Genomic DNA, 144,179 nt, shown 5'->3' with positions numbered 1-144,179 from the left:
TATGCTGAATGCAAAGTACCTACGTCTGGCACTAATGGCACTTGTCAGTGTAAGAACTCTTATACGGTAGTTGGAGGAATTTGCAAAGCAGGTAAAACATGTTTGATATAAATAAGTTCTCCTAATAATAAGTATATAAGGAGGACGACATTTTACATTCCTTTATTTATGTAAACCACACATGAAACCAAGACTTTTCTTTTCTTCATTTTCAGATTGCAATCGTAAAGTTCATTGTTCCTCTCTTATTTGTGTCTTAGCTGAGCATTGCTAGATATAGTAGCATCTGTGTTGTAGTCTTCTACAATGTCAAATTCCTTTGCTGCGTCCTCGTAAATTCAACATAGATTGTTTAAATATCCTGGAGAAATTAAGATATTAAATCTTGACATGAAAATGAGCTTCTTGTGCGACCATGGCTTTGATGATAACTGGAGAGAATATTCACAAGATATTGGTGGAAACTAGTGGATATTCTCTAATTAGCGTGATGACTATTTGGTGTTCTACAAATCAGATACGATAGTGTTCAGGCGGAATGAGATGATGTAGATTTAACATTGATTAAACTATCTGCACGAGAAGTCTCCCTTTCGCTGCTTCCGTTGTTCCAGTGTTTACCCGATTTTCACGCTTCATCAGTGTATCATTAAAGTCAAACATGAAATTAGGTTTTTCTTTACTAAGGTCGTATCTCGCATACTTCACTTTTTATGCTCAACGTAGTCGATAAATCGAACGAAAAGTAAAACAATCAAAGATTTGTAGACCCAACTGTAGATTATGTTGCTCAGTAATTCTCTTGAGATGGGAAACAGAAGTTATGGATGGGGTAAAGTATAAAACAAGCCATTAACTAAAGGCTGTTTCCTCATGTTACATGATATTAAAATCACGAACAAATGATTTCTTCTTCAGCTACCACATAATGAATGACATCAAACCAAATGATAACTCTTTACAATCTTCAGTACAATACTCTTTTTGATGTAACACTGAAATGTTTGACTGTCTTTGTATCCATAAGTTTTGACGTAGTACCTTCATTCTTCATTCGAACACATATTTCGTCTCTATGCTCAATTTTGTAAACTATTCTGAGGTTCACGCGGAATATGTGAAACCACTTCTTAGGTAAAGCACTACATAAAATGAAATAGACATTTAAGAACTGTTTCAAGTCCCATTTTAATCCACCTATGTTTTTGTTGATTCTTTGTTATGAAGCAGAGCTTCCGTGGCGTCTCCGTGCTTCCATAGCTCCAGCGTGGTCAGCCACCGTAGTGTATTCTTAAACAAAGCACTCAAACCCAATTGCCTCGACAATAAATAACCAATCTGTGTCTCTGTGAGGGCAATGAAAAAGCATATACCGTTATAGAGCTACCCAGCATGATACTAATGGCTGCAAAAGAACGCAGATAAAGTTAAGATCATTTGTTCATGCTTATTCTGGATTATACTTCTACATTATTAGTGATATTATTCTAAGGATCAAAACAATATCTTCAAATAATTTGGTTGCTGTCTGTTCCTTATTTATTCTCAATAATGCGAATTACCATCCGATAAATTAAATAAGAATTCTATTTTGGAAAAGTAACACTAAATCCATAATGATCTTATCAGGGTTGAACATAATATTTTGTTTTCCTCATGACTTAACGTAGCTGGAACTAGCAAATTCGACACGTACAGCTCACTAAAGTAGAAACGGCCCTTTTCGATTTGTGTGTTACGTTCAGTCAACAATTAAGCCCTTTACTTAACAGATTTGAATTCATCGTGCAACACTAGTATTGGATGCAGCGACCAATATGCTGAATGCAAAGCAACTACGTCGGGCACTAATAGCTCCTGTCAATGTAAGAGCAATTACTCAGTTGTTGGAGGAATCTGCAAAGCAGGTAAAACATGTTTGAAATAACATATTCCAGTATTTAAACTACATCACAGGCAGACGATGCAAACAAACGCTTTAATTCCATATATTTATCATATGAACATTGAAATAATACTTCCCCTCTAGGGAACCCAATATCCTCACATGAAAGCAAAGACGTTTCTTCATTTCTAAATTACAATCGCAATGTTCATTGTTCCCTCTTTCATTGAAGCCTTACTGAGCATTGGGAAATATAGTAGCATCTTCATCCTTGTCCTCAGCAGTGGCAATGTCGCATGCAACACTGTCCTGAAATAGAGTGTTATTAAACATGCTGGTAAATTCAAGTTATTAGTTCTTGACATCAGAAGGGAACTCATGCGAGCATTCCCTTTGTTAAGAACTGGAAAGAATAGTTAGATCATAATTAGGTTATATATGTGGCTATTCGTAAATTAGATTCATTTCTCTTCATACTCATGCGTGTTAGCAAAACCTTTTCACTCAGAATGAGGTCATGTAGATTTAAAATTGATTATAAATTCTGAAAGAACTGTCTGGGTTACATACTAGCGTTTTCCAATCTTTATTCAATTTTCAAGTTTTAGGAATATATATATATATTCTAGCCAAACATGAAATTTTCTACTTCTTTCTTAATGACATATCTCAAACACTTCACCCTTGTATGTTTGACACAGCTGTTGAATCGAACGGACAACACATTCTTGCACAGGACTGCATATTCTGTTCAAAAAATATGTTGAGGGGGAAAATAGTACAGATTGGTGTCCTTGGCTGAAGATATTGTGTGTTAATCAGATGTCTTAAGTTGTTATTTGTTATCTGCAGAGAATGTTTTCTGTTCAACGGTATATGCATAATTGCAAAGAATTCTCCAATGAACAGGTCATGCTTGTGGCGGTTAGCTACTTTGAACTGTAGCTACCAATATGGACAGAGAGAAACTCCAGCTCTATTATCATGAAATTCGATTAGATTTTGAAATTAATTTTATCTCCATACTAATCTAGTGCAGTCCTTTTCATTTGACGAGCTGCTTCTAACAACCCTGCGTCGATTGCACCGATGAGAGTTAATGAATTACGTTTCTGAATTGTTCATTTTGCTGATGTAACATATGAATTTCTACAGCAAGCAGCCAAAACTAATTTCAAACTTTAGAAGTTCAAGAAGAAAAGAACTGTATTGACACGGCAAGAGCGAATATCAATGTTGTTAATGTGTTAGAGTATAAAATAAGCCAATGACAAAAGCCTGCTTGCTTAATTCAAACTGAACCATCTTCACGAATTGATGTGCTCTGCAGTGTACACTGTAAATTGAATGACGTCAGGGGAAATGAGAAGTGTTTTATTTCCACTGATAGTAATATAAGCTAGTCTTTTTGATACAGCAATGCCTTTTTTAAATATCTTTCTTTTCATCCTATCTGTCGTAGCATATACTTTCACCATTCGAGGACTTTTTTCTTCATTACTCTATTTTTAATTGTGAAAGATACAGGGCGTGACCATTAACGTGCGCAAGCATTTCTGAAGCTTATTCCTAAAGCAAATGAAATAGGCTCACCATAAATCTGTTTCAGTCCGCCCTTCATGAACCTGTGTTTGTTGATTTACTGATATGGACCTCAGGTCTCTTTGATATTCAATGCTACCATATTTCGAGTTCGTGTCCTGTACTGTATTCTTGGGCAAATCAATTTAATTCAATTGCCTCGGCACTTAAAGCTCTACTTGTGCCGCAGTGCCGGAAATCACCAAAACGATACCACACCAATATGGAACTATTTAGTATCATATTAAGTACTGCATGTAATCAATTATAAAGCATTAAGAATTTGGGGATTGGGTCATGTTTATTCCGGAACATATTCCACCACTTTCAGAAGAATAATAGGGATGATACTCTAAACAAGATGAAACGGTCTTCCATTTTATTTTTAAATATTCGTGCATTGCTTTCTTTCAAAAACTCCAAGAAATGCTCGACATTATGAGTAAACAATGTCATTTTCAAAAGAAGGTGGTATATTCCTAATTATTAATGCAGAGCTTAAATTAATATTTGACATAACTCCTGCCTTGGTGTAGCTACATATGGCAAATTAGACACTAACTGCTTGCTGAAGCAGAAGAGGCCTTTATCGATTAATTCTTGTGCTACGAACACTTAATAATTAAACCCTTTGCTTAACAGATTTGAATTCAACCTGTATCACCAGTATTGGATGCAGCGACCAATATGCTGAATGCAAAGTACCTACGTCTGGCACTAATGGCACTTGTCAGTGTAAGAACTCTTATACGGTAGTTGGAGGAATTTGCAAAGCAGGTAAAACATGTTTGATATAAATAAGTTCTCCTAAAATTAAGTATATAAGGAGGACGACATTTTACATTCCTTTATTTATGTGAACCACACATGAAACCAAGACTTTTCTTTTCTTCATTTTCAGATTGCAATCGTAAAGTTCATTGTTCCTCTCTTATTTGTGTCTTAGCTGAGCATTGCTAGATATAGTAGCATCTGTGTTGTAGTCTTCTACAATGTCAAATTCCTTTGCTGCGTCCTCGTAAATTCAACATAGATTGTTTAAATATCCTCGAGAAATTAAGATATTAAACCTTGAGCTTCTTATGCGACCATGGCTTTGATGATAACTGGAGAGAATATTTACAAGATATTGGTAGAAACTAGTGGATATTCTCTAATTAGCGTGATGACTATTTGGTGTTCTACAAATCAGATACGATAGTGTTCAGGCGGAATGAGATGATGTAGATTTAACATTGATTAAACTATCTGCACGAGAAGTCTCCCTTTCGCTACTTCCGTTGTTCCAGTGTTTACCCGATCTTCACGCTTCATCAGTGTATCATTAAAGTCAAACATGAAATTAGGTTTTTCTTTACTAAGGTCGTGTCTCGTATACTTCACTTTTTATGCTCACCGTAGTCGATAAATCGAAAGAAAAGTAAAACAATCAAAGATTTGTAGACCCAACTGTAGGTTATGTTGCTCAGTAATTCTCTTGAGATGGGAAACAGAAGTTATGGATGGGGTAAAGTATAAAACAAGCCATTAACTAAAGGCTGTTTCCTCATGTTACATGATATTAAAATCACGAACAAATGATTTCTTCTTCAGCTACCACATAATGAATGACATCAAACCAAATGATAACTCTTTACAATTTTCAGTACAATACTCTTTTTGATGTAACACTGAAATGTTTGACTGTCTTTGTATCCATAAGTTTTGACGTAGTACCTTCATTCTTCATTCGAACACATATTTCGTCTCTATGCTCAATTTTGTAAACTATTCTGAGGTTCACGCGGAACATGTGAAACCACTTCTTAGGTAAAGCACTACATAAAATGAAATAGACATTTAAGAACTGTTTCAAGTCCCATTTTAATCCACCTATGTTTTTGTTGATTCTTTGTTATGAAGCAGATGTTCCGTGGCGGCTCCGTGCTACCATAGCTCCAGCGTGGTCAGCCACCGTAGTGTATTCCTAAACAAAGCACTCAAACCCAATTGCCTCTACAATAAATAACCAATCTGTGTCTCTGTGAGGGCAATAAAAAAGCATATACCGTTATAGAGCTACCCAGCATGATATTAATGACTGCAAAAGAACGCAGATAAAGATAAGATCATTTGTTCATGCTTATTCCGGATTATACTTCTACATTTTTAGTGATATTATTCAAAGGATCAGAACACTATCTTCAAATAATTTGGTTGCTGTATGTTCCTTATTTATTTTCAATAATGAGAATTACCATCCGATAAATTAAACAAGAATTCTATTTTGAATATTAACCCTAAATCCATAATGATCTTATCAGGGTTGAAAATAATATTTTGTTTACCTCATGATTTAACGCAGCTGGAACTAGCAAATTCGACACCTACAGCTCTCTAAAGTAGAAACGGCTTTTTTCGATTTGTGTTACGTTCAGTCAATAATTAAGCTCTTTACTTAACAGATTTGAATTCATCGTGCAACACTAGTATTGGATGCAGCGACCAACATGCTGAATGCAAAGCAACTACGTCGGGCGCTAATAGCACCTGTCAATGTAAGAGCAATTACTCAGTTGTTGGAGGAGTCTGCAAAGCAGGTAAAACACGTTTGAAATAATATATTCTAGTATTTAAACTACATCACAGGCAGACGATGCAAACAAACGCTTTAATTCCATATATTTATCATATGAACATTGAAATAATACTTCCCCTCTAGGGAATCCAATATCCTCACATGAAAGCAAAGACGTTTCTTCATTTTTAAATTACAATCGCAATGTTCATTATTCCTTCTTTCATTGAAGCCTTACTGAGCATTGGGAAATATAGTAGCATCTTCATCCTTGTCAACGGCAGTGGCAAAGTCGCATGCAGCATTTTCGTGAAATAAATAGATTGTGATTAAACATGCTGGTAAATTCAAGTTATTAGTTCTTGACATCAGAAGGGAACTCATGCGAACATTCCCTTTGTTAAGAACTAAAAAGAACAGTTAGATCATAATTATGCTATCTATATGTGGATATTCGTAAATTAGATTTTTTTTTTTCATACTCATGCGTGTTAGCAAAACTTTTTCATTCGGAATGAGTTTATGTAGATTTAAAATTAATGATAAATTCTGAAAGAACTATCTGGGTTACATACTAGCGTTTTCCAATCTTTATTCAATTTCAAGTTTTAGGAATATATATATATATTCTAGCCAAACATGAAATTTTCTACTTCTGTCTTAATGACATCTGAAAAACTTCACCCTTGTATATTTGACTCAGCTGTTGAATCGAACGGACAACACATTCGTGCACAGGTCTGCATATTCTGTTCAATAAATGTGTTGAGGTGGAAAATAGTACAGATTGGTGTCCTTAGCTGAAGATATTGTGTGTTAATCAGATGTCTTAAGTTGTTATTTGTTATCTGCAGAGATTGTTTTCTGTTCAACGGTATATGCATAATTGCAAAGAATTCTCCAATGAACAGGTCATGCTTGTGGCGGTTAGCTACTTTGAACTGTAGCTACCAATATGGACAGAGAGAAATTCCAGCTCTATGATCATGAAATTCGATTAGATTTTGAAATTAATTTTATCTCTATACTAATCTGTTGCAGTCCTTTTCATTTGACGAGCAGCTTCTAACAATCCTGCGTCGATTGTCACCGATGAGAATTAATGAATTACTTTTCTGAATTGTTCATTTTGCTGATGTAACATATGAATTTCTACAGCAAGCAGCCAAAACTAATTTCAAACTTGAGAATTTCAAGAAGAAAAGAACTGTATTGACACGGCAAGAACCAATATCAATGTTGTGAATATGTTAGAGTATAAAATAAGCCAATGACAAAAGCCTGCTTGCTCCATTCAAAGTGAACCATCTGCACGAATTTATTTGCTCTCCAGTGTACAATATAAATTGAATGACGTCAGGGGAAATGAGAAGAGTTTTCTCTACACTGATAGTCATATAAGCAGGTATTTTTGATACAGCAATGCCTTTTTAATATAATTTTTTATCCATATATTCTGTCATAGTATATACTTTCACCATTCAAGCTTTTATTTCTTCATTACATTCCAGAAAGTTGTTTCAGTCCGACCTTGATGAACCTGTGTTTGTAAATTCATTGATATGGACCTGAGGTCTCTTTGATATTCGATGCTACCATATGTCCAGTTCGGGTCCTGTACTGTATTCTTGGGCAAATCAATTTAATCCAATTGCCTCGGCACTTAATGCTCTACTTGTACCTCAGTGCCTGAAATCACCAAAAGTATACCACACCAACGTGAATATATTTAGTATGATATTAAAGACTGCATGAATCCAAGTATAAAGCAGTAAAAAATTTGGGTCATCCTTATTCCGGAACATATTCCCACACTTTCAGAAGAATAATAGGGATGATACTCTCAGCATGAAGAAACGGTCTTCCATTTTATTACTTTTAGTACACTGCTTGCTCTCAATAACTCCAATAACTGCCCGACATGATGAGTAATTAATTTCATTTTGAAAAGAAGGTCTTATATTACTGTTTGTTACCTCAAAATTTAAATTCATATTTGACATTATTCCTGCCTTGGTGTAGCTACAATTGTCAGATTATACACTAACTTATTGCCGAAGCAGAAGAGGCCGTTATCAATTAATTCTTGTGCAACGAGCTGTTAAAAGTTAAACCATTTGCTCAACAGATTTGAGTACATCCTGTACCACAAGTATTGGATGCAGCGACCAATATGCTGAATGCAAAGTACCTAAGTCTGGCATCAATGGCACTTGTCAGTGTAAGAAAACTTATTCGGTTGTTAAAGGAATTTGCAAAGCAGGTAACGCATGTTTGATATAAATTAGTTCTTCTTATAATAAGTATATAATAAAGTCAGCATTTTAAATTTCTTTATTTCTATAAACCACACAAGTGTTTTATTTTCATGATTTTCATATTGCAATCGTAATGTTCATGATTCTTATCTCATTCGTGCCTTTTCTGAGCATTTCCAGATATGGTAGCATCTGTGTTGTAGTCTTCAAGAATGTCAAATTCCCATGCTGCGTCCTCATAAAGTCAATTTCGATTGTTTAAATATGATGGAAAAATTTAGATATTTATTCTTGACATCAAAAGGTAACTCCTTGTGCGTACATGCCTTTTGATGATAACTGGAAAGAATATTCACACGAATATTTTATCCTCTATTCTCATTTTGTACAATATTCTACCGTTCGCGCGGAACATGTGGAACCATTTTTATGTAAAGAACCACGGAAAATGAAAAAGACATTTGAGAACCGATTCAAGTCCCATGTTAATGCACCTGTGTTTGTTGATTCTGTGCTATGGAGGTTTTATTCCGTGGCGGCTCTGTGTTTACTACAATCGTGCGTGTAATTTCATTATTAATGCTCCTATGACGAGTACATACCTTATTATGCATTCGCGTGATCGCTCGAAAATGCTAACCCCCGAGTCCTAGATCGCTCTGTACTACGACATCACACATTAGCATTTCCTGCGCGTGACTATGTCCAAATAACCGTTCTTCTGTTGTGCGACTAAATCTTTCCACAGTAGCTGTTCACCGTGAATGTTAGCATGTCTAGCATGAACTCACAAGCGGTGTTTTGTTAACAATTCAGCAACAGGTCCGACAAATTCTTCACCAGGATTCACTTGTAACAGCCTTATCCATATTAGGGATCCGCCTGTATAAATGCTTTCCAGTGCATCTACGACACTTTCAAAACATTTTAACGTCAATTTCTCAGCTTCCTTGTATCTTCTGGCAATATCGGCAATGGTTAAGGCGTATTTCTATGTGTGCAGTCGATCCTTCCGATCACGTTCATGATCATGTGGAAGAAATCAGTGATCAGCCTAAAGAATCTTTTTTGACATCAAACCAACAACATGAAATGTTTCTTTGCACTGGTAGGTAGATTTGCCATAAAGCTAGTTTAGCCAGCCATGTTCGAATACCCATGAGAGTAGTATATGGGGAAACTTTACATGCAAGTTAAAATACAGTACAGACCCCCCTCCCCTTGTGCACGTTTACTGACAAGATTGTTCAGACCCCCTTGGACACGTTTACGGACAATGGGAATTGAACATAGGGAATATTGGGTCTGTATACAGACAAGGGATAATGGGGTTGTTGTATAAGGATAATATGAATGAAATAGGTGAGGTGATGTCACGGTACTGAACATTGGCAACAATGTCCACCTCCGTTCTATTAAGTGATATGTCCATCCCCGCCCAGCATTCAATCCAGTTATATGTCCCGCCCTGCCAAGCATTGTTTGATTGGTCTAGCTTATGAACTAGCTTAACTTACTCGCCACCCGCCACCCGCTGCCTGCCACTCGCTGTACTATCTAAATTTACCTGCCCGCCAATCGTTATGGCCTTTCACGGTGATATAGCGACAAAGGGAAATACAATAGGTGTGGTGACGTCGCGGTACTATACATTTGCAACAATGTGGCAAGGAGCTGACCTCAATCCGGCCAAACAGCAAACAGCGACATGGGGTAGCGGGTAAGTTCAGCTAGTTCAGCGAGCAGCGGATGGCATGTAAGTTCATCTATATCAGAGTGTGGCGGTTACTGGGTAGCGGGTTGCGGGTAAGTTCAGCTACTTCAGCGGATAGCGGGTGGCGGATATGTTGAACTAGGGTAGCAGCTGGCGGTTAAGGTCAGATAGTTCATAAACTATAACGATAAAACAACGCTTGGAGTGGTGGGACATATTCCTACTTTATAGACATAGACAAATAAAACATAAACAACGCCTAATCTATAAAATCGAATAAAACAAATTTAGGCAGAAAAGCAAATCTTTTCGAGGCATATGAGTGGTCCATAGAAAGGGCCTATGGGTTTCTTCTATTTTCATACAGACAACAAAATATACTATCCACACACAGGAAGAGAAGTAAAAACAAACCACAAATATACTATCCACACAAACGCATGCGAACGCATACAAACACACACTCTAATATCCACACAAAAGGTACGCGCACACATACAAACCCAAAATATAGTATCAACACATACAAACCCACACATACAATCCCACAATATAGTATCAAAACCCCAGTATCTACTATCCCCACACGGCAAGGACAAAAATAAAACAATATCTAATATCCACACAAACATACAAGCATGCATCGAAACCACACATTTACTCTTTACACAACGTAGGCGCACGCATACAAACACAATATCTACTATCCACACAAACGTACGCGAACGTATTTAAAACACACACTCTACTATCCACTCAAACATACACTCTACTATCTACAGAGAAGGGAAGGGGCAAACAACAAGCCCCAAATATACTATCCACAAAGAGGGAAAGTTGAAAACACAAACCCACATTATACTATCCACTCACGGGGGGGAAAAGAAAATAAACCCCAAATATACCCCAAAACACACACTATACTATCCACACAAACGTACGCGCACGCATACAAAAGCAAACTATACTATGAAAAACCCCAATATCTACTATCCGTACATGTGCACACGAAGTGTAAAGTGAAAGGATTGACTCTCCATTATCGCAACAGTTAACTGGTGAATGTTGGCGTATTGAAAGAAGCCTTGCGGTCTGGACAGGGTGGAAACTTTAAATAGACCACATGCGAACTGCACAAGATTGTACGTCTACCGACACACCAAATCGTCAGTCGACCTCGGAATAAGTGTATCAAATCGTGTACCAGATGCGATTGCGACTTCCCAACCACTTCACTTTACCGTACGGACACGTCGATATTGGTCAGCATATGAAAATGGAAAACGTCCAAGACCGATTGTTCATTGTAACAACCAAGACCAGACGAGAAAGATGAATTATTTTACACAGACATCCTTCACGTTCTCAGATCCTCAAGTGGCGTGCGATGATGTGACTTGCGATGAGATCGATGGCGTACACTGTGACCTCAGCGATTCAGTACCACATCATAGGAACTTTGCTATCACTGCTACAGCCACTACACCTACAATGAAAAGTGATGTTTTGCGTGCCAAACCTGACGGATGCGAAAGAGATACCATTCGTTACAGAACACCTTATCACTTTAGAGGTTTTCATTGTCAATGTCATGCTCCACGTGAAACCATGCGTCTACCAACCTTCGGATGCCATCTAGCCCTGAGGAAACTACTGCAGATTTCACGGTACCCTCATCGAAATGAGCCTGTGAAAGACGAATATTCATTCCCTGTTCGTTTATCTGAATACTGCAACTTTGAAAGTCGATTCCAAACGTTCCAACGAAAATTGCTTAAATATCTGGGATGGACTACCCCCGAAGATTTATCCAGAGGCTGATTTTTCTACTTGGGTGAAGGGGATAAGGTCAAGTGTTTTAGAAGCGGTGTGTCACTTTATTAGTGGAAACAGAAAGATTCCGCTTACCCAGAACATGCTCGATGGTCTCCTCATTGTCACTAGTGACCTTTAGTGGGACCCTTGTCATTCATTGAAGTGGCAAACCATGTCGTTTAAGAAACCAGATCGTTGTACAGTGACTTGTTTATATTCCACATTGATCGTTTTAATGTGCATTTTATCCATGTACTTAACCATTTGGCTTTTATGTATTTATGTCTTTCATGTTGTTCCATTTTAACTTGCAATAAACATGTCTTGAAAAAAGTATAAAAACTCTTGTCTTTTCTGCCTTCTTGTACAAAGTGACATTCCTTACACTATAGCTAATTCTACTGTCTCTGCTCCCTCTTCATCCATTTTCAGATTCATCGACGAACACTTAGATCTTGCCATTTGTGAGGCCTTGTATCGGCACCATCCCGTTAACATGTTAATTGCTGGACCTATCGGTTAAGGCGAAACCGAATTTGTCAAACGTTTGATCGAACATAAATATCATTTGATCGATCGTTCACCTTAGCGGATCGTGTGGTGTTACAAAGAGTGGCAGTTGGTATACAGTCTCTTGATAGAAAGTCATAGCGATTCCATTTTATTTGTGGAAGGTATTCCTAGCGAAGACGTCTGGGATGTGTCTGTCTCCAGTCCAACCCACCTGGTCCTCTTCGACGACATGTTAGGAGAAGACGAAGAAGAAATTAAACTGTGGTCTACGCGCAAAGGTCATCATGGTAATGCCATCGTCATTTACAACACCCAAAATTTGTTACAACAAGGAAAAGCCCATCGCACATTCAGTCTAAAAGTTCATTACGTGGTCTTGTTTAAAATCCCGAGAGATCAATCGCAAGTGCAAGTCTTAGCCAAACAGTTAGGAACGCGTTGGGTGACTCATGCGTAAGAGTATGACACTCACATGCCACATGCCTATTTACTCGTATATATAAAACCCACCACCCCCAATTATTTGCGATTTTGTACCAATTTGTTTCACCACTGGTGCCAATACGGAAAGCCCGTTGTGTACATGATCCCTTCGTCGACTTAACAACAACAACAAAAGAATCTATAAAACCCTCGAATACTTTGGGTCTGTCTCACATAGCGTCAACATAACGTACCATCGGTCTCATCTTCTCGTCTAATTTATTCGTGCCTTATACGGCATCAGTCGCGAACAAAATCCAGAAATGGCTGTTCGTATCTTAGATGCCTGTCTCAAAGAAGTCTTATGATGGTAAACGGTGTCAGAACGTCAATTACTGCAAGGCATCATTTACACTCCACATCAAACAAAACGCTCTTTTGAGAGAAGCAAAGAAGCCTTGACGCAACTGGCCGATCCTGGAATCGACACTCAAACCAAAAAGCAAATCATTTTAAAATCTGGAGGTGTACCGCTCCGGTGGCCTAGCGGTTAGAGCGTCCACCTCGGAAGCTGAAGGTCGTGGGTTCGATCTCCGGCCGAATCACACCATAGACTCGTTTGGTGCTCAGCATTAAGAGGTTAGTATTAGGACTGGTCGGCCTGGTGTCATGATAATGTGACTGGGTGGGACATCATGCTACATGTTTGCGGCTTGATGCCCCAGTGCTAGACATCCCTATAAATTGTCACAATGCAGACATCGTAGCAATATCACTGAAAATTGTTAAAGCTACGTTAAAAATCCAAATCACACTCAATAAAATCTGGAGGTAGCGGTTCTCCAGGAGGTGTCATCATTCTTTCCCTCTTGAAATGGGATCCCGATGGACCCGAATTCCTCCACAAGAAAAACGCCACTCCAAAGAAAGCCTAACATACACAGGAGAAGAAAAAGAGGAATACTGTCAAGACCAGATCACAACAACATAAAAAGAAAAGTCTATAGAAAAAGAAAAAGAAAAGCCCACGTAACAGATCCGGGAAAACTTCTTCTTTCCGCAACAGGCCACCACCTATAGCGACGGTGACCCCGTCTCGAGTTGTCTCAGGTTCTTCCACTCTTCCGTTGCTAGTTATGCCAACCAAGCTCAATTTGACACCCGTTCTTCCTCATTTGATGAAACAATGGAAATCCGCGTCTCCAAAAACTTCACCTCCAGCGGTGAGACCCACCTGCTCTTTGGCTACAGCGGCTATTGCTGACAATGTACCTACCCCCAAAATCAAAGTCCAAGAGAGATCGGTCATGTTACAGGGTTTATTGGATTTGTCCAAGCAAGAACTGTCCCGATTTAGTCCGTTGTGAATCCCTCCACGAGTTGTGATACCTCTCATCAGGTTAATACAACGTAATGACAATCAGTAGCGACGCATTCCAGTATAAAAAAGACCTGCGGTAAAGGATGGTAATCAGTGTTTTGTGATCCTGAACAATCAAAGATGTCCCCTAAAAGGACTACACACCACTCTCTAGCTAAAAAAGGAAAGAAAATTAAATTACTGCCTCCTCGTTTAGCCAAACATTTGTCTGTCCTGTCCAAAGCTCCTTTACCCATGCGAAAACAAGTCTTTCAAACAGCCTCTAAAGACGTCGTCGATACCGTGTGTATTTGTTGCCTGAACGTCTTGAAAAGAACGATACCTTTGTCTCAACACCAGAAACAATACTTAGCCAAGCATCGACACGTTCTACGCCGAATGATCCAAAAGAAAATACCCATTTGTCAAAAGAAGACGATGTTGATAGAAGACGGATGAATTGTACCCCTGTTTTAGGACCCTAGCTAACAGGAGTATTGGGAACAATGCTGGGAAGACTAATGGGGGCAAGATAAGAAAGGTCCAAGCAGATAAAAGGGACCTTTGGAGTCAAAAGATCTCGTACGTGACAATTATAATCGAATAGAAGAACGAAAACTGGCTTTAGTGCCTTACAAACGATGAATGGAATGCAATCGTTGGCAAAAACAACGGACCCCGCCTTTAACTCTCAATCCTCATTTGACCGAGATGTCTCAGCTACTTAATGAAAAGAAGACCAAAGCCATCCGATTACCGCCACCAGCACAGTCATTACTGCAATCGACTTCTACTTTCGTGGCAAATCGGACACGTAAAGCCATTTCCTAACCACCATTTCGCCCCGTCCAAAGCAGCCAGTATTTACTAAGATCCAGCTCATCCTGCAGGATACGGAGGAGTTCAGAAATTGTATCGTGCTGCCAAAATCCGCCTGAAAAGTCTCAGTTTACCTCAGGTGTAAAGGTGGTTACAAGAACACGCCACGTACAATTTACACAAACCCATTCAACGAAAATTTCCAGAATTCGCACTGGAGTGGAGGGAAGTGATCATCAATGGCATAAAGATTTAGCCAATGTCTCTTATTTGGCCACCTACAATCGTGGCTACATATATTTGTTTTGTGTCATCCAAGTCGTTTCCAAATTTGCTGGGTCGTGCCATTGACTTCCAAATCGAGCAGTGAGTTAGTTCAAGCCCTTAAACTGGTGTTGAAACAAATTGGTCGTCATCCTCTTCGATGGATAACCGACAAAGGCACCGAATGTCTTGACCAAGCTTTCCAAAAAGCATTAAAGAAACGTGACATTCATTTTTTCACCACCGAGATTACAGAAACCAATGCCAGCATCGTGAAACATTTTCCACGCACCTTGAAAGAATGCATGTGGAAATATTATACGCATCAACACACTCTCAATTACATCGACGTCTTATAGCACCTGGTCCAAGCGTACGACCAATCTTGCCATCGCAGCATCAGACGTACGTTGCAATAAGTGACTCCCGACAACGAAGAGACTGTTTTTGAGTGCCTGTTTGCTACGTCACCGACGATGACTGTCCCCAACAAAAGTGGAGTGTTGGCCGCAGGAGATTGGGTGCGCAATGGCAAAACGAAACGCACTTTTGACAAAGGTTACTTGCCCAATTAGACCACCGAATTGTTTCGTGTCACCGGACGAGTGCGTGGCCGTCATCTTGTCGTCTATGAATTGGAAGACATGAACGGGGAAGTGTTAAAAGGAATGTTTTACTTGCCCGAGTTATAACGCATGACCAAAAATGAAGACGAAGTTTACGACATCGAAAGCATTCGGGAACGAAGAACCCGTAAAGTGGACAACGACGAGTCAAAGAAGTCAAAGTACGTTGGAAAAGATATCCACCTAGTTTTGATTCTTGGATCGACTCTTCGCAAGTAGTCGACGATAAAAATAAGTGACCATCAAGCCATTCAACACAGCCTCGGCTACCACAACATCCGCAGTGACCACTCCTTCACCCAGTTCATCTCTGCAAGATCTACAAAAGCAACCCTTGTAGGTGTGATGTGGAGAACGTGTGCATAAAACGCAAATTGTCTTTTTCTGCCAAATCTTTGTGGTGTATTGTGTCATCGGTGCTGCCATTGTCAATCTGAGTTTGCAACAAGGGGTCAAACAATTGTGGACCATTTTATTGAGCAGTTGCATTGGTTACCGTCTTCATATTACTTCCATTAAATATTCCTCAAACGGGAAGAACGGAAGTCTTGCGTCCAATGTCAGTCACCACTCCAACAATAACCACACCAGCAATTTCAGATACTCCTCTGACTTTGAGTGACCCCTCGGACAGCAGCAGAGCTCTGTAATTATGAACAACAATAACCAGTTTTACTTAACGTTACAAGTGACAGTTCCATGGAGGTGTTTACCAACAATACGTTGTGCTGTTACACGGCCAAATTGATTTACCCTACACAAATCAAAAACATCACTGAAACTCAAAACACTTTCCAGGTCGAAATCCTGTACTCCGCATTGCAAGAAGAGATCTGATTTTCAGGTGACACAAAGTCAGCAAGCAATTTATCATTCAGCATCTACACTTTGAAAATTTCGGCAGGCTGATATTTTAGCGGTGAACATTTGGTGGACACATTTGCTGACAGGATCGAGGCAGCGTTTGGAAAAGCCCTGAACAGAGCCTAAAAAGTGTTAAGATTGAGTACCATAAAGTGGCTCGTCGCCTACTGATGAAATTGCAGGATAACGAAACGTTGTCCATCAGGTTTAATGGTACTTTGTTTGAAATCGTAGGCGGACATCCACAGTTGGTAGCACAAAATCTGTGTCTGAAGATCAACAGTAATATGGATTTTTACAGAGCTTTTGGATCCCCTGTAGAACTGAACGAAGGACTCAATTTAATCTTTTTGTACTCTGATGTGGTGGAGTACAATGTGGTGGGAAACACCTTTACTACGTGTCATTCCTTTCAAAGTGGATTCTACCAAGATCAATGTCCAGGATGGTGAAAACACCTAATGTGTTCACCGCGACTTCGTACATCCTCACTATTTGCCCGTAAGTATGTCGTATTTCGACACTGTCAACATTGCTATAAAAGGAGATCTGGAACAGAATATTCCATTCTCCAAAGGGAACGTCATAGTGAAACTCCATTTTCGAAAACGATTATCGAACGACTCGTAAGTCATTTATCCTGTGTACCGAGGTGTCGCTCGACAGCTAGGAAAGATTTAGGAGATATGCCGAAATCGGCCTTTCGTTCGGAGGCTCCGGTATTAAAACCGATGGGGACACGAGGATTACCAACTTTGATAGATGCCGCATGGACTCACGGCAAAAATTTCTCCAAAATGTGATCATCGACAATCAGAACACCAAAAGAAGCTTTTTTGAGAGCAGGCAAAAATGTCTTTCTTTAACCGGGCAAAGACACTTTGGGCCGACGAGAAACTTTAATAAATGCCTTGGACGCTGCCGAGTTAGTCATTCCTGCTTCCCTGACGCAACAGAAACGACAAAGCAGATAGAGACGGCGAAGACACCTTTCCAGAGGCCTTCATACCATCACAGCTAAAAACACAAAGAAATGAAGCACCGTCCGAGACTTAGACGTTTATGATTATTAAAAAACAGAGAGAACAAAGAAAGAAAGAAAATGATGCAACGAGAGTCTTGCGTCTGTTCCAAGTCGGAACTGAATATGTTTGCCATGCCATGCTCCTTGATGACGATGCAAAAATCCCTATCGGTCGAATTTCATCCCGTCTGCTCTGTCATGGACTCAGGATCAACTCCCATCGAGTTTGAAATCAAAGGACAGCCGAAGATTACATCGATCTGAATAGCTATTACTTCTACTTGAAAGTGAATGTGACCGACACATCAACGGATGGTCCCGATATAAAAGACGAAGATAACGCAGCCCCCGTCAACAATTGCATGCATTCCTTGCTCAGTGGAGTAGATTTGTAACTGAATAACAAACTACTCAGTAGCAACATGGATATATGGACACGCACCCTTACGGAGAGTACCTGGAAATCTCTTGACGTACGGAAAAGAAGCAAAGAACACCCATCTGGATGCTTGTGTGGTATGGAAACATGATATATCATGCAAATTCAACAATACCGATTTGATTACAGATAAAGAACCAAACCACAATGTGGGATTCAACAGTCGACGAAACAAACTCAAAGGACCCGACACAAATTTAGAACTGATGCATCGTTTGCATATAGACATGTGGTTGCAAGCGAAGTATTTGCTAACTGAAGTCGAGGTCCCCCTGAGACTGAATCGTAGCAGTTCCCTTTTCCATTTGATATCTGAGTAAGCCTGTTACAAAACGGTCATTCAAGAATCCAGATTCTACGTACGACGTGTGAAAATGTTACCTAAAGTGGGAAACGACATCAGTCACACTTTGAGTAGAACGACCGACAAGTATCCGATAGGACGTCTGTAAGTGAAAACTTGTACCATTCCCGCTGGACATCAATCGATGATCGAAGATCATCTGTTTCAAGGATAGTTACTCAAACGTCTGATCATTGGTATTATCAAGACTACAGCATTCAATGTAGCCTTCGAGGAAAAATCCTTTAGAGTTTCAGAACTACAACGCGTCCAAGATCAAAGTCAGTCGAGATAGCAAAACCTTGTGTACCAGGTCTTTAGAACCTGACTTTAGTGAAGAGAAGAATTACTAGAGATCGTACTTGTCCCTGTACGAAGCCAAGGGACAGTAAGAACCAACGTCAGTCACGGCATTATTTACGGGGATTATGCAGAAGGTTACACTTTGTGGGCCTTTGATTTCACTCAAGACCTAGGCAGCGACTATGGACATTTTCATCCTATAAAATCCGGCCAAATTCGTGTGGAACTTCAGTTTGCAACGCCAAGACAAAGACGAAGATGAAGTCCAGATGGCCAGAACAAGAAAAACATTTAGTATCCTGTTTTACCAAACACCTGTCGGATAAAATTACGGGAATGGTCACGAAAGATTGCTATGGATGTCAAAACGAACAACCCAGTCAAATTCAACATAATAAATGTCTGATGATGACTCCAGAAGAAAAATTGGACGAGTATCTGGACAAAGCGTGTAGTCTGATCTCGGAAGAAGTGGTGTTGCATCAGTGGTATAATGACTTGAGTGATCATTCATCCCCTCGATTGATGGCTCTTGAGATCCGTCACATCGAAGCTCTCTTTGCTCAGAGTGCAGAAACAAAGCGAAGAAACCGTTACTTCTCAGAGATTTTCAAGAAAAAAAGTTAGGATTGAATTGATGACTTATCATTACCTGTGAAAAAGCAAGAAAAAAACAACAACACAAAAAATGGATACATGGGAATTGTATTATTTTTCGAACCACAGTTCTTACACAGCTTTTTGGAATCCTGTCGTGTGTGCTAAAGATGAACTGCCTCATCGCAAACCTCAAGATCATCAAGTCTATGTCATCAACACGGACGACAGCCATCTTCCAGGAATCCACTGTGTAGCCGTTTATTTCCCTAAAGAGGGTTGTGTGGAGAATTTTGATTCGTATGGATTGCCACATTTGGAAGATGACATCATCTACTTTATGGGAAGAAATGCCAAGGCGACACTAATCAATAATGTGAAATTACAAGGCACAGATTCCATGTGTGTGGACGATAGCGTGTGTATTTTCTTCATCAACGCAGTTTTGGATACTCGTTAGAACATTTAGTGACTTATTTTTATCGTCCTTTTTAGGAAGGTTGGCAAAGTAGATCGTTGGTTTTGTGTCCATTATGGCTATATTTTGCCATTAGCTAGGAAACGTAGTGTACATCAATGGCCCAATGATTTCCATCAGTGGAAATCACACTTCACAGCATTGTCAACCTTGCCAAAAATAGTTTATTTGTTTGAAAAAGGTGTCGTTTGTTAAAAAAAATATGTTATGGTTAATTATTGCTTGTTTGTTATTTGCATAAAAATGGTTTGTTTTGAAAAATAATTTGTCTGTAGCTTGTTTTCATTTTTTTTTTTCTTCATGATACATGCTATTTGACTTCTCTCTATCCCTCACCCTAAAATCAAACTATTATAGCGTTCTGACCCAACAAAAATTGTAGATATATTTTCCCTCACGTCCGTGCTTGACAAATATAAAGAAGAGCATTCGTCAATCTGGCTACCCATCGTTGATTAATCAACTGTGAGCAAATGAGCAGCAGAATTACAAAACTCCTGGAACTCCAAATGCGCATGGAGTGTGCCAGGCGCCTTCTGGACAAACTGGCTATGGAGGCAGTTGTAGAAAGTGCGATAATATAATTGGATGAGGAGGAGAGGAAAAAGAAGAAAGAGAAGGAATAAAGAATCCTGCCTCAACTTATGCTGAAACCTCTGTGTGAGGTCAAGCTTGCGGTGGGGACGCCTCCATCATTCCAACCAACAAGACAACCGGCACCACAACCAAAACAGCGGCAGCTACAGCCACCAGTACCAGTGCCATAGATAAGGAGTCCTCATCATCCCCGACTGAAAAATAGAAAACAGACGGAAGTCTTCACTATCCCACAAAGTGGAGACTGGGATGATGAGGCCAATGAACCCGCCTTTGGGCTCCCAAGAACAAATGTAAATTGGGGGCAGGACTGGATTACACGTTTCGTGTGTGGAGCCAGGCCTGGGAAATGCCAGAATTGGCCCAATGTATTTGACGTTAAAATAACAGCCCTTCTCATGGCTAACCAGATATCTAGAAAAGAGACTATTCAAGTTAATAGTTTGAGTGAGTGTGGAATAGTGTGATTATAAACACTCACTCCATTACTGATGTGATTGTGTGTGTGTCTTTGTATGAGCTCGCGTAGGTTTGTGTGGATAGTAGAATGTGTGTTTGTGTAAGTGCGCGTACGTTTGTGTGGACAGTAGATTTTGAAGATCGTTTTCTCCCTCCCGTGTGTGGATAGTAAATAGTGGGGTTTATGATAGTATATTTTGGGTTTGTATGCCTTCGCATTCGTTTGTGTAGATAGCAGATATTGTGTCTTTCTTTATCATTCCCGTGTGTGGATAGTAGATATTTGAATTTTTAATAGTATATTTTGGGTTTGTATGCGTTTGCGTAAGTTCTTTTGAATAGTAGATATTGTCGGTTTTTTCTCCTTCCGTGTGTGGATAGTAAATATTGGGTTTTTTATAGTATATTGTGGGTTTGTATACGTTCATCTACGTTTATGTGGATAGTATATATTGTGTTGGTGTGGATAGTAGAGTGTGTGTTTGTGTGTTTGTATGCATGTGCATACGTTTGTGTGGATAGTAGGGTATGTGTTTGTGTGGATAGTCGAGTGTGTGTTTGTATGAGTTCGCGTACATTTGTGTGGATAGTATATTTGTGGCTTGTTTTGTCTCCTCTTCCTGTGTGTGGATAGTATATTTGTTGTTTGAATGAAAATAGAAGAAACCCAAAGCCCCTTTTTAAGGACCATTCATATGCCTCGAAAAGATTTGCTTTCTTGCCTAAATATTTTTAGTTGATTTTATAGCGTATGTGTTGTATGTTTTATATATCTATGTCTATAAAGATGTTCTATGTTCCGCCCCGCCAAGCTTTATTTTATTGGTATAGCTTATGAACTAGCTGAAATTACCCGCCTCCAACTACCCACTGAACAAGCTGAACTTACCCGCCACCCGCTACCCGCTACCTGCTGAACTAGCTGAATTTACCGCCACCCGCTACTTTCTGAACTAACTGAACTTACCCGCTACCACTGTCACTGTTTGCGGTTGGGCCCAATTGAGGTCAGCTTCTTGCCAATGTCTAGTACCCTGAAGTCACCTTACCTATTCCATTTCCCTCGTCGCTATATCACCGTGAAAGGCTATAACGCTTGGCGGGGCGGGTAAGTTTAGATATTACAGTTGCAGGTAGAGAGTATTGGGTTGCGAGTAAACGTTCGGATAGTTTATAAACTATACCAATAAAACAATGCTTGGCGGGGCGGGACAAAGAACTAGATAGAATGCTTGGAGGAGCGGCACATATCACTTTATATAACGCCTGGTGGACATTGTTGCCAATGTCCAAAACCGTGACGTTCATTCCTATTATCCCTATACAACAACCCCACTTTCCTTTGTCTGTATACAGACCAAATATTCCCTATGTTCAATTCGCATTGTCCGTAAACGTGCCCAACGGGGTCTGAAAAGTCTTGTCCGTAAATGTGCTCATGGGGTGTCTGTAATGTATTGTACGTATATTGACCCCGTATACTGCTCATGAGTGATCTTTCTAGCATTTACACAAGTTTCCACAGCGGCTTCACGTCTCCAGTACCCACACAGGATGTAGAATAGTTTTGATAATGTTCGCATTTTGTATCCATTATTTGTTTGTATTAATGTTATTCACTTTTAATAAGAAGGTTTGCCTCCAAGTGCAGTCATGACCTTCACGCCTCCTTTGATGGTCTACTTTGCATTTCGTTATGTAGCACCTGGCACCGCAATCACATGTGCCATGAATGAGATCCGAATCAATGCTTTGACATGATCGGACATAATTTGATCCTTTATAAACAAGGTTATATCGGCAACACGCAGCATCAACACGATTTGCTGGTGATTCACCAGGCTCTGGTTAGTTGTTATAATTTTTTTTATATGTAAAGCCGTTTAACAGGCCAATAGCAATTCTATCCAGGTATATGTTCTTCAACGTGACATTTACTATATGGCGTTCCAGGTAATGTTGTTAACTGCCGACCTTTTGTTTTTAATAAATGTGAACTTCTTTGCTCTATATCCAAAACAGGTTCAATTAATCGCTGCTGGTCCATTACGTGTTTGTACTCGAGTTGGGTTCACTGTACGTATTTATGCGCGAAATCGTATACAATAGGAAGAATGTGATGTATTATTTTCTGTATTATTCAACGACATCACGAACAAGGAAAACATGACAGATGCTTTTAGAAAAATGAACTGACTTTTCCATAATTGACTTTTGTGCGCAAGCAACACCTAAACCAAGCATAGATATGTATTTCCAAACTCTCTCCGTGGGTTGATCATTGGCTCTGCTAGAACAGGAAACACTCAATTGTTGCTGAATGTGATTTTACCATGCTAAATTTTGGATCGGTTATAAGTGATTCCGCAGGCGACTGATGAATAGCCGTGCTATGATGCTTTAAATGATTTTTTTTAAAGCATTGAGTGAAAAAGAGACAACCCTACGGTTTCGTCTATTTTAACATTGTTAAGAGACCTACCATTGACAATTTGGATGCAAACGAAAACTTGCCTGCTGAATCCGACAATGTGATGCTTGAGCTCCAAGGCAATCCCGCGCAATTATTAAAAGAGGAGGCCGATGTAATCTATTTGACTCAACGATAGTCACACGTGCCTAAAGGGATCGGTGAAAACTGTTACATGTACCATTTTATGGCATTGATGCATATGGTTTTGGAAATATTCATTGGACTTGGTGTGCCGAAGACCATTTGTGAGATGAATTTCTTGACCCGTTTGCGCGGATAATAAAGGACCTGATTAGGTTTCTCACCTTTGATTTTCGTGCAAGTTGCAGTCACATCAGTAAATATCGCTTGGGTCTGGACATAAACATGTCTCTCAAGTCAATTTAACAATCAAAACCAAGGATTCAGCTGTCTGCCAGTGACGTCACAGAAATATATGAAAAGTTAGAATTCAGTGTGACATTTTCTACAGTTTTACTGCTGGTGAATCACGCACACTTGAGATCGCACTAGCCTAACTTTGAGTTTATTACAGTTGGCTTAATATCCGATCACAATCGTTTGGTGGACTCCTCGCTAAACTTCCCTCGGGCACTTACGACATGGAATCGATCAATGAAAATTTAGACGAAGAATCACATAAAAAACCGACAAAGCCTACAAACAACCTGCTAATGCGATCATACTTCTTTGTGCTGAATCGAATTTCAAACGCATACAGTTGATATTTCACGGTCATCGTACAAATCAGTGGTTCACATGACGAATTTACAGAGATAAACGATTTTTACGTATGGGATATCATACTTCGCCTGACATAGTCAAAATTACCTCAACGACGCAGATAATTTTAACAAGTGGCACCGCCAGTGGAAAACAAGTCTTAAACAACCGGCATATTTATTCAGGGTTATAAACTGGTTGGGATTTCACCAACAGTCGAACGGGTGATTTGAAATCAATAACGCCTAAAACACCTGTATATCTTCCATGTCATAATAATCAGTTGACACATATTCGTTTTACTCTTGTGGATCAGAAAGGCATACTGTTGATCTGCACGGGGAAACATGAAGGCTACAACTGTGCATTAGATATCGATCTGACATTTAATATGATTACATTTGCTTGTGGATGTGTAAAACACGTGGGTGTTGTTTACGTGATAAAACCCGTTTACGCGACATGTAGTGGCACTCTCCTGGGAGTTGCTTGTAGATTGTTCACAGGCGCACCAATTCCATTCGCCGATATTATCAAAAGCATTGTTTTAGATCGGATGGAGAAAACTGAGATTACAAGCCGCTCAGCTGCATCGAGATTGATTCTAACGATTAGCGACTCGAGCACCATAAAAACGGTTACTCTACCATCAACTGAAACTGAACTGGTTGCGGTTGGTAAAAGTATTAATGAAGCCGCTCAACAATGATTGCTAGTACCACTGCTCAAATTCATTAATTGCATAAATATCAATAAAAATTGGATTGCGGTTGAGGATGTATTATGGGTGGTTTTTTCCGTGTATTTCTGGTTTTCATCACTGTATGACTCTATCCGCTTGCTTGGGCGACTTCATGTTCATGGATTAATAATACTAATTGTTTATGGGTGGTATATAGCATGCGACTTATGGGTAAAAGACAATGGGGTACCGCGCCGGTGGGATATGATGTAACATATATGCAGCATGATGCCCCAGAGGTAGACTAAACTATAAACTGCCACACAACAGACACCGTAGCGATATGATTTAATTTGTTTTAAACCTACGTCAAAAATCCAAAATAACACACACACACACACAAGTAAATGGGAACAGAGGCAGTGACCTAAAAATGGATGATTGGAGCACTCAAAAAAGTCCAAAAGTAGTACAATGACACTGCTTTAGCTCATGACTTCAAGAGGGAACTCCTTATGTGTACGTGCCTTTTGATGATACTTGGATCATCCCACCACATTTGTGTCATTTATTTCTGGAAATTCGTGTATTAGGTCGATATTTTTCAGGCAGAATGAGGTCATGTGAATTTATTATTGTTTTAACAATCTGCACGAGGTTTATTTTTACCTATTACCGTTTTGCAAATGTTTATTCAATTTGAAAGATTCATGGATTTATTAATCAAGTCAGACATAAAGTTATGTTTTTCTTTACTAATGATATAACTTTAATATTGCACCCTTTTAAGTTCGACTCAGTTGTTGAATCGCGAGGACAATTGTGCAGGGATGGGAAATAGTAAAATGTTTTGTCATTAGCTCAAGCTATTATGTGGTAACGATATTTTCAAAACGGTATTTGGGATCTGCGGATATGTATCTCTGTCGGCAGAATATTTAAAATTGACAACTACTCCCTAATAAACACATTTTGCGTGGGAGATGGGACTGTTAGCTGCTTATAACATTAGCGACTATTATCATGAAATGAGGTTACATTTTCAAATGAATTGTGTCTCCACAGTAAACTATTCCGGTCTTGATCATTTTACCAGCAAGCAGCAGGGAGGGTGAACAGACCATTTGCTGGAAGGTCCATTTTTGACAAATAACGTTTTCTACTAAAGTGAAAAAATAAGGTCAGTAACATCAAACCGAAGCCTCTAACGTACAGAAAGTTTTTCTATTTGGGTTACTTTATCTTTGTCGAGTGTGTTTTTCAAAAGTATGTTTACCCACCGTGACACTCATTTTTGGTCGCACCCCCTCTTCTGCTATAGTATGTGAGTCATTAAATCATCAATATATTAATAATGGAATTTTACACGAGTAAATTAGCTCGAGAAAGATTAGAAGCAATCAGAAAATATATGCCTGTTCGTGACGCAATTAAAGGAAAACTTCAAGAATGCCAGGAAGAACAAGTTGATTATGAAGAAGAAAAATAATTTTTTTTTTAACCTGTTACAAAGGCTACTGAAGTGTTGCAGAAGCTACTAAAACCCTTCTTCTGGCAGAACACAAACTGCTGAGCGAACCGAAAAGATATCGAGAAGAACCAACAGACGAAAAAGATTTTAAAAGATCTTGCAGCTATAGCTGCTGCTGTGCCACAACCTGCCCCTCAACTTGAAAAAGAATTTGAAGGAGCTGTTTGTGAAAACCCAAAATTAAAACCAAAGAAAGAAAGAGTTGTAAAGCTTGATACATTTACTGAAAATGCTATTATGAATAGAAGAAAATGAATTTGATCATATTGCATATACGAGTGAAATTATTTAGCGGTATGGAAATAATTTAGAAGACAACCTAAATCTAAAACAGAGTCTCCGCGACATCAACCTCCGCCACAATTACCTCCACCACTACAACCTAAATAAAAAACTGAAATTCAACAAAAACTACAACGATTATAATTAGAAAAGTTAAAAAAGTTGAATTTAAGTTTTCTGCTGAAGGTCTTAAAACTATTAAACAACCGAAAACGTATTCTGCACTAGCACATATTAATTTAGATTATGAAGGAAGAAATAAATATTTAAAACCTGAATATGTTGGATCTTCGTCTGAAGATGATTGGATTAAATATGTATATTTTACAACTATTACTCTTTATCCTGTTAATAAAAATGGCACACATCGAAAACACTTTATATACTTTAATAAAAACATCGAAGAAATAAGATAATTACAACCTTCTCAGCCGAAAAAACAACCTGAACCAGAAATTGTAACTGAAGCTATCAGTAAATTTACACCTAATGGTTTACAAACTATCAGGGACGCAGATTATTTTGGGTTAGGACTTATTGCTGAGAAATATAATGAAAGAGATAATTATTCAGAACCTGAACATGTTACATCTACACCAGAAAGAAGTTGGATTAAAGATATTTGTTTATTAAATATGGTTGAAAGGCGTATGATGATAAAAATCAGCCTAAAAAAATTATGGAATTTGTAGAAGGAATAAAACAAAAAGATGAATCACATATGTTACAACCAGACGAAGAACAAAATCTTCTTAGTTGGTTGAAAACTCCTGAGCCGAAAATAGGAATCAGATAAGGAATTTGCCCTGAAAATGTTCTTGCCGATGTTGAACGATTAGAACTTTTGATCGGAGGAAAACTTGCAGGAAATCATTCTCCAGAAAGTATTAATGAAATATCCGATATTTGTCAAAGATTGTTTACAGGCGGTATTATGGGGCGTAATGTTTACCATTCTCATTAATGAAATTGTTGTTGATTATTACAGCGACTGAAAACAATTAATTAATCACCTTGAAATTTAAAAACAAAATGTTATACACAATCCGCAAAATGGATCGGTCATAGTTAGGGTAGTATATTCAAGATTACCAACGTATAAAGATAATTACAGAGATTGACTTGGTGATGTCGTTATGGGTTTATTCAGAAGGATGGCTGCAAACGCAGTACCGATTGCAAAACAATTAGGGATGAAAGCTATTGAAACTATTCGAGATAAAGCATTACGTTATGTTGGTAATCTTGCTGGTAAAACATTTTCAACAATCAAAGAAAGATTAGCTCGAACAGTACGAATAAAACCACAGCCAGTAAAATTACCCAGTGCTGAAGTTATGCCTGCAAATATCAGTAAAATAATAAATCAAGCTGCCAATACAAATCTAGCAGAGTTGGCTATTAATAAAATCGTTCCTACAAAATTGACTAATGAAATGATGTTGTTAAATACAAGTTTTATTTCAGGAAGTGGTCTTTTTGTTAGACGATATTAATTATAATAAAAATGTTTAAGCGTATGATATGGACGCACCAGTTCTTAAAGATGAATGTATACGCGATTGTCAACAGTATTCTTGTGACACACGTGTACCCGATCAACGTGGTCGAATCGAATTACAAGTTCAATATATAAGCAGATATTTCTTACCTGCTGAAGAAATTAGTGAAGCAGAAGGATATCTTATAAAAAGAGACGATATACTATATGTAGCTGCTGATAAAGTTAGTTTTGTTAATAACGGTACTATGGCGTTGTTTGATAGCGCTATGTACAGACGGAATAAGTATTAAAACAATTGAAAAAGACGTTGATGTAGCCACAACGATATTAAATTTGGCTAGATATTCAGATGATTATACAACATCAGCTGGACCGGCAATGGTGTTTGTCAAGGATAACACTTACCATCCCTAACATAAACGTAACAATGAATGCAGCTGGAAATGAAGTTGCGTCAATGAACGACAATTACAATCTAGGATTTGATGTACGTGGATCACTATTGAAAAGTGATCGTATAATATTTTCATGTGCAATTCAACTGTCACATATCTTTGGATTGTGTAGAAATGTCAGAAAAGTTATCTATGGAGCTAAACATACAGTTATACTTGTTAGAAAAGCTACTGATGATGATGCACTTTAGCATATTGAAGGAGCTAATCCTGCTGCAACTGCAGCACTCCATGGAAAAGTAACATTGTCGAAACTTTCGTTGCGGATGCCAGAAATGATTCCAACAGTTGTTGAAGAAGAGAAGTTAATTAGTTTTATGAATTCAGGCGAAAAATCATTGTTATCATGGTTGACAATGACCACAGATAGCAATCAGATTAATGTTGTTGGGCTATTTACATGATATATAGCATCATAGCAAGGGGTTTCTGCACCAAGACATATATTTATCGCTTTAAAAAATGATGATTTAAACTCACAAACACATAGCCATATGCTATTTGACAACCTCAGAGTTAGTGAAGTTTCTTTAAGGATAAATGGGCATCAAGAACCATTTGAAGATATATTGCTAGATTATGCTCAAAATCATGTAGCATGTGCATATCATCGTATCAAGACAGTTATGGGACTTGATCAAAATATAGATACTGGTTTACAACTATCACAGTTAGATTTTACAAGCCTATATCCGATCTATTTTTTTTCATTAGAACATTTAGGTTTATTCAAACAATCTGTTGTTGTTATTCATTTTCGAGCTCGCTTGAACCCAGTAGGTGGCGCTCATTTCCTAGTTCTTGCTATTATACTTAGCGATAAAGCAATGATACTTGAAGGCACTGGTTAACGAATACAAGTTATTGACGCACCCATAGAAAACATGTAACATCTCAGTTGAAAATAAGGTATTACTTATACAAATATCATATCATGTTAGTCTCAATCTGGATCCTGATCAGATCAAAAAACTTCAAATTCAGCAAAGAACTGTGGAATAAAAATATCACCAAAAAAAAAAAGATCAGATCACAGGTGGTCAATATAAACTATCATTGTGAGAACGCCAATTCCTGCATTTCAGTAGCGCCAAACAATCGAACACATGCGTTTAACTCGATCTTTATGCTGGTGCAGTTAAAGACTCAGTTAAAACAGGCGTTAATAGCCGCTGCATCCGCAGATGTTGCAAAAGCAGCTGCACTTGGTGCTATTGGAACTGCTGCTGGGATGGCATTAAAGAAAGCAACAGGACAGGGATTTAAAAAGGGGAAGGGGTCTAAGATTACCAGGAGCTCCTCATCGATACGGCCGAGGACTGACACCCCAATATCTAATTTTGGTTTGCATAAGGCTGCTAAAACATTAAACATCAAACATTTTAAAGGTGCTTTTATGCGTGATCAATTACCAAAACAACCAAACAATATTGAAACCGGTATTATTAATCTCGATAATAGTTCTAGTCTTGGTACTCATTCGGTTGAATATGCATATAATCCACGTGGAATTGTTTATTTTGATTGGTATGGACTGGTTCCACCAATAGAATTTATAAATTACGTAAAAACAAAAAAAATCACCAGTCTGGTATTCATCATTACCAACATCAACAATAAGAGATCCGGCAATATGCGGGTGTGAAGTACTTGCTGTACTCGACGATGTGTCATCATCAACATTACAACCTGATAAAGTCGTACACAAGAATACAAGTAGACGCGTCGTTTTGAACAGATCTTAAAGTATAATATTATATATTAACGGAAGATCTTCTCACCTGATTAAGACTCGGCAAGGCGATTTATCTAAATATGCAACCCTTGACGAGGTCAAGGATGAACTCGCTAAAATGTTGAGTCCTGCAAATGTGGACCAAAATGAAGTTGTTTTTCAGGATAAACAAAGACGATTAAAGACGAGTAATATCCCGTTGACAGATATTATTCTGCGGGTTCCAGATGCAACAGAAGATAACTTACTAAAAACGGTAAAATTAAAAACTCGGAGGAATCAATTCGATCAATCATGGGAGAAATTGCTGTACGTATCAGACGAATTTGAGATAGTATGTAATGTGATCTCAATATGAGTAAATATACAATTATTAATGCGAGAGTACCAAAATCAGATGATGATGTGGTAACAAAAAGATACGTAGACAGCAACAGCAACACGATCAGAACTGAGATTAATGGTCGTTTATTTTTTACCAGAGGTGATACAATGACAAGTTCTCTCAATATAACTAATAATAACATTAATGGTCTTGGAGAACCAGAATCAAGCGATGACGCTGCAACGAAGAAATATGTCAATGACAGCAACATTCCGATGATGAACTCGTTAATGACAATCAACGATGGAATAACCACATTTAGATCTAGATATTCTAATCCTATGCAAACATTTTAAATTTTCGTAGAAACAAATATAGCCATTAATATATTTTTAGGAAGTACACCAGTCATCGATATTAATCTCTCTGTTATAAAAACAATTACCGATCGTGTAGTATATACAGTAACATCGGGATCAGCTTTATGGTTATTAGTCAATAAATCCATTAAACATCGCGCTGAGGTTACCGGTATATATGTAGTTTTAAAAATCGGTACTACAACATATACAATCTCTACTACAATTTCACGGCGTTTTCCAATAACTGGATCCTCTGGAAATATATTAGTTATGATGGATCAAAACGACGAGGTAATATTCATGGTGGAACCCGAAAAAAGTAACAACGTGTTGTATTATTGGTGTTTTGAATTAATTGCTAGATTACCATCTACTTAAAATATAATGAGCTCCCCAATCAACGTTCAACGTGCAGAGCAACATTACAGATGTAATCAAGCACGTTAATAGCAAACAAAACTGAAAAATATCGTTGACGAGTATGCACTAAATGTGGAAAAATATTGCAGACATGTAGTTGTCATCGACATAATTGTATACTCGGCGTCTGCTGTTATCGGTGGAGCCGGTGTAATATTATGAACAATAACACCATCGCTAGCGATGGGACCAACAGTTATAACAATCTGTGTTTCAGCTGGTCTTCGTAATATCATCGCAACAAAATTATGTACATTTACAAACACAACGTTATATGAGCACAAAGTAAAAATGTGTGCAGCGATGTTAGCATACTCCATATTATCCTCGTTATTATCAACAAGCCTTAGTAATGGGAAAATATCAGATTTTGAGTTCACAGAGATGATTGAAATTTTCAAGGAAGTAATGACTTTGATAGAAACCACGCCTGATTTAGAAAATCGGGATTTGAATAATAATGTTAACTCCGAACAAGCTGCTTCAGCAGATTGTCGTTAATATAACTCCGTCAAAAACTACGATGAGAAAAGTGACCACATCTAATCCAGAATTTAGTGATAATTCTCCAACTGCAATTCCTGCGAAAGAAATAGGGCTAACATAATTACGAGAATATTACAGCTGCCCAAATATCAGATCAAAATCAGTCGGTGGATTGCCAGTGAATAATTCGCAGCATGATGCCAGTGCTAGATATCACTATAAACTGCCACACTGCAGACATCCTAGCAATATTTTTAAATTGTTAAAGCTACATTAAAATCCAAATCACACATATATTCCATTATTATGTCCATCTTCCCATCATATCAAATCTTGTTAGCTCAGTTATACAGAAAATATTTTGGGTATATGCATTTTGCTAACACAAATTTAGTTATTTTCATCATATGTACATTTCAGATGGATACTCCATACTGGATACTATTATTAATATAACTGATTCAGCTGGTATATATAATGGAAGTTCAGTAACTATGACCTGTATGGCGACAGTAGTTGGAAATGCGCAGCCAGAGTTCACCTGGAAATACAACAAGAATATCATGCGCCCTGTAAACGGCTCTCGGATAAGCATCTCGGATATTATAGTTGACTCTGACACACCACATAAAATGTATAACAGTCTGTCATTTCGTCCAATACAGGTTTCAGATTCAGGTAAGAAATACAAGAGCTCTATCTAATATTAAGCAGTCATTTTAGTTAGCTGTGTGCTTAGATCATGGACAATATCCAAAAGTACAATAGCCAAAGACTTTTCAGCCACAATACATGAAAGTAACATAGAGGCATACCAACATTCTCTTTATTGCGCATGTTGCAAATGTAAACAGCTTCACCACTATCTCAGAAGTTTTTAATATGTGTAGAGTGCCCGACATGAAATGTAGCATATTTGATCATCACCTTCGTGTTCAAATGACTTTGTTCCTGCAGTTTTGAAAGAGTTATGGCCTTTTTGACTTGCAGTTGAATACACTGTATGCCACAATATTTTGAGTGCTGCTGGTTTTACCGATATAACTGGATCATAATAAAACTTTGTCAGGTAAATTACACGACGTGCATGATATCACTACTTCTGCGGGTTTTGGTGGAGTTGTTTCGACTTGTAGCCTGATGTAGTGTAGGACAAAATCTTGTGAACTGAGCTAGTCCGACAGATTTTAGTGAATTGCTTTGAAACTGAGTCCTGTCATCGAAGATGTGCATTTTTTTAAAAAATTACTTTGATTTAACATTTTTTTTCCCAATTACCCCTCATTATGGCCTATAGCTGTATGAAGTGCAAGAAATAATCTTGCTTTTTTTAATGGATTGCTGTGAAATTTGGTAATTATATGAAGATATGCATGTTAACTAAGCAGTTTATGCACACACTATTTTCAGAAGGTTTGTGAGCATTTAGCTGCTACAGACTCATCTTCATAGAGTAGAAGAAGTATGCAGGGTATATTTGTATATAAGTATATTTGTATGTGCAAAGTGTTCACCATTGCCATGGTTTAATTATGTTTTGTTTCTGTCTTATTAAAGGTACTTACGAATGTATTATTACGGATCAGTTCTTGCGAACATCAACAAAGAATATATGTGTCTATGTATTGAGTCAACCTGTGGTATCGATACAACCATTGACACAGACTGTAGATGCTGGAGCCACAGTCAACATTACTTGTAACGTCGAAGCCACAGTCAACATTACTTGTAAGGTCGAAAGCAATGAGACATTATCTCAGATGGTTTGGTACAGAAATGGTATTAACTTCAATTCAACAAGCAAGCTTCCAGGTTAATAATATATGTGCATGTCATGGGATCTTCATCTATTGTGTCTGCTTTTGTCTACCATTCTCTGTCTGCTGACTGTCTATTTCCACTAAATAGCAAGACTTAATATATAACTTTTAGAAGAACTTCAGTGTCAGTAATGTATTTTGCAAGACTGGTGATGCATTTTAATTATGAAGTCACACATTTTATTTTTATCATTTTCTATATTTACCAGAAAATTGTGGATAGTAATAGTATTGTGCAATATATCTGAATTTTATGTCTTGTATGCTTGGTGTTCCAGGTTTGCATGCATAAGCAGAAAGCCGGTCTCATTCTTGTTCACATTGTAAGGGTCCGTGTCACATATCACCTACATCAGTTGTTATATTCAACCAGATCTTAATGATAGCATATAAGAAGTGGACTGCATATTGGAAAGTCTTCATGAAGTCACGATGCTAGAAAATTGATCACTCACTACATGAATTGTCAAAGTGTAGTGAGACATGTTCAAGTATAGTTCATATAACTTATCATTATATGTCTTCATCACCTAATGAATTTACTACATAAAGAGGTTCAATGTTTATAATTACATATATTTATAAAAACAGTAACAAATTCCCCAAAAGAGATAACATAACTACTCGAAAAGGGTACACATAAAAAGTAAGCAGAAGCTCAGAAGATAGCCAAGATCTGTGATAAGGATCAGTGGTGAATCAGCCTTAAAAGCAAGTCATAAGTAGGTAACAGTAACCTGGTTTTGGTGGGAAAATGTATGTATGTATATATGTGTGTGTGTATGTATGTATGTATATATGTATGTATGTATGTATGTATGTATGTATGTATGTATGTATGTATGTATGTATGTATGTATGTATGTATGTATGTATGTATGTATGTATGTATGTATGTATGTATGTATGCATGCATGCATGCATGCATGCATGCATGCATGCATGTATGTATGTATGTATGTATGTATGTATGTATGTATGTATGTATGTATGTATGTATGTATGTATGGTATGTATGAATGTGTGTATGTATGTATGTACCACCACGTATGCATGTACGTATGTATGTATATATCATCTACTTCATAAAGTCAGCATAGTTATCATACTTTGTTAGCGACAGCTATGTATCTATCCTATTCAATAGGTAGTGAGCTAGCTAACTAGATGGACGAGTGTTCTGACAACTATAGTGTCATATTTGTGAGTGGTATTAAGATTCAACAATTTTCTGCTTAATCAGGTGAAACAGGAACTCGTAGCACATCACAGTACAAACTTGAGAAATATAGTAATAATTACCGATTTTTACCAACCCTTTGTAACAAGTATGTAGATTGGTTAAAATCACATCATATGCTGCATAAAATTAATGTCATGATAGAACTATCAGATCTAAGTTTACATGATTACTTAAATGTAGTATATATGACCGATATGAAGCACATGTAGCAAATTTTGATGTGTTTGAACTATATGATTAGTCAATGCTCTCCCCCTGAGTTTTCATTCCATCACAGGGAAAGGTGTATCATGTGATGGTATGTATGTATTTGTCAATCCCTTGTCCATCTGTCAGTTATTTATTATGATTGGGTCTGACTTGCACTATGATCTAGGATGCATTTGACATATTTCGTACATCACAGTTCACAAGTGTTTGATTTTATTAAGTAACATATAAAGTGCTCCCTCTGTACAATGCTGTTCATGATAGCCATGCAAGTCACCCATAGGTGAGGGAGTATTACATCGAGGATGTTCTAAAAAGATATCTTGATAGTACATTAAAACAAAAGCATATAATTTAATGACGTGAAAGTACCTTATAATCAGTTTTCATGAGCTAAGAACTATGTGTGTTATATGCTGTCAGTGGTATACTGATGGGGTTTGATGGGGTGTGTTATATGCTGTCAGTAGTATACTGATAGAGTTTAATGGGGTGTGTTATATGCTGTCAGTGGTATACTGATGGGGTGTGTTATATGCTGTCAGTGGTATACTGATGGGTTTTGTGGGGTTGTTTATACGCTGTCAGCGTATACTGATGGGGTTTGATGGGGTGTGTTATATGCTGTCAGTGGTATACTGATGGGGTTTGATGGGGTGTGTTATATGCTGTCAGTGGTATAATGATGGGGTTTTATGGGGTGTGTTATATGCTGTCAGTAGTATACTGATGGGATTGATGGGGTGTGTTATATGCTGTCAGTGGTATACTGATGGGGTTTGATGGGGTGTGTTATATGCCGGCAGTGGTATACTGATGGGCTTGATGGGGTTTGTTATATGCTATCAGTGGTATACTGATGGGCTTGATGGGGTTTGTTATATGCTGTCAGTGGTATACTGATGGGGTTTGATTGGGTGTGTTATATGCTGTCAGTGGTATACGGATGGGGTGTTCGTATTGAGGGACCATTGTACAGGTAGATTAGTTAACACAAACGGCCAGAGATTTGATTATTTAGGATTCTATAAAATACAAAGATCTCGAAATAATGTGTATATATAGGAAAAGAAAAACTGATTAGGTATCATGCTTTTATTGTACAGATAATTTTTTTACTTAACTACCTTCTCCATAATGAACTGTATTAAATGAATCAAAGCTTTTTATTCACCAAGTACTCATTTTGCTAAGTTCCCTTGCTGCCTTTGATTACATGTGTAAATTAGCAGGAGAAACCTCTGATTTTGTTTAGATACCTCAATTATGGTACTTAAATAATAATACATATAACCGGGTTTGATTGGTCAATTTAAATGAGCTTACTTGAAATAATATCACTGACCAGTGACTAGCTCTTAACATAGGATTTCCATACCTTTTAACTTTTTTCTGCCTCCTTTATTTCATTTGATACAAAAGGCATAAGCAGTGTGATAGTACAAACAAGTCTACCTTTAGCTGATAGTACAAACCAGTCTACTTTTAGCTGACTGTAACAATACAACAAACACTTATGCAAGCAGAGATCCAAACGTGACAGAAATACTTGTTGACATAGATGTGACATGGTAGATTAACACTTTCCCCATTTGAGCACAATAGGCCACATGATATTACCATTACATTGAAACTGAATTAACAGATAGAACTAAAACATATAATTTGATTGACAAAATTTATTCAACTGGTATTAATTTTTTAAAATGGTGCCTCCAGTACACATTTTTGACATTTCATGTGTACAAATTTCATTGAATATTCATATATTACAGTGCATTAACATCTTTTTCTAAAGAAGTTGTGAATTTTGTATGTTGATTCAAACTTCCAGGCACTAAACATTGTTTTCAACAATAAAATCAAGAGACATTTCTGGGTTTCATTTACCAGTTTTGATCGTGATTTTCTTAATGTTTATCAGATGAGGCTGATTATTTTGGTATTTTCTGGGAAAAAAACGGATCAACATCTAGCCCTTCATTATAAGTGTATTTGCAAGTAATTCGGACATGAGTTACCAAGGGAGCGGTGCATTGAGATCCACCACCCTATAATTAAATATATACATTAACTAAGGTAAATTCAGATATTCTTCAAAAATTGACTCCCGGGTCTGTTCTTACAATCAGAAATTTAACCTAAGGACACACAAGTTTAGGGAGGTGTGAAACAAAGAACAGAAGTATAATAAGGATATGTGTTTTCTGAATGCTGCTAATCATTTACTGTCATGAGGTAATGTATTTAATAGTTTAATTATCAACTTGTATGGCAATAGTGTCATACAAATTTGAATCCAAAGATTTCCAGTATCATCTAGAATTTCTTTATATTTCAGGGGAAACATTCTACATAGCTGGTACAACATACATATTAACACGCAGAAATATAACTTCTAGAACTGTATACGAATGTTACGGGGTAAATAGTGCTGGATCAGGAGAGAAGAGGCAAGCCAATATATATGTAATATTACCAGGGTCAGGACAGAATGTGACCTGTAACAATGAAACTGATGATAGGAAAACAGAATGGTCAAGAACACTGCAAAACACTTATGATATCAAGTCATGCCCACCAGGAATGTCAGGTAATGTAAAGTTATAATGCCAAGTTAATGTTTACTTATTAAATCACATGATAAGGAGGAAAATTTGAAAACTGGAGGATCCTATGGCCACGATGGAAGAGACATTAAATAGGGACTGCTGCAGCAATGTTAAAGATCCACACAGTAATTTGATATAACAGCTTAAGTTGCAGATGGAGACATTAAGTAGAGACAAACATCATCCTCTAATAATTTTACTTTTCTGCTGTCTGATCTGATAAAAAGATAAAGTTAGTTAATTACATATAACCTATGACCATCAGTGTATTTAGCTATTAGCACATTATTATTGTATCCCACTTTATTTACTGGAATAATTATGATCTAACTCAAAATTATTTAATCTCTTACACTTAAGTTCGAACTTACTGAGTATTTTATATCATTGGATAATTTTGTCACTAGTTCTGATTTAACTGAAGCTGACTAGCAACAGGCATAGTCACAGGAGCCAGATTTTTAATTAATAAAATATGACAAACTGTCTTGACAACATCATACACTAAATAACCGTCTCTCTCTCTCTCTCTCTCTCTCTCTCTCTCTCTCTCTCTCTCTATATATATATATATATATATATATATATATATATATATATATATATATATATATACATACATACATACATACATACAGACATACATACAGTTTGACCCCGCTTTAGTGCGCTCCGTTATAACGTGAATTCGGATATAACGCAGTCGTGGCGTGCCTCCCGAAATTTAATATACATGTATTTTTCTTGTTCACAAAAATAAATTTCTTCAAAAGTACGAAAAAAAACGTAAAAAGCTGCTTATCATTTTGGAGAAGAGATCGCGTATGAATAATACAAGACGATCGTGGCTTGTCCCCAAATATTTTAATAGGCATTTTTCTCGCACACGAAAAAGTATGTTCTTCTTATAAGTAAGAAGAAGAAAAAAACGCATACAAAGTTTATTCTGGATTGCGTAGGTCTTCGCCAATGTCGCAAACTTGGATTGTTTTTCCTTATTGGCTGCAAAACATACCATGTGGCTTTTTATTTATTCGCGACATTGTTGGCTGTTTAAAATTTTATATACACCACTCCCTCGATAATTCGCGAACCCATTTATAACGCGGTGTCAGGCGTGGATCCCATTTTTTAAACCCGAAAATACCCCCAAAAATTATCTTATATTTGTTGAACTTGAAGAAAATCGCGATCATGATTGGTAACGGAAACTTTCATGTATCGCTTGTGTTTTATCGTTAAAAACGGTAGATAGGACCTGGAAATTTTAATCAACACTATGAAATATCAAATTTAAAAATAACTCATACAATTTTTTGTATTTTGTTTCCAAACGACATTCCTAGTATACCGCAATTAACGATATGTAAGGAAATTTCGATCAATGAAAATGTAATTTACGCCGAGTGGAGGCAGTACTTTCAAAAATAAATACAAATGAAATAATTTTTTAATCAATTAAAATGTGTGCTCTAGTTCCATCTTTTAGTTACTTTTAAGTGTAATCGTCATAAGTGCAATGTGTCCTCTTGTAATTAAACTTAAAATGCGTCAATCTACCGTAACAGCTATGTCCGCGAGTGTTTATCTGAGAACCTAATTAAGTGCTGACCGTGTTTTGATAACTGACTTGCGGAAGTATTTGTTGTATTGTTGCACTGAATTAAAATCTGGCCTCCTTTATATTATCACGTTAATTATGTATTTTGAAAACAAAACGGAGGTGGAATAAAAGAAAAGTTAAAAGGCACAAAAATCGGACTAACTTAAAATCAACGGCCTCGATCGTATGTCGGGTGAACTCACTTCATTTGATCAATCGAACACTGTAATACACGTTACTGTGTATGTAACAGAAACTACCTTAAATTAACCGACTTGTTTCATAACTGATCAAAGATAGCGAAAAGAATACTTCATAAAATAAAGAGCTTAATTTCACAGATACGGACCATTGTGGGCAAGCAAGTTTCAGAGAATTCTTGAACTGGCATTTAGAGATATCCTCAGGAATGATAAGCTGTTTAATTATTACTTCCAATGAAATCACGCCATTAAGACTAATTTAACAATAACAAATTGAGTTTCGACATAGACGTGTCACGAAACAAATGTCGCGTGTTTTTGAAAAAACGAGTCTTGTTGGTGGTGTATCAACAGTTAGTCTAGTTCCCAAATTGTGGACTATCGATTTGGCAAGATACCACTACGGGAACCACACTCATCAACAAACAAAACGTAGTGACGTAATACACATATTTTTCGCACACACGTGATGGTTGTTCAAACCAGTTGGAACAATCTTTCAAATCTTGGATATTATGAGAGAAACAAATGTTATGTAAGCAGAATAACGAAAAACTTCATTGGAAAAAGCGCATTATTAAGTTATTATCAACGTGATTGTAAAATGAGGATTCAGTCATTAAACAGCCCAGTTCCCTAACGCCGCCCCCCTCCCTTTACGGTTTTCTCGATGTTAAAGGGATTATTTTTTGGGGGAAGGTCCCTCTGTAACTCGCGCCTCGCTTATAGTGCGGTCTATGTTTGTGGACCCCGTTGTGCGCGAGTTATCGAGGGAGAGGTGTACGACCATTGGTTTGGAGTGCAGAGGCCCCATGAAAGGAAGCCGCAGACTGGATATAAAATGCACTGAAATTTATCTATTGTTACATAAACAAATGCCTTGTTAATACTCACAAACCATCTAAACAGTGCATATATCATAATCCGCTTATCTTGACATCTAGCATGAGTTCTGTATGTTGCGAAATATTCGTTTTTTTTTTTGTTGTTGTTGACATTTCTTGTAACGGAGATCAACCGGACAAGGCATTGTTTCGTAATCAATCTTTCATTGGATTTTCGGCCGCTCGATAGTAATTAATATATTTACAAAGACTGACATTTGTGTGTGAATGGTAAGTAAAATTCCTCTTCTTTTCAACAGAATTCAATCCTTCAGAACACTCACGTTTTTTGTAATAATCCTTGTCATCAGAACACCTGCGTCTCTATCGTCCGTTGACCCTTTATTAATTTCCAGACGCATGCGTGGAAGGCAGCATCATGCTGCTACCACAAATGTTAAACAAAATACATCTTACTTATAGGTTTATTCAGTAGGCATTTAAGGGACAGTAACTAGAATAGTCTAAACGACGGCCAATTCCTTTTAAAAAATGTACCCAGATAAAATAGTTTGCTGAAATTTCAAAGGAAATAGATTGAAGCACCGACTGTTATGAAAACGTACTCAGCAAATGGAAAAAAATACCAGTCTCAATCATGCAATGCAATTATTTGATGTTGCCGCCACAATAAGAGATGGGCATTCGTTTGGTTCTCCAAAGCTGTCCTTTAGCGCATGCACCCTTCAACAAAGAAAGCTGACGATCTTTCAATAACAGCAAAGAACTTTTCTTCAAAGGAAGTCAGTACCAAACTTAAATAAAAGTTATGGAATCTGATGGATTTTTGCATTTTCCAACGCGACTGGAACATGTTAAATATGCTGTGAAAGTTTCCTTTTTGTACGGAAAAAGTTTATGCTTACGAATGCTACCAACTGCGGCTTAAAACGCAAACTAATTTTTACCGAATTGGAACGTACTTTAAAGTAAGTGTGTTTTGTTATTCCTTACATGATTATTCTATGTTTTTCCACTGAATTCAGACCAATATGACCTGTTACAAAATTAATGAATATTTGAAAGATGTGTGTGCATATTTTCGATGGAATCACTTGTATTGTGGATTCGATGTATATGATGAGGTTCGCAAGTGAGTACACGGTGTTGATACTCTGTTCATGTTATACATTAGACATTTATATATAAACACGATTCACGTATATGTACCAATTCATGGTTCTCTAAATAAAGTAAACTATTATATATGTCTTCTCTGTTTTCACTACAGGTATATTTCTCATTTGATATGCACCAGTTAAGATGGTATCTGTGCCGACGAAGCACGTATTTTACCGCCCGCATTTATTACCCACACCTCCCACAATTTTTTGGGGGGTACATTTTATTCAGATAACTGACATGGTTGCATATAACACGGTTCTGAATATAACGAAGTCGGGTTTTATGGCTCCCAACTACCGTGTTATAGCGGGGTGATGTTGTTGTTGATGTAGGCTTTTACGCCATTTTTCAGCATAAGATAGGCTATACATGGCGGCCAGTATTAATGGTGGAGGAAGAACCCAGGAAATCCCCGGAAAGAACCACCGACCCTCGAGAAGCTACTGGCAAGCTTTCTCACATACCCACATTGGCCGAATCCGAGACTCGAACCTACGCAGACAGACGTGAGATGGCAGTGATCCGTAACACTGTATATATATATATATATATATATATATATATATATATATATATATATATATATATATATATATATATAAAGTACAGATAATGGGTATTTCATGCTTTCAATCTTTTTTGCCATTTTCTATTGATCAAACGTCAGACATGTGTGGTATAGGCCCTTAGTATATCACTAATGCATCCACTCCGACTCCACGTGTTTTGTATCGCTGCTTCTGTTTTCATCACGTTGATATTTGCACCTGTATTGTGTACAAATTGACACATTACATTTTTTATTTTATTTTTTTTATTTTTTATTTTTTATTTTTTTATTTTTAAATTACCAAATTGCATCAGATCATAGAAATAGTGAGTTCATGAAAAAGAAAACAATATCAAACATCTCAATTCTGATCATAGATGCAGTACCGTGTCTGGTATCGAGATCGAAAGGGGGGTATGATAATGTTTAGTGATTTTCACAAATTCGAAGAGCAGGCTTAAATTAGGTCTGAACAATATAATGTATCATTAGTTTGGTTAAAACTAATATGAGGACATATAATATAAAAAAAAATCCTTCATATTCTTCATAATCGCTCCTCTGCACTTTTACTTAAAAAAAATGATACTGAAAATATTCTCATCGGTCCATTCCATGGGAGTTCACGGTTTTTGTTACTTGTTGCAGAACCTTTTGCATGATCTTTTGTTTGTGGGGAAAAGGAGGCTCAGCTGCTGAAAATTCGCACGTATATTAATCAATCATATCACATTGTCTTTCACAGTCATCCAATTAGGATAATCGTTGTTTAAATATTTTGGTTTTTATGGCAAATTTGCAATCAGTGAATATGTCAGTAGAATTTGCAGTTTATGACAGTAATGGACAAAAATATTTGAACAAAGTCAATGAAATCTTTTTATAGCAATTTCAGTTTGTGCATGCTGGCCAGAAAATAGTTTCCCATATTAATACAGAACTACTCAGGTTAAGTACACAAGTATTGTATAAAAGATCTCTATGAACACTTATAAAGAATCATATCTTTATAAAAATAGAAAAATATTCACCTTTATTTATATTTCACTAATATTGTGAGAAGTTTGTATGATGAATTTTGAAGAACATTTTATGAATACAATGATATAGAAATCTCGATACATTGTTAAGAAATATCATGGTGGTGCATCAAAGTACTTGAATGTTTTATGAACTTGGTTCATGACATTTCATGAACTTCAAAGATATTATAATAGTTCACAAAAGTTCTTCAGTGTGTTCATGAACTTCAAGTACATGATTCATCAAACTTCTTAAAGTGTTTATGAACTTAGCTGAGGAACTTTCATGAATATTTGTTCATGAACTCAAATGATGAACTGATCATGAACATTTCAAGAACATTCATGAACAGTTTATGAATGTTCATGAAGTCACGAATTTGTTTTTGTATGGGCACACATCAGCATACATTTCAACACCAATAATATTGTCTCTTCTGAATTAAAGTCAGTTGAAGGGGCCTTTCTGTAATATGTACAGACACTTTTGGGATAAAATCCTAATTGACATGACTTTTTAAGTCTAATTTGGAATAACACCACCCTGCTGACTGTTGCCATTTTGAATTTAATCTGGGTGTTCCATCAGATCCAACAACAAATCAACTGCAAGTTTCCCTCACTCACTCATTTTAAAGTTTTGTTTGTTTTGGTCTTGTGACTTGACTTGACATATATTTTGTGCCATTTCTTTTGTTTTGTTTAATCATGCGTTAAATGAACTGAATGAGAAATCCTCTAAAATGGGTCATTTTAAATATACTTTCAAAGTACATGTGAAGGTCACATGACAAATGTACAAATGCTTCAGCTGACACTATGCGGACAGATTTATTGGTGTGTATGTATATGTGCTGTTTAAATGTTTGATATTTTCAGGTCCATTTTGACCAATGCACTGCGATTTTAGCATCATTTATAATCCCACTGCGGCAGACCCGTGTACCAAGCATAGACCAGGAAACATTCAATAGATTCTGACACAAATTAGTTGTAAATTGCCTCATAGACCACGACTTGCATCTTATGGGCTTCGTATCATTTAGAAGAGTTGTGGCCCCTGAGTACCTATCTTCCTGGATTTGCCCTCTGAAGCATTGCTTTACCAAATATTATCAAATTTTAACGCAAGTGGATTTCCAGCATTGAAGGTCATCGTTTAGATGAGTTATGGACCCTGAATGTTCATTCTCCTTTATTTCCCTTACAAGTTGCTATGTTAAAGGCTCTGTCAAGTGAATTGTAGTTAGTGAGATCCTTTGTGATGTATCTGCCAATACAAGCTCAATTTACTATTAATTTCTTCTAACATGACAAAAACAGAAAACTTTTATATCAAATAATTTATTTTTCTGATTCAGAAAACTTTATTTCTTGAATATACTAGTATTAAAATTTCACATAAGTACATTGATGCTAAAATATTATGATTAATAATTTGTATGTGCCTGAGTTCTGATGCAACTGTTAAGAATGTGTGAAGTTGAGAAATAAATTTTGAAAACATGATTTCTGTATGTTTTAGGTGAAGCAAAACGATACTGTTCAGAAGGTGGAGTATGGATGAATGCCTCCTATGACAACTGTATTAATAAGGCATTGCTGGATCTGCAGACACAGGTATGAATACAAAAACTGGCCATTGATAACAATATCCATATTACATAGCTGCATGGTGTTACTGGTATTCCAGCTTACTATGGTAATTATTTTTTATGGTGCTTGCCACATTACTTTTTTATTACACTGGTACTTATGTAGCTTCCATCAGTAATGAATGTACAGAAGTGCATGAGGAATCTAATATTATGGGTTTATTACAGTTAACAGCATGTTCCATGTTACATGACAAAATTGTCTAAAAGCACAGTCACAAATTGATTTTGAATATTACATATATATAAAGTCTTAGGATTTGATGCTCCTCTAATCACGTTTGTTAACATGATATCAAAAAGGGATGTTGTGAAAGGTATTTTTCAGTTCAAATCCCATTTTTCTTTGTTTCAGCTTAAGGAACAAATTAAAAAGTAAATGCCAGGTTTAGTTATTTTCTCGCATATGTTAATGTGTCATTACACTACAAATTATATAACAGTTATCATACACATGCATATTTCTTTTGAGATGTTATATTTTATTTTCTCTTATATCTAGATAATTATTTTCTTTTACAAATAATATAATGGATATCATGTGGTGTTATTTTGCTAAACATTTTCTAGTTATGTCTTTAAAACAGTGTCAGAATATTAAATTGTTGGTCTCCTGATATAAGTTTGGTACACTGTGGTACATACTAATATGTGTTCAAAAACGCCATGGTACAAAATTGTATTTGGTACCCAGGTTAACCATATTGTCTATAATAACATACTGCTAGAGCTGCAAACACATATATGAATAAGATGCTACACCACGGGTAACAAAGTCCGTATTGTATTAATAAAACATTGCTAGAACTGCAGACGCAGGTATGAAACGGGAATATATACCAGGAGTAAAAATAACCATATTGTGTTAATAACACATTGCTAGAACTGCAGGCACAGGTATCAAACGGGAATATATGCCAGGAGTAAAAATAACCATATTGTGTTAATAACACATTGCTAGAACTGCAGACACAGGTATCAAACATGAATATATACCAGGAGTAAAAATAACCATATTGTGTTAATAGCACATTGCTAGAACTGCAGGTATAGGTATCAAACGGGAATATATACCAGGAGTAAAAATAACCATATTGTGTTAATAACACATTGCTAGAACTGCAGGTATAGGTATCAAACGGGAATATATACCAGGAGTAAAAATAACCATATTGTGTTAATAACACATTGCTAGAACTGCAGGCACAGGTATCAAACATGAATATATACCAGGAGTAAAAATAACCATATTTTGTTAATAACACATTGCTAGAACTGCAGGTATAGGTATAAAACAGGAATATATAGCAGAAGTAAAAATAACCATATTGTGTTAATAACACACTGCTAGAACTGCAGGTATAGGTATCAAACAGGAATATATACCGGGAGTAAAAATAACCATACTGTGTTAATAACACATTGCTAGAACTGCAGGTACAGGTATCAAACGGGAATATATACCAGGTGTAAAAATAACCATATTGAATAAATAACACACTGCTATATCTACAGATAAAGGAAAAAATGTTTTAGGAATAATTTTTTAAACGTTTGTATTGTTTTTGTTAGCATTTTTAATACATTATTGGCAACATCATGCCAATGCAATGAGAGTTAAGTGCCTTCCTGGGTATATACCAAGGCAGCCACCCAGGCTGGCCTATGTAGGTATTGGACCTACAGTCCTTACCATCAGCGGTACAGTGGTATCCCTCATGAACGCTCCCAAAACCAAGTGGCCACCCACCTCTTATGACCAGAATCCCTTGGTACCAATATGTTTGTGTTCAAACGTACCCTTTGAGAAAGGTCATCTCTCCAATATGACCAGCAGCCAGCATGTTAGTGCAAAAATGTAATATTTACACCTCACAATTGGCCACATTTGATTTTTTAATGTGTCCTGAACCAATAGTTAACTCATACAGTACGGTAAGAAATCCAATTATCTTTATTGAAGTCTGTTTCCCGATGTCAGCTTTTTATTACTGAAAGAAATGTTAGCTAAAGTACATGTACCAATAAGGTTAATATCATATCATTAACACCGATGTTTACAGGAAATGGGGTGAAATGTTGTGATAGGATTTTTGGCTTCACACAGCAGTTCAGTTACTTCTTTGATGATTATGACCATATGCAATTGTCAAGATCATAACATGCTCAACATTGGCTAAATATATATTTTGAGGATTAATACACAGAGAAATTAAACTTGAACAAAACAGGGTACCAAATGGAGATTGAAAAATCATATGACAGTACAAGTAACACTTCATTTATAAGCAAGGCATTTCGTTCACTCAACAAAAGTTTTGTATGCATACTTGAATTGTAGTACTGTACAATTATACTAATAGGAATAAATTGTTACAAAGCTCTAACATGTCATCACACAAAGAGAGAATCAGTACTTTAGAAGAAAAGGGAAAATTTATTTGACCTGATGACAATTGGGAAAGTTCAAGAATACTTGCTGAAAAATTATATTTTCGGAAGACTCAAATAAACCACATCATAACAGATAAAGAGAATATTCTGCAGTAGTGGCAAAATGAAGTAAATGGAAAGAGAATTGTTATAAATGCTGAGCAATACGTGTACCAAAATTAAAATGATATTTTTGAATGGTTTGCATTGCACATGCCAAAAACACCCTACTTGCACTTCATGCTTACAAATAAGAACAATTCATGTATATTAACTTGAAATAAGTATGTTCTTAAGACAAGAATTAATGCAACTTTTAAATGCAGATATGAAATGCTTTGAAATTCCATGTAGCGTTTTTCCTACATACACATACATATACATATTCAAACTTGTCACAAATATAGTAACTCTCTGGAAAGGCCACACATTTTATATGGCACTTTTTCATTGCAAAGACATATGGATGGTTGATTGACTGGGTGTATGAATAGGTAGTTTGATTGATAGATGTACACATACATGTCTTTATAATCTGTGAATTCCTACTTGAATCGTGTTCTCTTTGGGATATTGATTCAAATTGGAATAATGATTGGATGACTGGAGATATGAATAGATAGATGATTAAGGTAGGTAGGTAGGTTGAGACCAATATGGAAAGATACCAACATTACTCTTGGCTCCAAATTAAGGCTGATGCCCTTGATTGTCATATCCATCTTTCTGTATGCTTGTGAAATATGGACACTCACATTGGATCTACAAAAAATGATTCAAACCTTCTAAATGAGTTGCTACTGCAAGATCTTTGGCATCTCATATACATAGACCATGTACTAACCAATGAAGAGGTCCACAACAGGATCCAGTGAGCCATCAGACCCTATGAAGATCTCTTGACCACTGTAAAAATGCGCAAACTGAAGTGGAACGGTCACGATTCATGATCAACTGGACTGCACAGTGCGAGGGTGTAGAATAATATGCAGATAAAAAAGAGGTGGGAAGACAACATTAATGAGTGGACAGGCATGGGATTTGGAGATTCCCAAAGGGCAGTAGAGAATAGCGAAAGATAGAGAGAATCGTTTGTAAAGTCAACTGTGGTGACCCAACGACCTCTTGGGTTAAGGGATTGATGATGAGGATGATGATGATGATGATGATGATGATGATGATGATGATGAAGTAAGTATATAGGTAGATTGTTAGATAGGTGTATATATGTTTAGGTAGGTAGGTAGGTAGGTAGATAGATATATATTGGCCTTTGCAAACTATTAATTCCTGCCTGAGGTAAGTTATCTATATTGGAATATTGACACAAATAGTAGATTCCTGAGATTTTGTAATTAATTATATTACAAATGGATTAAACCCTGTAATAATTTATAAATGACAAACATTCTAATTATTTCAGACTGAAAACATCAAAAATGGGCTGGCTCCAAACTTAGTACCAGAATTCTTGGCAAAGCTAACAAATGTGACAAACACAACTGTGAAGCTGGAGAAAGCAGAGGTTCAAGTTGTCAGCCGCGTACTGGATAATGTTATACAGATTTCTAACGAAACCAACAATATCACAAATGTTGAAGTAGAGGTATTCTAGCTATGACATATATTGTTACACTAACTTGTTTTTAACTTAAAGATTTTTAATATTTTCTATGAATTTTTTGGACTGAAAGGTTTGGAATAGATTTGAAGAGGTGTTATCTTGAAGACTTTGCATTAAATTCCATTTCTTTGACATACACAGTGACAAACCCTTTGCATAAAATTCCTTTGCTACAACATGCAAAGTGATGGGGCTTGATGAAAGCATTTATCAGGTAGAGATAAACTATGGTGTTACTTTTCAGCATATCTGCATCATGACTTAAAGCTGTGCAATCTTACAATTGAGTATCAGGTTTTAGAACACTTTAACACGTTCCTCTCTACAATCGAGACTATTTTGATTATTAATAATTATACACTGGGTAAATTGACAAAAATACCATAAGTTGCAATTTTTTTATTCTGTTGAAAATAATTGATGTGCAAAAACAAAACCAACTTTCTCAAAATAGCTTCAATATATGCATCGAAATATATTAACCATTCTGGTAGGTTTAAGGAAAGGTCGTAGTTGATATGTCACTATTTTGCAAAAATATGTGTTTAATGAATATTATGGAGGCTGAATCCATTCATTAATTCTTCCAAGCATTGTTCTATTTCATCTTTATCTGTACTTTAACCATATATATTCACTTGTAAGTCAATTTAACATCAAATTGCACAAATAGTTTCATAATGTACCAGTAGATCTGGGCCTCTGCAGCTCATTAGGAATCAATAGAACCAACAAACATATACCCTGATATGTTTGTGTGTTATTTTAATGTCTGATCAGGATCTGTGTTATTTGAACGAAGATTTGGCTTAATATCAAGTAAGGATGGTATTCTAATAAATTGATCATCTCTTTCTTTTTGTCACATCTAAATATATTAAAGAATGCAACGTTTTCAAAATTATGTTAAATTTAATGTGCGCAAAATTATTGGTAATCACCCTAAAATGCCTGCTGTAACATGAAATATCATTTGTATGAACATTTTGGCACTCACTTGTAAGTGCATGATTTGATGACTGGTGATCATGTGTAATGCATCCATATGGTTCTCAAATATCAGCAAAAGTGTTGTTTTTATGCTGTGGTAACTACTTTAAAATTGTATAGCTTAGCTTTATCACTAACATGCTGCTGCATGTATAAAACTTAATATACTTAACCCTTTGGACGCCTCTACTACATTCACATGGAAGCGCCTTTTGACACCTCTACTCCATTTGCGTGGAAGCGCCTTTTGATGCCTGCTATAAACATCAGTCATTTTAAGCAGGTTTTGGTAGCACCACCTATTAGATACTATATTCATGACTGCGAATGACCATTACATCAGGTCACGTGGTCACTGTTTATGCTCTGGACAAAATCTGCTATTTAAAGTAATTGGGTTGTATTCTCCACTCTCCAAAATGGAGGTCACATATTTCATTCAGTACTTACAAAGTTTTCACAATTAGAATGACAACTATGAAAGCTTCAAGAAATTAAGTAAAGGCTCTGACATTGATGTAGGCAGCAATTAGTTTTTATAAATTATCAAATTCAGATGACATAGTGATGTAGACGCGGACAGAAAACTTGTAAATTTCGAGTATGAGTAATGGCAGCTACGGTTTGTCATGCGGCTTCACTGGCTTGAATGAAGAATGAGTTTTCTAAAGATTTTAAAGCACATACAAAATTCTTCTGTGAAAAATAATTATACAGCTATAACGATCAGACTTTACTCTTATATTTTCCATACATAATATATGTGTTCCAAAAATGTAAAATGGTTACAAATGCTGTTTAACGTATCATACACCGTATCATACACTACACTACTTAACAGTTAACAGGCAGGCCTATGTGTATGGAGTCGAATAGGTAACAGGTGTTCTAGTTATAGCGCACTGCACTGTGTAACTTTGATGTAAAAGGTTAATGTACTTTCAGAAAATGATTTTCCCAAATATTCGTAAAAAATGGGGCACTATTATCTCTTATATTAATTCCATTGGTCCTCAAAATGTATTAGTTTGAATTTATTAGGGAGAAACAGTTTAAATTAAAATTGTTTATTCATACTGTTTTAGATTTTGACCAATTTGATTATTACTTTTAAAAAATGTATCACACTTTTAGTAGTAATATTAAGTAATATTAACTTTCATTAATATTTTTTTGTTTGAAGAATTTTCTCCAGATTGCTAGCAATGTAATTGATGAAACAAACAGCCCGTCTTGGCAAGCAATAATTGATGAGAACAAGGAAGGGGCATCAGTAGTACTTCGGAATGTAGAACAGTATAGCAGACTCAAAGCACAAGTAATCAACTCAACTGGTGAACCTGTACAAAGATTTATCAAGAAGAACCTACGTAAGAATATTCTGATATTTTATTTAATAAAAATAATGAAATGACAAGTAACGTAAACTTTTTTCATAACAAAGTAATTCAGATTTTAACAGTAAGGGCTCTCACAGACCCTGAAGGTTTGTGAAATTTCATGTAGCCATTTCATGATCATTAGAGTTCATGAAAAAGGAGTTGTTGAAGGGTTTGTGAAAGTTTTTGAATTGGAAGTTCACATGTTTGGTCATGTTTTATTTTCATTCCATTAAAAAAGAAAATGAAAATTTTGGTTTGAGATTTTGGAATTTGTCTATTTATCTGATCTGACCTACCTTTTGTCTTATCATAAATTACTCCATTCTTCCATTCTAACCAAAGTTTGGAAGGATGGAAATGATTTGTTAAAACAGCTATCTGACATAAACCATTCTTTGAAATAATCAGGATGGCAGGTTTAAATGGCTTTCATATATTCATTATATAATTAAGTGATGACATCTTTTAATATCAGTCAACAAAATTGCTCGTAATTTTGTTACCTTCGGGAGTGCTTAGAGAGTAGTGATGAGATACAATTGACAAATTCCATTAGTGACGAATCAATAGCACCATTTGTATGTGGCCATCAAATTGATATGAGAGGGAATCAAGAGAGGCAAACTCACTTATTTAGAGCAGATCAGAAAAGAAAATATATGCATTAAGAAAAATAAGACTCGGATGAATATTGTTGATCAGCTATGGCACTTTTAAGTATGAACATGGACTGATGACAATCCGACATAGTAAAAGTGTTTCAATATTATCTGGTTTTAATGGAACCCATCAATGTTTAGGATCACTATTTTTTCAAGATTCAGTATGTTTCAGATAATTTGGCATATATGACTTTATGCACATCATGTTAAAATTGGGGCTTTTAGCCAAATGGCTAGCAAAATCAAATCATAGTTTACTTCACTTGTTAGTAGCATTTATAATAGTTTCCTCTGTTTGTAAGAAAAGCTTTGAGTAGCTGCATTTATTAATATTTATTCAACAACTGACTAACTGGGACTGTATCACTGATGTGTGTGAATATTGTAGTGGTAGCATTTTATTCAACCTTGAGTGCTTTTGTTACAGGTCGAATTGTGTTTGTATTTATTTACACCACAGTCTTGTAGATGACTTCAGCTAGGGTGCCACAAGTGTTCAAGTGGTCTAAGCACTCACTGTTACAAATCACTGCCATCTCACCTGTCTGCAAACGTTCACGTCTCAGGTTTGGCCAATTTGGGTTTGTGAAAAAGCTTACCAGTAGCTTCATGTGGGTTGGTGGTTCTTTCCAAGGTTTTCATGGGTTCTTCCTTCACCATTTATCCGTTCTGCCATAATTTAGCCTATCTTGTGCCGAAAAATGGCATTAAACATTATAACAAGAACAACAATAACGATTTTCTCTATCTAAAGACCTTATAATTTGGAAAGCTTTTAATTTTAATTTATAAATCTGTTTATCAAGGATCAGATAATTTCTGCATAAACAATTCCTGCATGGTTTTATGGGGAAAAAAGTGGCCAAGACATTACAAATGTGATTATGACTTTTAAATAAGTTGTGATAATGACTGTACCAAGATATGATAGCTAACCACTTTTACATGCATTACAAACAATTATGTTCCCCTGTTCTGATTATTCTGTTCTATGTTGACTTGTAATTAATATATGTCATATGTTTTATTTATCATTAGGTCTTGAAGTTTGTAAAATTGGTCAGTTGAAAGTTCATAAAAAGTTCATGAATTTTGTTTCTCAAAGTCTGTATTATCCCTGAAAATGTTTCCAGATGCATATTTTAAAAAAATAGTCTTTCCATTGTTAGTTTGAAAATTTGAATTAAAGCGCAATATTACCTTGAAAATTCATTGTTAACAATAATAAGCAAGACAAATTTTCATGCTTATAGCACACCTGCCCACTCATGAGATGCGTGTGTGAATGTGTGATTTGAATTTTTAACATAGCTTTAACAATTTTTCAGTCTTTTCGCTACGATGTCTGCAGTGTGGCCATTTATAACACTGGGGCATCATGCTGCAGACATGTAGCATGAAGTCCTACCCAGTCACATGATCCTGACACCAGGTCAGTCAGTCCGTACACTAACATCTTAATGCTGAGCACCTAGCAAGGCTGCTGTTAGTACCATTTTTATACGTCTTTGGTATGACTTCGCTGGGGATTGAACCCACGATCTCCCGCATCCTAGGCGGACACTTTAACCACGAGGCCACCGGAGTGGTCTCTTGAGAGACATAATAACCATACAGAATGTATTGATCAGAGAAGTTTTATAGAGAATTGATTCATTTTAATTTCAGTAAACTGACCTTTTCAACAACTACTCTATAATAACTGCATAATAACAATTTCAGGATCAAAGTCATTATAACTTTTCTATGTGTTTTCATAATGCCAGAATCAAATACAGCTTTTAAACATGGCTCATTTATTTCCTGCAAATTGTGTATAATGCCATAATTAAATTCACCTTTCTGACACTGCTAATGGTGCATTGTTATTTTTGTAAGTAAAAGAAAAGCTAAAAAGTTGTAATGGTGTCAGAACAGGTCTGCATTAATCCATATGCATTCCTGTCCAGTAAAAGAGGAGAGTCATAATTTACATGCCAGATATTCAATAAATATCTGCCCATGTTTCAGGTGGAAATGTTAACAGTATCTTTTTTTCAGTACGTTACTCTTTAATTAAGAAATACTTAATTGACCAAGATTATAGTCAATATTTCATCGAAGATACTCTCTTGGTTCTAAATGTTTCTGGAACACTATGCTACGTTTTAAAAGAACATACATCTGAGGATGAAAACAAGCGCACATTTGATAATAAATAAATGATGGGATAATTGTTTGAATGTAAAAGATATTAAAAGTCTTTAAACAAAACGGTGGCTTTTCAGCCATTGGGCTGATGTTTTTTCTTCTTCTATAGGGCCTAGATTTTTTAACTATTGAGACATCCCACACTAGTTGTGATATATGGCAGCTAAACTTCATGACTACTTTAATACCATATATATTAGCAAAAAAGTTTTATATGTAAAAAGACCATTTTTATGGCACATCAATATATTATTAACTATATAATGCTGATGAAATGGAAGCATTTCCTAAGGAAACATTCCTGCCGCTGACCAGGTTGCATTATATACATGTGGAACCCACGAGCCTTGGACATCAGATCCATAGGTTGGTCAACTGAGAAAAGTATAGGGAAAATTTGAAGAACTTTATAATTGAAACCATTTTCCAGCATATTTTCTAAATTTCATACCTGCCAATTTTTCAGACAGTGCCAACTTACTTCCAAACTATCAGTTTAAATTTTTTAAAATATAATTTTGGTACTGAAATATAAAATTCTCTTTTCAATTTCAGTTGTGGAAATAGGATACAAGCCAGTGAGTGATATTCAGTTCCCAAACATAAGTGCAAATGGATCAGCTTTTACAAATGGTTCAGGCAGTAGTTTCTTCCTTTCTCGAGATGTTTTAAGCAATGGTAAGCTTTCACTCAGGGGAAAAAACTTATTATTAGAAAAAATTGGAATCACATAACATTATTGATATAATATTTTCTTTAATATTTTCACCAATGGAAAAATGGAAAATAGAATATTAGTTTTAAAAAACCTTTTGTGTATTCTCATGGCAGAGGACATACTATTTGTGCTTTGATCCATCTATCACTTTCTCTTCTGCTCTGTAACTTTACAATTATTTGAGATTCAGGGATGAAACATGGTAAATATACACATGATTTGAATATGTGTTGTATAACATTTTAGTGTCCTATCTTCAGGGTCATGGCTTGCTATTCTACATTTTCCATCACATTTTCCCTTTGCTTTACTACTTTACGACTTTAAAATTGTTCGAGATCAAGGGATGAGACTTCGCATAATTATACATAATTATACATGATCGCTATAAAGCGTTTTACGTACCATATATTTTGCATGCTGGAAAGTGGCATTAAACACACAAGAAAGGCAACAACATGATTCATTGTGCACATCTGAGCTCTTATCCTCAAGAATAAGGTTCCACATACCTGCTGACCTTTTTGATTTTGTCATAAGGTTTACTAAAAAGATAATCCTCAAAACTTTGAACTGAACTGTAGCCAAAACAATTCTTCAAAGGTTTTAAACTCTGTCGGTTGGTCAGTTGAACCCATCCCAGCTGTACATAGGAAAAACTCTGAGAATTGGTTACTGACTTTCCGAGGTAATGGTCCAAGGACAATTTTTTAAAACCAATTTCCATGGTTTTTATTATGAAGCATCCGACGTTGACCTCGGACTTCCAAAGTTTTTTGTAACCAATACTCCAAGGTTTCATAGGAATCCTTGAACATGTCCATGGTTTTCAAACATTCTGAGAATTCCCCGGACATGTTATCTGATGATTACTATGACATATCATCTGAATTGTCCTCATACGTATTGTCTGAGGTGTCGTTGGACATATTGCCCAAGGTGTCATCAGACATATTGTGCGAGGTTTTCTCGGACATATTGTCTTCGGACATATCGTCCACGGATTCCTCGGACACCTCCCTGGCGTAAAACATCAGACCAACAATAATGAAGTAATTATTACACACTATAAGAACACATATTATTTTTAATTTGTTCAACATGTACAAATAAAATTAATAAAAGGTCCAAATATCAAGAATGCTTATGATTCCTTTAGTGTCAAATTGTCCATTTAATTTTGAAAATTCATTCCTCGATATACTGGTTTCACTTCACTGATTTTCTTATTTATCATCACCTTTTTGATATTAAAAATATTTCTTTTGAATCAGTTATGTTAGAAAAAATATTGGTTTAAAATATAAAATGTGATGAATTAATAAAACAAACAGTACACATATGACAAAGTTGTTATTGACAGCCTTCAATTTACAAATTATGTTTAGAATCATGTGGTTCTGAAAACAAGGTATTAAACCTGAAAATGTTATAGTTCTATAACTGACTGTTCTTTGAATTTGGGACCATCATTCTAAACTGTTTTACAACAAATACAATCAAGATTGTCTTCTGTTCCTAGTTCCATGCCTGACAAGTTCAAATTAATGTATCGTTATTTCACTGCATACTCTAACGCTGTATTATCGCGGGCTTTACATTATTGCAGCAAACGAGATTTTCTGATTACTTTTTTATATCCCCTGTCTATTCGTTGTTTACAGAGGTAACGTTGTAGCTAGTGAGGATGCAAATAATGTTTTGTGCACTTTCCTATACAATGTCAACATTTTTATAAGTTTGCAATGAAAAAGAATAAACACCACTTTTTTGTAAAGTGTATGCAATTACGTTGATCATACAAAACTCGTGTCGATCTTGCTATACCAATATTGGCTTTGATTATGAAATGTATTCAGTGTATTTTCTGATGCTTGATGATTATAAGTCATATTCTGATATTGACACGCAGGTCCTTACACAGTTACACTTGAACTTTCATTTCATGGTATCCAATATGGACCAAAATTGTCAAAACGTTGCTTATGATTCTATTTATCCTACATATATCGGAAAGCAATAATAGTTTAACTATTTTTAAAATCTATAATATTTCAGTATAAATAATAACATGAATGATATATTCATATATATTTATAAATATTTCTCTGCCCACATTGCACTTAAATGCTAAGTGATATATATTTTTTCATTCTTAATTTCTGTTGTTGTTATTGTGGATTTCAACTTAACGGACATAAGTGAATTCAGTTGAGTCACCGCATCCTTTATTTTCCTGGAAGTGCAAGCGAGGACATTCCATCTTATCACTAAGTTGAAATTTATGTTTATTATATATGTGCAGCCTACAATACATAAGTTAGGTACATACCGCAATAATATAGAGTTGTTCCCCCTTAGTACGATAATCTGGGTCAGCTGCCATATGTGGATTACTATACATTTACATGATTGGATTGACCAAGATGTTTTATAGGAATAGATAGAGGGAAAGTTAGAGAAACTTAACAATGTGTAACAATACAGCAATAACAGATTGATTTTAATCTGCACCGATAACATTAAGTACCGCGATCATACAGCGTTCCAGGATACTGTAATCAACTCTTAAAAGATACAACATAATGCTTGTTGCTTAGAAAGTTTTAGCAAATTTAAAATTGCTGCATTTTTATATTACCTTTGACTTTTTGGCATTACTGTCTTAGTCTGTTTTGGTGTTGCCATCTTGGTGGTCTATTTTGTTGATATTGTATTACATGTTTTTGGTTGTTTTGATGATTGTGGATTTGTATCTTTACTAGTTTCAACCCTAAATTTAAAATAAGTGCAAACGTTTAAAAAATATGCAATACATTTCATGCCATTTACCAGTGATGGGAATTGATTACTATGGAAAAAATACATATATCCACGTTTATTGTTGAAAAGAAATGTGTTTGGCATGTTGTCCTTTAAAAACAAAAAAGTAATCATTTGAATAATGCAACCTGACATCCTTTATAAAGTTAAGAGATCAGTGATTCTTGCATTTTTGCAAATTCGTACACAGCAGGTAAAATAGAGCATGAGATTTGTATGATAGAATCCATATTTCCTTTTCAATTAGACAAACAAAAGAAATCTAATTTAAGTACTGTTTAATATCATCAACATATGACACTCATGACGATGAATCATTTTGATATGGTGCACAAATTTACACCCAAAATGAAGGGCATATATTATCAGGGTTTGCAAAGTCAATACAATTGTTACACAGTGGCCATCATGTGATGTCATGAATCACTACCTCTTAATTCAAAGTAGAATGCAGCAGCAAGTTCGGATAAACACATGATGATATGCCAGGCCAGTACAGTTATATAAATTAAAATATACTGTACTTAAAGAAAATGGATAAAGTAATATAGCATTTTATGAATATACTGAATCAGCAATTAATCTGATTGATTGATTTGTAAATTTCCTAACACTATATGCATGGATGTCCTGTTCTGTTCTTACATGTCTTTAACACTATTCATAAACCTATTCTTCTGATTTAATGCACTATGATAATGCTGTACACAGTTATTATAAGATCCATTTTTGTGTCATTAAATAGTTTTGAGTTTTATTGTTCTATATACGATTTTAAACGGGACTTCTTTTTCATGTTTAATAATAATAATACTTAAATCCATTAATTGTTTTCTTCTAAATTCAAATAATATTAACAAATTAGTCTGCTTTGCTCTATTGAAAATGGACATAGTTAAATAATTTTTATAGTTAAAGTGTACTATATTCTTGTAATTCACTTCCAAAGACTTATAACTGAATCTTACAAAGAAAAAATTAGAAAAACAACAACAATAATAAGAGAGTATTATTATCATGAGTATTATTATGATTATTATCATATATCATATATAAGGACTAAACAATGCATAGACGCAGGAACACTCAGTCCAATTTCCATACCATTGTTTTCTGATTAAAAAAAATTTAAATCCCTCTTTTACAAATCACACAAGCTATCAATGAGATAAAGATGAAAAGAACAATAAGATTTAATGAATGCTGTAGGCCTATATGTTAGTGTCCAAAAACAATACTGTTGGTGTTGCAATGCATAGTGGGTAAATGATATCATTCACTATTTATAGTTTGCCAAACAGCCCCATTCCCATCCAAAACAGACATAACTGACTGAAAAATTGATGAATTGTACAGTCAGCCTATGAAACTAGAGCCAATAAATGTTCTTATCTTTTTCAAATTTAATGTAATATAATAAAAATCGAAACAAACTTACCTTCAGTCCTTCCAATAATTCCTTCTGTAATCCCAAAACTCGGCAACCTTGCAGACAGCAAATCTCCAACTATGTAATCTTCGAGTGCCTGTCTCCTCTGAACAATACTTAGGTGGCTATGAACATTTCCAGTAGTAGGATTATCATATACATAACGCAAACACGTTATGGAGATTGATGAATTAAAACAAATGCAATAGGAAATACAAGTTGGGTTGGGTGGCCTTATAAACATATATACGAAAGAGGCTTTAACAAAGCACTGACATTGTCAGTATTTTTAAGACAAACAAGGTCAAGAAGCAGAATTAATTTACAAATGCATTTGAAGAAAATAAATAAATTGGAGAAGAAGCTATTGAAGTTCAGATATACCTCGTCCAGAGAAAAACTTGCCATGTATTTGCAGTTGGCAAACTATTTGTGTCCACGGGAAATATAGAGGGAACAGTTTGTATTTAGGTGTAAGAATTTAGGTGTACAAATTAAAATCTTTATCAACTACAAGTACACTAACACAAGCTTGTGTTTTTAACTTGATCATTTACCACTTACAATTTAGCTACAATTTAACTATTGATATATATTTTTACTTGATCACTGAAAGGATTGATGTGGCTTTACAAATCTTACATGAGGATTACAAATGTTGCCTTTTTATTTGGAAAATGTCTTTTACAGTACCTTGTTTGTCTACATTTCATGAATACTTGAATTGTATATGAAGTAATTACAAGTAAAAGAATCTTACACCTGTTTAAACTCATAGTGAAGACATTGTTCAAATCTATATCTTCAATAACTTTGGATGTTATTTTTCATGTTATTTAAACATCAAAATTCAACTTTCTTTGTAAAGTTTAATATTTTTAAAACTCCAAATGGATTATATGTGTTTTAGAGATGGAATCAGTGTTGTACAAGCAGAGTCCGACCCCCTTTTTGTTGTCAGGAAACATAATGAAGTGTTTGGTGTATTCTTCCCAAATCATTTTGAAAGGGATTAAACTTCCATGTCACTGTGCTATTATTATCTGTCATATTAAAAACGATAATTAAGAATAGTGCCACGCCAATCATCCATGTAATTTTTTCAGACTCATCTGTTTATTTATAATTATTATTCTTGTAACTAATGTGACAAATAAACAGTGTCATACAATTTATCAGAAAACATTTTTACACTAATAGTTTATGATCCTTCTAAACTGGTACTTTACATTATTATTCCTGTAACTAACACACAAATAGAAATTTCAAATTGCATGTGATCCTTTAAACATTGAAGACTTTACTTTAGAATTAGTTGTTAGAAAATATGTGTTTACATTTGTCCTGTATGGTTACAGGGCAATATAATTGGGACCACAGTGTTACACTAAGATGATTGTATGAAGTGATTAAAAGTGCACGAATGCTAAGAATTTGTTCTAACAGAGGTGGGGGAGATTCTAGCATGTATATAGGTTTTGGTTCTTTATCTCCATGTACATAAGACGTGAAACCAGAAGTTATGATCCTGTTCGGCACCATGATGCCTGAACTAAGATGGTTCACTGTAAAATCCATATCAATCAATCTACATTAATTAAGTCAATTTTTTATTCAAATCCTAGACTTGTTAATTGTTTTGGTAATGACAAACTTTATTTATTTTAATAAACTGTAACTGTTTTTATTTCCGACGTTTTCCGAGCCAAAAATAAACTAAGTTCTCATGTCCAAAGCCATGTCCAAGGTATGTCATATTTTGTTTTAATATTCAAGGTAATGTCTGAGGTTTGCATATAAAACCTTGGACAAAATATCAGCATTGTCTGAGGTTTCACAGGTTTTTCTAGGAAACCCATGGAAAAACGTCAGATGTCCAAGGTTTTAGATCAAAATTCCAAGTATATTCTAAAAACTGTACACTCGGTATGTTCATATAAACTGCCTGCAAAATCAAGCTCATGCATAGTCTGGAAATGCCATCCTGCAAACAAGAATGTAAAGTGAAGAGGATAATCATCTCTTTTAAAGTTTCTAAAGTTGGTACAAATGTTTATAAGAAAAACAACAAAAACACCCCCCACAATTAAGATATTTGGCTCTCCTTGGCAAATATCATGAAAGGCAGGAGTTAAATTATTCAGCATAGTGTTGTGCCCATTTGTTTTTTTTGTAGTTGCTAACATCATGAGAGATGATTGATACCACCACATGAATAACAAAAACAAATATTGAGACTCCTTCGGTTGGGAGTTCTAGCAGGTAGCTCCTGATCTCAGATGGAACTGCAATTTTTGAAATTGAGTTGGAGAAGATTAACACAAATGTGCAATTTATGAACTTTTCTTTGTTGTATATAATGTTTCATTTGCTGTATCAGATCTGACTTTAAAACTTTTCATGTGCCTGTTTTTCAAATTGACAATATTAGTATATCGTCTTTCATTGCACCTTACAGAAAATTGGTCTAAATCATTAAAATGTAATAACTGCTTTACTGACATGTTTTAGGATTGTCAGATCATGGTCACAGCTGAATATTTTAAGGTTTAGTTTCTTTCTGTTTTTATGTCATAAAATATGTTTGAGATGCACAACTGGCCTTTATACATGCATGCTTGTCAGTTTGATGATACCTCATTTATCAACTGATGTTTTCAACTGAAATTTGGGTAAACTCAATTACTATTATTCAATATTAAAAATTTGTGTCCAGAAAACCGCTCCAGTTCAGGAGCTGTTTTCTAATTGCAATGATTACAGATGAGATGCCATATTATATGTAACACATTTTTTAAAATGGCTTCCTCTTTAACTTCTTGTTTCTTTAATTAGGGAATTTTAAATCTTATTCCGGTGCATACTTCAACAATGTTTCGGAAATAATGAGGAAGAATGTGATCCATAATGGGTAAGTAATAATACAAACATCAGGCAAGAATTGTTTAACTTGCAGAACGAATACAAAGCACACAATTGTATATGATATGTATTGTTTGCACTCACCTTTAAGTCACCTCTAACTGAAGAAAACATAGACCTTGATCTGCTCTCACATATAGTGCTAATATATCAGATTATGTATTGTTTGTTCTACAGATTTTGCCAGATAAACTGCATAGAACCAGTTCTGACAGTACATTATGCAATAGTAGGTCTAGATCTGATTTGACTCACAGGTGATTATATATGGTATATCAATAATTTTGATTAGGGTATTGTATATCTTGTATAGATTTACTGGGTGATTTATGGCATGGAAAATATTTAAAAATATGAAACCCAAGAAATTATTCAAGGCTTGCAAATATTTGCAACTAATTACATCCATAAAGTCATATGATTAAAATTTAATGAAATGTAAAAAGACTTTGCAGTCTGTATGTAATTTTGTTTATCAGAATAAATTCATCAAATAATTAGCACTTTTAATAGGATTCTATTAATTGGATAATTTATTCTAAATTAATTATATCTAGTCTTTAAAAGCAACAGTTAGTTGAAATGCTGCGTTTAATTATTGCCATAAGCTTACAAAATAGATATGTCTTTCAAAATGAGTAAGGTCATAGGGTTTAAAACCTGAATTTATTTTTCTTATTAGGTCCATCACAAACAGAGATGACCTGGGTATAAATTCAGCAGTGCTGTCCCTGCAACTTGACCCCTCACCTGCTTCGCTGTCTCCTCCCCTTAAACTGACATTTAAACATTTTTCAGTAAGTGAACTACAATTTGACACTGCATGAATATTTGTCTTTAATTGTATAACCTTCCAACAAATGTGGGTGTAGGGTGGTAGTATTATTTTCTGCTATTTGTAAAGGTCAGTAACCTTGTATCTATCAGTCTTTATTCCACACAGTAATCTAGGTCCTAGTGGAAATATATTCACTGACGTTTTGTGATTTTGTTTCTTTGACAACAATAAATCCTATTATTTTCAGGTCATTAACTTGAAGTTCTGGCATATGTTACTAAAATATAAAGGTTTTACCATTTACTTTCAGCATGGTAAAGTAATAAAGATTTGGCCATTTTATCTCTTTTCCATGTGGTAAAGTAATACAGATTTTGACATATAATTTCCTTTCCATGTGGTAAAGAAATAAAGATTTCATCATATCCTTTCCTGTTGTGAGGTAACGTAACTCAGATTTGGCCATTATATTTCCTTTCCATATGAACAGATAGTAAAGATTTAGCCATTTTGTGTCTTTCCCATATGTTAAACTAAGTTATTGGGGATAGGATTTATTTAAATTTGCCACTTGTGTTTAACTTAAATGCAAAAAAGTTCTGTAGATTTTGGTTTCAGTAGCCCAGTGTCAAGGATACTGTTTATAAATATAGACTTGGCCATTTCCTTTCCTTTCCTTACATTAACATAGGCTCTAAGCAACAGGTTTCATTGAATGTAAAAATTCATTGAAAGTAACAATTCATGTTTTATCTGTTAAAAACATATATTATTTTAGTAGTGTTCAGTAAGCTGAGAGATCAGGGCCACTTTTAAGAAAATTAGATATGACAATTTCGTTTGTTTGTAAAATAAATGAACTTCTGGTTGACAAATGTCAGTGAAAATTAGATAACAATGTTTCTCTTTAAAGAATGGAAATAGGTTTTTAAAGTATATGTTTGAGTCTGTAGTTGAAAGTTGAAGGTTGCTGATACTAAAAGTAGATTTGACACCATTGCATTTCATTTCTGCTATATAACCTAACATCTAGTGAAGAGGTTTCATTTAGCAATATAAATAACATGAAAGTAGCATTATAAATATCATAAGACTAAGAAAAAAGCATTTGGATTGGTGGATCAGTGAGATTAAGAAAAAAGCATTTCGATTATTGGAGCAGTGAAATTACGAACAATGCATTTAGATTACTGGATCAGAAAATTAAGAAAAAAAATAGATTATTGGATCAGTGAGATCAAGAACAAATCATTTGGATTATTGGATCAGTGAGATTATGAAAACAGTATTTGAATTACTGGATCAGTGAGATTAAGAACAAAGTAGTTGGATTAGTGGAGCAGTACCTTGACAGATATTTTAGTAGCTCAGTTTGTAGTGCGTTGGACTTGCAATGCAATTCTTATTTCCTGGTGCAGTGCCCACGCAAGCCACCAAGGTCAGCTCCCTAGGTCTGAAATTCATAAAAGTTTGTAGTTAGTGATTTTGTGGTTTTAATGACATATTTCAGCATATGTAGTCTAATTATGGTGGCCAGTATATTTGTTCACAGGGCTTTGAAATTCTGTCAGTACAGTAAGCAATTGGCAGAAGATAAGACATGGAAAAAATATCCTATAAATACATAGGCAAAGTTGGAAAATTAGTCTGTTTGGGTAGGGGAACAATATAAAATTTTGTTATTTTTTATGTCCTTCCAAATATTTGTACAAATCATACCTTCTCTAAAGTTTGAATGCATTGACAAAGAGATGGTTAGCCACAATGATTGATACAAATATTCAGAATGGCATCAGAAACAATTTATGAATTTTTATATTACATCCCTACCCATCCAGAGGCTATGTTTCTAACCTTTTCTTATATAAATAAATATGTATGCACATGATTTTTCCCCATATATATTCTGCCATTTTGTTTACTACAGTGATAGAATTTCAAAGGCATGTGATCTTGCAGATGGAGAACCCAGGTAAACGCCTGGAAAACCACCAACCCACATGAAACTTATATGGCAGACTTTCTCATAAATCCATGTTGTCCAATCCTGAGAATCAAACCCACAGAGGTGAGATGTCAGTGATCTGTAAAGGTGAGCACCTAAGACCATTCAGCCACATAACCTCCACTCTCCTTCGAAAAATCACTTAGCTCCCATTTTTTCAGCATTATGTGGCCAAATCCAGAGTTGAATTTAGTCAAGGATTAGGGGTGGGATTTGTATATTTTAGGAACAAATCTTTCTTTGGTAAATTGTGGGAATTATATTGATGATAATAAAATTCAACAACTAAAGGTCAAAACAAAACGTATCTAGACTAGCAGGAATGAGAAAGATGTTTATATAGATTCATTTAATTTTGTCCCAGATAAAATCAATTTGTGAAAAAACAAGGGACAGTTTAATTTCATGAAACAATAACAATCTGTAGAGTATAGTAGGTAAATCAACATGACTTTTTATTCCAGGCAAATTATTCAAAACCAGAATGCAGATTTTGGAAGTTTAATGCAGAGTAAGTATAGGCCAACACTTAGTTAACTGCTTCGGATTATTTTAAAAATTCATTCATGGACATTAAACACAGTCAGTGAAATAATAGAAAAAAGGAATTATTTTTGCCAAACCATATCAACTTTTAATCAGTATTATACTGTTAATCAGGATTCTGACTGTCAGCTGAAAAGGCGATTAGAATTGCTTTCTGTTCCCAGAAGTCATCTTTAATGTATATATACAATGTCTGTTTTGCATTTTGATCTGAGGATAACCAGCTGTTTTTGAGTTATGCCCTCTTAAAATATACTCTCCTTTTGATTAAATGTTCATGATGCATTTATCTAAGTATTAATGCATGAGTGAAAATCGCTCAGGGTTGTAGTTTGCTAATTCAAGATCCCCCAGAGTTGTTTCAGTTAATTATGTTGAGCATTGGTTGCTCTCAGTGAAATGACCAATTAACTGATTTGGTTGAACATTGGCTACCTTCACTTAAATGACCTTTTTATTTGTTTGGTTGAGCTATGGCCATCTTCGGTGATCTTTGAATTTATTTGGTTAGCATTGTCCACCTTCAATAGCATGGCCAACTGTAGTATAAATGACTAACTGTTTGAGCATTGGTTGTCTTCACTGACATGACCAATTAAACGTTCTATTTTTTATTGGTTGATTTATTGTGTGACGCAATGGGTTGATGGAAAACTTTCACCATGAAACTTAATCTTAACGTGTTTATTTACTTTTTAAAGCACTATTATTTGACAATTTTAAATAAGTCTTGCCATACTTCATTTCAGTACATAGATGATGCTCACTTTTGTAAATAATATGTGTCTCACTATAGCTTTGATATGTAATAGCTTGTTTACTAAATATTTATCACCTGAATTTATATGTTAGTACAAATAATTGTTGCTTCTATTTTGACTCACTGTCTGTTGCATCCATATTTTAGTGTCTTTGGTGCATTAATAATAAACGAACTGCACCGTGTGTCAATTTAATTGTAATAAATGATTGTAATTTTCCTTTCAGTGGACATGGGAATGGGGCATGGTCAAGTGATGGCTGTAAGCTTGTGTCAACTAGCGATTACTCTACTGTGTGTGAATGTGCTCATCTTACAAACTTTGCTATTCTAATGAGTCCTGGAAAAACGGTAAGTTGAGGAAATTCAGATTGCAGATTATCCATCCTATGTTTATATTACCATTGCTTTGATTTAGCATAATGTTGTTGAATAATTGAGCAAACATAATTAACATTGAAATTTAGATATCCAATTTGTCTTTTACCACAGTTATCATTAGAAAATGTGCACCAGCTTTGAAAACTCCTAACCCATATATGTCATAATGCAGTGGAAGATTAGGGTAAATGGATTACATTTAAAATCATAACATTCTTTGGAATGTTGTTAGTGCAGTGTATATTACAATCAGATTTAGTGTTTCTTGTGATACATCATCATTGCATTCATCAGAAAATATGGATCATCAGTATTGATTTGATATCACCCACATCATCCAATGTAAAGTTTGTTTCCAATTCACTGCAATACGGGGGGCCCTGGGTGGGTGAATGGTCTTAGGCTGTTGCTTTTACATGTCACTGAGATTTCACCTCTGTCTTCATTGGTTTGAGTCTTGGCTCAGCCAGCAATGGTATGTCAGAAAACTTGCCACTAGCTTCCTGTGGGTCACTGGTTCTTACTGCCGTTTTCCTAGCTTCTTCTTCCACCAGATATACCTGCAACAATGTATAACCTATCATGTGTTGGAAAATGGCATTAAGCCCACAAGAAAAACAACAACAGCGCTGTAATACATGGTATCATTACCAATTAGTTTGCTTTTAAGAATCAGTTGAGTCCCAATGTAAGTATGTTTCTTTAAGACATGTTTCTCAGATATAAATATCAATAATCTACAGGCAGTGGCCAGTCTAGGAAAATGGAATTTTCTCCAAGCTGTAAACTTGGCCTTGTTTTGATTGTCAGACATTTATTGATATGAAATAGAATAAACATATGATATAATTGTAACAATAAGTGCACAATGTTAGGCTCATGATAAGCTTGCCTTGTTTCTTTATCTCTTCAATATCTCACACTATTTCAAGTGTGCATGCGTTTCAGGAAGAATAACTGACAGCCATAGCAAACCTAGATGATTCAGTAGACCAAATTTGAGGGCCTTTGTTTTCTCAGCTGTTTATTTATTGCACAGCAATATCTTAGATACTATTGTGCTGACACTCGTGAAAATTGATGTGTAATTACATCTCAAAGAAAGTAACCTAACTGTATTAAAGCTAAGTCTGTTTGACCTACTTTTCAAGCTTGAGTGACTTTTCAATTTGGAGCAGTTCGTTCATTACATGTTCAATGTCTTTAATCCCATTTTGACCTGCACTCATAATGTGAATAAATCTTAACAAGGGCAGCTATGATACCTAAGTCTGGAGAGTATCAGATTTGTAATCTAAGAGTTGATGGTTCAGTTTTCACTATGGCCAGCTCATGTCAGCTGCGTGGGTGTATCCATGGGAAAGGCACTTTGCTCTCATTACCTTAGCTAGATATAGCCAGTAATGAGTTACAAAGTGCCAATAAAAAACAGCAATTTTGATAACACCTTCTAGCAAGAGAAACTCCAGCATACCATCACTACACCATTTAGACAATATATTCATGCTTTATTGACTTGTTTATATTTACTCTCTGTTTGTAACATCCTCATTTTGAGGCTGTCCAGCCACACTACTGTACTGCTGATCATGATGTCTGCTTTGACAGCCTGATAAGGAAGTCCATTAACCTACTTTTCAAGCTTGAGTGCCTTTGAATTTTGAGCAGTTCATTCTTTTCATCACCAATATTTTCATCATGTTTTATCTTTACTCACAAAAAAGGTATGTGGGTACATCTTAACAAGGTTAGGTGGTAGAGTGCCAGACTGATTATCTATTGCTTGCAAGTTCATTACTCACCCAGGGCAGCACAGATCAGCATGTCTCACTCCTTACGAAAGACACTTCGCTCTCATTCTTCAGCTTGATATTGCCAATAATGAGTTGAAAATGCTGTTACAACCAGCAATTATAATGTTCTCAAGCATGAAAAACTCTAACATACCAACACTACATTTTGACCATGTATTCTTGTTTTAGCAATTTTTTTTTTTATATTTAGCTAACTCTTTGTATCTTTTTGGCTAAGACTTATGAAAATTTCAATTTGGATACATGTTAGTATGAGTAATCCCTACCTATACAAACTCAATGCATATTGATGAGGGTAATCTCATCATATACAAACTCAATGCAGTTTAGTGTGAGTAATCTCTACCTATACAAAATCAATCAGTGTGAGCTAATTTTCATACTAGACTAACATTTGTGTTTCAACTATCCATTTATTATAATCTCATCCTTTTTTACCTACACTCAGGAAACTTAGCATATTGAGTGACCTCAAGATGAATAGCTGAGCCATACCAAATTAGGTTACTGTAACCTAATTTTCACACTGAGTAATTTGTATTTTCATATCTCAGCTCATTATACCAGCAATAATTTGGATCTTGTATCGGCTACACTCATGAAAATCAGTGTGTGAGTGTATCACAAGAATAATAAATTGACCTTATATTATGACCTAATTTTCAGGGGTCAATGCATTTTACATCCATACCAGACTAAATTGTAATCTACTGTAAATATTAATCTGTTGGAAATAAGATTCGTGCTTACCAGTAAGCACCTTCAAATTTTTGTTTATAGATCCTTTTTTTTACTGCATTGACCAAATCCAGGCCACATGTTTTACTGCTGATCATTACTTTTCTTTTTACAGCCTGATAAGGACCAGGTGCCTCTTAGCATCATATCGCTAATTGGATGTGCAATATCGATATTCTGTCTTTGTGTGACTATGATTGCACATTTCATTGTTTGGAGGTATGTATTTCATATCACTATGATCTTCACGTGAGTATTAATAGTTCTAGTTTCTATGACTTTGATTCATATGTAGTTACATAAGCAAACGGATGAATGATTGTTGTTGTTGTTGTTGATAGGCTATACATGACAACCACTGAATAACTGGTGAAGGAAGAACTAGGGAAAACACCGGGAAGAACCATTGACCCACGAGAAGCTACTAGCAAGCTTACTCGCGTACCCATGTTAGCCGAGCCTGAGACTCTAACCCATGGAGGTAGAGGTGAGATGGCAGTGATCCGGAATGGTGCGCGCTTAGACCACTTTGCCACATGGGGCCGCCATGGATGAATGAACTATACAGCATAAAGTAGCATGCTTGGTGTCTAACAACCTTCCGCGAGCAGTCACCAGGTTGGATGAAAAAGTTATGTTTTTTTATGGAGGAAGGGAGTTTTACTGTTGAATGTTTGTGAATATCATGAAAAAGGAAAATGGAAATTCATAAGCTGGTTGGTCATGAAAGTTAACTTTTGTAGGATGTTGACTATATTGAAGGTTTAACTTTGGATTACTAGAGGACAAGGTTTCATTACGCACCTAATAATGTTATGTACCTTTGCTACCCTTTGTCCAAATTATATATGCAATCTTCCCTCTATGTCCAAATGATAATATCATCTTTACCATATAATATAAACCATTTATACATTAAGACTTTGAATGTCTAACAGTCCTGGAAACCCTATTTGTTAATCGTTTTGATTTATGCACTGCAAGTTCTTGGACAGTCACGGTCATTTATTGTATTCTTGTAACTAATCTTGGATATAATAAGACCATGAAACAATGGAAAGCCGTTTTAATAAATACAATTATGTATGATGCAAATTCATCTTGTTGAATCATATCTGAAAATTATGATCTATGAAGTTGTACATCATACGTAGTTATTGGTTCACAGATAACATCATTCACTAGATGTGACAAAAGATAAAAATGATCTATTATCTCTAAGTTATCTCTTTCGAAGTTAATGAAAATGATCTATTTTGAAATTAATAGTTGCCTGGGAGATATAACACAATATTCACTGTGAAACCCATATTTAGCATCTTCTAGTATATATGTCCACCTATCACTTACAATCACAATCATTTTGAATGGATCGATTTTATTTTGAAAGTGTATTGTTGGCAGCGACCACCTTTACAATATAACGGTTGATCATGATGTTCTGGCACATAATGCATTTTGACACTGCCATGAGTGACTCTTTCAAAAAAAGAAATGATCATTGCTGACATTTATTTAATCTGTTGTTACCAGAACTGCTTAGTGCATATATGTATCTGTAGACAAAATGTAAATTGTCTTAAAACAACATTGCTATGCTTAACTGCATCTCATATACAAAGACTGACATTTATTTATTTCAAAATAAAATATGAATCATTTAATGACAAAACCAAAACTCTTAATTCCCTGACGGCATACAGAAATTGCCTCAGTAAATTAAGGGTGTAACAGGCAATGGTTAATCATAAAGAGGATTTACAGGATTCTATAATGGCAGTTAGTGAGATGTACTTTAATCTGGTTGTGTGTTTTGTATCAAACAACTCCTAGCTGCATCACCTATAGATTTTCGGAACTGATAGCCAGACTTGACTATTTTTTGTGTGATTTTTTTGTATAGGTTTAGTGCAAACATGCATAAATAATCATGATCTGGGTGGGTGTCCTTGATAATGACTGAATTAATGACTGCATCAAATATACAGTCAATAGACATATTACATTGAAAGTAGATGTTAAGTCACCAAAAGGACATAAGTATAATTTGTTTCTACAAATCAGACCTTTTATCCCAAGGTATATAATTTTGAATGCTTTCTTGTCAAAATTTGAAACCAGCCTTGCCTAAAAGACTTTCTCCATACCAACATGTGCATTTAGGCAGAGTCAAGCTGAAATGTTGTTCCATAAATGGCAATCAGTTACTTGCAAATTTCTGTGAATTCCAATAGATATACCTGTTTCTCACAATAAATCTGGTATTTTGGTGATTTGTTTGTTTCAGATGTATTGGGACAGTCTCACAATATAAAGAAGTTATTGATTTTAAAATTTCATGTTTATAAACATAATATGTTTTTACCCATTAGAAAGGATCATAAATGGTCCTTTGAAAGACGGAAAACTAAAATTCACCTTGTGTAAAAACCTGGAAAAGACCTAGATATTTTTGGTGTAAAATGCGTGGATCACCCTGTAAATCACATCCTAATTTATTGAGTCATTATATAATGTTTCCCCGCTTAGTCTTATAAAAATAGTATATCTCCATTTTAAAAAAAAAAACGAGTAAGAGGGAACCGCTGATGATGAAGCTTAAAGCACAACTAATGTTCACTCAGATGAGACATCATTATGTGGATTAACTGTAATAATAATAATGCATTTATATCAAGATCAGTATTTTCATGTTTCTCTGCAGATATGTGAAGTCTGATAGAAGCAGTCTTTTGATGAATTTATGTTTAGCCCTATTAATCTCGTACATCATATTCCTGGCTGGTGTAGATCAAACAGAAAACAAGGTAAGCCTGGCTGATATTTTACTAAATTATGTTTGCACATGCAGCAAACAATGACTCTGATCAAGCAGCAATAGATATATTTTCCTACGAAAATGATTCTTTTACAGGAATATATATTGCACCAGAAATCCAAGCAGAACTGGAGGTCCCAAATGATGCTACATTATAATTCTTTAAAAAAAAGTTTATGTTTAACCTAAATATTATATTATCCTTGGGAAGTACTACATTGATTCTTCCTAAAAAAAATTCTAAGTCAGAGCCAAGTAATATTTAATATTTTATTTTATTGAAACTGTGTACTATTTTCTGTGAATGAATTACCATATAATGGGTATATCTACATCTTATAATGTTAGTACTGATTCCTCCTTGACATACATTGAGTGATCACATTAACACTGGGAAATAAGCCTGCTACCTCCTGAAGACAACCTGTCAAATGATGAGAATTCGTATTTCTATCCTGGATAAAAAACTGGTCAACAGCTCATTCCCATTGCCTGACTTTGCCACCACCAGGTGTTGCTAGTTTTAAAGCTTCACTTACATATAACAGCATTCTACGAGGCACCTCCTTTTAATCAAAAACCAAGTTTGAACTACTCTTCCAGGATGTTATATACATTTGAATTCCTATTCATTCCTCATAAGTTGGTAAATATTGTTTGAATATTGCATATATTTTATGAATTTTGTTTCATTTATTGGACTTGGCAAATTTATCATGCACATGGTTCAACACGCTATCATTGATGCATATTGATGTTCATTTTTCGAGCACACTGCCTATTGTGTGCTCACCCAGTTAGTACTGGGTGTTATTTTTGAAACTTTGTAACTCACTGCATCATTAATGTATGCATTTTTGCTTTGATTTGTTTCATCTTCTCGTTTTTTTTGAAACCTGTCGATGGGGTGTAATGAATTCAACAAGATCAAGGTTAAGGGAGACATGCATGAGTCCTGGCTTGTGTGTATAAAGTTCACTTCGTCAATACCATGCAGCATGTGCACAGTATGGTTCAATAGTGGATAGATTACAGTTTTGCAAAAGGCGACCAAGGCAAGGAAAGAGGTGACGACAATGCAAATTTTAAAAACTTACCCCTATTTGTAGGCAGTCCAAGTGGTGGTGTATGTCCCTTCCACATGTCTGAGTATGGCCTTCGGGTGTGTAAGTCTGGGCTAATGTGATGTCAATGGATCCAGAGGATCTATCCTTTACTAAGGTCTTGCCATCTGTACAAGTCCATGATCATTCAGTTGGTTGAACCATCCATAAAACCAGTCCAGCCATCTCAACGAAGGAACCATACTATAAGATCGATCCTTGTCACCAAGTCTATAACTTCATTTTTCAGCAATTACATATATCTCATTGATAGATCTTTCTGTTATACCATGATACAGCTACATGCACTTAAAATTATGGAAATTAAGTGATAGATCTCTCCATCTAGCCAGGTTTACAGCTTCATCTCCTAAAGTTAAGGAGATTTTAATAATAGATTTTCTGTCCTAATATGCTAATAGCTATATAAAATCAAAAGTCAGACGACTTTTGCCCAAGACACATTCATAATGCTGGACAAATCTGAGCTTACAATACCGGATCGGTCGTCGCCCGGGTCAACAAGGACCGCGCCTGCCGTTGTTCACCAGGACGGAGGTGACAAGTGTGCTACTGGTACTATGCATACAATCAGAGCGAGACACAACATTGCCATCGCCACCTGGAACATTAGAACTCTGGCGCAAATTGGAAGACTCCAAGAGTTGACACATGAGCTGGAACACTACACATGGCACATTCTGGGGCTCTGTGAAGTTAGATGGAAATCCATAGGAGAACACCAAACCGAAGATGGGCATATATTATACTATAGTGGAGAGTGTGACAAGTCCATAAATGGAGCAGGCTTCCTTGTAAACAAAGCCATCAAGGGATCCGTGCTTGAATGCTGCCCCATAGCTAGCAGAAGCATTTCCATTCGTCTGAAAGCATCTCCCTTTAACATCACAATTATCCAAGTATATGCTCCAACTACCGATCATGATGATGAAGAAATAGAGGAGTTTTACAACAAACTACAGGGTATTCTAAACATGGTCAGTAGGAAAGATATCCTCATTGTCCAAGGAGACTGGAATGCCAAAGTTGGCAAAGATGCTCTAAAAGACTGGGAAGTACATTGTGGACCTTCTTGCAATGAGCTTACCAATGAAAGAGGGAGACGGCTGCTCAAGTTCGCAAGCTACAACAACTTGGTACTAGCCAACACCCTGAGACAACATAAAGCTTCACGATGCTGGAAATTGTACTCACCAAATGGAACCCATCACAACCAGATCGACTACATACTGGTTCAGAACCGTTACCGATCTGGCATCAATAGAGAAACAAGGTCATTCCCAAGTGTTGATGTTGGGAGTGATCACGACCTCGTGATTATAAACTTCTGAGTGAGGCTGATGAAAATTAACAAGCAAAAGAACATCAGGCTCAAATTCAACCTTGAACAACTGAAGGACCCTAACATCTGCAAGTCATTCCAAGCCACAATTGGAGGAAAATTTGTTCCACTCCTTGTGATGGATGGTGATGTCAATGAGATGACAGACACCTTCAACACAGTCATGACAGCAGCTGCCAAGGACATCATTGGCCTCCATCGCCCGAAGAAAAAACCCTGGGTTACAGAAGAGATTCTGAAGTTGTGTGATGCCCGAAGAGAACTAAAAAACACCAGACACACAACAGGGGCATTGAAGTACCGAGAAATAAACAAGAATATCAGAAAAAAACTTGAGCAAAGCAAAAGAAAATTGGATTGGACAAAAGTGCACAGAAATGGAGAACAGTCTGATAATGAATTACAGCAAAAAGGCATTCCAAATTGTGAAAGACCTCACCAGACAGAACAACCAAGAGTCAGTACCATTCAAGACAAAAGTGGAAAATGCCTCACAGAAGTTAGTGACATTGCAGAAAGATGGACTGAGTATTGCAAAGAACTCTATAACCATCAGTCCACAGGAGACCCAGAGGAGCTTGAAGTTCCAAACTCTTCAAATGATGATGACTTGCCCATTCTCGAAGAAGATTGAGTCAGCAATAAGAGCACTGAAGAATGGGAAGGCAACTAGAGTAGACAACATCCCAGCTGAACTTATCAAGAATGGGGGAGAATCAGTGAAAGAACTACTAATAAAAATCTGCAACAAGATCTGGCAGACAGGTGAATGGCCAACACAATGGACCCAGTCACTGATTATAACACTTCCCAAAAAAGGCAATCTCCAGCTGTGCCAAAATTACAGGACTATCAGTTTGATCAGCCATGCTAGTAAGGTAATGCTGAAGATCATCTTGAACAGACTGAAACCAAAAGCAGAAGAAATAATCGCTGAAGAACAGGCCGGGTTCCGGAGTGGAAGAAGCACAATAGAACAAATATTAAATCTCAGGGTTCTGTGCGAAAAGTACTCGCAACACCAACAAGACATCTATCATGTGTTCATAGATTTCAAAAAAGGCCTTTGACAGAGTGTGGCATGAGACAATGTGGGCCACAATGAAGAAGTATAACATGGGTCAAAAGTTAACCAATACAATCAAGGCTACCAGTGCAGTAATTGCCCAAGGTGCTGTGGGAGACTGGTTCCAGACAACAGTGGGTGTGCGTCAAGACTGTCTCCTGTCACCCACGCTTTTCAACATCTACTTAGAGCGCATCATAAGCGAAGCCCTGGAAAACCACTGTGGGACAGTCAGCATTGGAGGGCGTAACATCACCAACATCCGCTTTGCAGACGACATTGATGAACTGGCAGGCAGTGAAGACGAGCTAGCCACCTTAGTGAAGAACCTGGATGAAACATCTTCCAGATTTGACATGGAGATAAGCGCTGAGAAGAAAAAACTGATGACAAATAGTGGCAAACAAATCGCAGCCAAGATTAAAGTCAGAGGACATAAACTGGAAACAGTAAGCCAGTTCAAATATCTTGGTTCCATAATCACTGAAGAGGGATCAAGAGCAGAAATTTTGTCAAGAGCAGCACAAACAATGGCAGCTATGTCAAAGCTAAGACCCATCTGGAGAGACAAGAATATCTGTCTGAAAACTAAAATCAGACTATTGCGAGCTCTGGTCATCTCAGTCTTTTTGTACTCATGTGAGGCATGAATCCTGACAGCAGAATTACAACGAAGAATCCAGTCACTTGAAATGAGATGCTACAGAACCATCCTTGGCATCTCTTACATGGACCACATCACAAATGAAGAAGTGCGTAACACCATCAGGCGCGAAGTAGGGGAATATGAGGACCTCCTCACCACTGTCAAAAAGAGAAAGCTGAAATGGTATGGCCATGTCACTAGAGCCAATAGTTTATCCACAACAGTCCTGCAGGGCAGCGTAAATGGTGGCAGAAAAAGAGGTAGACAGAGAAAAAAGTGGACTGACAACATCACAGAATGGACCAGGAATAGTTTTGCGGAGACACAGGCATTGGTACATGATCGAGAAAAGTGGAGGGAACTGGTCAGATGTTCAGCAGCACAGTGCCTCAACGACCACACTTGGTCATGAGACTGATGATGATGACGATGATGATGATGATATAAAATCACAAATACTGGGAACTTAATTATAGATCCATCTGTCTCCACTGGAGCAAGGCTACCCAAGCAAATTATGAAGGGGGATTTAGTGGTATATACATCTGTCCAGCCGTGCCCATGTTATGGCTGGAATCAGTACCAACTGGTCGCCTTCCTAATAATATCTGTTATCAGCATCAACCGGACTGGCTTCCTCAAACTCGCTAACTGTGCCGTCATACTTCCTAAAAACCAGACATCCTTACTAGTATTACAAAATCATCTGGTATGGCCAGCTTCTTTTTAATGCACTGCTTATCCGCAAAATATTGACCTTAACTTATATCAAGATGTTGGCATTGTGACATCATTGCCACAGGGAATGGTGTATTCTGGAATGGAAGCAGACTATGAACAATGTGATACAAGATACATTCCACTGCCTACCATAGCAAGCTCAAAGCATTGGATAAAAATTAGTGGCGATTAACATGCCTGCCTCATGAAGATGTATCATTTATCATCACCCTTTTCTCTGGTAAAAACAACGTATATGGAAAATCTCCTCCAAAAGCATCACAAGGTCTATTTACATGAGCACAAGCAATATGTTGTTATTTTTTAATTGTTCTGTAATTTATTTTATATTGTGTGCTTGACTTTTGTCCAAGATTGAGGATAGGGTTGTGTCTGAACATAATTTTTTGTCATGAATAGGTTATAAATAAGTTGTTTACTGATATTCGAGTTCAAAGTATAGCCTTATTTATAAACTTAGTTTGTTCTGGAAATAAAGTTCTGACTCACTGATGGTAAATCAAACTATTTAAGACTGTTGGTACATTAACACATTCAACAATGGAATTCATTCAAAGCACTCTATGCCTTTTGACATGTCATAGAACATGTAGGATTATTTTGGATGTATTTCACAATACTTTTAGTTCCTCTTAAATTTTCACTATGTAACTTAGAAAAGTAAATTAGTTATTAACTTTACTAAACTTCTTAGATTTGCTTAGTAATAACAGAAAAAGACTGCCCTGCATTCATCCCAGTGTTTGATTGACCTGGGTATGGGGGTTATAACCAATCACAGTATTGTACATCCCTCTGATGTTCGTATCATACGGATTGTCTAATTTATAAAGTTGTTTCCTGCAGGACAGATATATCAGCCAAGGAGTTCTTCCAACTCCTCAGGTTATTCAATGCGGTAGTAGATTTTATCCTGCAGGGCTGCCTTTATGTGTGCCCGTTATAAATGAATTTGATGGTTCAATGACACCCTTTTCCAGTTCACTCAATCAAAAGGTCAGTATTATGAAGAAAGTTTGATCATTCACGTCAGTGGTGCAATCATTGTTGGCTCAAGATAATAAATCATCTAAAGTGACATTATGTACAAATGATATTACTTATGGTTAGGGAGCCCGATCGTTGCCTGACTTACGGTCAAGAGCAAATGAGGACAGGGATTTCACAATAATCGTCATTTGAAAGATATGCCTTTCAGTTCTAGAAGACCTACTCTGCAAGAAGGCAGTCCTGGTTATGCTGGAGTTGTGTAATTATTTTCTTTACTCAGGGGCACCAAATTACCCAACCTATTCGAACATTCGCATTAGTATCTCGCTCAGTTTAAACACTATACACATTTGGCATGGGGAGATAGTGGGTAAGAGATTTTGCTATTTGTTTATGTGAGATATGTCGAAAATAAGACACAAATGTTCTTCTTTTCAGTAGAGCCAGATTTGGGAAGTAGCGGGCTTATATCCTTAAGTTGATGTGATCAGAAAGTATTCTCTCAGAAGCATAATTTACTTAAAAGTTCATACTTCTATGACATGCATGTGATAATTCATTTGCCTTGTAATACATCTTAGGCTAATCTTACCACTGGAAGCCATATATCTGATCAGATTATACGACTTTAATAAAATGTGCTCTGAACAAACACCTGTTATTTAATAATATTGTTAGATCTGTTATGTAAGGCTGAACATTATTATAGAAATGCATTGTTGTGAGCAAGCATTTGCTGAACACCATAGGGGTCATAATGTTGTGTGATGTTTTTCAACATGATTATGTTTGACTACATCACAAAATGGGAAATTTACACCACTGACCTTGATATAATAATTTGTAACCACAATCAATTTACTTAAATCTACGCGTAGCATTGCATGCAATGAATTCTAAACTAAAGGTAATTGTCAGCTAAAAGTCATTGTAATGCAATGGTCCCCATTTTGGAACGAAAGAACAATTCCTTTTAAAGAAAACAACATGGATGTACATATTGGAGAGGTCTTTTTTTTTTCTTTAGTTAGTGTGAAAAGCCATCACAATGTCAATAATGTCATGATGAGAGAATGAAAGATCTCATCTGCCTTTCACTTGTAGGGCAGTTAGTACTCTGTTTCACCATTTGTCTCTGGACTTTAATATGACTCAGTCATGGCTGAGATATGTCAGTGTCTCAATAATTTACAAGCATTTTAATTATGTAGTTCATCTTAAGGTTCCTTTTAGGTGCTGCTTTATTTATGTTGCAATTATTAAAACCCAAACACTAAGCAGAATGTACCACTGCCAAAGCTCTCATTATCTATATCGCATTGGCTATGTCCATTGTTTGCATAGGTAGTATGTATATGCATCTGTCAAAATAAGCCTTTGGATTGTGCCACTCACTTTATTTATTTTACATTGGGTTAGTTATGTTGTTTCATTTAATATTTATATATTCCATATTTACCAAAGGAGACTGGTCAGAACTATAATTAGTTTCACACAACATGGTGAATTTTGTCCTATATTTAATTTTCAGTTCAGCTTAGTGTCATTAACTGTAGCAAAAGTACATAATTCATATCACATAAAGTATATAAAATGAATTAGGTACCTTAACTACATTTGAGCTTGCTGACCTGAAAATTTACTGACTTACAGATAGGATAAAATTCGTAATAGAATGTGGTATGAAATATACTTCAGTTATTATTACAGTTGACATGGATATGTTAGCATCTTCATGAATATACATGGGAATGTTTTAGGATGGATGTGTATTTATTCTGAGATTAGTGAGTGTAATAATAACAGCCAAGAAAAAGTAATAGAATATATGTATGGTACTAATGAGTATTTTATTGTAAACTCAGTTGAACATTTACCAACCTGTTATGAGAGATCATCTTCCTTTTTGTTAGCAGAAAAGGCGGTTTCTTAAGACAGGTTTTACTGTATTATCAAGATCTCTGATGACTCTGATTTTGAACAACATTTACATCAATCTGATTAAAATTATATCTCCGCTGTCCTACTTGAAGATATGACGATTAACGCTTACGGGTCATGTTCTGGTGACCTTTGAATTGGCGAATTGAAATGCAGCTTAAAAAATCTTAAAGTGAATCAAATCGTTCGCTACACATTCATTCTTTTCATCCACATTGCTCAGTATCCAAATGCGAATATGTAAGATTTCATATGATTGGTTGATAAAATTAGCGATTATGATAATAATATAGGTTACCAGAACATGACCCTTAAGCAGTCACTTTCAGATCATCGTGTATAACAGTGGAGATCTTATTTTAATCAGATTTTATTTACACATATTAATGAGGAGATTTTGCATGGAATGGTTTGCTTGTGAACACTACTGAGTCTCATAGTTGAACATAATTTGATTAAACTTGGCACGTAAGCTTGTATCATGAACATCTCAGATGAATTTAATTATGAGTGAGGACCACAGATACTGAGATCATCTTGTATCTGATTTATTGAGCTTGTTAAAATTATTGAAGTCATACTTATGGATTGTGTTTGGTCTGATATTGCTGTGTAATTATTATCAAGATCTTATATTGTGAATAACATACATACATATTATTAATTTGATCATGTCGCATAGCTTGTTAACAGTCTAGTTGCATTTTCTATCAGATTTGATATGTAATTTTACAACCTTAATATCATGAATGAGTTAAACCATTGTTTATAGCACTTGCATATGTCAAAAGATTCAATTTCTGTAATTTCATATTGCCACAGTGCATACACATTGAACAGTGGATGCAATTAAGTTTCAATTTCACGTAAGACAAATGGAATAACCTGTTGAGGGCAATTAATAAAATCACACGTTTGGACAGTGATTCTGAGTTTTCCTGCTTGCTGAACAAAGCATTAGAAGCAACGAAAAATTAATTTTATAATACAAGAAGCATATCTGTTTAAATATACCAAGTTATGAAAGGCAACATAAACATACATTATAGGGATTAATAAATGATTATTTGGTATGCAAACTAAACAAAAATATATGTTGGCAATATAACAAGGAACATTCTATTAAAATTATTAATTGAATAATATAATATTATCATATTTATGAGGCAAGTTTGTAAAATACCTGTAAAGTATTACAGTTTTGTAAATGAAATAGCTTTCATTTAGCAAACAAGCAGTGTTGGAATATAACAATATAACAACCGATACATTCGCTGATTAGACATATAGACTAGGAGTTTCCCTTTTCTCCTCCCCCTGTTTCAAGACTCAAAGAACCAATTTCTATCGGGTTACATATATACATAAAGGGGTGACACGCTGCTAGTGAGTCAGAGTTGCAAAGTGAAAAACACAACCTAAATTGGATAGACTGATACATATATATTCACAAAACCATAGTACAATATATTTATTATATTGAATGGAACGTCACAAATAATTTGACTTATAATTTGTTCTAATTAAATCCATTTAAATCAACATTGCTTATATTTAATTATGTTCATGAGAAAGACTTTTAGAAAAGCAATATTTTTATTAAACAATTTCTAAGTTTATGTATTTTTTGAAGAAAATTGTTCACTAAATTTGACCAATTTTGAAATTCTTGAATATTTCGAAACTAGTCTGAATTGTTGTGTTAAAAAGAGTTTGATGTGTTTTTTGTTTTGCAATATTAACAAACCTGGAACATTTGTTCTTTATATATCATCTCATACATTGTGCATTATTCAAGGTATTTGGTAAATCAGTGTGATTACTGACTTATTATTTTAAATGTATATATCTATTGTTAGCATTTAGTTACAAAAATGTATAAAAAAAGTATACATTCCTCCAGAAACACTTGCATTTTAACTACCAACAGAATACAAACCTCTGCTCTTAAAAATGTCCTGAGAAATTAAGTAGTCAATCTAGGCTGAGCAGATGGTATGAATTGAGTGAGGTTAGTGTTTTGGGGCCTCTTCTTATATGGTCCTTAGCTCAAAAATACAAATAGAAACTCATTCCTCCCTTCCATAAGAATTAAGTTATTAAGTGGTATATAATCCTTGAGCATGTGTAATACGACATGTCCAATTCAAAGTCAATATTAAAAAGCATTCCATTTCAAACTACTGATTTGTAAGGAACAAGGTCAATTTTAAAGTGATTTACGTTTCCAGACATATTTGCTGGTCACCACGATATTTAGAATAGATAGCGTGATAATGTCAGAGTCTTACCATATATATATATATATATATATATATATATATATATATATATATATATATATATATATATATATATATATATATATATATATATATATATGCCATTTTTACATCTTTCAGAATGCTTGCACTGCTGTGACAGCCCTTCTCCACTATTTTTACCTAGCTGTTTTCTTCCTGATGTTAGCCTATGGAATAGAGATTGCTGTGTCTGTAATCTATGTATTTGTCACAAGGTCACGTGCACAATGGTTGCTGCCTATTGCATGGAGTAAGTTTCTCTTTTCAATCAAAATTATTTTCATTATTATATTATAATAATTGTATATGATGATTCCAGCTTTTTATGTAGAATATCTAATGTGATGTCATTGTACTAAATTTTCATAATTGTATGTTATGTCTGAGTACAGCTTGTGTTCATGTTTAAAACTCCATTTTCGAATGTACTGGAAATCTATTTCATGTACATAGCAATTGATCATGTAAGAATAACAATAATAAACAATTTGCAGTATATAAGTGTTTGCAGGACTATTTGGGCGCAGTTATGAATCCTTTGACACGCTCTTACCTCATACACCAGAAAATGATTGATCATTGCTAAGTATGTATTATCCCATTTTGAAATCATATTGCTGTCTATCATTGATAAATACAATCGGAAATATTGATCTTACAATAATGACTGCATGATCACGTTTAAGGGCATTTTTGAAGCTGAATTATTAGATTATACTGTTAGTATTGTATTATACGGCTGACAAGACAAAACTACAATGCAGTTCAGAAAATCAATGTTCCAACCACTTTTCCAAAACATTTGACTTTGGAAAAATGCTTTGTCCTTACCAAATTGTTTTATTTTTATAATTTTTCAACTTCATAAACTAGTATGTATAAAGTGGATGGCAGCATTTGTAACTGATTTGGATATAACTGTATTGCTTTCCTTATTATTAAGGGTACTATATTATATACTGCAGGATATTATAGCTGCGTACTGTATCAAATGTATAAAGCCTGCCTTTATTTTCTAAGTAAATCCCTCAAATATTTTGGAAAGTGACTCCTTTGCTCACATAAAATGGTAAATTTTTGCCTAAATGTATTCATAGACCCTGATTAATTCTGCCCTTTTTATAGTTTTAGTTGCCTATTTGTGAGAATATCAGCTATTTTTTATATGTTTTTATATTATTAAAAGTAAAACAAAACTTTAATGTGACCCTGCTACCAAAACCCCCAATAATATGGCACAGAGGACTGGAATTTCTAAAGGTCACTAAAGGTCAATCATTCTACCTGATTATACAAGAAATAATACACATATAGGTGTAATTTTGTTATGGATATAATAAAGCTCATTTTAATTTACTCAATGTCAAAACGAAAATGTTGAAATTGTTTGAAAATCAATTTTCTCGTGATTATAACTTCCTTTGGATTCAAAACTCAAAATGTGTGCAGACTGTTTATTCTGCCAATTTGAAACGTACTGTACAAAACTCAAGAATATAAGACGATCGTGCAGAAACCGCTTGCACGTGATAACTGGTACAGAATTGTATTTTATATAGACATGATAGCATGATGAAGCAACATATTGTATCACCTCTGAACGTCCAACTGTTTGAAGAAAAATCAAAATGTAATGCTGTTAAATATATTGCAAACTTGGAAAATAATTACGGAATAGTGATGAATATACAGTTTTTTCATTTTGATTCTTCCACAATTTGGTCCAAAACAAATGATAACTGATCTGGTGTAATATATCTGCCTGCATTTTAGAAATAATCGGACCCTAGACAAACTAGTTAATAGAATTGTTGACTTATCTGTACTTTGGTAATACATATTTTCTTTAAATTCTTTATGTGAACAGCAGGTCTTTAGCTGATGTTAGAAAAGTCACATGCAACAAGTGAATGATGTACTTTTTATTAACATTTGCATTGTTTAGAAGGAATATTCACTTAAGAAGAAGATGTTACCATGCCAGGTGGCAGAGTTTAACCTGGTGAATGAAATCTTGACCTTTGGTGTATGGAAAGTTGCATTTGACTGAGACTAAACTCTTAGTGTCAACCACTTATTGTACATAAATATAGACCAGTCATGTCCTCTGCGATATTGCTACCGAGATGTAGCAACCCTGCAATTTGCAGAGTTTGCAAATATAAAACATTCAACATTCTCTGATAAAACTTATGTTCCATATTTGTTATGCCTAAATTGTGAATAAATAAGGTTGTTAAAAAGTATTGCATACTGCTAATATCATCATGTGTCATGATAGATGCATTATGAATTTCTGTCCCTATCGATGCATTACAGAACACCAGTAAGTACTTGACAGTGACCAATATAGGGAATATATTCAGTCGTGTTACACAACGCAGCTGTCGGTGTGTAATAATGGGGGTTAGGTGGTGGGAAATATTTGGCTGGAGTCCCACTGGTCATTGTTTATGTATCCTTAAGTAAGCATTTAACACCTTACTCCAGTCAAGTCAGACTTTCAGTGGCAACCAGTATCGGCTTGAAAAATTAACTTTTTATTATATATTGCATGTTAACCTGACACTATATAAAATGTAAATAAAGTTCAGTCAAACTCAGGGAAATAATTTAGTTCAAGCTTTTGAAAATCAACTTTATCTTCCACAATTTTGTGCACCACAGTATTCCTGAAGTAAAATTAATAAATGATATGATAGCATCAAAGGCTTTCCAAATGGTTTGTTCTGTGCTGAAGTTGATTATAGTTACTGCCATAATAAATATCGTATAGCAACGAATGTTGTTTGAGATAAATAGTTTCATCAAATAAATTATTCAACAATTCACTTGTTGTTAGTTCTACTTCCCATGATCTTGTTGATCGTAATAAAATAGTGTGTTTGTGAAATCCAATATGTTCACCATACAAGACATCTTAAAAATATTGTTATCACTACTTCTCCTGAATGGAAAGTCTTATTGACATAGGGTTTTCACTTAAAGATTTCTTATGATCTATAGTTGGTCCTTAATGAAAATGTTGTTGGTCTGATATCCACTATGACTGACATATAAGCTATGTTGAAGATCTTCATTATGCGATTCCTCCTGGATGAACATATCATCATGGGACTTTTACTTAAAAACTTGTGAGGACTAGCTGACCCCATTGGTCCTAATCAACCATTTAACATGGTTTTCATGGCAGCCATCTTGAATATCCTGTTATTTCTCATTCACCTAAAAGGAAATTCCTATTGACATGGGGTTTCCACCAGATGACATCAAGTTTGTCATAAATGAAAAGAAGCTGATATGATGACCAATATGGCTTTCACAGCAGCCATCTTGAAAATCTTGTTATCGCTACTCCTGAAGAAAAAATTATATTGACGCAAGGTTTTCATCAGAATACATCTTATGATATTTAATTGATCTTAAATGAAAATGATCATGATGTGACCACCAATGTGGCCGACACAATGCCCCTTTCCAACATGTTGGTGTCGGTACTTCTTCTAGATCAGTTGTCCTTTTGGTATTGTACTGTCACTGAAGGCTTCTTTTGATATCTATTTGGTCCGAATGGAAATTGTGTGAATCTGAAATCTATTATGAACTTCAAGTCAGACACATTGAAAATTTTGTTACTATTACTTCTCCAAAGGTCATATCAACATGGGGATTCATGGGAAATGTCTTGCAATGTCTTCTTGGTCCTAAACTAAAATCTGATCTGATGTCCAGTATGACTGGCCATCTTGAACATAGGATTTTCATCAGAAGAGTTGTTATAGTGTCTTTAATAAGTTATGCAATGTGACCATCAATATTGTCATCCTGATGACCATCCAGAGAATATCTCATTTTCTGCCAAACGGATGACTATTTCAACATCTGATATTCACAGTCTTCTTATGATACTTAGTTTGACCGAAATGAAAATGGTAACACTGTACATGTACATACAATATGGCTGTCATGACAGCTCTCCTTGATATCATGTTAGTGCTGTTCACCCTGAAACGTCATATTGATTTGGAGTTGTCACCCCAAAAATTCAATTGATGACTAACTGACCTAATGAAAATGGTGCCAATCTGACATTCTATATGCCTACCACATCAGCTAATTTGAAAATCTTGTTAAAACTGAAGACTATCTGATATCATGTCAACACACAGCAATCAGACGAAGGAGATGGTTTTATCTTGAATGTATGGAATTTATGTTCAGTCAGTAGAGCTTCAGTCAATTTGAAGAATTCTTGTTAAATCAGCTGCAATTATGTTTGCCCACAATAGCTTCTAAGTTTGCAACAATTTCCAACCTTAGCACTATTAAAGGACAGTGGCTGCGGACCTTTGACTTAAAAACAGAAAATTGGTGCTTTATAAGGGCTAAAAAATTAAAGCATCAGTTCATACTGCAGCTTCAGCATTATAATTGTCTAAATAGTCAGTAATGAGTTTATTACGTTTAGCATTGAAGTGATGTAATCACAAGTTTCAGTTGTGCAGCAGATATTGTAAACAAACTAATAATACAATGATGTAATGGTGATTATATGGGAATTTCATGTCATTTATTTTGTACAAATATAAAATAAATTAAATTCTGGTGTGGATAAAATATAAATTTGTTTCCTAAACAAATTGTAACATGCACTTTCCCTTTAAAGCTCTTACTGTATGTCATGAATGAAACCCTAATCGCTTATGAAATGTAGTACACCCAGTAAGCAACCATGAACATGGAATAAATACTGTACATATTCACTTATAGATCAGGTCCAAGTGCATACTGCATAAATCCAGATCTGCCAGCGCATAATACACAATCCGACATTGATATATGCCATTTTGATAGGAATAATTAATAAAACCAACAACATAGACCTTATTCATCCAGCACATTTTAAGGGTCTATGTCATGCAGTAGGACCCAACCAATAAGCTAGTATACATAGCAAGTAATTTTAACAATTTTGACAATGAGTTGTGAGATAATGTGATCATATAAAACATGCTAGGTTAGAGACAGTAAAGTGCAATAAACATAACTTTTTTTATACATATCATTGCCATTCATTCATTGTGTTTTTAATGAGGAAAAATATATCTGATTGGAGCCATATTTGTGAGCTACGAAACATTGTTTGTGCTTTCAGTTTTGCCAGCTGTAGTAGTTGCCGTATCTCTGGGTGTGACAAAGCTAGAGGGATATGGAAATGAGAAATTGTAAGTGAACTTTTAGGAATAGTCATGTAGCATCACTGTCTTTCTAGCTAGTCTTGTCATGTAGCATCACTCGCTTTGTAGGTAGTCTAATCATGTATCATCACTGTCTTTGTAGCTAGTCTAGTAATGTAGCAACACTGTTTTTGTAGCTAGTCTAGTCATGTAGCATTACTGTCTTGGTAGCTAGTCTACTCATGTAGCATCACTATCTTTGTAGCTAGTCTAGTCATGTAGCATCGCTGTCTTTGTAGCTAGTCTGTCATGTAGCATCACTGTATTTGTAGCTAGTCTAGTCATGTAGCATCAATGTCTTTGTAGCTAGTCTAGCCATGTAGCATCACAACCTGTGCAGCTAGTCTGTCATGTATCATCACTGTCTTTCTAGCTAGTCTAGTCATGTAGCATCACTGTCTTTGTAGCTAGTCTAGCCATGTAGCATCACAACCTGTGCAGCTAGTCTGTCATGTAGCATCACTGTATTTGTAGCTGGTCTAGTCATGTAGCATCACTGTCTTTGTAGCTAGTCTAGTCATGTAGCATCACTGTTTTGTAGCTAGTCTAGTCATGTAGCATCACTGTCTATGTAGCTAATCTAGTCATGTATCATCACTGTCTTTGTAGCTAGTCTAGTCATGTAGCAACACTGTCTTTGTAGCTAGTCTAGTCATGTAGCAACACTGTCTTTCTAGCTAGTCTAGTCATGTAGCATCACTACCTTTGTAGCTAGTCTAGCCATGTAGCATCACAAGCTGTGCAGCTAGTCTAGTCATGTAGCATCACTATCTTTGTAGCTAGTCTAGTCATCTAGCATCACTACCTTTGTAGCTAGACTAGTCATCTAGCATCACTACCTTTGTAGCTAGTCTAGTCATGTAGCATCACTACCTTAGTAGCTAGTCTAGTCATGTAGCATCGCTGTCTTTGTAGCTAGTCTAGTCATGTAGCATCACTGTCTGTGTAGCTAGTCTAGTCATGTAGCATCACTGCCTTTGTAGCTAGTCTAGTCATGTATCATCACTGTCTATGTAGCTAATCTAGTCATGTATCATCACTGTCTTTCTAGCTAGTCTAGTCATGTAGCATCACTGTCTTTGTAGCTAGTCTACCCATGTAGCATCACTAACTTTGTAGCTAGTCTAGTCATGTAGCATCAATACAATAGTAGCTAGTCTAGTCATCTAGTGTCATTACCTTTGTAGCTAGTCTAGTCGTGTAGCATCACTAACTTTTTAGCTAGTCTAGTCATGTAGTATCACTACCTTTGTAACTTGTCTAGTCATGTAGCATCACTGTCTATGTAGTTAGTCTAGTCATGTAACATCACTACCGGTGCAGTTAGTCTAGTCATGTGGCATCACTACCTTTGTAACTAGACTAGTCATGTAGCATCACTACCTTTGTAGCTAGTCTAGTCATGTAGCATCACTAACTTTGTAGCTAGTCTAGTCATGGAGCATCACTACCTTTTTAGCTAGTCTAGTCATGCAGCATCACTGCCTTTGTAGCTAGTCTAGTCATGTAGCATCACTACCTGTGTAGCTAGTCTAGTCATGAAGCATCACTACCTTTGTAGCTAGTCTAGTCATGCATTATCACTACATTTCTAGCTAGTCTAGTCATGCAGCATTACTGTCTTTGTAGCTAGTCTAGTCATGCAGCATCACTGTCAATGTAGCTAGTCTAGTCATGCAGTATCACTACCTTTCTAGCTAGTCTAGTGATGCAGCATCACTGTCTTTGTAGCTAGTCTACTCATGTAGCATCACTGTCTTTGTAGCTAGTCTAACAAGTAGCATCACTACCTTTGTAGCTAGTCTAGTCGTGTAGCATCATTATCTTTGTAGTTAACATGCTCAAAGTTTAAGAGAACAATGTTGTTGGCCCATGTTCACAATCATTCATGTGTTATGCTGTGCAAGTTTTTACTTTAACATCTGTATTTATGAATACATTTTAATCAGACATGGAATGCATATTTTTGTCAAGCCAGCCTTTTCAGAAGCTCAACATTGTGATCACTTTGATATCCATATGAATGTCAGAACATAACATGCATCCATCAATATGTCCGTCTGTATATACCCTATATTAACTTCAACGTTAAAGGCTTTTATTTGTTCGATACTATTTAACTAACCGTCTTAGGTTTTGAAATATTATGTCAGTATGCTCTTATCTTATACCATTCTGGTTCATATGTCATTCCATAGTGTAAGGATGTTTTGCAGTGCAAGCTTCAGATTAACCTAGATATTAAAGTTGTATACCTTGCTTATACATCAGTAATGTGGTTAGTTTATCGAGTACTGTTGGTCACAGAGACACGTGTGTTGATGTGTACATACATCGTGGTATAAAAGACACCAATGTGCCAAACATAGATCATCGTGGCAAACACTCTATACTTGTCTGACTTAAGTTGAGATGTTCATTTATGTCATCAGTTGGTTGGAGAGTCATGCAATTTCAGTGGATGCATCGTGTTGTTTAATGCTAAATAGACACAAGGAGGTCAGATTGATTTAGCTCCTATGACTCATTATACCTTTTGCATTTTGGTTAGTTTATTGGGTACTTGTAGTCACATAAACATGGAAATTGATGTATACGTATTGTTCTTAGTGCAATACCTTTTCATCAAAGTAATTAAATGACATATGTTTCAGTTTGAGGTTCATGAGGTAATGCGACATAGAGGTAGTGGTGACCTTCTTATTATTTTTTAGGTCTCAAATGAGTTACATCTGAGGAGGTTCGAACATACTAATCATATGTTCTGGCATATGCTAGGCTTATCATGATTTTAAGGCTATTCAATGACCTATTGACTTTTAGTGACTTGGATCATTTCCAGCATCACTCATGTAACTGTGAATTTATTTTCCATTCAAAATCAGTATGAGATCATATACTGACAAGACCCTTGGGCACACAATCACAGACACAAAAAACACTTTAGGTTTGATTACTTGATAAATGTGGTATTTTAACTTTTTTAAGATTTTATATTTTTTCGAAGAAAAGTGTCCGAGTAATCCAAAATAATGTACATTTATGTATAGGTTGGTGTGCATTTTTGTTGGCTTTTCTCATCAATATCTATCCCAAAATAAGTGTCTTTATATAGAGATGAATGGTGACAAAGTGTTATGTCAATATTGCCCATAATTGTAGTACTAAATGAGTACTAAAAACTTCATCGAATTTCCACAGGCTGAACATTATCAAATATTCAAAGGAAAGGAGATAGTAGTAAGAAATATTTTCAGAATAATATGATTATTAAGATTAAATTTGTTTTCTTGAATAGAATATCTGTGCAGCAGATCATTTCCTTCAGGAGGTATCTTGCTAGACTTAGGCTGTACAAGTTTTTGACTTTTTTATTATTTGAATGCTGTGTTCCATGTTGCTCACTCTGAGTTTAAAAATTGTTTACCTTGTATTTCAGTTGTTGGCTATCAATAGAGGATGGTCTAATATGGGCATTTGTTGGTCCAGCAGCATTAGTTATTTTGGTAAGAAAGCTATGATTAAATTGCCAAAGAGTGGTACATTGGACACTATTTGTTCATTTAAATGTTTTACTATGTATTAAATTGCCAAAGACTGGTACATTGTTCTTGCTCAGTTTGATTTGTATCATATTATATAAAACATTACACACCAACGAACACGAATGTATGTATTTTTATGTACTTTAATTTGATTTGGATTCAGTTCTAAATCACTTAGTAATTGACTTCAGATTTCGTTCATAGAATATAAACAGCTTTTACATGTTCAGGTTGCACCTCATAAAGAGGGCTGGACCATTGCACAACATTTCTATGGTAAATGTTTTTTCTTGACTTCAAGAAAGCCTTTGATCTAACTGAAATTCTTCTGTGAAGATTGAACTGTTACAAGCTTGATAATTCTTGCTTAAACTTGTTTAGGTCATGCCAAAGCTAAAGGTCTCAGCAAGTAACCATTAGCATTATTAGCCAACAAATTTACATTATTCACTTACTTATTATTCAAGGATCTGTTTTATTTCCTCTCCTATAGTGTATTAATGTAAATAATCTTCCATTAACTAATTAATCCACCAATATAGATGTGTTTGCAGATGTTGCAAAATTGTATTTATTAATGGTTTAAATATTGATGTTATCCAAAACTAAATTATACTTGGATCTTGTTGGATGAGCAAAATGTATAATTTTTTTGACAAAATACAAAAGTAACGGAACCTTGAATTAACTCCTACAATAAATAATAATCAGTTAGAAATTGTCAAACACGAAAAACTTGTAGGTAGATCAGAATTTACAATAGGATGACCATACTGACAAATATCTAAAACACTGTCATCCAAAATTGACATACTCAGAAAAATCAAGACTATTTACCTACATATACTCTCATGCAATACTACAATTCCTTCAGATGTATTGGTAAACTGTACCAAATCTGAGCTTGACAAGATTTATAAATTTCATATAATGGCCGCACGCATGTTTTTTAGATGTGTCTATTGATAATTCATCAAAACCACTGATTGTAGAATAAAATGATTTATAATTTATGAAAGGATTGATTATCTCAAGGTGGTTCTTGTGTATCAACGTCTACATGGAGCCACACCAGACATTCTTTAGAGGGCATATTCATTCTTATTCAATATATCACATGGAAACCTTCATCCACCAAAAACAAGAACAGGCAATTAAAGAAACATTTTCAATACTCTACAAAGTTCTGAAGAACAAACTTACACTGCATGTAAATGCTGCAAACAATATAACAGTATTTATGAAGAGATATAAAGTGTATGTATGTGTTACTAATAGCATATGATATAATTTAGTATCTATGCTACTAAACGCATTTTAAAATAAATAGTAATTACTATTATCTTTTGTATGAAGGAGATTATTATACTTTTCATAACAGTGCCATAGTAGAAAATATTCATTCAATAAATTGGTCGCCCTTTTTGAACAAATAATTATTATCATTGTTATTATTATTACTACTACGTTGGGCATTTAAATTTAAATTGACCTGGAGAGATAAATAAGTTTTCTTAGGAGTACCAACAGTTGGAAAGAAGACGCATTTGAAACAAATAACTTATAATACAACTAAAGATCTCGTTTCCTTGCTATTCTTTTTTTCCAGTTTTAGATGTTAATATGAAATTCTTTTATATAAATTAACTTGTAAAGGCTTATTGACAATCAGAACCAAATTATTACAATCGTAGATCCAGGTCTGCTCTCATAAAATTAATATCCTAATAGATCATGGTATGTACTGTTTGTTCTATTTATGACTTAAGCCAATAGTTTGGATCCTAAATGTGTCAGCATCTGTGTGTTGTAATATATTTATCTTATGGTAATTCAATATTTTCATAAATATTCTATACAGTTGGTAAATCACATGTAAGTTCAAATCTTATTTAGCTAGCACATAATCTGTATTCAGCACCTTGTTTATATAGCTGCTTCTTATTGATTTATTTTTCAGCTTAATTTTATCATCATAATAGTGGTGTTCCAACGGATGTTTAGCTCCTCTGCCATGATGACCAAGTCTGAAAAGCTTAAAGCTAAGTGAGTATAATCTTGTTCCATTAAAAATATGTACTGTTTTTAGATTGTTGGTAGATTAATGTATTATCTTATTGTGTTCATGTGAAGATTTATATATAGATACATGGACTTTGCGTCACCAGTCAAGAATTATATACCAGTTATTGAAGCGCCTTTCTCCAGGTCAAGCACATAGGCCAAATTTGGAATGACCATTTTTTTTTTTTTTTTTTCATTCTATACTATCACGGTACTGGTGTTTTAAGTAAGACTGCCACCTTTATGTTAGGGTGATAATGTCTTTATATCTATATATATATATATAGATATTGTATCTAGTGGGTGGTGGGAGGGGTGGGAAGAGGTTGGAGACTGAAGGGCTTTTCTGAAACGTTGCCTTGTAAACAACCAGCTTCAAGTTATTTCCTTGTTCATCATATATTAGTCCATGGTCCTGGTGTGCTGCGTAATGTCTTGAACCTTATGTTCAGATTCCAGTACACTAAACATTCCACCTATACCAGTGTAATGGGGTTATTGGTGCAAGTGGGAACTTGTTCCTTCATCGCTGGCATGATTGAGCCATGTTTCCTTCGGTCTTTTGTTGTTGTTTTTGGTTTTGGTAGCATTTCTTTTAGCCCTCAAAGGATTGTTTTCCGTGTTCGTTCAATGCAGCATATTCTGGTATGACTTTAAAAGACAGGTACCCGACGTATTACAGAAGGGGTAAAATTCCAAACATTAAAGTTGTATTGATACACACAAGACAGTATTGTGGTTCATTGCAGCCCCTATTGGTAATTGTCTACTAACACCTTTGGGGAACCGAACTGGATTGCCTGGATGAGCTGGTCTTATTCGGTTGGATGAATATGACAGAGGGATGGCATCATGTTTGTTCTATCTGCTCTCATGAAATACCTGAAAATATAGTTTTAAGTGTGTGATATCTTATCTGGCTTAACCCATTTGAATCAAGCATCAAAAATGTTCATCATGGAACCAGCAAAGTGCATTACTTGCAAACAGAGTCATAACCTCCATATATTGCTTCAAACAGTGCAATGGTAAAAGTGTGGTTCCAGGTGGTGAGCAACTGAATAAATGACAAATTCTCTCTTTTGAGCAATATTAAGTTGCAAGAAAAGATTATTGGGTGAAAAGAGATGGAAACAGCAAGTTGTGGAAGTCAGTTTATACACCAGATCAAAAACCTGCAGTGTCATTTTATCAGGTTTGTATGACCCTATGATCTTAAACTAAGTAACAGAAGAAAGCGAAAACCAACAAGATTTTGTAAAATACAACAAATACTTTACCTTCCTGAAAATATACAAAGAACTTACAGTATTGGAAATCAAATCCAAAATAGTCATAAAAGTTATATCACATGTCAAATTCTAACCTTGTTCAAAGAGACTTCACCTTATTGCTTGGAAAGAGAAAATTCTAGCATGATCTGACCTGAGAAATAAGGTTCCGCTCCAATAAACATAACAAACGATCAGTACAAGTGATCAATTTATTTAGCTTTAGCTTCGCCATTGGCAAATCTGAACAGATGCAGGAATCCACAAAAATGATGAAAATGGACCCAACAAAAAAGTATAACAAACAAGAATGCAAAGCATGAAGAACATTTAATGGATACTGGAAAATAAATTGGTTGTGGGTCAAATAGGATCAAAATACAAGAACAATGTTGTTTTCAGTCTGCTTTTATCTGATATATTATGCAACGTATATGGTGGTTCAATGACCTTAAAGGTCAGTCCATGACAGGTGTATACTAAAAGCAAAGACCATTAGGCGTGTTCAAGACAGCTACTGGCAAAAAACTAATGACGAAGGCGAAGGGCCTAATGTTGCAGTAGCACGTGCCTAAATTGCTAAAGCCATTACTAAACTGAATATAGTTCAGAGACATTGTATGTTATACCGGTTATGTTGCACAATCACGAAAACCATTTTTAGATTTTGGACTGGTGTTAATCTAGGTGAAATTGATATCAGTTCACATGGATGCCCTAACTTCATCGGATGTATTGCTGACTACCTTCTGGGTTCAATCAAACAATATTAAATCAAAGTTGTGTATCGTGAATATATAAATATATATATATATATATATATATATATATATATATATATATATATATATATATATATATATATATATATATATATATATATATATATATATATATATATATATATATATATGTTATTTGTCACCGCTGAATTTCCAGTTGAATTGTGCACATTACTTCAAGACCTTCAGATGGATATTTACTGGAAAAAAAATGTTTTGTTAACAGTTGGCATTGCATCTGAAAATCTTAAACTTAGCGCTAAATGTCATTCTGAAAACCATCTATCATTAATATGTGTCAATTATGAAGGTGCATCTGTCCATCTAGTCAAGTGGATTCCTTAGTTTTGCTAATTAACTTGAACGAGCTATTCTTGATGAAAACAAGTCAGTGTCATACATGATAATGCAAAGGAAACTTGTTTAAAGCTCATACATGTAACTATGTAATGAATTCGATGTTCCTCACAACTGCTCTGTCTATCTCATATTTTACTATATGCATATCTGGCCTTGCTCACTTAGATAATGTCAGGCGCTGGATCTAACACCAATCAACACATTTTAAAAGCCCTACTCATCGTTACACTGATTCATTCTTGTCAACTATAAACAGTCTGTGGTTTGTGGTGTTGTGAGTTTAACGCCATTGTTCAACACTTGATATTCCCTATATGGCGGCCAGTATATCTCATAGAGGAAGGACCCAACGAAAACCTTGGGAAGAACCAACTAACCTACAGAATCGTAGTGGAAAGCATTCTTACATACCCTCTTTGGCTGAACTGAAGACTCGAACCCAGGTGGACATAGATTCAATATCAGTGATCTGTAAAGGTGAGTGCCTTAGATCACTCAATCACCTGGGGCCCCGACAATGAACAGTGCTTCTTTTATAAAATGTGGTCAGAAGGGCCATACAGTCACGTGATCCATGTTAAAATCAGAGTTATATACTAAGTGTTCTTATAACAAGGTTCACTGTAGTAATACGGACTGATAAAATGAATGCAACAAAAGGATGTGATGCCACATTATGTTCAGTTGCTTTTAGACAAGTACTAAATTTATGGGAAGCAGTGAAAACAACAAAACACAACAATTTAAAGAGTTATGTGACTTTACTGATCTCTTCAGAAGATGGGTAGTGATATGCTGTGTGGCTTTATAGTGAGAAACATCTGTATTTACATTACCATAATATGGGGTAGCGCCTATATATATTTCAAGATGAGGTAAATCTAACTAAAACTAAAATATATGTATTATATTTGAATGTTGTAATGAATCATCACCGAACATTTTGTCTTGAATTTTCATATTTATTTGTTCTTATTTTCTCTACCTAGAACCGCTGTTCGAAGTCTTTGCGTTCTTTTGCCCATCACAGGAATCACATGGGTGTTTGGAATATTGTCAGTCAATGAAGATCTGGTTGTCTTCCAATATGTGTTTGCAATAATAAACTCCTTGCAGGTATGCATGAATGAATAGTCACTTAAAAAATGTTTAGTATGAATTTAATGTCTTTTTACCAGAACATCATTTTTGCTTGTTCATATAGGTGATACTATAATTTGTATTTTTAGTATCATTTAGTGCATTATTTGGGAATATAGACTTTTCTGAGTACACCAGATTCATTTGTTAAAATATTGTTTGAAAATTTCAGTTTATTCATGGATATGATACATCTGAATAGATATAACAGAGAAATGTGTGTGTGTGATTAGGATTTTTACTGTAGCTTTAACAATTGTTAAGTCATATCGCTATGATGTCTGCAGTGTGGCAGTTTATAGTGATGTCTAGCACTGGGGCATCAAGCCGCAGACATGTAGCATGATGTCCCACCCAGTCACATTATCCTGACACCAGGCCGACCAGTCCTAACACTAATCTGTTAATGCTGAGCGACAAGAGAGGCAGCTATTAGTACCATTTTTGTAAGTCTTTGGTATGACTCGGCTGGGGTTCAAGCCCACGACCTCCCGCTTCCGAGGTGGGCGCTCTAACAACTACGCCAACGGAGCGGTTGACAGATAAATAAGATAATTGGTGCAAACATAATGTTACATAATTTGCAGTATTTATATTTTGGCTAGTTATTGTTTTCTTCTTTTATGTTTGAATTAAAGATGAGTATTGCCACAAACACTGAATCCAGAAATGTCATTTTGGTGAAACGGGTTTATTGTATACACTTTTGTGTGCATAGTATTGTCATGTTAAATTGTTTCTCTTTCAATTTTCAGGGACTTTTCATTTTCTTGTTCCATTGCGTCTTCAATCATCACGTAAGTTCAAAATAAATGCGCTTTTATGAATATTAAGTCTCTAATCTGAATGCATGTAAACACGATGCTTATATTAAAGCACTATCTTTAGAATCAACCACTTGCTTCATGGACATGTTTTTGTACAGTTCAGTTTTGCTCTAGACACAAACCCTTTGATAAGTAGCAATAACACCTTAGCTTCAGATAATAAAAAATGAGTATATTTTGGCTGATTTTAAGCAAATAAATTCAGAATATTGTTTATTTCATTTATTTATCTGCACATGTGTACCTATATTTGATCGGTTTTAACTTCATGAATATTTTTAAAAAATACTGTCCAGGATCAAGGCATATATATAATATGTGTAGCATTTTCCTACTTTTAAATTCAAGTAAAATGTCTTGTGAATTGATCGAAACAAGACTATATAAAACTGATGATGACTTTTGTATGCCTGCATAAGAAGGAACATACTACATTGTGATGTCGCCAAATTGGTTTCCACGCAATAGTTTTAGTTGTCCACCTTCTATAGTTACCAAACTGTGTTGATGTTTCCATTCGGAGTTCGGAAGAACCTGTCAATCTCAGGGTCAGAAGGGCAAATGTCAAGGTTTTTGTGACTGATTAAAGAGATTAGTTTCCACACCATAACAGTGGTTCCTTTAATCAACGGTTACCAACATTTATGAAGAGCTTTCAAATGGTGTATGGATAAATCATATTGGTTTTTGAATCAAAGGGCTAAGTCATGTACTAAAATGTAAAACAAAATGGTTGCTGCATAGAAGCAGAAGCTTATGGGAAGATACTTCAATTAAACCGTGTAAATATCTCGCACTTGAGGTAATTTAGAAGCTATTGAGTTTTGGGTCCAAACGTCAACGAACAGGGTCTCTGAAAGAAGATAAATTGTTTCCAAGCAAAAACAGTGGGTTTGCATCTCAGACCATTCCCAAACCATGTGATGGCTTGCACTTACAGTAAGAAAGAAACCTATCGATATGAGGATCAAAAGACCAAATGACATGTTCACTCCAAAAAAAAGAAAATGGTGTCAGTACATAAATAGAATTTACCTACATCGAGACTATTCAATTTTAAATAGATATTACCATATATTGAAATAAAAAGGGCATCCAAGTGGCATATTTTGCAGAGTTGAGAAGACTTCATATATAGAATTGACTGGTTCAAACAGGTAGCAAACACATCTTTTGATTTCATTCACACTTTATGTTAGCAAGACCATTGACTATCACACTTGCAAGAATAACATGGCCATATTTTACGGGACTTTCCCATAACTGACTTAATATGCGTACATAATTCAGAAGCAACAGCAGGCGGGGCCCCGAGTGGCCGAGTGGTCTAACGCGCTCACCGTTACGGATCACTGCCATCTCACCTCTGTCTGCGTGGGTTCGAGTCTAGGATTCGGCCAATGTGGGTATGTGAGAAAGCTTGCCAGTTGCTTCTCGAGGGTCGTTGGTTCTTTCCGGGGACTTCCCGGTTTCTTCCTCCACCATTAATACTGGCCGCCATGTATAGCCTATCGTGTGCTGAAAAATGGCGTTAAACCCTACAACAACAACAACAAGCAACAGCAGCTCTGTTGATGGAGTGTCAAACTGGTTATCCCAGGATTGCTAATTTTTTACCCGTTCAGGTCAACCGTCTTTGTGTATCCTTAAGAACAGCACATGCCACCCCCTTACTTGGTATAATATTTCCTAAAATGTGTTGAAAATGTTAAAAATTAAACAACAATGCAGAATTCTTGCATTTCACAATGCTCCGACCATTGTTTGAATGGTGACAGGGCATAATGGCAATGTATATAAGTGATAAAATTGTATGGTTTCTTGAGTGTCCTTTATATATAAATTTCACTGTATTCTGTGACTAAAAGCAAGCTGACTGAATATCTGTTTTTTTTAGCTGTTTCTCTAACTTCCTTGTGTATGGAAATTCGATGGGTGGCAATACAATTATTCTTGGAGATTTCAGTTGTCACTTTGACTGTCCTGAAAATCCAAACACTTTAAAACTTCTAGATTATATTCACACTTTCCCTACAACCCTCCGCCCTTCCTTCTTTGCTACTAAAATAAACCTCCATATGATAAGTGGAACCAAAGTAATGCATGACATCCCAGTAAACCTAGCATCTTTGTTTTGTTTTGTAATTTCATGGTGTTTGTGTAATCTTGTTGTCCTATATTTTTATATGTTGTATAATATTGTAAAGCACTCAGGTCTTCTAAAGATTAGGAGCTGTGCTAGGTTCACATTATTATTATCATCAATGATATTATTGTAAACATTGCCTCATCTTTTTCTTAAAGCTAAAGGAAGCCATAAAGCAAATTAATGCTAAAAGAAGGCGCAGCCAGGTATCTATTTCAACGACTCTAAAGAGTCTTTCACGCAGCTCTGGACCAAACGTAAGTATTAAAGGTGGATGTACTTTACAAACTTCACAATGTTTGTAAGATGGTAAGGGCTGTTCCAGTAAACCATATATCCCCGGGGACGGCACTTCAAAAAAAACTTCTGTAGGAGGTTGTGTTTCAGGCTATTTTGATTCTGATAGTGGAAGGTTGGTTAGGAAAATCACTTATATTGTGGGTTGTGTTAACAAAATGAGACATCGTTGCTGGGGTTGTCAGGAAAAATAACAAACCGAATATATATTTAAAATCGCACCTAACCCCCTCCTAGTAGTCTAACGTTTATAAAACATTGGGTCAGAAAATCATGTCAGTACACGTGAATGCACGTAATTTGTACGAATTCGCCTACTTCTAAAGTAGTGATACGCGTTCCGCAAATTACGGCAACGTCGCGGATATAAAATATGTGTTTTGCGCAGTATGCAATTTTTATTAAACTTTCAACTTTAAAAGTGCATTTTGCGACATAACTGCAGCACTTGTTGCTACATCCAGATAGCTGCATACTTCGATTCGACATGACTGGCTGTTAAACTAAATTTGATTGGTTTATTGGGCCCTGGAACAAGCATTTATGGCACTTTTAACCTTATTTTCATCATGGAAGTTTTACAAATGTGTGTTTCAATTAAGGTCCACACGTAAAACCAAAATGGCGGAATTACAACAGGGTTTGTATTCAGACGACGTTTTCAGTCGGCAAATACTGGCTGGTGATAGCTATGATGACAATGAATTTCATGTATATCAGTCTGTTGGACATCGGGAAAATGTCTATTGAAATACCAGTGTGTGATTTTGATACCAAAATTGATGTTGAATGCGATGTTGAATGCGAGTCTGATGTACGTGTGGGATGGACAATATGTCGCTTATATTTATTTAAGATACCCATGTCTGAACAAGCACAGTATGGGAATGTTGGACTTAAACCATAATACAGCATTATGAAAGAGAAAAAGTCTGGCATAAGAGGCAGCAAAGCACTGATTCAAGGAAGTGAATCTTTGGCAGAGTTCATGTTAGTGAAAACTCAAGGGTCTCGGAAATGCTTAATCACGCGTATTTGGATGCCATTTTTTTTATTGGGGACGCAGAAAATCACTTAGGCAAGAGTCATCCGTACGCATGTAATAGGTGGGCGGAAAAATTCAAAGACTTGCCAGTTCTGCTTTAGCCACCTGCTTATTTGGAAAATGTGTTAATCTATTAGCTGTGCTGATATTTGCAATGACATAATTTAGTGGCTGAGAGCTCCTCCCCGGACATTTCACCATTATAAGAGTATATCAAACGAACATGCTCCAGTATTTGGGCGGCAAGATCAAAGGTTTTGACCTGCAGCTGCGTCGGAAAATCTACTGATATTTACAGTGCTTGAAATCAGAGGCAAAAAGACACAGATATGTATATGTGGTCATTTATAACAGTACATCATATTAACAACTTTAGCTTTCATTATTGTGTTCATATCCGAGTGTAGCGGAGTAAGCAGTGCACGTGACCTCGGACTCATGACATGTTGAGACTTAGACTTGAATGAGTATTTTTGGTTTCAACCACAAACTGACGGAGATTGTAACGACATTCAGGAGAGTGCTGAAGTTGTTAGAATTGATAGTTTGGATGGGACAGTAGCCAAGTGTAAGAAAGTGTGTGATGCCTAGCTTTGTGCTTTGAATGTGACCTTTTTTGGATTGACAAAATTCAGACTCTGATGGACAAACAAGAGCTATGTCAGTGTTATAAAGAATGTAGAAATTAAACTCAATGGCAACCAATAGTTATTATAATATGCATAGGTTTATGGGATGAGATTGCAACTTTTGCTGGTGGGACTCTTATTTTTGCCAAATTATTTAAAATCCGAGTGAGACCTCTGGAAAACATTTCTTTTTGGAACACAGATATCCAAGAGAGAATACCAATGGGGCCATACCTGTGAGATTTTGAAAAATGCACAGCCATAAAGAACAGTAACTTGTTCAAGCTAGTTATGCATATGCGTTTCAGACAGCTGGCAATGCAAGGAGTTCTCAGCACAGAATGCTATTTGTACACAGAACAGGAGGATCATATTATATTCAGAAACAATTAAAATTAACAGATTAATGCTCATAGGGAACATAAGAGAATCCCCATACAACATAATTACGTGTGTGTAGATCACTAGTTAGCCGAACCACTATGGCAACAAAAGAAGATCGAGACAAACTTTCACATCATGCAGATGTATTACCAAATGAAGTACATGCTCTCTATGTGCAAAAAGTGAATGACATTAAACATAAGAGATTGACTGATCTGTGTAAACTGAAAGCAAGATGGATAAAATATGTCCTGTTTGTGTTCGGTTCTTCCTATGTATATTTTGATCATGGTGATATTTTCTGCAGACTTTTTGGCACTTAGTTCCAAGCCATCATTTGGTATTTGTATTACAAATTGGATTACTATTATCTATTACACAACATTTGGAAGCAGTGGCAATAACTAATGAAATTGGTGACAAAATACTTGATGTTATTCTGATATATAGATTCTTAACTACACTACTAATCTGTTCATCCTGATTCTTTTTTACCATCTCCTTTAGTTTTACTGGTACCAGTACTTTTAATAAATTGTAGCTTATATTTTCTTGCAATCTAAATATTGGTAATCAAGTATTATTGTTAAAAGGTAAAATGTGCTTAGTTTTGTTGTAAAGTCTAACAATATGAATTGGCAAGGGACTAAAGTAAAAAGCGGATCAACTTTATGTGTGCAGAAACTATTGCCATATTACAGTATTGTTAGAAACAACAGAAAAGTTGTACAAGATGTATTTTGCATTTGGCATTAAAGTCTCACATTAAATAACAATTGAAGTAGCCATGATAGTAAGTGTAGGATGCAACTGTACTAATTTCACCTTTGGAATATTAAAATCTTGAATGTGACAGAGGAACATAGCTCCAAAATACACACATCAATTTTAGAACCTGTTCATTGACTATGAATCAAGTATATAATCCGAGTCCAACTGAATTGTTGGAAACATTTTAATTCTTTTAACAACATCGTAATTAGCTGTCAGATATGGAGCAAGCCTATGGTCTTTCTGCCATCCCAACCAAGACCCCACCACAACCTCGTGACCATGCCCAATGACACCACAGTAATAATCGCTATACAACTAGAGATGACATCTGAGTATTTTGATTTCCGTAGAGCCTTAACAGAGTGAAACAGTAAGACAAAGTGACAGATATTTAAGCGTTAGGAACATATTTAACAATGGCTATTCCTCCCGCCACCACTTCCTCAATGGAGATTACACACACACAAAAGTTAGAGTAAATCCTGAAATCCTGGCAGCATCCCTGCAAGGGAGATAACTTGATTATTGTATTTGATTTTATTGGTTTCTGGTTATCCCATGGTATTAATGTTACTTGAACATTATCTTACAGTGTGTCCAGTCAGCATGGTCCAAAAATGCTTACAACCACTCAGAGTTGTTGAAGGACTCACGTTACTACAGATACGAAAGAATGAGGACCATACTATAAATCAGTGAAGATAAAATAGAATATATATGGGTTTGACTGTCCCTGATTGGTTGATAAAGGAAATACAAGATTTTAGTAAAAATGATATTTTGAGAGCTTTACTGCTAGTAACTGAAAAAAGTGAGGGAAATTGTTTTATTAACATAATTTTTGTCCCTTTAAAGAACTTTGTTTGGAAGACTCGTTACTGAAATCAGCAGCTGACGTTTTGGTGCAGCACTGAAAGTACACATTTCCAATTTGTGTAGATGTTATGGCTTTCTTTTCACAAAAGCTGTCGTCATACATGTACTGATACAAATTTGATCATGAGCACTTAAAATTTGAAGTTACTGAATCATGTTTGCACAGTTTTATAGGGGTAACTGAATTAGTACAGCGAGTCCTGAATTCTTGAGTTTTGTGCAGAAACATGGAAGCCAAACAGAATACATCCAGAAATGTAGAGGTTTTCCATCTTGAATTTAGTTTCCCTGTTGCATTTTACATTGATATGCATATTCACAGACAATTAGTATAGAAGTAGGAAAAGTAAGAGACAAAATTTAGATAGATTTCAAAGACAAGACAGACAGTATGTGGGGGGACAAGATCATAAGAACAGGTCGGAATGGAGAAGTATACTAAAAGCAATAATGAGTAGAAGTGTGACTCTCCTTCTGGTTATATCTGTTCTGGTTTGTTCCTGTCCATTCTGGTGATTATGTCCAATGAATCAGTATGGTTGGAAAAACAAATTGGCAAATTGTGCAGATTATGATTACCGATATACACTGTACTTCTGCCTGAGAGATGTGAATAATTTTATTTCTTAGTTTGTTGATTCTGATTGTTGTCCAATTTAAATGCATCATTGAAAAACATTGATGCATTCTCATCCTTTGTTACAAATATTTATTACAGATGCATATCTCCAGATATTGGTGAATATAGCTTAAATAAGTTATAACAGTTATATTTGGAACAATGGACAATGTTTTAGAAACTTTAAGTGAGCTAAAATGTAAACTTTTCGGCAGCGTGTGATGCAGGATTGCTTAAAACTTCTCCATCTCATATGCCCACCATGAAATATCTATTTATACAAACGGATGATGACTTTTTGGTAACTGTCAGAAAGGCATAATTGACGTTATTTAAAGGTCTACAAAAATTACTAGAGTCAGAATTTATAAAATCATACAGCTGTGGCAAAAATGATGGACTAGTACCTTTACTGTTGTTGCCACAGTTGATTAGTTGGTTGATTTAGTTTGGCTTGGTTTGTTTTTCTTTTTGGGGGTTGGGGTAACAATATATTAGGTGGAGGAAGAACCCCGAAAGACCACCAACCCAAACTGGTTGATCTGTGACAAAAACTCGCACTGTGAGATGTGCAAGTGATGTAAAAGCAAGCTCCTTAATACACTTGGGTATATAGAGCCTATGTTGATTTGATGTTTATCTCCAACTTCCAAAGTCATTTAGACAGGAGATCTCGGGTTTCGATAGATCATTATGGCCTTTACACCATTTTCAGATGAAATGAATCTATATATGGCAACCAGTTTTCATGTTAAAGGAAATCCAAGTACTTTACAGACACGAAACACCACTTATGTAGAACTGATGACCTTCCACAAGTAACTGACAACATTCTCAATTACACATTGGATGCAAGTAATCACATGACAAGCATCTTGTACCACTCGGCCATAGAAGTCCCTCAGATCTGTATCACATACTAGCATCTTATACATCTCTGCCATGAAAGCCCATCAGGCCATAGGTATAAGTCTCATATGAAAGACTAGAAGTGGGAGATAGAACCTGCAACACCTGGAATGAAAGTGTAGAATGTTACTGCTAGGCCAACAGTGATGATGATGATGATGCCCTTGTCAATACAGTTAACTGCAATGACATTGATTTTACGATTACTCTGGGAAAAATGATGCATTGACTTTCATCCATTTTTAAAAATATAATTAATGATATAAAAAATTTTGACTTCCAATATTTCTTTTCTTTTTTCAAACTTTATATTAGTCTTGCAACAAGCATAAAAATAAGACATTGGTAACTGAAATATGTGTTCTTACAAGAGATGATATAGTGTAAAAGTTGGCAGAAATAATGTAACATCACTTTCACAGGCATTAATAGGGTTTGTTTTCTGACAAATCATGTATTATAAGTTTACCAAAACATTTATTTAAAAAAATAATAATAACAAGGAATCATAGAATCTGACCGCACATTTAAAGCAATACAAGATTCAACTATTATTCTAATAAAAAGCAGCATGCCTGAGAACAAAGAAAAATAGCAAAACATAGTGATCACTTTAGTAAACACACAGTTCAGTTTAGTAAGGATACAAATTCATGATTCCTGTATTAGAATACAAATCCCTATTATAAAATCTGTATTCATGGATATTAAATTAGTAGGTATTAAGGGACTGTTCAGTGACATATGCAAATAATACGCCATCATGAAAATTTGATTTCACAGTATCGGAGACATACATGGCTGAGAGACAAACAAACAAAAGGAGAAAAGATTGATATAATGAATGAATACAAATACAAATATGCAGTAGATTATATGTACTATAATAATTCAGTAGATTACCTCCAGCCAGCTGGCATTTAAATTGCTTCTGTCCCCAACCCAATATTAAAATCGCTTCTACTGCCCACTAACCCATAGCCAGAAATTATGTTAAAAAATATGCTTCTGCAGGAGGCAGTGTTTTTCGATTAAAATATATCTGACGGTGGATCATAAATTTTTTAAATTGCTTCCGTTGTGGGTTGGTTGAATTTGAAAAAACCTTCCCCCGCGGGTATATGTTTTACTGGAACAGCCCTAACTAAGAATAAGTCCTCTTCTATAAGACTGTAGACCATATTTGAAGGCAAACAAAGTCTATGTTAGAGGCTAGTTTTTTTACCTGTCAAAGATACATTTTTTTTATTAAATACTCCATACATAATCCATCTTTAATCATTATATACAAAATATGCAGTATCTTGTGAGATTGAGCAGTTTTAAATATCATACACGTTCAATATTAGCTACGTTCCAAATAAGGAAAATACTTTGCGGAGTGTACAATGACAAAGCAACACGCTATTGTTCACCATCTTACCAATTACCTTTTTAGATGTTCTAGTCTTTTTTTTCAAGGAACCTCCATACAAAATCAAACGTCAAATGTGAACTAAAAATGAACATTAGTGACCCATTTCCAGTTGTAGTTCTCTTTTTCATGCATTTTGTCTGTATCCTTGATTAAAACAAGATATAGAATAGTGTTCCTATCTCAGTGATATCAGCTCTAAGATGTTCTATTTTTAGATGTGAGGAATTCGTATTGGAATGGTTTAGCTGTTTGTATAAATATATATAAGTACAATTTTCTTTTTAGCATTACACTTTTCAGTTGGTGAAATTTACTTTCATAGAACAATAATATATTTTGTGAACTATAAACTGGTTTAAAGTTAGGACTTTTCTGGAGTATATATTGAAAAGATTATTGTTTTATACTAACTAATGTGGTGAACTCATTCTTGGTTCTAATCATGCTCCTAACCCGTACGAAATGTTCCACATGGATTGGATATGGAATCCAAACATACTTCTACAGACATATCCATATGGACATTTTTATTCTATAGCTGAACCACTCTTATGGATTTCAGTGTATCCATATGGAAATGTTATGGATTCCGTTCGTGCTCTATGAAAATCCCACGAAATATGTAAATTAGTCCATGAGATCTGTAGGTTGTCCATATGGAATTTGTGAATAGTCCATATGGAATTTGTAAATATTCCATATGGAATTTGATAATAGTCCATCCCATACGAAATTTTCTAGGCGTATTTAAAGCGGATTTCAAACGGGTTTTTTATGCGCTTTCTGCCTAAACCATAAATAAATCTTCTTCAGATTTATATTAAACTTCCTAATGATTATTTGACATCATTTGGAATCAGTGATAAATATTCACAATAATTTTTAAAATGGATTATTTTGACATACGTTATCAAATATGACATAGGTTTTTCTTGACCTCATTTTCTTTCATTGCATACAAAACTTAATCCATGATCGCATCACTCAAGTCTTTTTCATTTTACTGAAACGTTTGATGAGATTTGAAAATGTGGTGAGATCTTGCTAATATTTCACTGAAATATTTGTGAAGTTTCACAAAAAATTTGACTAAAACATTTATGAGACTTCACTAAAATTTTGATCATTATATAGTATTTTACTGAAGTTTCAGTAGTTTTTCAGATATTTAGAAGGTATCAAATTAATAATTGACATGAATTAAACATGACTTTATTAACAAAGGTGATATTAAGTGTGCATGAAAACAAATATACAGATGTTGTAATTATATGACATCCAAGGCAAGAGATATGGGAGTTAATAATAATAATAATGACTTTATTTAGAGACGGTAGCTGAATTAGTTACAGAACTAATCTACCTTAAAGCCTTCTATATGTTATGTAAAATATATTCGACATGATGTGAAGAATATGGCTTGACACTAAATAATTGATTTTACAAATCAAAGTATCAAGCCTGGAACTTATGCACAGGCATCTGTGAAAACATAATCATATATAAAATATCAACTATTAATCTGCATTGAAAAATTCAACTGTGAAAATAATTCAAAATCACAGAAAAGCATCTATTTTTGACATTGATTATAAAAAGAAGAAATCCTAGGAACCTGGCTTATGTCACATGTATTGCATACTTGATTTGTGATAATTGTACAAACTATGATGCTGTTGTGGTCTCTTGACTTACTCCTTGTTCTATAAGCAGCCGTGACGAACGTTTATCATGATATTATTACTCTTATTTTACACTAAATTCTAACACACCTAGACTATTTTGATAATATACACAATAATGCCTCACGATATTCAAAGATGATTATACGTGTGGGCCAAGAACATTCCGCAAAGATATGACAGTCTTTGATAGACATGGATATTTGGCAACAATTCCCACCAGTGATCTATATTTTGTCCATCTTTACATTCATTCTGGAAGTTAATCAGTTTTGACTTAAATAACTTCGAAATCATCCTGGTTGAATTCCTTGTCCTATTTAGCACGTTAGCCGCTACTGTAAAGCTCTTTATGGCACAAAAAGCAAAATGCTAGTCCTGGTTATTCAATATCGTATCACGCTTGAAAATTAGAATCGCCATGTTTAGGAAGCATGCTCATTCCCATCAGTTTCCGTTACGCAACGATTCATTGGACAAGTACACATTTTTGACCAATCAGAAAGCTCTTTACTGCGATCATCTTTTAAATATTAAACGGAATAAATACGTATTAGAAAGCTCGTTTCGGAATGGGATCGGATAGAGCATTATCTAAAAAATAGTTTCGGAGACGATATTTTTAAAAATAGGGTCCGTATCGAAGAAAATCAGATTTAGGTCAGGAAAAAAAGCGAAATTCTGATTTGAAACGGAAAACAAGAAAACTTAAATCCAGTTTAAGTTAAACGAAAATACAACAACAACAACAAAATTTGAGAAAGAAACATAACAAGGAAAGATGTGGAAATAAGTTATTGTGCCCAAAATAAACAATATAATTAAAGCTATCAGAAACAGGGAATATAAATGCTGCTGAAAATCAATAAAATTGTACAAGAAACAAAACATTAATGTTCTTATATCTTATTGATACTTTTTTATTGAAATGTCACTGATATTACAATCACAAAATTTCACTATTGTTTCAGAATTGTTGACAAACCCTTAGTGCAATTTCAATCACAAATTCCCACTGATATTGTCAGAAATGTTGGCAGAGTCAGTGAATTTTCAATGACAAACTTTAAATGATATTTTCAGAAATTTTAGTAAAATCTCCTAAAATACCATAATTTTAGTGAAAAAGGACATTTCAGTGAATGTCAAAAAATGTTTACTGTGATTTTGCTGAAATTTCAGTCACATTCTCACTAGGGTATGATTTCTTTAGAGCATATTGTAATAGGAAGCCAAATTATTATTTTTCAGAGTAAGCATTAGATCAAGCCCAAAATACACCTTGCACAAAATTTTCTAAGTCCAAAGATTCATCTATGCATGTGCTACCATATTTTAATTTTGTGATCATGTCTATATTTTCTCTACTTTTTGGGTCATGTCTTTGTCTGTTTTTAGTCATCTGTGGAAATAAATTAAAGAAAACTGGCATGCATGTGTTTCTTCAAATTTGTATGAGTATATATTCATCCTTCCACATCAACTACACTGACTTGTACATGTACTCTAACTCCCACCAATATCTATATTTGAATCAGACAGTTAAGGTGATTAATTTTTCAGATTTTCCATGATGGCATAATACATGAACCTGCTTTCCATATGGATAAAATTGCTTATGGATTCAAGTTGCAGCTTTATTCCATATGGAATTTTCACTTGCTGTGAAGTACTTATGGAATTGATATGGAATAAATTGTCTGACCCCATAAGTTTTTCAGTCCATATCTCTTCCATACGGATTCCTGAAGTATTCCATATGGAATCCGTGAGAAATGTTTGTACGGGAAGGTAGCATTGTGTTCCAAGAATACATTCAAGGCATTTTTCAGTATGAAACCAAAAACGTAAATATATCAAATCACTTTTAAAGGAAGGAGATTTTGATTCAGTCTTTCTATCCAATGATATATACATGTAGTTGTACACGTACATGTATTATGTACAACTTCCTTCATACCCTCCATTACTGTTAAAAAAGGGACATGGAACTTGGGTCAGTGATATTTCTATGGATGTATATTTTACCAACACTTTTTGGAACTTTTATACATTCCTTAGGGTGGGCCTGGGATGGTAGGTGTGATTTTACACATATTTCAAATAGCTCTTGTTTCTCTCACTTACTCAAGAATATTCATAGTGATCAATGCCTCAAGTTTCAAAACATTTCAGACTTTTTATCGGCAAGGATATAAAATATAAAATGTTGAGTTTCCTTCCATAGAGCCATATACTATCCACATGTTGGGCAAGAAAAGATGAATGTATACATGCTACTGACATTTACCTTAAGGCACATCCCTAACTTTGGGTTTCAATTAGAAATTATTCTGCCTGTGTTTGTAGTAAACAGGACCCTTTGAGATGTGCCAGACATTCATAGTTTAAATACGTTTTTCTCAGTATACACAGAGTTGTGGAATTTTATCTTAGGTTTGTTTTGTATAAATATTTCAGGCATGATGTAGAATCCTATTTATACCTTGAGTCATGAATCATCTGATCATATCTCTTTGACAGATATGCACACTACACATTTAGTACTGCTTGTTTTGTTTACTCAGGCCCGTACTGTCGGCCACACATTTATGAACATGATGACACATAGCAACCCAGTGTAATATTTAAATTTCAGAAATTTGATACCCTTGAAGAAAATCAAAAGAATAATGCATCTGATCTTGAAGGTAAGTTGTTTAAGTTTAAAATGGATTTATATATTTAAATCGTATTTAAATCCCTTAAAGAAATATGTTGACTATGTAAAACAAATATGAATATATCTTGTCCCATTTTGCTTTAGCTATGGTCTTTTTTTACTATCGTCTGTGTGGACGGATCGATAGATTGATGAATGCTAGTTGGTAAATATATATATATATATATATATATATATATATATATATATATATATATATATATATATATATATATATATATATATATATATAATAGCTTTTTCAAATGCATTCCCAAAATGTAATACCTTAGAAGAACGACTACCTTGCAAATCAAGCGCCCCCCCCCCCCCAGCTAACCACTATAAACTTAAAAACTCAATATTGTCTAGCAACCTAGGTGGAGGTCAGGTATAGTGATCTCCATTGGCACATGAATTGGTACCAAATCCTATGAAATTGATAGGTAATACTTCTCTCTAAATCAGAGAGGACTCACAAAATCCGCAAGCAGTTTGGTCAATTTCTTCCTCAAAAAAGATGGAAGGAGTTTCATATTTGAAGGGGAGTATACTCTGTCTATTAATTTTCAACTTTCTTTTTCTTACTCTTGCCAACGCCAAAGTTTCCAAACTTTCTATGTTTCACTTTTGACATCTTATCATAATTAGGCAACTTTGGTACATAATTGCACAGGTTGCATTGGCAACCCCTCACATTACTATAAGTACATGTATGGTGCATTATATAGAAAACTCATTTAATATGGCTATGTAATTTCCTACCTAGTCAGAATACATATAGTTTCTATATTATGTTCTCTAAATGTTTAATGCATAGCCATATGCATGACACTTTACTGATTTTACGTGTACTGGATGTCATTGGGCCAACAGGTACCATTGCCTCATAGGAGATATTGTAGCACTGGCTTTTTAAGTATTATAATGATTCTTCAGTTTCATTTTTTTATGTGCAGGTTATGTGTATACTATTGGAAACTTATTTATATTCCTATATAGCTTATACAGATATCTACAGGTACATTTTCTATACATGTTGTACCCAGTAGCGTAAGATCTTTTTTGTTACAAATGACACTTCAGTGATCTTATCTGTATAGGTAATCGACTATTGCCATTCTACTGGCAAGATGTTATAATAATTTTATTATTATTTGCCTTCCATTGCCCATATGTAATTACTATAAGCGATGCTCCAGTGCTTCTTAATGCACAGTCAGCCAATTCGCATTCCTAACAGGATATTTATGACTCATTTACATAGCATGCATTTTCTACATATTATTACTGATGATATAATGTTCAATCTGTACAGAGCCCTTTATAGGCCTAGGGTAAGCATACATGGATCGTACAATTTAAAAATGTAGGACACTGACTGTGGTAAGTAGATATAGGGTATGTTCTATCTTGTCTTGCAGATTTAGACCATAAGTTAACCATTTTGTCATTGCCAGTCAAATTTGTAGTTTTATCTGGTTGACATTCCAGGAATACATGATGGACTTGCATATTATGTACAGCAGTAAATCAGCTTGAGGATGAAAACATCTGCTTGCACACAAGGGTTTGCACCGTGTCAGTTGAGGGCAGTGAGATTGAGAGCAGCTAGGGAGGCCATGTTCTTTTCCTTTAATTACAGTGGGCTACAACCACAATCGACCATACAGCCACCAGACTACATAATTGTCCGTTTTGTTGACTCTCAAGTGTTGTAAAACTTAAGAACCCACTTGATGAACCAGTCTTACAAGGATCTGTGTAACCCACAGGCACTTCCTGTGCAAAGCCTACAGTTTATATTGACACCCTCATGGATCAATATTAACCGCATATTAACTCCAAACACATCCGTGGTACACCGTCCCTCTTGGTGCCTCACTTTTCAAGAGATGTCCTCACTTGCCCTAAAGCCTTTGCACCTCCCAAGAAACTGTATTTAGCAATACATTAGAAGTAATAGGATCCACACTTGTACGTACTACAAGTGTAGTGATCGACCAACTTCAACATTCTTCTCTACTTCTCATATAGCACAGAAGACATCGACTTCACTACCTTAACCTATAAACGATGAAATGGGCATTAAAATTCCCTCATCATTATTAGATCTTACTTGGTTGAGTGAATCTCTGCCTTGCAGATTTGGACTCAAGTTTCTAAAACCAATCACATTGGAAGTCTGTCCTTGTTTAACTGCATCACCTGTCTAAAGAATATTCTACTTTCAATTGCTTTCCCAGTTGGAACACTTACTGACACTTTAGGATTGATTGTGTTTTCAATCATAAGCTCCATGTTTCTATAGATATCTTTTATCACCAATGCCTTCTCTCTTTTCCATTTGAATACCCATGAGTTGATTTGCAAAGTCTTGACCATAGGATCAGCCTTACATTTATGACAATTCTTAATATTTAGACCAAATGTTATATCATTCCACTCCGAATTTCACTTTAGTAAGCGTGATGATATGCATTGAATGGTCACTTTATAACCTAGAGGCACAACATACTAAATCCTTAATTGCTACTAGGAATTTACAACAGGTGGAAAAAGATACAATGCTATGTACCTATCCTTAAGGACTAATCATTACCTAAGGTACACTCACAACCAAATTCATTCTCATATTTATGATCAGGTTGAATAAGTGGAAGAGTCAGAGGGAGGTCGATCGTTCTCACCAGCATTCTAGGAGACCATTCATTTCTCAGCGTTTTGTATACTGGTCCCTTATCCCAGCATTATCATAGATCCAGGTAAGGTGAAGATTTCAATCTTTCATGGATGAATGGGAACGATTTACCATGACGACATGAAGCTCCGACATTTGTTTCCTGTGGATTCGGGAACATGTTTAGCGCACCAACTAATCATCTGGCCAGAGTTCCTTCAGCTACAATGCAGCGCTTATTAGTTGGTCCTCAACCTAAGCACATTCCATCACATCTTTTCTGCCATTGATTTCAAGTGTTACCCTCCTGAAATTCTTAATATCCTGGTCAATAAGAGCATCTCCAACCTCATCACCCTTTAAGGGTCGGTTGACTAGGTCTGTAATAATTGCTCATGCAAGACAAGCGTGTTTCCTGAGAATGATACACGAATAGATGCAATGGTAAGTTACATACTTATTTGAAGCAATGCATCTGCTAAAAAAAATTCGTCACTGGCCATGTTTTACTCGTTGCAACAGGGGGAGAGTTAATCCTAAGTCTCTTTATTGGACTCCTCTAATACCGGATATTTGACCATTGGACAAACTCTCACAATTGGCAACCATACGATGTTGCATCTCAAAGGCACTTTTTACTTGCGTTGGCAACACATCTGCTTACACATCTTCTGGCAATCACAATCTCTAAGGAGAAAGACTTCTACTATTTCATCATTATCTCACCAGACCAGGATAGAAAGTCCTGAATAATCAGTGCATTTTATATTAATTGGAATGATCAAACATGTACACTTCTCCAACACCTCAGGTCCAGGAGTGGATACAAGAATCGGCAAATCGGAGTGTCTCCTCATCCTGATTGCTTCATTCAAATGTGAAATATTGGACCAACCTCAACAATCACAACAGAATCATTAGAAATCGAGATATTCGCTCATCTGAATTTAGAAACCATCAGGTGTTTCATTCAACCATAGAGTTACCGAACCTGCTCGTTGAGATATATTGTAATAAAAAAAGACAGTTTTCACCACAAGTGGATGGGAATCCTCAAGCGAGATGGCTATTCCCTTTAGAGACATTAGAGCTTAATTATTTCACCGACTTTATAATTCCTGCCTCATCCCTACTTTTGTAGTTGGAAGGAAAAATCAGCAATACAATTTTATTGATGGACCCATCACCTTGTAGTGCAGACAGGATGGATCAATATCGCTCATGACGACCTCTGCATTCATTACATGAGGAATCAGATATTGGCAATAATTCCTGTTCTGGACACTTTATATTATGGTCGTCAATGGGATTTCAGGACTAATGAGCCGTTTCATCGATCACACCTAATTTTACTTGCAAGAAGGAAAGGATGATATATCAACATAAACATTTTCATTCTGAATAAAGTGGGCTATCTTTTCTGCGTACTGGACTAAACTCACAACAATGAATTTGTTTCATACTTGACTAATGATACCCATTTTAGCTGCATCAATCATTGAACAGAAGAATTCATGGAATGGCCAGTTATCTATCAGTCATCCGCCATCCATCCTTTAGCACAAGTTTGTTCTCGTTACTCCTCCTAAACTACTTCTAGAATTGTACCAGAATCTTGCACTTACATTCAGCTACGGTCTAGTTGGTCCTAAGTGAAACTGTTGTCACTTGGGGATCCCCTATGGTCACTAAAATGGCCATTATGAACATAGTATCATTACCTTCATGTTTCCTGACCAAAAAGTCATATTGACATGTGGATTCACTACAACATTTCTTATTATGTAATTTTGATCCTAAATGAAAATTATGCAGTTTGTATATGTAGGATGGCTGCCAGAGAAGCCATCTTTAAAATCTAAGTATCACTAATTATGTTAAAGGGACTGGTATATCAACATCGAGGTTTCACTGAAATACTTATTCTGATGTCTAGTTTTCCTAATTGACAGACAATGAAGCTACATATGGCAGCGTATTTCAGGCAGGACATATTTTAGAGTAAGAAACTCTGGCTTTGTTAATAAAGGTTTTTAAACATAAAAAAAAATATATTTAAGGCATAAAGGTCATTACAGGCTCTGGCATTTATTCTTTATTATGAGCGGGGTGCGTGGGTGCAGCAATTGACTGTTTCTAGTAGCAGGTAAATTTAAATTTGTCACTGCTCACAAACAAACAAACACACACACAGAGCCACCTTTGTCACATTTAATGATACAAAATAGACAGAAATGGTCTTATCTTGATTTGCAGGAAAACAATTTTGGTCAGTAGAGTATCTTTCACTTTATGGGACTCTTGAATTCTTTAATAGAAATGAATGATGACAGAATAAGACTGTTTTGCAAACATCCAATAATACTGAGCATTTAATTTTCACACCATTAAAGTATTATCTTTTCCAATTGTGTTCATGATACTGGGGACTTGCACTGAAATATATGAACATAGCAATATAAATATACTGACACAAGACTGCTTAGCTTTGTTCTAATGATTAGCACTTTGTAAAAGTTTCGAACCAAAAGAATACAAGAAAAGCAGTTTACTCAGAGCATAATGCTGACTATATATTGTTATGACAGCTGTTGACAACCTAATGATCCTTGACATGACAATACACGCTAATTAATATTATGGTATTCATTGTCTCCAGCCATTTACAATAAGAGAATATTGTCAGCAACACAGTAATGTCCAGGTCAGTCTAACTTCTTGCTGAGGCTGATGTTTTTCCTTTTGGAAAATCTACGGATTGGTGTTCAAAACATTTTCAGTTGTACATATTAAAAATAATACACGGTTGTGTCTTTTTTCCTGTGTAGTGTAGTGCAACTATTCCATGCCTTATGTGTTTATTAGTACAAACAGTATATAGTTGTACTTACTCATAATACCATTTGTTCAGTAATGAAATGTGCGCTGACATTTATAATTTCTATATTGAGGAATAAACTAGTGCAAACTTGCAAACATGTTCAAAGGAATATTGTATCCTACCCCACTTCCCAAACCCAGTTTTGAGTCTCTCTCGCTTATGTCGCACATGATGCATGTAGACCACACCTACTGAGGGATATCAATGAAGGTTCAGAGTTCAGAGAGTCCATGATGAAGCTGGTACAAATCTGACCTCCACCACATGAAAAGTTTGTTATAGCTACAGCTACTCATTCTCAAGTGCTTGTTAAAGATTTAAGGTGGAATTATTTCTGTATTACTTCATATAACATGCAAATTATACTGAATGAAAATGATGAAGCCCTGACCTGTGACACTAATTAAATTCATGGTAATATAGTTTGTTTTTAACTTCATTTCACGAACCATGTTAAACGCCAACATTCTTATGTTGATTGTAATGTTAAACATAGTGACTCTAATGTGAATGGACTGTTATCAAACCTGTTTTTATAGATTTATTGAAAGAATACAACATGAGTACCAGTTTAGGTGCAAATTAGTACTAAGCTTATGACTGGCTACAATCAAATCTTGTGATGCCAAAAGATGCAAGTTTATTCAAAACATGAGAAAAGAACTTCTTGATTTTGCATTCATACACGTTATGAGTTATTTTACAACCTTGGTTAAAATGTACTGGTAGTTGTTGTTTGCTAGAGATTCCTTATTATTATTTAAATTAAAATCTATTAAATGACCTGTTCCCAAAATTACATATTTAAAATTGAGCCAAATTAATTAGGCATAGCCCTAAAGAAGAAAACACTTACTATTGCATTTGAGGTAAAAAAGGAAAGATCAAGGTCACTACAACTGAAAGGAAAACAACAAATGCTTTCTACACAATAATATTTTTTCTACACCTCAGTCCTGGACTAAAGTGTGTGGATGGTTTGTGTTTGGGGATAATGAAGAATGCCTACTGATTCCGGGTATATAGGTCATCATACATATTAATTGTGTCTGAAAGAAGAACAATGTAATTTGCATTAACAACATTTGTTCTAGACTATGTACCTTGAGCAAAGTTTATAGAGGGCTTGTACTTATGATTTGGATGAGAGATATTGAACTTAAGGTCTAATGATCAATGTTCAGTTGATTGTGGTTACAGAGAAAATGGATCTATTGTATAGTGACATTTGTTCTAGAGTAAGTTCCTTTAGCAAACGTTTTGGATATCTTACTCTGATTAGGATAATAAATGAAGCAAAACGTAGTAGCTGTTTGCAGTCTCCAGGCTACCCATCAAAGTGTTTACAAACTGTTTCCATCTCAGATAAAAAGCATTTGCAAACTGTTTTCATCTCGCATGCAATGTGTTTCTGACAATATACCTTCTGAGTATTTTCTGTACCTAGATTTAAAATGGATATGCTTGCTGACACATTATGTATACCATTACATATTCGTCTGCTTAACGTTGATCGACAAAACAAACGAAATCAATTTTTAAAACAAACTAACAATATCTCGTTGTAGTTGCAAGCAAGGATTCTTTCCTGGGGTCTGATAGAGAGATGCAAAAGCAGGTAGAATCATATGCCAAAGATGGTCTACCAAACAATGAATATGCAGCAGAGTCCAGTAAAAATCTTCAAGACAAGAGGAGTGGTCATAATATTAGCATACAAGATGTGAAAATATCAAATAATCTTCGTGATTCAGCAAATTCTAGTATCAGTGCTGGAGACTCTAAAATTCATAGAGAGGTATGTGAATTTAATGTACATATAATACATAGGTTTTTCACTATAAAATACATGTGTTACACTGGTTTCTCTAAAAGCCATTTTAACGTATGGTACAGACCTGCAGCCATATTGCATATGCAATCAATTGCTAATTTAAACGTTTAAAAACCGACAAATTATGACTGAATTAGGCAGAGAACATTCTGGTATGAAGGGGTACCAAATTAATGCAAATAATGATGACCCACTATCATATACGGCCCCTACTAATAATAAGAAACTATGAACAACAACTTCACAAAACCTCTTGAACAGAATGTCATCAAATTTGTTAGAAAACATTTTGTCACGAAAACCACTGCAAATAATTCCATCATTCTTCGATTATATCCACTTTTACTAGACATAAAACAGTCAGTTAACAGAAAAAATAAACAAATACTTTAAATAGCATGCTATTGAAATCTTTTAAATAGAATGTGACCAAACATGACAGAAATGATACTGGTATGAAGGCCTTTCAAATTGGTTCAAAGGGTGTTCGAATGGTCTAAGGTATTTGGTTTTACCGCTCACTCACATCTGTCCATATTAGTTTGAGTCTGAGGCTCAGCCAGTATGGGGATGTAAAAAGATTGCCAGTTGTTTCATGTTTGTAAGTGGTTTTTCCCAGGCTTTTCCCAGGTTCTTCCTCCGATAAATATACTGACCCCTACGTATAGCCTGTCATTTGCTAAAACATGGCTGTCACCACAAAAATCAAGAAAAGCAGCAAACAAATAATGTCAAAATGCGTGCAAATATGGCCGCTTTAAAGATAAAGCTTTAAACAGATAAGAAAACTGCTATCCTGACATGAAAACGTTTGACTTGTTGAAATGATTCCCATCCACCATCATCTATGGCAACTCTAACTAAAAATTTGAACAAGTTCTTTTTAATCCTAGCTTATTACAATTGATTAAATAAGTTTGTAAAATAAAAGAGAAAAAGACGATTAAATTGCTACTTCTGTAACAATGATAAACACTGTTTAACCAAACTGTAAAGAAAGCATCATGGCATATACAGCTTTAACAATTTTAACCATAATGCCAATCCACCTTCAGATGTGGATGACTTTACTAGACCTAGAAGAAACAAACTTCAAATGACTTCTTTGATAAATCTAATCTGTGAAAATTTATCCAATTTCACAGCAAATATTCAAATAATAAGGGCCTCATAAATTTATACCCATGATGCTAATTTGCTGTCTGACATATGGCAGCTATTACCACAAATTGAAAATAATATATGTGATGCAATCACAGATAACTACTGGATAGAATTTAAACATTTTTGACATATGCATCCTAGCAAAGGAGCCTTGGAATATAAGACAAATAGTAACGATCTAGGATCAGTCATATTAATAATGATAACAAAACATTGAGCAACTTTTAAACAAATTATTATATACCATATGAAATTAATAACATTGTAAGAAATTTAAACAAAATTGCATCTTACTGTCCAGATTTCTTGGCTAGTTGCTCTTGCATTTTACTATTAGGCAAATGACTGCCAGGTGAGCAGTCTCAGGCCCACTTGTGCCTTTTGTTTGTGTCTGGATCATGTTTTACACAAATCAAATCAATACACTTTGTTCATGTCTGTTTGATATAATTATATTTATATACAGAGATAGACAATAAATACAGCTGTGCTAAGAAAACTGAAGGCACTGTGAATCAAAACAATTCATTAGAATCTTGAGTTTTTTCATGTTTTTAAGATGTGTGCAAGTTCAGGATTTAAGCTGGAACTAAATATATCATTTAACAGAGTTTCCATATGTCAACAAAAGCCAATGAGTTTTTGTTTTTCCGGAAATACATGGAAATGGATGTGATGTCAAGGAAAATTCAAGTTTTCATTAAATATCATTGTAGTAATACTGGTGTTTGTGTTATCAATTCTGTAGAAGACGTTTCTCAGTAGAGTCTATCTTTATGACAGATGTTTAATTTTGACATCGGTATTTTGATTGGTATTTTGATTTTTGTTAGTAACACATGCAAATATTAAAACCCCTTGTTAAGATTTAGTATTAATTTCATCAGCACTTTGTTGTTGTTGTTGTTGTGGGGTTTAACGCCATTTTTCAGCACATGATAGGCTATGCATGGCGGCCAGTATTAATGGTGGAGGAAGAACCCTGAAAAACCCCGGGAATAACCACCGACCCACGAGAAGCTACTGGCATGCTTTCTCACATACCCACATTGGCCGAATCCTAGACATGAACCCCTGCACTTTTGTAATATTAATGAATATATTGCATTATGATTACTGAATCTATTGCACTTTAATGACTATATATATATATATATATATATATATATATATATATATATATATATATATATATATATATATATATATATATATATATATTGGGAGCTCCAGGCCTAAATGAAAACTGGTTATTTTAACATTAAACAGACTAGGGAGAGAGGAGAAAGATATACCATAATATACCATTGCAATTAATTGTATACATGTATGTGTGATGGATTCACACTTTTGTATTGTCAACCATTTGAATGCAGGTATTATTTGAATGGGGCGCACATACCCACCTGTGAAGGCAGTAATTATATATACATGATGTTGTTTAGTCCATTCAAGTTACTATATGTTCCAAGATGACAGTGACTTAAGTGTGACTCAGAGGTTTGATGGTTGGTGCAAATTTGGAATTTAATTTGTGTATACTGAAATATCTTTTGTTTTTGCCTTGTCTCATGTTTGAGGTTTTGAAAAAAAGACATTTTCTTGGGTACCTATTTCCATTGTTTTCCTTTCAAAGTTTGCATATTTGTAAGCACCTAATTGTGTTGATTAAAGACCAAATTTTTCATGAATGAATCAAATCTGTTCTTGCTGAGCCGACTTTGACAAGAGCTCATTAAAACAATTACTTTGGCATTCATTGCATGTTTGTTTATCCGTACATTAATCCACATTCTAGTTTAAATTCATTGTTTAATTACAGTTTTTACTTCTTACGTCCCTTTTATTTCAATATCGTTTTATCACAATCTTCTGATTTGGATAACAGTTGGGGGAATCCTAAAATCCTCAACAAACAAAACATAATCAAATTCGGTAATGTAAACACCTCAAATGAGAGGACACCTCTGTTGTATTGCCCCATACATATTACATAATTCACTTCTTAGTCTAATGGTGGGACATGTACACTCCAATCTGTTTATAATTGACATTCTAGGGCTACCTGTCCTTTTCATAAAGGGTAAATACTGTAATTTAATGAAATGGAGATAAGGAATTATGAAATGTGTATTAAGGAGATGTGTCCTTTATAAGGAGGTCTACTAGGGCTGGTTTGTCCTGTATATTAACACTACTATGTTTACATTAATCAATATTATCTAATCATCAGTACATTATCCTATAATTCAATTTTCAGCCTAAAGCAAACAGAAACATAACCAAAGCCAAAAAACATCGCAAGCCACAGAAAGGCTCAAGAGAACGTTCACAAGAGTATCAGCATTCTTCATTTGATATGGCATACATGGGTCCGCAGATCTACCGTCGTAGCTCAGAAAACATAGCTGGTTATGTATCATATAATCCATATGGCGGACTTTATGCATATGGGACTCAGTGGATGTCCACTGTGAACCCCGGGCAATACCATCAGCCTCATAGACAAAAGTCAGGAAAGAAAGTGTTGTAGATGAATATACATAATGTTACATGATAAATTTGTGCATTTTTTGGAACATGTATTTTGATGATTAACTGTTCTTTATATTTGCTGTTTATTATTGAAATGCATTTATGGCAAGAAAAAAATATTACTAGATTTGCATATTAGCTAGAAACGAAAAACAATCAACACTTCTACATTTATTTTACGTTCAAGACAAATAGCTATGTTTCAGAAAAAGGTGTACTCTTTCGATTGCATTAAATTCCTAGGCTTGCAATACAATTTTCCAAGTAATGGCCAGAATTTGCCTTGAAATGTACATATATGTTTAACTATCCAGCACATTATAAAAGCAATGTTCAAAGACATTTCCAATACAGGTCTAGCTTCTATTCTTAATTACCCATTATTTTTTACTTGTTTCATATTCATTCTAACTGGGTTTTTGTCTCTGTTACATTATGAAGAAGTTTGATTCCTTAAATTAATTATACAACCTCGAACATATCTTACAATAGCAGACATCAACATTTATCTGCATACAACATCACATGTCTCGTTATTTTCAATCACCAAATATATAGTTTCTATTGAACTGAATCATCATCTGAAATGTTTGCCATTTAATCTGTTGATTTAGGCAATTTGATTCATTGCACCATTACATTTGTCCTTTATATTGTGAAATCTTCTTTTAAAGTAAGTTTCACACAGCCTGTATAAGCACATTTTTTAACATATCCCAGTTGTGAATGATATAGTTCTATATTTGATTTTTCATAACGTACCAGCAGGTCAAGGTCTGGACTCATTTGGAACATCGTTGACTTTTTCCATCAACTGCTGGAAAACATTCAGATGCAAGTAACAGTCATTTTGAACTACTATCAGGCCCATGTTTGTTATTATGTCATTGTTGTTGCTTTGGGTTTAATGGCAAGTTTCATTGCAAGACAGGGTATACATCGTGTCCAGTATAACAGGCAGAAGAAGAACCCAGGATAACCTTGGTGTAAACCACCATTCCATGGGAAGCTAATGACAGTTAATATTTAATAGTAGCATCATACCATCGCATTGAATCTATGATGTGTCATCACAGGCACGCAATGCAAGCAATTGAAACTGAATGATTTCGTAGCTTTATTCATTACACAGTGACATGAGTACCGTTACAATTAAATATGTTTGCATTTTTTATTGTTGAAACGTAGTTAAGTGTTATTTTGAAGACCTGTCATAATATAAGGCTCTTTGTACATCTAGCAGGATGTTTGTTGGCCAAAAATGTTTGGAAGTATCAATTTCATAACCACTAGGTCTCTTTTCAGAGAGTTGAAATTATTCAACTAGCATCAGACATTGACATTCCAAATGGTCCTACACTGATAATTCTGCATAATTGTAAGTGAATTTTCTATACCCTGATACACGATGAGATCATGACAAATATTGGTTTGCAATATTAACAGCCTGATCTGTTTTGTGCAGATATGAAAATATTGTGGTGATATCTATCCTCTGTTTGTTTTTCTGACCTCCTTTCTTGACATCTGTCGCATAAAACAGCTCCAATGGAGTCGGACAGACATTACATATCAGTAATATATCATATTGTGAGAAAAATGACTTTAAAATTTTGACCGACTTACAGTTTTGATTCTTGTTTTCCATTTACCAAATAATAATACAATTTTAAACAATTTATTTTTACAGTCTTTGTAAGCTACATATTTTAGCTAATCTAAGGCAGTAATAATATTGTATTGTTTCACTATTATTTTTATAACATAAAATTGCATGTATATTCTATACATTATTAATGCTTCGCAAAAGTGAACCTAAATAGTTTTTGTTTTTGCATTTCTTGTTAATAAATATATGTGATTGCTGAGAAAATATAATCTGACATAATTTGTACTAACTCTCAATGCATATTTTGTTGAATCTCAAATCCAAGTATTCTGAATGTACTACTGGTGTGACATGACACCACTCTTGATGTAATATACTTGTATATTTAGAAATAGGGTGCAATGGGATGTCAGTAATAGATGTACCCATATGGAGACATGGTGTAGCAGAATGTCTGAAATACACTTTCCCACTTGGAGATAGTGTGCAGCAGGGTATCTTCCCTTTGAAGTCCTGATAATAGGTTAAGACAACAACGATATAACAACGTCAATTATGGCTACATTTTTAAAACCATTTTGTGGTTTATGTACATGCAGCCATAAAGCAAAGACATATAAAAAATATCACAGACTTTTGGGTATCACTGCTGGGTGACAGCTGAAATGGGTACAATGGTTGAGATCATTAGTGATTTTTAAAAGGCATGTATACTCAATGATGTGTCACAAATGAAAGGGTATCAAACATGACATTTCTTAAGCTACGATGCAAACAATGTGATTTCCATACAACATCCGGGATATTACTTTACCATATTTAGTTTACTTTGCGATATTATAATGATCTAGTTGAATTATGTAGAGAAGAAAATGTTAAACAAAATCGTGTACAATTACGTCAACAAAATATTTTTGTAAAATGCTTACCAGGTGTATCTGTGGTACAGTTGTCGAAATCAGGTTGCTACACCTTAGGCCATTTTATTGAATAAGTTATCCAAATATCTCCTAGAAATTGTTATGGACATTTTATGATTTACATTACATTAAATCTCTGTAAATATTGCGCATTTGCGTCTTTCTGTAACTGTAAGATATTGCAAGAATGACTATCTTATTGTATGATCTTAATGGAATTTGTACAATATAACAACTATTATAATATTACAGTCTTTAAACTGTCATAACACTAATTGGTGGACCTTGTCCTGTACACCTCTGCACATCACATACACACCATTGCGGTCCCTCATCTTCTAGACCTACAATAATAATTATATAGAACACATTTGTGGTTTTATAACCTGTTTTTCGAAAATGCTTTGTAGACGTTTGAAATTGATAGAAGAAATAATAAAAAAATCAATATAAAATTAAATAGTTTGCAATATTGAACATACACATTGCTACAATATTGTTACTAAGAGATCATTTTCACCTCATAATATGATGGAAGGTAGGTTGCTAAATGGGTGACATCATCCCCACAGGACCTTCTGTTAACTCAGCAATCAAAAGGAATACAAGTCAATAGGACTGGCCTTTAATTGTTATATAGCATGCAATGAATATGACTTGTGCCTGGATTATCATTTTGCATAACTAATTAAAGACCAAGGAGAACATCAAACAATAAGTTTACCTCATCCTCATCCTTGGTGCATTGACCATTTGCATTGATATTTTGAGATTTAAAGCTTTATTGCCATCTTAATGGGACTTATGGTTTTACCTCCTTTGGTATTTGTCTTAATGCATGGACCCCAACAAGTAAAATAATTGCACTTTTAAATATGTAAAAGTGATATTCCAACCTTTGTTCATGTCTGGTAACTCAAAACATATTTTGTTACCCAAATTGCTCAAAATATACTTTGAATTAAATTATTGGAACACTTGTAAAAGACAAATTAAATACCATTGATCAGAAGGTATCAAATTTAGAGCTGTATCTAGATTACAATAATTAAGGTATTGTAGATATATTTTGTGTCGATGGAGCATATACATGGTTTAAAGTTAATTCTCTTCCAGGATGTTACATGTATGTTTTGTACTAGAACATATTTTTGTCAATGATGTGAAAACTATATTCAAATTAATGCAGTATCTGTTCATGGGTGCTCCATTTTACTATATATATAAATATATTCATTTGTTGTTTCCATGCTAGAGTACATGTTGTTTATAAGCAAAGGATCCCTTGTCAAGTAAAAGGTCCCGTTATATATAGTTTTTTTAATTACAAATTTGAATCATATGTAATTTTATTTTGGCGTGAATATCATCACAATTTACATATAAAATATTTGGCAGTGATGTTCATGTTTTGATGCAACTTTGATCTATATGTGACCTATATACGTTATTCTTTTAGTGCCATTTAATGGTTATAACCATCTTATATCTGAATTCATGTTATAACAATGAGTGTTATAGCAGGGATTTCCTGTAATACCCTGCATACATGTTTTAAGTATTGATTATATATTTGGTCCACTAAATACCTTTAGTTTCAGTTATTTTGTTATAGCAAAATTTACTTCATTTAACCATGTTATATGTTTTGAGCCTGTGCTACAATGAACAATGATACGCTTTTAAATATTTGCCATTTTAGTGTAATTTTGTTGTAATGACCACAATAAAAATTCCAAAGCACATGTCGTTGTTATCAGCATTAACACATAGATAAATTATATGAGTCGATCCGATATCTCAGAAAGTGTGTTATTTCTTTACAACAATGTTGTACGTTTTTTATCAGTTGGTCCTTTATGTTGTTGCTAGGGGGCATAGATGTTAGTTTTACGGTATTACTGTATTGGTGTTGGCATAAACATTAAACGTTTGCTCAGTTTCTTTTTCAAATATGTTACCTAATCCTAATACCGTAGGGGAACCACTGCTACGTCTATAATAGTCCAGCTCTCGCATATACTACTACTAGCTAAAGGGAAGTAAAAGTTGTCTGCCGACCTATGTGGTGGTAAGGCAAAGGGATCTCCATTTAGGTATAAAACTTGGCGGCAAAACTTAAAAATGCATCAGTAACTACTTCAGCTCATGCCAAGAAGCATGCTCTCGTTACGAGAATCCTAGTCAAAGCCTGAATCTACATAGATAGAACACCAGTACAAGTTGAAGGAGTTTTCCACTTGTAAGGAAAATATACTCCATCTATAGCTTCAACTTTTTCTTTTTCAATCTTCTGCCTTACAAGGTGATAACACCTTGTTGATGTCACACATTCAGGTACATTTTCACATTCAGTTCAGGCTTTTATACATGCAAGTCTATAAAACTCTTATATATGTGTAATTTCATTACAAACGGTTACATAGTTTCTATTCCTACGCATTCGTAGCGTCCGGGCACCACGCTCAATATTTGTAATTGTACTGGGAGTCTATGGAGCTTGTTTCCCAAAAAGTATTGCCTCATAATATATATTGTCGTACCTACGTCTATAACGCTGCCTCATGTCACTTTTCTGGTCCTGTTTTTGTGTGTAATGTAGACACTCGTGTACATTAACGTATTGATTCCGTTCTGATCAGACAAGTACAGCTCAGCGCTCTGTACAGTGCTTATTTAGTCGCGTCCTGCTGATGTATGTTTCCATAGGCGACACTTTAGACATGTTTATGTGCATAAACAATCAATCATGCTTTAGGTGCACTTATTTATATGCGACTTGACAAGTCAGGTTCGGGCTGCATTATGTATGTGTGTGCATGTCTTTATCCTCTTAAGAATTTCCCTATAAATGAATAATTCGGTATTCTCTGGCTCATACAGGTTAGTTCCATTTAATATGATATCATTAGTTCTGCAATGCCACGCTTCAATGATTATATCTGTACCGGTCGTCCGTGACCTTACCTTCAGGTGGCATTGTACAGAGATCTTCTGCTATTACTTATTCCAGTGTAACCGTGATTTGGTGATAGCTCTGCGACCACACGGTATTCAAAAACATCATCTGGAATCCCACAAGGCATATACCTTCTCTCCAGTGCAGGTATTATTGTCATTATACTTTACCTGTATGCTTCATTGTTTTATTACACTGTATGTTGTCAATTTCTTATTCGTCCTTTGCACACTTTAGCTCTGTACGAACCTTGTTTTCTGACGACAGGTGCGCGTTTACAGTTTGATACGTTTTGTTCTATTTTATCTCATATAATATCACGATGGTCAAACCGCAAACAACATGCAGCTCAAAACAAAGACACCACCAGTCGACATGGTGACTGTTACCTCAATGTGAATATGTATGGTGATTGTGATTTGTATGCGTTTACAAGTCGAGCTCGTTGTTTTGGCGCTGATCCAGGTGAGCTTGTGATTTTTGAAGATCAAACTGGTAAACTTAAAACGTCGAACACGGAAATCAAGATATTATAGTCAAGTTGAAAGACTCTGACGCAAAGAAAACAACCTGGTTGTAGTCTTTGAAAACGGGGGAATCAAAGGCATAGGTTTGTCGGTTGCCTTTCTCAGAAAGATATTGATGAAGCTGAAGCTGCAGTTAAACAACACATGAATGGAAAGATCGCAGAGTTTCCACGCCCACCACGCTTATAATTTCCAGTTACCAAATTCTTGGATCATCTAAATCAGGAGAGAAACAACTGAGTAAAAAAATCTTAGCACATGGTCGACTTCATTTGTACAGCAAATGGCTTTGAGAGACCTAATTTTCACGTTGTAATTGTGTGCCAGTATGAACCATATTTCTTTTTTAAAATTGGAACTAAGGGTGCGTGGAGTCGAATGGAAATGTTGATACATGATAAGTACCATCTTTTGGGTTTAGTTTCGCACCAATAGTAAAAGCAATTGACAAACTGACCACTATTTCTATCGAATCTTATACAGTTGCATTATAAGCAACATTACAGGCCAGAGATGAAATTCAGATCAAAAGAAACGTGGTTTGTCCATATGTTTGTCCTAACCGTCTTGGGGTGTTGGGCCAAATGGCAGCGGATACTGACATCGATAACAATTTCGTTCCTCTTCTCGATAAATATCTGCTTCGAAGTGGTGTTACCAGACCACCAGTTGAACTGGTATATAATTTTGTTATCGTTGAATTTGAAGTTGGTCGTTGGAACTACCCTGATCTACCACAACTAGCTCAAGGTCAGCTTGGACTCATCGCACATGCATGTAGAAACGCCCAAGCGTGGATTGCACCAACTGGTGTACAAACAAACCGGGATTGTTTCAACAATGCAGAATTGGTATTAACTGTTGTGCCCACCCCAGTTTTGTCCACCAATGAATATTTTCCACAATCATTTACTCTCCGTTCGAACATTAGCTTGTGTTTCACAGTCTGCACTGGACTAGAAGTTTTTATTTACGTCTACGTCACCCTAAACTTGTAGGTGATTGGGCAATTAAAGGTTCGCAATATTTCTTAAGTTAACTTTACATTATCCATACATTATTATGTCCTACGTACTGTTCCGTGTCTTCTTCTCTTTTCGTCAGGAACCTTTCAACTGTTTGCATATCTAGACTATATTCTAATGTTTCAGCATTTAACGTTTAATTTTGTTTTCTTCACATTCACACTTAACAGCAGATAATATCAGCGTTCGTTTTGTAACAAAAAAAAGAAACACTTATTTGCCTACATGTAAATAATTATTCAATTCTAATTTCAACTGCAGTTGTTTTATGAATACTTGCCACGTCCAAGCTAAGAAGACTGGGAACATAATATCACATGGGCATTGATTATATTTTTCCAATTTCTCCAAAAAGGCGTCACCGGAAAACAGCACAGGTAGTGTATATTTGAGTATGTAAAAGGTCGTATGGCTCTAAATATTGCCTAGTACATTTGTTCATTGTGTAAAAAATGTGAAAAAGATGACAGAAATTAAACGTTTGTTATATTGGAACCATAGAATAACTAATGTGTTTTCATCATAAAATTAAAATGATGTTGTAGACCCCAAATAATATTGGATTCTGTTGTTGGTTTAATGGTGTATTGACTTTTAGTTTCTACAGCTCCAACCAAAAGAAAATATCACAATTTGCTTTGATATGTATCAATTAAAATCCATAAAATAGGACATTTTTATTGCTTTATTTTATAACTTAGAACATATAAAATAAAAATAAAAAGGAAAAAAGACAAGCATAAATTACGTAGAATTTAAAGAAAACTTAGCAATATTTCACGAGGAAATCCATTCGTGATTACTGAGGAATTCGTATGAAGAGACATTATTTTTGTATGCAATTTAGTTACATCTTTAACAACACCTGTGGTTCCTTAGGTAATTCATAAGGTTTTTGCCTACACAGACTAGAATATGGTATACATAGCACTGTTATGTAGATGCATTTCCTCACAAAGTTTAACTTATCTACAACATGTGCTGAGTCAAACAGTAATCAAACTAAACACAAGATATATTCAGATGCAATATGTTTGAAGTAATAGTTTACATATATTTGTGTTCATATGCGAGTTTTGCAAACATACATGGGGCCCCGAGTGGCCAAGTGGTCTAAAGCGCTCTCCGTTACGGATTACTGCCATCTCACCTCTGTCTGGGTGGGTACGAGTCTAGGATTCGGCCAATGTGGGTATGTGAGAAAGCTTGCCAGTAGCTTCTCGTGGGTCGGTGGTTCTTCCCGGGTTTTTTCCCGGGTTCTTCCTCTACCATTAATACTGGCCGCCAGGCATAGCCTATCATGTGCTGAAAAATGGCGTTAAACCCACAACAACAACAACAACAACAACAAAAGCAAACATACATCATTTATAGAACGTGTGTTCACCACTTAACCATTCATATGGTTTTAGAAGTAGAGGTTTAGAATGTAAACTCTTGACACTGATACATTGATCATAGAAACGTATACCTTTATCACGTTTTGTTTGTGGCTTGACGGAAGCCTAAACTAAAACGATTATATCGTTGTGGAGTAATTACACTGAAGTGTATTAAACAAGGATACAGCACGGCGGAGAATATCATATGTAATGGATTCAAATAAAGTTAAAGCAAAGCATCTCTGTATCGCTCATAAATACGAAATTTTATATTTAGTCTAGCATGGTTTGTGATCCAGAACAAGCAAAGATATACAATCTCCTAAAAATCAATAAGCATCCAGGACATTTTCCTTTATTTCAAGGTCATGTGTAACAAGATCCAGCTAAAACTTTCATTAATATAAGTCAGATTTACTAGTCTTCTTGATTTAAATCGCTTGGTTTCAATGTTCTAAGCCGGCTTGTCCAGTAAGATTCCTTTTCTTTCCTGGTTTCGGAACTCCATTTGGGCTTGTAAGTAGTTGCTATAAGTGCTATATCACTGAAAGCGTGGCCATGGGAGGAGAAGTGTTCATTTGCGATGTCATAAATTTACATAAAATAACAGATGACGCAATGGCTCATCGATTTCTAGGTCAATATAACATATCTTTCAGCATCCGCAACAAGTCATAGTCATGTAAAGATGTACAAAGACAACAGTAGAAAAGGAAGTAAGATATAGATTTCATACACTAGACACCAGACACATAAACGCTCAACTGAATTAGAGTCTTCTTCAAGCAAACTCTTCAGTGATGTGAGTAATCCATATTTAGTACGAATCCTGTGAGTGTATTTTAAAGACGAAACATTGTCAGGTGTAAGCTCTTCACAAACTCTGCTCAAGAGACAATGTATGCTGTATAAAACACGACTAATTGTGTAGAATTACTTTTATTATTCCAGTCACAGTAACATTAACATTTGGCCCTCTAAACAATAGAGTTCTTTCTTTGCAAAGTTGAAGTCGACAGCAACATTGCTGAAGGTACGTGGTTGATAACTACCACTTTTTGATAAAAAAAAACATTGTTCTCCTTTCAGTCAGAGTGACCTCGACCTACATCATTTATGACTCTAAAATTGATAGGTTGCTTCCTTACATTAACTGCTAGCCGACAATTGGTTCATGTATGTGATGCTGTGATGCAGATTAACGTTATAAACATTTACTATTTTAATTTGTTCAGCTACTGCAAATTTCAACTTGGACGTTTTTATCTCAAAATTGATAGTCTGATATTATTCCAATTGCAAACTATCTGCAACATTGGCAACTATACATGGTCGATAGCTGAAGTTATTGTGCAGAAAACGTTAGACGTGTTTCAGACATTGACCTTGACCTTTAATTTTGTGACTCCAATATCATTTAGGTTCGACCTTATTCCAAGTGCTTGCCATCTCACAAAGTGTGGTAACTCTTTAGTTTGTGGACAACTCCAGTTAATGCGCAGCAATAAAACTGGTAACAGACAAACCACTGGCAAGAAAACATAACATAATATGCTATGCCTAATGAATGGTTTAAATCAATCATAACAGGACGAGAGTACCAGTATGTTCAATCCAAAGTAGCGTCCTCAAATTCACATGCGAATTGCATTAAAAATGATGCTGTTTTTTATCTGTATCAAACAGTTATGTGATCCACAGCATAGTTTATGCATTGCTGTCTTTCTACCACTCCATCACCTTGGTTAGATCGCAATGTACCTGTCAAATATGCGTGATTATTGTATCGATATTAAATAAAGACCAATACCAACCATGCGCCAGTTATCACGAAGGCTGCAAAGTTTACCTAAATGTCTAACTTTTTTACATGGTGTACTATAATCGAAACTATACCGTTTACTTGTACAAAATAGAAATTCAACCTTTCCTCTAATATACCCATCCGGCTTACTACATAGCTGACTGATATTATAATGGGCACGCTGTAACTGGCTCAGCTTGTGATTGTTTTATTTGGATTTCATTTATCTACCGCTTATCATGACTGGATTCAGTAAGTAAAATATTCCTTTGTTTAATATATCTGACAATTAAAATAAACATCGGTATGAATGTCATAATAAGATATCTTGATAAGCACTTTTATAGTTGAACAAACATATTTTTACCGTTTCCGAACGATGTTATAACGTTTTCTTAATTAAGGTGGGAAATACCGCTGGTTGCGCTAGGAAGAAAGATGGTCAAATAACTAGTTCTTAGCTTTAATGCATGTTTTTAGATCTTTCCAAACCATAGATAAAGACTTTTTCAAACATTTAAGCATTTGTTAATTAATAATATACATTTTTGAGAGATGGCGCATATGCTATTACAAAGAAACACATATTTTCTCAGCTAAAAAAAACTGAAAAGAGAAAGAAACTCAGAACAGACAATAAGAACGAGATAAAGAATTAGTATTTTGTTTTCAGGAAAATACCACGTGCACAACAAAATGAAGAATGGAATAAAACCCGGTCAGTGCGACGAAGCAGGGGAAGAAACATAACCAACGCTATCTTCCGTTTTCTGAGACCAACCTTCATTACCCTTGTTTCGAACCATTGCATAGCAGAATGTTGTCAGAGTTGGAGACAGTTTGTGGTTGTCAAGATCTTTGTTTTCTGGGATACAATTTATGTTCCTTTTCATTTTAAAACACTTAACCCTTTTTAAACTTCAGTTCATGGTAAACATTACCCCATAAACATTTCTACAGGATGATAAGCAACGAAACTTTTGATGGAATCCAATGCAGGTCAAAGGTAATAATCCCACTCAAAGAAAGCAAATATCATTAGCAGTTTGAATGTAATGTATCACGATATGGAAAAATATATGTGAAACCTGGTCCACTGAAAGGATTGTTGACTTTTTTGTCCCCCATATATAAATATTTATTTTAAAAAACTTGCTGATTGAAAGAAGTTACCGATTTCAATGAAAAAGATGTTAGGGATGTTGACATGATCATAAGGTTTTAAGTTACTTATTGCACCGATTAGGCTGTTAGGGATGTTGACTTCGTCTACCAATAAAAGATACCAAACCAAACCAAAATCCAAGAATCCGAGAATACTTTAAAACTGCTGCCACACCTCCAAAACTACCACCACTACCACTACTAATGCCTCTACTATTACTAATGATACTACTGTTACTGCTAATGATATTACTACTACAACAACTACTACTAAAATAATAATAATAATAATAATAATAATAATAATAATAATAATAATGTATTAATAATTGTTTTAAAAGCAGTATAAAGCTATGCTAAGAAAATTATTTCAAATTAATTAGATTCGCTAAATTATTCTATTGGAGTGGCAGTATTCCGTACCTGAATTATTTTCTTCAAATTGCGAGCGATATTGGGAGAAGTAGACCAGACTGATATTCAAATTACACTCATTTCAGGCATAAATAGAAACATAGTCTGACTGCTTTGAAAAAAGAATCATTTATATTCAGACATTTCAAATAAAACAAAACGCTGCCAAATCTTTTATACCACCAAAAGTCAAAATTTACATTAAATATTGCTTAAATATTATGTTTTGTGCTAATTTACTAATTTACATGGATGTAATTGTTATTGGCACATATATGTGGCAAATCACAAAAATATTTTGAAAGTCAATAGTTTATGACACTAAGAGTATATTTGATGCAGTTTATATTTATATTTTGAAAGATTTAAAGATTGTCCGAAGTGCAATACAGCCTAGACATATCTTATCTTCGGCACGATAAGTGGAAACCAGTAACCAGCGTAATTTAGAAAATTAAAAATTATCTTTGTAACGGAACACAACATATTTATCACAAATATTTGATTTAGAAGATTATAGTGACTAATATGTCGTGAGCTACATCTCTCGTACACAATATAACTTGTACAAAAGGAAAACAGCCAAAACTTAAATTCTCATTGAATTTAGCGAAATGTTTGGATTGTCTTCCAAATAATTTAAGCGCATTTCGTGAGGAGGCACTGTAGCCGAAACGCACACGCTAAATTCAAATGGTGTTTTGTAGGTAATGCATATAGCTATTGTTTGTAGAGGATGGGACATTTTTAAACGTTAGCAAAACTTTGTCTCTTGGCCACAATCTTCTGACCCAAGAGTACAAAATGATATCAGAAACGTTATCAATATCAGAACTAATGAAGCTGCTCAACTAACGCTGGTATTTAAAAATAAATAGAATAAATTTATAAGTCTGATCAGTCAATGTATGTTCAGCATTATATCAGATTTGGAATTAAACAATTAGCTCCTATTGTTAAATAGGGAAAAACATTAAGTAAATGGATAGCTAAAATACTAAGTCTTGCCCTCTTGCAAAATTCCATCATTTCTGATTGCAGATATTTCAATCAGCATTAATTTTCGTACCTATAATTTGACAAGGTTAATTGCAAAAGGTATATTTGCTTCTCTAACAAAGTCATTGCAACGGCACTATTTGCAAGATAAGCGGCATATACAACATTTATGTTTTTATTTATTATGAGGACATTTTGTATGTCTTCAATGCGATCATAAAGGAATAAATTATAGGACTTACGTCACATAATTGTTTCATTTCTTTCTGACAGGAAAAACGTTTTTCTGTGTGGAAACATACATACATGAGACTTAGTGATATGTCAATATGTTATATTGTCACTCATGCCTTTGCCGCTAATGAAGATACAATGTTTCCCAAGCACTTGTGAAATATTTCTTTCACCGTTCTCAAAACATAGATATTATCTATATCTTACAATGTGGTTGATGGCTGGTAAGAGCTTCCATGAACTGACCTGAAAATAACATTTTGGTGTGAAAAACATTGTGACCTTTAGCTGGCTTGTTACCTACAATTTTGTAATGAAATTATGATAAATGTTTCTATAATGGATTATTATTTATACTAGATATTTAACCATATCATATTACATCAACTGAAACGTTCAATGGCATTAGAACAATAGGCATTTGGTTCTATAAAAAATGTTTTTCATGGCCCGATTTTAAACCTCGTGGTTGTCAACATATAGGCCAGACGCAGTCATTTACATTTAGAAAAAGCAGTATTTCTTTTCTAATTCAGCCCTAAAGAAATTTAAGAATTGTGCCAGTCGTGATGTAAATCACTTTCGAAATGTTGCAAGGTTTTTTGGTTAAGTCAGCACAAAATGACATAAAAGTGACTGACCAATTCAGTGAAAGATCTTCCAAATTAACGATGATTCAAAGGTTACCTCCAATCTTCTCACGGTTACGGTTATTTAAAGGTGCCATATTGTTTTGTTCTTCCTTATAATCGAATCAGAGGGTGTAATGTGTTATGTATGTGTTAGTGCCATTATTTTTTGTCTATTATTAATGATTAGATGTTGTGTATAATTTATTTTTGTAATTGCAGTTGGTCCAGAATCAAGTTCATTTTGTACCTGACTATGGACATTATTTTGTAAACAACGTAATGCATGCGTAATATTTCTCTGCGAATATAGATTAGATATAAGCATCATTATTTTAGTCTGAATCTAAGACATTGGTATCCCGAACTGGAAAAAATGGTTTACCTGATGTTTGCTAATGATTTTTATTATAATTTTAGTAATAGACTTTATTTTTCTTGACGAAATGAAATGAAACTTTTGCCCTGATCTGGTATAATGAGTATGTCTTCGTTTGTATATAATACTGTTTACTTGAAAACATAATCAATTTTCCATAATATGTGAAGCAAAATTATTCTTACTTTATGTTGAGTTGTCTTACTTTTGTGGATTTATGTATTCAATTAATATCCACTAAACTTACAAATTGCTCAATAATAGTCCTGGATAGTTTTGAAATTAGAGTGAATTCAGGCAACAACCTCGATGATATTATTGAATTGATACATCAAAAAGATGTTAGCACATATTCATGTTCCATGTCACTGTCACATTATCACATTTATGGACTACAGCACATCAACACAATCAGTGTTTGAACGTGTTTGCAACCCCACTGGAATTTAATTGGAATGTCTAAGGCTATCTGGGACATAATTCATGACACTGTACGTTCTTTTTAAATTTTCACTTTGTATTCCAGAGAAATAATTGATTTGTTAACACCACAAAATTAATGTTGTTTGATTTTTTTCCGTTGCATGGTTTACAGCCATGGAATCGTAACCGAAACTTGGCGATTCGTCAAAGGGATACGAAGTTTTGGAAAATATTTCCGAAAATTGAAAGTTAAATTCACTTTGATTTGGAATTATTTTAGTTTCAGTATTTTGACCGCACATGTTTAAGAAATATTTAGTGAAACCACTCTAAAGCGGAGAACTTGTTTAAAATTGTACACAGGAAGAGTTACAATCATTGCAATGTATGAATTGCTTAAACTTGTAAAACAATCTGGTCGTTGAGATAAAACTGTTTCTTTAAAGAAGCAAAACAAAATGTAATTTCTTTCATTATTTGTTGAAAAAGAATGCTTGGATAAAGGTTCTTCTGGTTTACTTAGTAAGTTTCTAAATAGCTCTGAGTTGATGCTAATAAAATTGAAATTGGAAAATTATGGAAATAGAGATAAGAAAGCTTCAGCATCAAAAATAAAACGGAGACAAATGCAACAGAAGAAGATCAAAGAGAGATTTAAATGCAGTTACAGACTGAAGAAAGAGAAATTCAGTTGCAGAAACACGAAATAAAGAAACAAATGCAGACCGATGAAGAGAAAATAGAAAGACGAAGGCAGTTGGAGAATGTGAAAGACAAGAAACAAATGCAGATGATAAAAGAAGAAAGAGAAATGCAATAGCAAAAAGAGAAAGTTGAGAGAGAAAGATAATGAGAGATAAGAGAGGCTCCTACAAATGCAAATGATGAGAGTAAAAGAATAGAGGTTAACATATTGGAATAGGGAAATACGAAAGGACGTAAGGAACTTGGAATGTAGATTTAAAGATTTATAACTGCCAAGTGGAAAATACTAACCTCCCCAGTTACATACAAGTTCAGCTTTTGATGTTACCATACAGTTTAGGTTAGTGCCCTCTCTTAAAGGAAAACAAAAAGAAACATATTTTTCTCAGTTTGACAAAATTGATGAAACTTTTAAATGGCCAAGAAAGTATTGGAATCTTTTATTACAAAGTGTACTTACTGTAAAACAGCATACAGTCTGCACTTCCCTCTCAGTACGTAAAAGTGTTGATTATGATGTTGTCAGTGAATGTATCCTGAAAGTTTATTAGTTAGTACCTGAGAAATATCGACAAAAGTTTATGAACTATGAAAAAGAAACTAGACAGACCAAAAGCAAATCGGCAAGAAAAATGAGAACAACTATTTGATAGGTGATTTTTAGCCAAGAACGTTGTTCATGAATATCATAAACATAGACTTCTCATATTAATTAATGAGTTCAAGAATTACTTCCATAGTGAAGTAAAAAAATATACACCATTAAGCAAAAGGTCGAAACTTTAGAAAATGTTGCTCCTACAGATGACGATTATTCTTTAACTCACAAAGTTCATTTTGTCGGAAGGTCATGCTCTCAGCAGTCTTTCGATTGAATGCCATTTCAGTCTCATGCGGTCACTTCCAAGTATCATTTTGGTTCAAAGTTTAGGAATAATGTTTCTTATAAGACTGATCAGAATTCCATATATCTTTCGACGTTGACCTATTGCAAGAAAAAGAGTACGTTATTTTTCATTTTTATAGATTGAAAAATAAGCAACAGAATCAAAACCGAGCTATTCTAAATGTTCTTTTTTCCAATAGGTCAAGTTCACGGTCATACCCAGCTTATGCGGTTACTAGAGCTATGGCAAATAAAGCTCATGAGAATCATGTTGATCAGGAAGTTTGTTGTTTTACCTGACAGAATTATTGGTCAGGTTTTTGATGAGGTCACTTTCGCTCCCAATACTGATCAGTCGATAGGTCTTGGTTACAGAAATCCTCGTTATTTGTTCTATCAAGGTTACAAACGATAATCACTCCTTGTAGCACAGGAACAAAAATTTTTATCTCCTGTTTATTTCAGAGGGCTATTAGCTAAAATGAAGCCAAATAAAGACATGTTTGCTATTCTCTTCAACCTGGGGTCATTATAGAAAAATGATGACCACCTGAGGTTTCTTCGGTTGATGAATGGTTAGTGAGCTATCAGATTGTTTTCCCAAGTCGTATTGACAGGAAATTCGAAGAATTCATAGTCTAGCAAAAGAAATGTATTTGTATTGGTCAATAAGACCTATCACAAGATCTTGCATCGAAAATTAAAAGTAATATTTGTAAGTACGGTACGTCTTGTCGCACCGTTCTGACCTTACGAAAACCAAATATACGGAAGTCTCATCTGCAACTTATTCCTGCATTGACGAACCATTTAGTAGAGCAATGATATACTATGTCGGTCCATTGCCTAACAACAAGTCAACAACGAAATTACGATGTGTCAAAAATAAGCGGGAGAGAAGTTTGTTGCTTGGTGATAGAGTTCTCACTATGTTGCCTGTATCTTAGAATTCTCTTTAGGCTTACTACTATGACCTTTACAAGGCTGAAAAAGAAAATTGGTGACTTGAATTATAGCATTAACACTCCTGTTAAGTGCACAATAATATTTTGGACAGATTATTAACTTGGAATTATACTGAATTCAGACGACATATTTGTTTGTATCATTATGGTAAAAAGGACTTCTTGTACATCTCTACGTTCCAAGCCACTAGCATTAACACATTCGAGACTAGAGGTGCATTAGCATATTCAGTGTTTGAACATGTCTGGAATACCTATGGAATTTAATTGGAAATCTATTCATTTGGACTTGTGTTAGAAATTATATGAATATTTAGGATCTAATCACAATAATGCAAGTACTTTACAAAATATTCACGTTGTATTCAATGAAAATATTTTTTTTGAAGTTTACATTGTTGTGTTTACTTGATTTAGTTATATCGGATTTATTATATATTACTTTCAATTTAAATCTTTTTATGTCAGTTTTAATTTTTTTATTTTTTATTACATGCGATTGTAATGTAAATTTATTCACTACAGTTGATACTTGTTTACAGAAAATAGTTTTACTTTGACTGATCGTTTTAGTAAACACCAGTTGTAGACCTAGATCCTGGCCTTGATTCAAAATTAGTAAAAACAACGTAAATAAGTTCTATTTTGATTTTAAAATGATCGGTTGTTTTCGAGGTCAAGATGGGATTACTGATTCAAGATGTAAAGAATTTTTTTATATTTTATTTCTTGGAGTACAATAATTGGTTTTCGTCAAAGCCACACTGGGTGTACGTGATCTTCAAGAAGTAAATAATTTCGACGAGGTCTGGAACATGATCACGTGACCTCCTTTTGCGTTTTAGAATAAGATATAACCTTTGTTTTGGAGAGATATTCTTACACTGAAAGTTGTATCTTGTACAGTTGGAGTTATTTCAAATTACTTGGATCCAAAAGGATTAATTGTTTTCTCGGAAAATGCGTGTGCTCATATGAAATTATTGAACAAGGTTATCTCTTCTAAAAATTGATTCCGAGTTCCAAAACCGTAGTGATATTTCTTATTTCTACAAGAACTGTTGACTTGAACACTATATATTACAGCATACGTCATCATTATAACATTTTATTATTAGGACTACTAAAAGTTTAGTCGTGGATTATTCCCGGATTATTTTTGGATTTGATTCTTAAAATCCGTAAGTTCATATTTTTCTTCATTTTTACAGAATTTTTCCAGTGAATAAAATTATATTTTTCAAAGATTGTCGTTTTCACTCTTTTGTATGTTTCTGTTTATTCGAGCTTAAGCACGTAACATAAGAACTGAGAGCTCGTCCTAAGGATAATTTTGAATTTTGGCTATATCTCAGAAAATTGTGTTTTTTGGGTGTTTTTTCTTTCGAAATTTGAATTCCCCTAGTTTTTGAAATTTTTAGTGAAATCAGTTAGCTTTTTTTAAAATATCATAAAAAGTAGAGAATTTTTTAAAGCTTTTACTCATGAGTGGTTGAACATTTTGAAAATCAAAGCACAGCTAAAACGTTTGAATTACAGATAAGACAGGTTCAGTTTCAGATCGGAAAGATGCAAGTGGAAAGAGAGATGGAAGTGAGACGAATGCTCTCTCAGAGAGCGAGAGATGAAAGACAAATGCAGTTTCAAAAATAGATGGAAGATGCATGGAGTTGTAAAAAGAGAGTGAGGAGAGAGAAAGACAAATGCAGTTACAAAAGGAAGAGAGAGAGATGGATGCAAAGGGAGACGAATGAGAGGGAATTTCGAATTAGGTTAAACTAGTTAGAGCTGGCATATGAAAGACACTACCCTACTTTTGATGTTTTAAGACATATCACGTTAGTATTTCCGTTTCTGGAAGAAGAAGTTGACAGATGTTTCCTTCGTTTTGAAAGAATTGCAGAGAGTTTTAAGTGGCCAAGAGATTACTGGATTCTGGTATTGCAATGTATACTCACTGGTAAAGCTAGTGATATTTAGTGCAGAGAGCTGACTATGCTGTAGTTAAGGACTATATCTTGATGGGTTATGATCTAGTTCCAGAGGCTTATCGGCAAAAATTCAGAAACTATAAAAAGAAGCTGACCATACATATGTCTAATTTGCATGGGTAAAAGCACAACAATTTGATAGGTAGTTCTCTTTTATAAAGGTTAATAAAGATTACGAAAGTGTCATACAACTCATATTGGTTAAAGAGGTTTAAAATTGTGTCCATAATAACATTAAGCAATATTTTGACAAGCATCATACTGAGACCTTGGAAAATGCTGCTCGAGCTGCTAATGAGTATTCTTTAAATCATAAAGTTTCTGATGTAAATAAGTCTTCTACTCCACAGTCTTCTGGCAGAAAAGTATTTCCTCCTACGTGTATATATTGCAAGAAAAAAAGACACGTTATTTCTGATTGCTACAATTTAAAAAATAGTCATCAGACTCAAGGTAGACCTATTCCTAATGCTCTTATGTCTAATAGGTCAAGGTCACTGTCATGTATTGAAAGCAATACATGTTTTGGGTCTAATAAACCCCAGTCTGATTTTATTATGGAGAATTATGAACCATTCATATCAAATGGGTCCGAATCACTCATGGGTGGTTCGGCCAATCATATCATTAATACAATTTTAAGGGACACAGGAGCTTCTCAGTCTTTACTTGTCAGGTACTTTGCCTTATCTGAGAAGTATTCTTCTAATGAGAGTGTTCATATTCAGAGAATAGAGTGCGGCCTTGTTAATATTCTTCTCCATTGTGTAAATGTATCATCAGACTTAGTCTCATGACCCGAGAAAGTCGGAACAGTCTCTGTTTTACCTGTTGCGGGCATTCATTTATTGCTAGAAACAAGGTTGTGGTTGATCTACTTGTCAATGACAAGCCTTGTTGGATCAGAAATTCGATCCAATTGAAAAAGAATTCCCTGATTTATTCCCAGCTTGTGCAGTTACCAGTGCCATGGCAAAGAAGCTCTTGAGAATGATGTTGATAAGAAATTTATTACTTTAGCTGACACGTGTATTGATCAGGATCTTGATGAGGTCACTTTTACTCCTTGTTTGGATAAATTACTTGTCGTCGAGAAGTAAGAAGATCATGAGAGCTCCTGTTTGTTTCAACTTGCCATTAGTGAAACTGAAGCTACTGAAGTTCCTGTCTGTTATTTCATTAAAACTGGAATTTTTACGGAAAAATGGAGACCTCCCGAGATTCCTGCTGATGACGAATGTTCATTAAACTATCAAACGGTAGTTCCCAAACCTTACGTACAGGAAATACTTAGTCTGGTCCATGAACTCCATTGTCTGGTCATTTAGGGATCAATAAAACTTACTACAAGATCTTACATCACTTCCATTGGCCAAAAATCAAAAGTGAGGTTAGTAAACACTTTAGATATTGGCATACTTGTCAAATGGTACGAAAACCCATCCAGAAAATTCCCAAGGCTCGTCTACAACTTATTCCTGCCTTTTAAGAACCATTTAGTATAATTATGGTATACTGTGTTGGTCCCTTACCTAAGCCCAAGTCAGGTAACCAATACCTGTTGACCATTATGTGGGCGTCAACAAGGTTTCCAGAGGCAATTATCCTGAAGAATATGAAATCTAAAATAATAGTAAAAACTTTGATATGTGTACTGATTATTGGAAGATGAATAGCGTGACAAAAACAGACTTGTTCCCATTACCAAGAATTGATAACTGTATTGATAAGATCGGGAATGCAAAGTATGTTACCAAATTTGACCTTCTGAAAGGATATTGGCAAATTCCACTTAACGGAACGAGCAAAGGAAATTTCGGCGTTCGTGACTCCAGATGGACTTTACCAATATAAAGTAAAGCTGTTTGGGATGAAAAGGGTCGCCAAGTACATTTCAACGTCTCGTGAATATGATTACCTCTGGTCTAGACAATTGTGATTCTTACATCGATGATGTCATCATCTACAACCACACCTAGAAAGAACATTTAGCAACAATTCAGAAATTCTTTGACAGACTCACTGATGGATGTTTGACAATTAATTTATCTTAAAGTGAGTTCTGCCGTGCTAGTATATTTTTTCTAGGATATATCATGGGACATGGACAAGTTAAACCTAGAAATGCTAACGTCAAGGTTATCTCTGAATTTCCCGTGCCTGTAAATAAAAAGCAACTGACGCAATTTTTGGGCAATGCCGGAAACTATCGAAAGTTTTGTTCCAACTTTTCTATAATTGCTGAATCCCCAAGCAATATATTGAGTAAGAAAAACAACTTCCTTTGGACTAAAAATGTCAGGAGGCTTTTGACAAGTTGAAAGCCATACTTAAAAGCGCGCCAGTTCTTACATCTCCATATTTTAACCAATCAGTTAAACTGTCTGTTGATGCAAGTGATGTTGTGGTTGGAGTAGTTTTGATTCAAGAAGATGAAAATGGTATTGATTATCTAGTGTGCTATTTCTCTAAGAAATTAAATAAGCACCAACGAATTATTGAAAATATTGGTAGCACAACATTTTGAAGTTTATTTTTTTTCAGCACTTCCTCAATTATTGTTTTTAGCAACCACAACCCCCTTTCTTTCATCGGCAAGATGAAAAATAAAAATCAAAGACTACTAAGGTAGAGTTTGTTGTTATAGAAATATAATCTTGACATCAGGCACATCAAGGGAAAATATACTTTCCCGAGAATAACAATGACTTATTTCATGTACACTGTGCGCAATTTATTTAAGTTCTTTTTTACTCCGTGTATAGTTAGCATGTGGTAAAAAGAAAACGTTTTGTACAAATATTTCTTTTCCTTTATGGGGGAAGTGTTATATATATATTTGATTTATATATATCTGATTTAATATATATTAATTTCAATTTAATTGTTTGTTTGTCAGTTTAATTTGTTTTTTATCTTTTATTACATGCGATTGGAATATAAATGTATTCGCTAGGGATGATACTTTTTACAGAAAATAGTTTGACCTTGACTGTTCGTTTTAGTAAACTCCAGGTGTGGACTTAGATCCTGACCTTGTTTCAATATTAGTAACAACCACGTAAATAAAGTTATATTTTCATTTTAAAATGATTGATTGTTGTCGAGGTCACGATGGGACTACTGATTTAAGATGTAAACAACTTGTTTATATATGTATTTTCTTACAGTAGAACGATTGGTTTTCGTCAGGGCCACACTTGGTGCACGTGATCGTTAACAAGTAAATACTTTCGACGAGGTTCTTGAACATGTTCACGTTACCCCCTTTTGCGTTTTAGAATACGATCTAACCTTGGATTTTGAGAGATATTCTCAGTAGTTGGGCTCTCACACTGGAAGTTGTATGTTGTTCTGCTTGGAGTTATTTCATAT

At 35.0% G+C, this 144,179-nt stretch overlaps 2 protein-coding genes across 2 annotated transcripts; both read left to right on the top strand.

The window, feature by feature from the left end:
• The first annotated feature begins 32,391 nt into the window (after positions 1–32,391).
• On the top strand, positions 32,392–65,295 carry LOC149786780 (uncharacterized). Its single transcript, XM_089975977.1, has 9 exons — positions 32,392–32,575; positions 37,512–37,763; positions 44,695–44,789; positions 48,681–48,863; positions 51,055–51,241; positions 54,661–54,783; positions 61,911–61,986; positions 62,680–62,794; positions 65,245–65,295. The coding sequence occupies exons 1-9, from the start codon at positions 32,392–32,394 to the stop codon at positions 65,293–65,295; spliced, it is 1,266 nt and encodes a 421-aa protein (XP_089832103.1).
• A 1,024-nt stretch (positions 65,296–66,319) lies between these two features.
• On the top strand, positions 66,320–126,061 carry LOC149786779 (adhesion G protein-coupled receptor B1-like). The gene is made up of 13 exons (XM_089977287.1): positions 66,320–66,437; positions 69,135–69,238; positions 71,724–71,826; positions 82,090–82,240; positions 87,146–87,215; positions 90,667–90,733; positions 92,733–92,818; positions 96,239–96,365; positions 97,145–97,186; positions 99,521–99,619; positions 110,633–110,684; positions 117,825–118,054; positions 121,515–126,061. Exons 1-13 carry the CDS (start codon positions 66,420–66,422, stop codon positions 121,785–121,787), a joined length of 1,422 nt encoding a protein of 473 aa, XP_089833413.1. The 5' UTR covers positions 66,320–66,419; the 3' UTR covers positions 121,788–126,061.
• Positions 126,062–144,179: the final 18,118 nt, after the last annotated feature.

This window comes from Sinohyriopsis cumingii, chromosome 12 (genome assembly GCF_028554795.1).
Source record: "Sinohyriopsis cumingii isolate HCF-2022 chromosome 12, ASM2855479v2, whole genome shotgun sequence".
NCBI classification, from domain to species: domain Eukaryota; kingdom Metazoa; phylum Mollusca; class Bivalvia; order Unionida; family Unionidae; genus Sinohyriopsis; species Sinohyriopsis cumingii.
Note: the sequence above shows the minus strand (reverse complement) of the source record. Positions and strands in the feature narration are given on the sequence as shown.

Excerpts from the sequence above, each read along its gene's own strand:
- LOC149786780 (XM_089975977.1), top strand. The coding sequence starts at position 32,392 with ATGACCTGTATGGCGACAGTAGTTGGAAATGCGCAGCCAGAGTTCACC. Across the intron at positions 48,864-51,054 it reads TCACAAATGTTGAAGTAGAG|AATTTTCTCCAGATTGCTAG; the intron begins GTATTCTAGCTA and ends TTTTGTTTGAAG. Across the intron at positions 61,987-62,679 it reads AAGAATGTGATCCATAATGG|GTCCATCACAAACAGAGATG; the intron begins GTAAGTAATAAT and ends TTTTCTTATTAG.
- LOC149786779 (XM_089977287.1), top strand. Across the intron at positions 90,734-92,732 it reads CAGCAGCATTAGTTATTTTG|CTTAATTTTATCATCATAAT; the intron begins GTAAGAAAGCTA and ends TTTATTTTTCAG. Across the intron at positions 110,685-117,824 it reads TAATGCATCTGATCTTGAAG|TTGCAAGCAAGGATTCTTTC; the intron begins GTAAGTTGTTTA and ends ATCTCGTTGTAG.